This window comes from Rhinichthys klamathensis, unplaced genomic scaffold (assembly GCF_029890125.1).
Source record: "Rhinichthys klamathensis goyatoka isolate OS25496 unplaced genomic scaffold, OSU_Roscu_1.1 h1tg000247l_1, whole genome shotgun sequence".
In the NCBI taxonomy this organism is placed as follows: domain Eukaryota; kingdom Metazoa; phylum Chordata; class Actinopteri; order Cypriniformes; family Leuciscidae; genus Rhinichthys; species Rhinichthys klamathensis.
Window position 1 is genome coordinate 1,823,197 of NW_026606769.1, and position 119,032 is coordinate 1,942,228.

The 119,032-nt window shown below is 37.9% G+C and overlaps 2 protein-coding genes across 5 annotated transcripts; both read right to left on the reverse strand.

Annotated features, from left to right (window-relative positions):
* Nucleotides 1–244: 244 nt before the first annotated feature.
* On the reverse strand, nucleotides 245–24,881 carry lpin1a (lipin 1a). 4 transcript variants are annotated; one of them, XM_056266331.1, is made up of 22 exons: nucleotides 24,702–24,881; nucleotides 16,146–16,346; nucleotides 15,154–15,249; nucleotides 12,564–12,865; nucleotides 11,016–11,105; nucleotides 10,008–10,106; nucleotides 9,617–9,743; nucleotides 9,246–9,531; nucleotides 8,975–9,068; nucleotides 8,649–8,830; nucleotides 8,139–8,232; nucleotides 7,939–8,008; nucleotides 6,536–6,613; nucleotides 6,339–6,431; nucleotides 6,123–6,184; nucleotides 5,460–5,598; nucleotides 5,216–5,364; nucleotides 5,034–5,120; nucleotides 4,789–4,941; nucleotides 4,591–4,705; nucleotides 4,403–4,506; nucleotides 245–442 (listed from the first exon to the last, which is right to left on the reverse strand). In XM_056266331.1, the coding sequence occupies exons 1-22, from the start codon at nucleotides 24,768–24,770 to the stop codon at nucleotides 283–285; spliced, it is 2,850 nt and encodes a 949-aa protein (XP_056122306.1). In that variant the 5' UTR covers nucleotides 24,771–24,881; the 3' UTR covers nucleotides 245–282. The 4 variants fall into 4 exon arrangements, with proteins under 4 accessions (XP_056122306.1, XP_056122309.1, XP_056122308.1 ...); XM_056266334.1 differs by lacking the exon at nucleotides 24,702–24,881 and adding an exon at nucleotides 18,255–18,482; XM_056266333.1 differs by lacking the exon at nucleotides 24,702–24,881 and adding an exon at nucleotides 18,251–18,482.
* A 4,099-nt stretch (nucleotides 24,882–28,980) lies between these two features.
* On the reverse strand, nucleotides 28,981–64,669 carry greb1 (growth regulating estrogen receptor binding 1). Its single transcript, XM_056266347.1, has 32 exons — nucleotides 64,551–64,669; nucleotides 56,605–56,764; nucleotides 56,297–56,401; nucleotides 55,960–56,136; nucleotides 55,394–55,576; nucleotides 54,579–54,701; nucleotides 53,032–53,151; nucleotides 51,763–51,885; nucleotides 47,609–47,731; nucleotides 47,099–47,284; nucleotides 46,504–46,854; nucleotides 44,644–44,772; nucleotides 44,459–44,560; nucleotides 44,167–44,364; nucleotides 43,113–43,293; nucleotides 42,837–43,020; nucleotides 42,583–42,719; nucleotides 39,803–40,151; nucleotides 39,563–39,678; nucleotides 38,566–38,771; nucleotides 37,193–37,668; nucleotides 37,009–37,111; nucleotides 36,384–36,539; nucleotides 36,137–36,276; nucleotides 34,603–34,764; nucleotides 34,208–34,412; nucleotides 33,950–34,112; nucleotides 33,308–33,529; nucleotides 33,081–33,216; nucleotides 32,782–32,982; nucleotides 29,729–29,867; nucleotides 28,981–29,613 (listed from the first exon to the last, which is right to left on the reverse strand). The coding sequence occupies exons 2-32, from the start codon at nucleotides 56,759–56,761 to the stop codon at nucleotides 29,450–29,452; spliced, it is 5,517 nt and encodes a 1,838-aa protein (XP_056122322.1). The 5' UTR covers nucleotides 56,762–56,764; nucleotides 64,551–64,669; the 3' UTR covers nucleotides 28,981–29,449.
* Nucleotides 64,670–119,032: the final 54,363 nt, after the last annotated feature.

Consider the following 119,032-nt stretch of genomic DNA (forward strand, 5'->3'; position numbering starts at 1 on the left):
TAATGCATTTGGCACTTTAAAATATCTGTACCATCATCAATAAACAAATTCCCTAATATGAGCTGCGTGATATGCTACCAGATTTAGCCTATTGGCAGTTAAACAAAACATTAAAACACACAGAAATGTTAAATGTTTGTTAAAAGAGTAAAATAATAGTAAAGGAACAGGCAGAGCGCGGCATGCGGTCTGCAAAGTGCTAAGTTGCTTGTGCGTAGAGTAATACCTATGGCAGTGCAGCGTTAGAGCTGAGTTTGTAGGTGATGTTCGCTTTATGTCCTTTTAGCTGCTCTCAGAATGTTTATCTTGCTTTTCTACCTCTGGTAACTGCTCTCTCCAGAAGGTGAACTGGCTAAAGGTGTCTGAACAGGGAAAGTCGGTGGTGTTCCCTCTGATCAGAAGAGGGAAGACATGATCTACGACCTCACATAGGCGCCCATAACTGTAAAACATGCAAGAATATTAGGACAGTCAAACTCCCAACTATTAGACTCCACAGATTATCTACTGTTAGATTGACAAGAGAATCATCAATAACAGAAATTACAAAAACACACAAATCTAAAACATCCAGATACATTTCAATGAGAATTTGGAAAGGAATATGAGTTTAATTATCATAAAAATAATGTCACAATGATAAAACATAAACTGAAATCATCCCAAAGCAGGATTAGTTTTTAATGCAATTTTTTCTTTTAATTTTCAATGATGGAATTTACAAAAACAATCCGAAGTCAAATGACATGCATTTAAATGAGAATTTGGAAGGGAAAACAAGCTTAATTATCATACAAATAATGTCAATGCAAAAACAAAAAAAGATCAAAATCATCCCTTTCTTTTAATTTTCGATGATGGGAATTACAAAAACACTTAAGTTAGATGTCCGAATGAATTTAAATGATTTAAATTTGGAAGAGAAAATTAGCTTAAAGGGTTAGTTAGTCCATCCTAAAATGACTCACTCTCATGTCCAAACCCGTAAGACTTTCATTCATCTTCGAAACACAAATGAAGATTTTAAATTAAATCAGAGATTTTTGTCCCTCCATGCAGTCCACGCGTCTACTTTCACGCTTCAAAAAGTTCATTAAGAGATCGTAAAACTAATCCATATTAATCACGCGGTTTAGTCCAAATTTTCTGAAGGGTCACAATCTCTTTAAATGATGAACAGATTGAATTTAGGCTTTTATTCACTTATAATAGTTAATCAGCGAATATAAACAGAAGCTCAACTGTACATGCTTGACACGCGAGAACAAACCTCTTGCAGAAGCTCAAACGTGCTGCGTAACACAAGAATGAACCTTATTGGTTCCTCCGGGAGCTCAAACTTGCTGTGTAACAAGAGGGGGAAACAAGATGGCGGCGCGCACAGATGCGGTGGCTGAGGTCTCTCGGAAATGGAACTGTATTTTGGATTGTGTGTCTATACGAACAACAGCTGGTACACAAACATTGCCATTATTATTGACAGACATTGTTCACCAGACCTGGAGTTGTTGGCAGTTAAATGCAGGTCCCAGGTTGTTGTTGTTACAGCTGTGTATATTCCACCAGACGCTAACGCTAATGCAGCACTCGACTACATGTTAACAGCTATAAACAAGCAACAGAACTCTTATCCTGATGGGGTGTTTATTGTGGCTGGTGATTTTAAGACTGTTATTGAAGACTGTGTTTCCAAGGTTTGAACAACATGTTAAATGCTCCACCAGAGGGGAGAACACACTGGACTGTGTCTATTCTAACATCCCCAAAGCTTTCCGAGGTTCACCCCTTCCTAATCTTGGACAGTCTGATCAGCTGTCACTTTTCTTAACTCCAGCATACTGCCCCATCATTAAGAGACAGCAAACTGTTATCCAAACGGTTAAAACCTGGCCGGAGGAAGGACCTAGACGAATATACATCTACAGTGCTTTTTTATATCAGATGCTGCGTGGAAAGTGTAACCATCAACAAGCGCATCCGTATCTACCCAAACAGGAAGCCATGGATGACTAAGGAGGTCCAACTTCTTCTGAAAGACCGTGATGCAACTTTTAGATCTGGTAATAAAGAACTGTACAGTGCTTCCAGACACAACCTGGAGAGGGATAAAATCAGCCAAAGCTGCATACAAGGAGAAGACAGAGGAGCACTTTAATTTTAGGGACACGACACACATGTGGCAGGGTGTGCATCATATAACCAACTTCAGGGGCAGCAGAGAACCACTGACAGCATGCAGCACCATGTTGGCTGAGGAATTAACTTGCTTCTTTGCCCTATTTGAGAGAGGACCGGACAATGCAGCTTCACCACAGCTGGACTCTGCTGACAGCCCACTTACTCTCCAAACACATGAGGCCACGCGAGTTTTAAAAACTGTGAATGCCAAGAAGGCTGCTGGACCGGATGGGATCCCAGGCAGGGTCCTCGGGGATTGTGCCCATCAGCTTGCAGAGGTTTTCACAGACATTTTTAATCTCTCACTTGCACATACTATCGTACCAGACTGCCTGAAAACTGCTACCATCATCCCAGTGCCAAAGCAGTCCAACATCACTTCCCTAAATGACTATAGACCAATAGCACTTACACCTATCATATCCAAGTGCTTCGAAAGACTCATTCTGGGACACATTAAATCTGCACTGCCTCCCACTTTAGACCCCCATCAATATGCATACAGGTCAAGTAGATCTGCAGAGGATGCAATAAATACTGCTCTCTATACTGCGTTGAAACAGCAGGAGCAGAAGGATACATATGCAGATTATAGTTCTGCTTTTAATACCATCGTCCCTAGCAGACTATTCACAAAGATGCTGGATCTGGGCCTCAGCAACCAACTGTGTTTGTGGATCATGGACTTTCTCAGAGAACGCTCACAGACTGTGAGACTGGGCACACACATTTCCTCAACCCTGACCCTTAGCACTGGAGCACCCCAAGGATGTGTGCTGAGCCCCCTCCTTTACTCCCTCTACACACATGACTGTACAACAGTTCACCCCACTAACACCATAATAAAATGTGCCGATGATACAACAGTGGTGGGGCTTATTTCAAATGGCAGTGAGGCTGCCTACAGAGATGAGGTATGTAGATTGGTTGGGTGGTGCAAATAACAACTTGTCTCTCAACATCAAGAAGACAAAGGAGCTAATAATAGACTTCAGGCGACACCGGGAGGAGCTTCAGCCACTGGAAATACGGGGTGAGGAGGTAGAGAGAGTGCTGGAGCTTTAAATTCCTGGGCCTCCATGTCAGTGAGGACCTCAAGTGGACCGTTAACACTGCTGCCCTGGTTAAAAAAGCCAAACAGAGACTTTACTTCCTCAGAACTTTGAGGAAGGCCCATCTCTCTGCCAGACTTCTGAAGTCTTTCTACCATTGCACAGTAGAAAGCATATTATTAACATAATGCATTACAGTCTGGTATGGAAACTGTTCAACGGCTGAAAGAGCTGCACTGCAGAGGGTCATAAAAACCTCACAAAAGATCATCGGACTTCCACTGCCCCCGCTTGAGAACATCTACAGGCTTCGCTGTTGCAGCAGAGCTTCTACTATCATTAGGGACAGTACTCTCATGATCTGTTTGCACAACTGCCATCAGGTAGACTCTACAGAGAGCAAAAGACTTGCTCTTCCAGATTCCGAAACAGCTTTTACCCAACAGCCATTTTTTAACTGAATTCCCTCTCCCCTGCCTCTATCCTCCCACAGCTGCTTCAATCATTTTGAACGGACGTGTATGCCATATTGTTGCAATAACATGCACAAGACACTTTAAGCTATTTTTATTGTTTTAACTTATTGTTTTTATGTGTGTTGAAATATGTGCGTAGTATGGATGACATTTCGTTGTATACCATGCAATGACAAACTTGCTGTGTAACAGACGAGAATGAACCTCATTGGTTCTTGCACGTCAAGCAAGCATGCTTGAACTTCTGTTTACCACAACTGCTGATATGTGCGTTGATGAATGTTTATATATGAATAAAATCCTAAATTAAATCTGTTCATCATAGAAAGCCATCGTGTCTCTTTTGGACTAAATCACTCAATTCAGATGGATTAGTTTTATGTTCTCTTTATAAACTTTTTGAAGTGGTAGTTGCATGGACTGTCAATGGAGGGACATAAATATCTCAGATTTCATTAAAATATCTTCATTTGTGTTTCGAACATGAATAAAAGTCTTACGGGTTTGGAACGACATTATGGCGAGTAAATAATGGCATCATTTTCATTTTTAGGTGAACTAACCCTTTAATTGTATAAAAATGGCCCAATGCAAAATAAATAAATAAAAACATCCCAAAACAGGGTTAGCTTGAATGCAAAATTGGTAATTTGTCTTTAAAAATGAGAAAAGAAATGTTTTCATTAGATCACTTACGATGATATGTTGGTCTTTGCATGTTCTTGGATGAGCTCTCCCTTAGGATTCACAGTGAATATTCTGTTCAAAGGCACTCCCACCTCTTTATATGAATAAACATCCTAGAGAGAAGAACGCTCCTTAGGGATTTGCATACTGTATAGCAAATGAAGGTAATGTTAGCAAACATTGCTACTTGTACTTACTGTTGCCCTGTTTCCAAAAGCAGCATAGAAGGGTTCTGTGTTTGGATAGAACAGATTTTTTATATCGGTCAGACATTCGATTTTAAACTTTTCTGGCTTCTTCTCAATGACCTCCCTGAGATTGAAAGAAAAGACATCAGTTACTACGTGGCATTATCATTATTTTTTAAAGCCTATATGTTTTGTGTGTGTACCAACCTGTGAAATGCAGAGAACAGACTACTAGGACTAAGCAGCACAGGTCCCATGGGTAGCATAGTGCCTCTTTCATTAACCCAGTGCAGGTAACCCCGGGTCATGTCAGCCATGCCAATAGCCCGAGCTGAACAGTACATAAATTTGTAGCCGTTCCTGTTTGACAAAGAGTTTTAGATATATTAGACATTAGACAAAATCTTTTTGCTCACATTTGATAGATGCTCTGTATGTGGTGTGCGACTCACTGGCTAACTCTGTGGTAGAGTCGGGCAATACCTTGATGGGTCCAGTCTTTACCCAGAGTTGGTAATATGTGTCCCAGGGTATCAGACCTGAAAGAGACTTTGCAATTTAGACGGCATGCTTTATTTTTCGCATCCGTCGAGCCCATTATATTGCCCCAGGAAGTTCACTTGAGGTGTCTTACCTTGTGATGGTGCCATCAATATCTGAAATCACTATCTTGTCATCCCAGTTCCACAGATAAATGGTACCCTCACAGCGGCAGGTGCCCTGGTACTGGGTAGTCACGCTGAAGACCACATCATTGGGGCCATCTTTTAAGTGCAGACTGGCCTGAAAAAAGAAGAACATGCTTGTAGCATGGTTTTCATAACATACTGTAGTCTCTGATTGACTTTACTGGCTTCATTGAAAATGGAGATGCTTACGAGCTGTTCTGGGGACAAACGAAGAGTCTTCCTGTAGCAATGGCCTCCAGAGCTGTGGATAACTTCAGGCTGATTGCTCACAGTATTCTGTTTAGCACTTCCACTGTCATCTTCACTGGATGATGATTCATCCTTTAATCTAGTAAAAAATACCACCAGCCAGACCACAGTTAAAACTATATACTATAGTTATACAGTTATACTATAAAATGCATTTATGATTGAATTTTGATTGATATGATATATATTCTGAGACCTGATTTCGTAGTTTCTGTGTCTAGAAATCTTAAAGGTACTGTACCCAAAACTAATTCTCTTTCAGTCTGTTTAGTTCTAAAGGCCTGAGAGTTGGTGTAAAATTTTAAACTAATCGTAACTTTTTCGATGCCAGACATTGATTAAAGGCCTGTTCATACCAAGAATAATATTGAAGAGCAGAGAAATCCACTGCACCCCATCTGCAGTTTTTTTTTCATTGGTCTGAACCTATGGTCTGAACAGACATATCGCATTTGAAAACTAAATAGAATTTTCATGCTGAACATTTCAGTTGGTGTGAACAGGTCTTAACATTATACAACTGTACTTCAGGTGAAAGTGCATATGCAACATATGACCCTTTAATTGATTAGCGAGAACAATGTTCTGGTTTTCTAAATGTACCTGCTCACAGTTCCTGTTCTTATAGACTCCTCTCCACCTTCAATCTGGTCTGATGCTGATTCCTGTTGTAGAAAGATTCACAGATTTGTATGCTTTTATTACATACATAATATTTGCAAACCTGCGAGAAGTCAACATGTCTTTGGATAAATCTGGTAACACTTTACCTTTAATTCAATTCACAATTATTTCCCATATGCAATATTGCAAACATACCGATTTGGAGCTGTCATTTCTGCCCCGCCATGAGAACCACCAGCGTCCTCCTTTCTTGGGCATCTTCTCCTTCATGATGTTCTCTACTGTGGCCTGGAGTAAACGCACAGAGCCCCTGATACTCAAAACTCAAAAACTAAATGACAGGATGACTGTGACTGAACACATGCAGCTAATAAATAAACACAAAGACGTACAGGACTAGAGCCGAACACGCTAGGAAAACAGTATGTGAAGAAACCAAGAGCAGAGTAGACGTAACTCAGACAGGAATACTTAGTGCAATGGTGCACAATGGGATGGTATGAGGGGAGATCAATTAAAAAGAAGAAGAAAAACAAGGAGGAGGGAAGAGACAAAATTTAAATGCCCTGGAGTGCCATGAGAGCTGGGGTGCAGTATACACAAGGACTTTAAAAAGCCATGAAACACTTGCTGAGAGGAGACAAACAATACAGAAACAAAACAGTATCTTTCTACCACTGTGATGTATTTCATCATTTACTTGTTTAAGCAATCCAATAATTGGGTCAGTAATGAGTTAGTGCAAACCTTTCATTAAAAACTGTGCTAAAACTGTCCAAAAAATTATAAATATAAAAAATTTAGACATCCAGTAAGCTGCAGTAGTCTTATTATTATTTATTATAATTATTATTATTTGTATATGCAGGGCAAAGATGTTTCCAAGTGCACATTTCATTTGTTGTAATGAACCTACATGAATCCAATAAATTAAGAATTCTTTAAACTAGTAAGTACATTTTAAATCAGTGTAACAAGTTTTAAATATTTTCAATATAATTATTTTTTGTATTCAGAATTATTATAAATTATACACTATATATAAATAAATTAAATATATTATATGTGTCTTTTAATTTAAATAATTTATATTGTATATAATACAATTTATTATATTATCTTTTATTAAAACAAAATTGAGCTTTTTAAGAAATTCCTAATGGCTCCCCTATTATGGTAACTGTCTTTGTTAACAGATGCCATTTTATGTATTGGTGATGGAGTCTTTTTTGCATCGGCTGCCAGTCTGATATCGGATTGACTACAAGATTCTGTTATTTCTTAATAAAGCTCTCAACAATTTAGCTCCTAAATGTTTTTCCGATCTTCCAGATCACTCAGATCCCAAAATAGTCATCTTTTGTTGGTACCACAGCCTGCCACTACCTGTCAGAACTGCTTCTACATCAGCCGAATTTAAACCCATGTTAAAAACACATATTTTTTCTTTTGCTTTTAATTCTTTGTCATTTGTATGTGTTTCTTGCTTTTATTTTATTTTTTTCAACTTTATGTACAGCACTTTGGCCAACTAAGGTTTATTTTAAACATGCTTTATAAATAAAACTGAATTGAATAATACCAAGTATGTTATATAGAACTAAAGTTAAGTGTATACATACAGTGTATATATATCACTAATAAACAAATGTTTATGAGTTCGGTATTAACAATGAGTATATTAACGAGCTTAAATGATAAGCTTTATTTAAACTACTGTGAGGTCACATTGTCAGTGTTGGATGAATAACTAAGGCCTTTCTGTACATATTTGTGCTGTTTATGCTGTCCTTACCTTTGGCAAGGGTTTCTGAAAAACCTGCACGGCCAATACGATAGGAGCGGCTGTGGTCCAGTTATAATACCTTTGTGAGGAGAACAAAACGTGAAATAATTCAAGGATGTATTAAATTGACTTACTTTGTAATTTGACAATATTTTAGTAAATTACATCATGCTATATGCTACATGTTTTTTATGTCACAAATTACATACTTAGTTCCAATCTTTACAACCAGGTTGGGATCATCAATGATAGATGGATTATCTGCAAACTCCTGATAAGATATTGCTCGCTCCTCAAATTCCTCTGTGAATGAAAGATTGTGACTTTAATTGCTGAATTACTTCCCCAGCTAATCAAATCTAGAAGTAAACAGGATATTAAGTCTACGGAATTACAGAACAGCAACTGAAAATACATTATTTTACACTACTTTTGAAAAGTTTGGGGTCAGTAATTAATACTTTTATTCAGCAAGGAGGATGCATTAAATTGATCAAAGGTGATAGCATAGACATTTGACATCAAATTACATTTTAAAATATATTAAAATATAAAACAATTTAAATTAATGTTTTTACTGCATTTTTGATCAAATAAATGAATCTTTGGTGAGCTTAAGTGACTTCTTTCAAAAATGTAAAAAAAAAAAAAAAAAAAAACCTTACTGACCCCAACCTTTTGAATGGTACTGTACTGTTCATCACAACTCCTCCTTTTACCTCTAGTGATCTCTCTGTTTTCTGACAGTCCTCCACAAAGAGAGATGGCAATATGAGGCAAGTCTCCTAACTGGTCAGAAAAGCTGTCCACCCCACTGTCCATTCCACTGCTGCCCACTGACTGAGGGGACTGATTTGCACTTCTCAGATCTGCTCCGCCCCTCACAGAAGTTGTTCCATCACTGAACAACAACAATAAATTAGATTTAAAAAGATACTTACACTACACTTGGATCATAAATGAACAAGTGAATGGCTAAAAGGCTATATGTACACTCTTGATATTTGATAACTGTTTGTTTAAACATAATCAGTGTAAAAATGACCTCTTTGGAAAGTACAGGGCAGCCACCTCAGGCTCCAACTCTGTGATGTCATCCAGGTATATTCCATCTGATCCCAAGTGCCGGCTCCTTTTGTCTAGGAATTGTTGTATTGTGACTGACATTATATTATGTTTTAAATAGCCAAAAAGTGTTTTTCTTTGTAACATTGTGACATTTATTTTCAGAACTCATAATGTCATATGACAGATCAATTAAAATTAATAAAAGTATATATGTATATATACACACACACACATATACGCACACATACCTTTTCTCTTGGATGGAGAGTCCATCTTGCTAATGGCATGAGCCCCAGGACTGTGACACCCCTCCTCTAGGTCTGTGATAAGATGGGCGGCCGCACTGATGGCCTCCACATCTACAGCAGGGACAGATGTTGCCTCTCCAGCCCTGAGATCAGGCACATACACATCATTGCTCTGAGACTCCACCGTTCCATCCCCAGTGATGGCTCTGAAGTGCGTGCTTTCAGACGGTGGGATCGATCTTGGGTTCACCACCATGGGCTCTGACAGGGGCTGCAGGAATGAAGGCTGTGTGAAAAGAAAGATGTACAGTTAACTGATTCGGATTTGTTAATTTGTTGTGGTCATGTGACATGGCTGATTAATACTGTACCTTGGCAGCATGAGGTAGCTCTCCCCATGTCCACAGCATCTCAGGGTTGTCCAGTTTCCCTTTACCCCTCTGACTGTCCAGCAACTCTGAATCACTCTTGGGTGTAGATGGCAGGGAGCTATTTGGACTGCTGTAGGGAGAAATGAGAGATGGAGACATTTAGCAATATTTGGATTAATTGTAAGTTTGTATTAATACAGCTGTTGTGAAATAAACTAGTACGAATGCCTTTTCATTCCTCTACAAAATTGAATTTCATGCTTGACAAACAAAGCAAAAATCTTAAAATTGGGCAATACGCTACAGAAATGTTAGACATTTTCCTTATTTCCTTAAACCTTATGGCTTTGTTGCAAGTTTATTTACATTACATGGTGAATGTATTGGTTACCTGTGTGTGGACTGGAACATGGCTATTTGTTGAGGGCAAGAAATGGATAATCCTGCATTGGTGGGAATGGGTAAAGAGCATGTCTTCTCCAACCCTGTACTGTGGGTCAGAAAACAAAGCTTTAGATTAAAATGTCCATTATTTTGAATCTCATACATAGAAAAAAATTATATGTAAGCACAATACTATATAAGTCTGTTGTAGAATGAATACAGCTAAATGCATTAGCAAGTTTGTGCATTATGATATACTATCAGTTTAATCACTGTACTGCAGCTGGGGAACAGTTTGCTGATGATTATCGACGTACATATTAATAGAGCCTTCAGTTCAGTCTCAGATGCACTCAGCAATACAGCATATGCTGAGGTTTGCTTTAATGTGGTGAGAAACAATTCCATTGGACTGAATTTTCTGTGTAATAAAATATTCTGCAGACAAACACGTTTTTGGATTTCACAGGGTTTTTTTATTTTATTTGTCGGCCATCTCTTATTGTCTTTTCGCTGAAATGCTGGGACTCCAGTGTTCTTATAGATTATTTTATTAAATTGATTGCAAAAATACAAGTCTGGATTTATTTTAATGTTACAATCAGGAAGTATTCTGTTATCAGTCAGAGAGTGTGTCAAAGTAATGCCCATTTGGCAGTAATATACAGCTATAAGAGAATATATGTATTCAGTAAGCAGACACAGTGGACATGTTAGGCAATGATTACAGCTTGTGATCATAATGATTACAATATAAGGATAATATTTTGAAATGCGTGTTAATTCATTTTTCCCAAAGAGATCAAGAATGGATTACAGACTGACAGACAGGGGACTCCAGTTGAAAGGGTCTTTTGATGTTGTATACTAGTTGTGGTAATTGTTTTTCTCTTTTGCAATATATTAAATACATTTACTACAAACTTTGTAACTTTATATCGTGCAATTTTGACTTTGTCATAATTGCGATGTGACCAGAACTTGGCTCCTTTTTGAAAAACACTGGTAAGCATACCTTTGAACACCAGTCCACTTTCCTTCAGACTGTGTGTATGTGCTGCTGGTTCCTTTCACCTGCTCAGCAAACAGCTCATGTGACATGGCTCTGAAAACACATACAGTATAGGCAAACATATTCAGTAAGTATATATACCCGCAAAAGGAAAGAGTAAGACATCGTATACATTTAGATATTCCATGCACATAGACATACCAAGGGATAATCTGAAGTGATTGCCTTAAACAGGCTCATTCTTCCAGGAAGACAGAGAGCACTGTGGGGTTTCTAAAGAGCTAGTGTCTGGATTCAAACTGCTGCTTTACTGAGCAATACATTCCCAGCTGACTCTTTTGGCCTTGTGAACAGCGTTTTCCCAGTGGCCTTTACAGTCAAATTTATTTCTGGTACCTGGGAAACAGATTCTTGGTAATGCAAGGCATGTAGTGTAGTGGAACTTGCTTATTCAGATCGCAGAGATAAAATACATAATTTGTCATCCACTGGGAATGAAAGAAGGGAAAAGGATGTTTATATTGTTAAAATGATTTATATTGCAAATAATTTCTTTTCTTGGATATGTGTGGGTACATGCTAGATGGCCCAGCATTACAAAGGACTCCCCTCAAGCTGGAGCCAGAACTGGCAGGGTTTCCTGGATTTCGTGGAAAAACATTGGAGGGGCTGTTTGAGCCGCTTGTTTACTTCAGCAATAGGACTGGCGACCTATTTTTCTCCACTTTGCCTCTCTCTCTCCATTGCAGAGCCTATTCGAAGACTGAACAAACAGACACAGCCCACATCCCAAGACCACTGCAACTGGAATCATTCCAGCATACTTGCAGAAAACAGATTATGCCACTGTAATCACATGATTTGCAGTGATTTCAGATGGGTTAAGAGAAGGAGGATCTCTCATTACAGAACCATCTGTTTTGTCTTTAATGTGTGTGTCCTGTCCTCTATGCTCTATACAGGAAAATATATTAAGCTCCACAGCTCCTGCCAAGCAGAACTCCAAGAAAAGTGGGATTTAGATTCAATGTGAGATCTTGGCAAGGGCACTATCCCCATTTACCCACATATAATGAAAGTGAATGGTGACCAGAGGCTTTTAAGCTCCAAAAACACCACAATGCTATCGCAGCTATCAAAACTCATAAACATCAGTGAATGAGTTTTGAGTGAACTCGTTGAGTTTTAAGTGGACTCATTCACATACATCACTCACTTCACAAGTTCACATATATTCAAAATAGCATACTGAAAAGTGCCATAACAGTCAACAGGTGTGACATCAGTGATACCAAATGTCATTGACTTTTACATGTCTCTAAAACAATTGCAATATGGTTGCAATTTGAATATACAAGTAAGTCATATGGTCTGCTTCTTTAAAAAAAAATTGTGCTTGACAGCCTCTGGTATGGAAAAGAACGGCATGGATATTCAAAATTTCTGCTTTTGTGTTCCATGGAAGAAAGAAATTTATACAGACTTAGAACGACATGAAACATTATGTGCGTAATGATAATACGTAATAATATTCATACTGTTTGTTCTGACCTGCTGCCTGAAGCCTCTGCGTCATCATCAGAACTCATGTCGATGGTAAACATGTCCTCATCTTCTGAAAAGTCTTCGTTGTCCTCTCGCTTCTTGCTGTCTACTTTAGATTTTCTCCTCCTCTTCCTCCTCTTCTTCATTATTGAACTGTCAACAGGGGCCTGCATGGGGCCCAGGGTTTGAATGAAGGTTCCGTTTCCAGACTCAGAAAGACGGGACAAGACTTTTCCCATTTGGGCCTGCATTAGGGCAGAGCCTTCTGAAATTATGGGTGATGTAGCCAAGTGGGACGGCACCATCTCCTGTAGACAGAGTAATAAATAGTATGAAATGTAGACATGCTTTAGGGAGTTTTTTCCTTTTTTTTTTCCTTTTGGAGGACAACATCTTGACTTATTTTAGAAAATATATTAAAAAAATATATTATTGGTTTTAAATAATGCTAAATATACAGTTCCATTACCAATATTTAGACATATTTATGGCCTGAAAAATGTCTTAACTCATCCCGCCACTGGCAGGTGTTGCAAAAAGTTAATATTGGACCTTGATAGGGTGTGTTGTAGAACATATGAACACAAATGTAGACTGCAGCCTTAAGATTTGGTTTGACCGTGTCTGCTTAAATCCCAGAAGCACAACAATGTGACCTTAATGCCAAGTAACAGATCACTGCATGTTTCATTACAGATAAACTCATGCACGTGCAACAGTTCTGAACCGTCTGTAAGTCATGGCTTCACAAGACATAAGTGCAAGAGCAACAGAAGCACATAAATGTTGTTCACTCACTCAGTGACCAGAACCAGTCAGCCTACACTCCCATTCAAGCAGACAGACCATTATCCTATGACTATGACTGTAGTCAACAGCAGGACCATCACAACAATTAATACAGAAAACCACTGTCCCTTTAACATTACTTTTCATTAGATGAGGTAGAGCTATAAAGTTAGTTATTTAATTGCACCCCAAACTAATGCCAGTCGTTGGCAGAGTCAAATCCAAGTCTTCTGAATGGCTAACATGCATGGACTCTTTTTTTTTTTCTTCCCCTTAACAGAGCTTTTGGCTGACACAGAGACAGGTGTGACTTTTCGGAATACATATTTGAGTAATACAAGTCATCTGACCTTTTGTGTTTGGTATTCCAAAAAAAAAGCCCTCCAGAAGCTTTAATTTCTTGTACTGGCAACACGACCATCCCAAGTACACTGCACTTCAGTGAAAAAGCCTCTACTGTCTTAAAACTGATTCTATATGACACACATTATGTTCGTGTGGTGCCACAAATCATTACAAGGAAATCATACGTGATTAAAACACACTATTTCTCCACTTTCACTGTCGAATAAAGGCATAAATGGCCAATAAATAAATAAACAAATAAAACAGACTCTAACCTTGAGAAAGAATAAGCAATTATGTAACTGGCACATTCCGTGAATATAGGGCAATTTAGAATTTATTGCCCATTTTTAGAATCAGGGGTGAAACTATTATATATAGAATAATATATATATATATACACACATACATACATAAATAAATAAAAGTAATAAATCATGAAAAGTATCTAGTGTTAAACACATCAAATGTTTTAATTTTTAACAAAATATTTCATTTTTGAATTTGATACATTTTGATTTTATTTTGATGTTTATTTAATGTTCATTGCAAATAAATTAAATAAAGGGTATTAAACATTGTAGTAGTACATTGTGGTAGGCTATCTCTAGAACAAGTCAAGTCACCTCTATGTATATAGTGCTTTATATTGTTTCAAAGCAGCTTTACAGTGATAACACGAAAATGATTCAATGATGCTAACAGAGATCATTTCGGCTTTAAGCAGAAAATAGTGCCATTGTTTAGCTGAAGTCAGTTCACTTACTATTTTGAATATAAAACTCTTGTCAAAATTAAGTGCCATTACATTTCTAGAATATCATCTGTTAAAATACTACACTAAAGCATCCAATGTATTAAATCTCCTTCTCTACAAATGTAACACTTGTATTTAAAACAGAATATCATATTTACATGAATTACTTTAGTCAGGAGTGTAGCAATTTCATATTCCTGTGCATGCAATCCAGTTATAGCTCTCTGTTTGCTACTGGCTAGTCAAATGAAGCACAAGCATATAGAAAGAAGGTTCATGCAAATGGACAGTGATTCTAGTAATGAGGAAGCGGAAGACTAAGCCAGGAGGATAACCAACATTACGCGCGCAGAGCTTTTCTTATCTCAGCGGTCGGACAGTGTTTCAGGGCTTTTCTCCTGTGCGTTACTTTGCCCTTTAAATTGGCTGGCTTTTTCTTTTAAGCTTGGGAAGCAGAAAGATGGGTCCTGATTTAGACAGGAAAAGGTTGGCCTTGGCAGAGAGGGTCTGTTCTAGAGCAAAGTGTCCAAGCTCAGGAACAGAATGCGTGCGGCGGGATTGTTTCCAGTAAACAAGTTCAGATTTCAAGCTATGGTACTCGGGAAGAGACTTGCATACATCGTGTTACATTTCTTAGTGCACAATGACCCTTGGCCACTATAAAAACAACGCTATACAGGATTTATTGTTTGGTACAGTACTCACCTCACCACTTTCTGTTTCTGTGACAAAGAATGCCTCTCCATTTTCACCCAGTTTCATGTGTAAACTGACCGGCTCCCCATTTATCTCAATGTCAACCTGAGGAGAAAGGGAACAGGGAATGCTGTCACTATAATAAAGACAATTTACAACACTAAGCCATGTGCAACACAAAGCCAATGACAATGCTAATTTTATCTCATCTTCAAACAACTGCTGTTCCCTTAAGTCCCCTTATGTCCATGGCTTTGATATATTTCTTGATATGTGACACCAGACGTTCTGGTTCTGGACATTGGACAGGATTACCCTGTCTTAAATGGATAGTACACCCAGAAATTAAAATTCTCATGTCATTTACTCGCCCTTATGTCTTCTGAACACAAATTAAGATATTTTTTATATTCTCTCAGTACTTTTGTCCATCCATTTAATGTCCACACAACCAAATCATTTAGACATTACAAAGTGCAAAAAGACATTGTAAAAGTAATGAATTAAACAGTTTAATTCAAGTCTTCTGAAGAGACTGGGTCACTTTATATGATGAATGGATTTAATTTAGGCTTATATTCTTCACATATAAAAATGTATCACCACACATACATAAAGCCCATCAAATATGGTAAACAGAAGCTCAAACATGCTTGCTTGATGTGCAAGAACAAACCTCACTGGTTCTTGCAGAAGCTTGAATGTGCTTGAGTGAAGTGACAAATCTCACTGGGACAAACACGCGCAATAAAAACAATATTAAGACACTATTCCAAGACTTTTTAAAAGCACTTGGCGTTTGTTGGTTCTTTTTGGAGCTTTAAGACTTAAAACGTAAAAAAAACTCCATAAAGTTTTGAGGGATGAACATGAGGGTGAGTGCATAACAAAATAATATTATTTTTTTGGCTGAAATATCCCTTTAACACACACACACAAGATGAATCAGAGAATTTGTAAGCTGCAAAAATATGAATATCTCGTCCGCTGCTAGTGCTTACCACTTTCTCCCGTGAGCGTAGCACTCCCATCTTGCCGAAACGGACGTGAAAAGGCGAGCACTGCAGAGTGCCGTCAGGCTGACGCACCACAATGACATCAATACAGCCGGAGAGGGTGGCAGGGTTCAGGCCTCTGTACAGCTCCTTCACCTGCACGAAAACCTGACCGGCCAGCTGACCCACGTAGTTCATGGTCTGACTCTGAAACAGAGAGATTTCAAGCTTTTAGAGAGAAACATAAGGTGACTAAAGTGGACACAGTGCAAATGGTATAACTGAAACCACTCAAATCAGCACCATCTTAAAATCTATTTATTTAGATTTTCTATTTATTTATAATCTATTAAAATGCATTTATTTAGTTGGTTTCAGCTTGTGGTACTCCCTGAGAAAATAAGTATGTTACTCTTTTACATGTAACAAACAAGTAGCCTACTTGATCCTTTTATCATTAAGTCAAGCAATATACTGTATTTATCTGTGCACTTCAGCACTAAAATTAATGGCTTTTTGTGTGAAAGTGCACAGTCAACTCTGTAAAGGCAACTGTTATGTTGATGAGCCATCTCTGTGTTAAGAGAGTATGATAACATATTCAACATCTCTCCAATAAATAGTCTTCTACGATTGTGCAAATGTTTGCAGCTGCAGGGTTACTGGAAAATAAAAGCCTGTAGAGCAAAAACTTGCTGTCTTGCTTAACTCAAGCCAAGATCTCTTTGGAAATGTAGGTGAAAGGTAAAATATCATTGAACCCCAACTAAAGACTGCAAGTGGTAGACACATGACATTGCTCAAAAAAGGATTACAACTGGTGTTCCTTATGCATTGCCAAGGGTTTAATAATGCCTAGTTCTGACATGCTCTGCCAACCCAGAAAACTACTGCCTCTCTCTAGACCACAACACATAATGTTTAAAGTAATTAGCTAACTGCAAGTTTCTGCAATAAAAAAAAAAACCAGTGTGTGCACTATTACAATATGCAATTTAGGGCTTGTGTAGATCAGACAAGACACAACAAGTTTCCACTGCATTAATGGGAACGGGAAGATAAATCATTTTGTATGCAAGCTCTTCAGGGTTCTCACACTTATTGACCAATTATTTGTATGACTTGCTCATGACCTTTCCAGCTGTTCATTCATTACTGACAAAAGGATTTATTTAGAAATCATTTTGCACAGATTTCTGGACGAATTTTCATTTGTATAACAGGTGACAATTTTCTGAATTAACATATTTAGGACTGAACAAAATGACCTTCAAAAGACAAACCGAAGCTGCCTGTGATCAAATATTTCAAGCCAGTGAAATATTTAAATATTTGAGGGAAATGCAAATCTAGAATGTATTTTCATTACAGACTTATCAAGGCCTGGAAACCACACTTTTTAAATTCCCTAATCTTTCTAGGCTTTCCTTGACTGTAGGAACTCTGGCTCTTAGAAAAACCTGACAACCATATTAACCCAAATTATTTGCCCCCTAGATGTAACCCTGGGATTGTGCAAACCCCTTCAAGTAAGTCTTCATTGTTCATAAACAACAAACTGATCCTTTACATATACACAGACACCACAGTCACATGGGACTGACATAGCTCCGATGGTTCTGCTGTTAGATACTGATGCCAATAATAGCACAAACATCCAAATTTACAGTGCAGCATCTATGATGCTTAATTTAACACTAGAGCTATTGCATAATTGCCCATACCCACAAACACTTAAAGACTCATTTCAACTCTCTCTCTCCCCATATATATTGCAATCATTACTACATCATGAATAATAGAGAAATAACATTAGGTAAGTAGTGTACATACAAATGTTATATTTTTGTTGTTAATCGAAGTTAAATCATATAGAATGTGTATAATCGTCTAGATAACTGCATGATTGCTATGGAAAGCGAATGTCAGGGATCATTATAGTCAGATATCCAAAGAATGTAAACAATCATCCATTGTGCTATAAAAAGAGAAGCCCTTTCACTGAGTATATAAATATATTAACCCAAACGAATGGATGTATTTATGTTAGATGATGATTATAAACAGGATGGAAATGAGAAGCCAGGCAAGGATGAAATTTTCTGTAATACATACGTGGGATGCGGCAGACGCGTTAGGATGTGACAGCCATTCAAATGCACTTAGTGGATCTTCGTACGCTGCTGAATCCGGTTGATGTTCGCTGCTCGCTCATGTATTTTGTCTCTGCCGTTTGACACACTGTTCTCTGACTGTCTGTGTTGGCGTTGTATTTAAAGCAGGGTGGAAACTGCTTTCAGTGAGTAGCAGTCCCTGCCTCTGCAACTGACATCACAGTTAACCCTTTGCGCCCATCTACATTGCTAAATACACGACGCGACAAACAGCAATAAGCTCCCATCTACAGTTAATGAAGCGGTCTACCACTGTATCCAATATTATGTCTTTCACGCTTGTGGATTGAGTCATGACGTCGTCGTCACCCAGTGAAGAGTGAACCAATCAAACACTTTGTTTATGCGACGCAACGCGACTAGAACGCTTAAGCGTCAAAGGCAATATTTTGTCTACTTTCTGTCGTCCACTGTAATATTTTACATTTGTTTGCCTAGTTTATATTTAATTATAATTGTTTGCTGAATCTGCCATTACAGTGGTGAAGTAATGCTGACAATGCACTGCATTTAATGCACGCGTTTAATGGATTTAACACGCACACAATTCTGCTCACGTGGCAGCAGCAGCTGAACTGGCAATCAAAAGTTTACAGTAGCGCTGCCACTGTGTGTGTGTGTGTGTGTGTGTGTGTGTGTGTGTGTGTGTGTGTGTGTGTGTCTGTGTGTTATCACAGAAAATACATGTGGATGGGTGAGTGGTAGTTTACTGATATTATTCCACCACCTTACATGCTGTCAAAATAAAAGGTTTTTAATTACAGGCATTTATGTCTCAAAGACGCATGCTGTATACCGGATGTATAGCCTACAGTAATCGCAGAAGGATTAAGAAAACTTCACTTTTTTAGTCATTATGGTGATTTAATTTTATATTGATTTAGAAATATCAGCGTTGTCTATTTGATTTGAAAAGTACACCATGGTACAGCGAGTGTATTAGATGGTAATTATGTATTTTGACACTGAATGATGACCATAGCAGGCCATACCATTGTACTTACATTGCTTGATGGTACCCTAAGGTAGCCTACTGCAAAGAGTATAATGGCACTATCATGATAAATGTCTAAAACACCATGGTATTACCATGATACTTTATCTAAAACCATGGTAGTTTAAAATCTTAGAAGAAAAGTGGGGAACACTTTAGAATACTGTTACAAATGAATAACTAAACAGGAACAAATGAGTAATGCATTATTACTCTAAGAGTACTAGAGTAATACATTACTCTTACTACTATTAACAAGAAACTGATGAAAAAAATCATTACATTTATATAGCCTATAGCGCTTTTCTCTGCACTCAAATCACTTTACGTAAGGGGGGGAATCTCCTCAACCATCCACCTGGATGATGTGACGGCAGCCATATTGCGCCAGAACGCCCACCACACACCAGCTTACTGGTGGAGAGGAGACAGAGTTATGAAGCCAATGAGTATAGGGATGATTAGGAGACCATGATGGACAGAGGCCACCGGGCAAATTTGGCCAGGATGCCGGGGTTACACCAATTAGCAAGTAATAATGCTTAGTTAAATGTGGTAGTTCACAAGTATGTGTCATTATTAGTGGGTAACCATTATCTTCATTTTAGAATGAATTATACATTGTGCATTATTGACATTTAAATATGAACCATGGTAGTTCTTAGTAGTCCTCTGGGAGGCATGAAGACAATAGTAGTTACTGATGATTAGCTAGTGAACTACCTCATTCAACTGAGTGCTATTACTTACTAATTTGTTAATCAGAGGTCATTGTTAGTTAATACTAGAATGTTAATAGTGCTGTGCTCATTTTTTCCTTTGTTATTCATTAATGACGGAACAGTATTCACTTTAGTAACGGAAAAGTGCAACACTTGCTCTACAAACTTGACTTTATTTCTTTAAAAACAGTGATGTTTCTGCCAGCTTCAAAGCCTTCGTCAGACATCCCATGGGTAAACCATGGTAGAAACCAGACAGTGTATTATAGCTTTAGTATTGCAATGCATGCATAGACATGCATCTTTGATTATATCTACATTATGTCAAGAAATAATCTGGATGTTGCTTTAGATGCCATTTGCACATGAAAGCACTGAAAGCATACATTCTTCTTGACATAGCAGTTATTGTAGTTTAGTGTCCTGTGGTAACCCTGGTGTCCTTTAAGAGGGATTTCAGAGTGCTTGTTTGAGTGGTTCAATGGATAATGTGTGTGCGTATTTAAGTTCACAAACAGCTGCCTTTCTTTGAAAAGAGAGAGTAAAGAAGACAGGTATGTGTCTATGTGTGCACGTTTCTGTGAAGCACTGTTTAGGCGAACAACCTAAAAGAAGTTTGCCTAAGAAAGGACTGCCCACCTCTCTGATTACACAGCCTTCTCTCAGCACACTCTCTATTTCATCATGATTCGTTGATCTCTCCATTGGATAACCAGCACATTGAGTTCATTCCAGAAACACTGTTTCCAAGAATAAGAGAATGTGATTTAGAGGGTCTGGGGTCTGAGTAGTCCAAGGAGACTTCTAATGCACTGTGCGATTACTGAGTGCAGAAAAATACTAAAGGAAGTTGTTGACATGGCGGTCAAGATACTAATAAACACTGATATATTTATATGAAATATTTCATACTATATTTTGATTTGTTTTGCTGTATTTTGCCAGTTATACTGTAATAACACTTTGTTCATGAAAAGATACAATATTCATTCAATTTACTCTAAAACCTGTCCACATTGTACACTCTTTACATTTTGGTCTATAAGCTTAGCACGTGACTGATTGTAAAAAAAAAACTTTTCCTCGAAAACTCATGAATGCTTTCACGTGGAGGAAGGGGGAGTCATCTGGGATGGGCCATCTCCACCAATCGGAGAGGGGGCCTGTGACACAAGGCATGTGGGGTCATGTGTTGAGTAAACTGCTGACCTTACTATTGTAAGAGGGAAGAGTGACACTAAGACTCTTCTGTGAAGTGGGGCCTGTTTTTCTGCATTAATCCATTGTGTTTTTGGCACAGTATGTACCATACCATAGGCTGTAAAACAAGATCCTGCTTAGTTAGTATGAGGGATTGGGTTGTAAACAAGTGGAGGAAGTGTACAGATACTACATTGTGCAGCAGATAGTGTGAATGTGCAAGTTCATAGGTCAAAAACACTGTTTAATAATACGGAATTAGGACTGTCACCTGATTAAAAATGCAATCAAATTAAATACATGATATATTGATTAATTATTCAAATTAATTACATATATAAATTATTTTCTGAAAAAGGCCTCAAATTAAGTCAAGTCAAAAGACTGCTAAATCAGCGAAGACAGTTTGCTCGAAAGTGCTAAATCAAACCCGAATTGCTCAGATAATATTTTTATTAAAAAACATTTTTATTATAATTTTTTTTTTTTTGCCTATGTTTTTAATTCATCAAAAAATACCTTTTTGACTCCAAGGCCCCACAATAAAATCCAAAAGCCCCCTAGCCCTAGTTTTGTTTTCAAATCTTTTTTTAATCTATGGACACTCCAAGTTTTTGTAAAAAATTTTTTTTAAAGTAACTACAGTAAAACTAACAATTATGCTTGCAATTAAAATAATAAAATTTCATGATTCTAGACGTTTTGGAGTCTCAATGAGCTCTATGTTCTTCAGGATTTTAAAACATTTTTACTCACAATTTCTACCCGATAAAATATTTTAGAGTTTGGCATGAAAAAAATAAAAAATAAAAAAATATATATATATATATATTTTTTTTATATATATATTTATATATATATGTATTTTTTCAATTAAAAAAAAAATTATATATATATATATATATATATATATATTTATTGAAAAAATGGCCACTGTGTTTTAAGATTTTGTTAATTCCAGGTCTACAAATCACACATGTTAGGCTACCTCATAGATTTGCCTGGATATATGAGAATGAGAATGTGGGAACCCTGATTCCTCAATAGGAAACAAACAGTTGTTGGGGTTATTTGGGGGGATGGAGATGGGGGTGAACCACTGGACTTTTTGGTCTAACAGGAACAAGTTGAAGTTGAAGGGAACATGAGTGCAGATATCGTGTCTCTCCTAAAACCCTCACACCACACAGAGTGCAGAATTGGAAACCAAAGAACAGGCTTGGCTGGAAGTTCATGCTGATGTCTGTTTATAGTCAATCAAGCTAAAGAACTTGTTCTCAAAAAAAACAAAACAGCAAAACAGTTTCTCTCGCCTCAGCACAAGCAGGCTCTTGCTCTGCTGCAGTGGTATTGAGCTTTACATCAGTTATTTCAGTCTTGATGTAGCACTGGCCATATTTAACTTCAAATGCATGTCTTAAAAGGGGGTTGAATTACATGAATCATTATAAACCGGCATCTGTTGTTGCATCAACCTTGCATAATTGAGGTTACTTCTGAATTCATTTTTTTTTTTTTTTCAGAAAATGTAAAAATCTAGTTTGTATTTCACCTGACACTGACAACCTGACATTGCACTTCAGAACAAACAGTAACAATTAAAGGGCTCTTATAATACGAATCATTTATGAATCATAACCATAATGACCACAGCAATGAATATACAACAACGTATAGCTCCTGACCTTCACTTGCTCCTGCTGAAGTTGAACACTTTTGACTTATCCAGATATTGCCTGACCTTTAATTCAACATCTGGGGCTCTATCTTGCACTCGGCGCAAATGACTTTGTACACTGACGCATGTATCATTCCTATTTTGCACCAGCGCAAAGCGGACTTTTCCCTCCACAGACACACGTCGGTTAACTAAGAAATACACTTGCGCTCCCCGGGGCGGTTCAGCGCAAAGAGGAGGCGTGTTCCGGCGCAAACTTTCCCTCATGCTATTTTGCTGTTCTATAAAACAATTGCGCCACTGACCAGAAAAAAACTAGTCTAAAGTCAGTGGCGCGTTGCGCGTTGTTCATTATGCTATTTTAAGCGCGCACGCTTGGCCATAATGTAGCGGGTGCACAACGCGCATACACCTTGATTCTCTCATCAACACAGATGCAGCAGTTTTTATTTTTGCAAATCATACATTATAACAAGGAAAAATATTAACACATGAGGGAAATCATTGTGGTGTCCATGAAAATTTAGTTTTTTTCCTCCCACGCCTGTTTAACCGACGCTGATTTGTATGGGGATGGGAGAAACCCACCCACGATAGATAGATAGATAGATAGATAGATAGATAGATAGATAGAGAGATAGAGAGATAAATAGATAGATAAGTCTGATTTGAACGTTGAATTTCTTGTTATTTCTGCATGCATTCTAGCCTACTTCAGACAGTCAATAAACAGTGCCGTCTGAGGGTGTTACTGCATGAGGGTTTATGCCATAGTTTACAGGTGCACGCAAAACACGCAATACAACGTCACTTCTCTGTCTTTCACGGTCCTGACAAGAACGTCGGTCTCCTCGGCTGTGAACCGCTGCTGACGCGCGCCTGGTAAATCCGCCGTTATAATAGCAATCCGCCATGCAACATGCGCACAGGGAATGTGAGATGACGCTCTGATTGGTTTATTCCACGTTACGCCCAAACCACACCTATGAATAATGAAGCTACTTCAGGCCAACCTCTTTTAGATTTGCGCCAGGCGCAAGAGGCATTTATCCCGCCGGGAAAATAGCAACAGCGCCGGGATCCGCCCACAAAGTTACTTGCGCTTTGCGCTTTGACACTTGCGTTTCAGATCGTTAAAATAGGGCCCCTGATGTTTCTTTTTTAATTAAAGATAACATTGTACAGACATCCTATTAACACACACTTTGAAGAATGACATCCCTCAAAAGTTATGCAAACCTGGTCTGTCTCTTTGGAAATGCCAGTGTAACTTGACACTATGACGCACTCAATGCTCTTTGGTTCTAGGTCACATAACAGACTCGAAGCAGACACACACACATGGTTTCCCTGTCGATGACCGTCCCCCATTAGTGCCAAACGGACATTTGATTTGCAAACGGCAAAAACTTCTCATATTTCGTAGACTAATTAATAAACATCATAATATAATAAATATTCAAATATTTAAATGTTAAATTGTAGTCCTATGCATAAAAACATATCTCAAATACATGCATATTATATGCACTTTTGTTTTGATATGCTGATGATTCATTCTTAAAATGAGAACCTTATTTGAAAATAAGAACAATCACTGTATCAGAATAATCAAACAGGCCACAATCAACACAAAACTACTGAGAGTATAAGCAATGAAGCTACACTAAAAAAAGCTTTAAATGCAATAAAGCAATTAAAGTACATCTTAACAATATCAAATCCAGACAGACATTTTTCAGTGTTTTTTATCCATCATTCTGAATATTAAACTGACAAATCACTGTGTGTTACCCATGTCCAGCTCGTCTCATTTGGGCTGAATATCTCATCGTAGCCTTCCACTTGATCCTCTGCTATCATGATTCCATTATCCACTCGCTTATATGAAATAAGCCTTTATTACGAAGCTGAAACTAGTCCTTACGCAATGCTTGTGCTAACAACTGAGCAGTGAGCTATATACCGGGCTTAAAAGTGTTTTCGTATACTAATTTTACCAAGCGTGTTCTTGGAATGGTGTCCACAGGCGAAACTTGAGAGGTCTGGCATGAAGAGCCTCAAGCGGTCAGACCCACCCTGAGAGAGGGGACATCACTTCAGCTTTATCACAATTAGTATATAAACACCCAGAAAGATGCACACATGATCTATAGACCAACCATGTACTGTACACACAACCAACTCAACAAACTGATGCTAATGAGAAAAGTTTTTCACTCTATATATCATGTCACTTCCACAACATCTCAAATGTATTCTTTTTGGTAACAGTTTGTAGTGGACATGACATTTTAACACATTTTTCCCCAGTGTGTGCATAAACTCTTCATTCTTTTTTCCATTTTACATCAATACGCCAGTAGTGACCGGTTTTATAGTGAGTCACTGAATCACTTATTATCCCAATTCATTTGAAACACTGATTCAAGACCTGAACTCACTACTGCTTCTTGTTGCTCTGAGAAAGTTTGGAATTATTTTAATTGGTGGAGCAAACATAGACAAGACAGTGGCAATATATATATATATATATAAACTTATAGTTTATTGGAGTGTAGACAATCAATATCACACTCCTAAGCACGCTGTTGGTAATTCATAGTGTGTGTTCATGCTGGTACGATATTGTTATTGTCTTCACTGACACTGTTGCCACCTTGGTAAAGAAGTGCACTAACATTTGAAGGAATAACAATTATTTATTGAGGACAAAATTGTTGGTTGAGATGAAAATTAAACCACACCTGTGGGACAGTTGTAGTTTATGTAAAAGGTAATACAAACTATTTTCATACAAAGAAATAGTTAATTGGTTTTAGTTGATTTAGATCATCATGGTTTTGTAAAAAAAAAATTGCAATGATGTTTTAATGATGGATTTTCATTTTTTAAGATTTAAGTTTTCAGTATGGGAATGGTAATAATTAAAATAGTCTAAAAGTCTAACAAAACATTCTAAAATCTATACATAAGAAGCATTTGAAAAGACAAAGATGATAATGTATGTTTTCAAGATAGTTGTTTTCACTGTTTTTCACTTTTAATGTACTTCTAATAAAAGTGCTTGTAATTGAATAAGGTTGCAGTTTACCACAGCTGGATGAAATAATTGCTGAAGTTAAATTAAATTAACTTACAATTAGGCTGCTCCAACTGTGGGTCTGATTATAAAAACGTTATTTTTAAGTTGTACATGTTACAGTTCCAGGGACCCGCCAGATCATGTCACATGTCATTTCAGGAGGGGCCGGTTCTGCGGTTGCTGTGACTCTCTCTGTGATACTGACCCCTACCCCACCAGACACGGTCAGAATGTACACTTGCAACACGAGTCACCGTTTCCACATGCTTCAAGGAAGAAGCCATAAATTCACACCAAATGACAGCGACTGCATATGTCCTCTTAAAGTCAATTGTGTATCTAGAGATAGAGATTAAATTGTGTAACAGTGTAATGACTGGAGATAAATGTGGTCAGCACAAATCCACACACACACACAAGTTCATACAAACGTACACTGATCTGATTTAAGGTACACTATGTTCAAATGTTAATTTAGGTTCAAACATTCCTGCAGAATTTGAGAACCTTTTTTATTTTTTTAAATTCTATTTCCCAGTGAGTTCATATCCACAGAATACAATATAATTAATCTCTCTGATGACAAAGGAATATGTAAAGCCACATCCCATATACCTGAATACAAGTACAGTATGAATGGTATTTCAATTAAGCTCAGATAAAAGGTTGAGTTACTCAGCAACCAGAGTGGGTGTTTATGGGTGACACCAATGTGGATTGGAATCTAATTTAAAGTATCATGCTTGAATTTAACTGCAAGCTGCAGTCACGTTTGTAGGTGGTCGTAACCCCAGGATCCATATAAACATGACACACGCTGTGGTTGCTGTAAACATTTTGAGTGACACATTGATGTCTCTTATTAACTGAATGATGAATGGTACATGTTGTTAACTGTTACATAACATGCCGTGAGAACATGCCTAGTAAGTAATTAATTCTTCCGTCCTGCCATCAGAGTATACCACTGAGCAGATGCGTTGTCATGGAAACTGAATTTATCAGAGTATTACTAATAAACTTTTCATAGAGGTCACTACAGTGGACAGCTATTCAAAAAGCCATTTCTTGTGTATGCAAAGGTTTTGATTGCACAGTTGCACATCATCCTATACACTGCCACCAAGTGGCTGGCAAGCCATTGTATGTGGATGGCCAGCGGCCAGAAACGTCAGAAATGCCAAGTTGCTCTGGAATATCTATCCATTCATTATCCAAGGAGACTCTTGCAGGTAAAAATAATTAAATGTTGTAACATCAAGTAACATCTAAGGAGTCATATCTTGTTAAATTTTCCAAGTAGTTGGGAGGAAATTCTGAGTATTCATCTGTCCACAAAATTGGACATCATGCAGCTCTATTTCATCTACAATATTACTGTGACTGTTGTACTTGATCTGCAGTAACTTTTTTGGTTGTAATTAAATGTATTTGTGTTATTAGAATGTAATTTGCAGTTACTCGTAACATCAAACAAGTAATCTGATTACATAATGCATGATACTTGTAATGTTACTTTACTCGTAACATCAAATAAGTAATCTGATTATTACGGTACGCAATGCGTTACTTTTAATGTGTTACATTACTCGTAACATCAAAAAAGTAATGATTATGTAATGCATGTTATTTTTTTGAGACAGAGGGTTGATTGGTACCATTTTGAGGGATTAAACCGCATGGTGATTTTTGTGTAGGTATGACCCTGTATTTGAAAAATGTGTGATAGCATTAGATTCAAGGTAGTTTTTGGTTACGGAGGACGATTTTCAAACATATGTCAAGAAAAAGGATAAATGAATTTATCTTTAAATAAATTTTAAATTTTATAAAATTTTTATAATAAAAAATATATAATTTTTTTTAATACATTTTTAAAATTATAAATTTTTCTCTCTTGTAGTCACTGAACACCTTACCTTGAGGTAGGATGCTATAAGTGTTGATTTCTAATGAAAGCTACCATGGATCGGATGCTATCACACATTTTCCAACACTAGAGATGTGTACCTTCATGAAAATCAAAAAGAAATGTAATCCCTCAAAATGGTACCGGTAGCCCAAATTTGGGGTCCTGTCTCATGGCCTACTTGTAATGCATTGCTTTACTCTTAATCAAAAATTTAATCTGATTACATAATGCACATACTAGGAATGCGTCATTTTACTCGTTACATCAAAAAGTAATCTGATTACATAATACATGTTTCTTGTAATGTGTTACTTTACTCGTAACATCAACAAAGTAATCTGATTATGTAATGCATGATACTTGTAATGCATTGCTTTACTTGTTACAACAAACATGTAATCTGATTACATAATGCATGTTACTTGTAATGTTACTTTACTCGTAACATCAAAAAAGTAATCTGATTATGCAATGCATCTTACTTGTAATGTGCTACTTTACTCGTAAATATGTATCAAAAAAAGTTCAGATCTTGTTTTTCTTGCCCCAAGAGCAATAAAAACACACAGGAAAAGAAAAAAAACCTATCTGTGGTTATCTTAATTCATAGATGGAAGAATTAATCAAATCAGTTTGTGGAGGCACGGACAACTGACATTTGTGAACTGCAATGTCAATATTCCAAGCATATTTTGAAATGGCTTGGAATAACCGGTTTACTTACACAATGCAGAGACCACAAGGTTTAGTGCCCTCTGTCGGGCACATTCAATACACAAGAACCAATATACAATATAGGCAGCTCAATATACAAATTAAACATTATTACAAACATTACCAAATTGTTATTTTTATTTTTAATAAAGAACACCTTAGATTTCTGAGCCAGTTAAAAGCATAACTTTTAGCTTTATAAAACAATACATTTGCTTTTTAGCATCTCTACCACAGCACACATTTGAAACTTTTAAGATTGCTCTGCACTCTAGTGTTCATACAGCGGTATAGCGTCAAAAGAATTTGCAACAGAAAAAACATGTTGAGCGGAGACAGTAGAGATTTGAAATGTATGACACATGCAAGTACTTTAATGACATTACGCCCTCATCACAGAACTGGCCAAACACAGCTACAAAAATACTCTTTTCTACAAAATACTTCAATCTGTTATTTTAACACTTCATAACTGCATTAAGCTGACGTTAAAAGATCCTACTGATAGAAAAACAACAACAACTAAAACACCAAACAATAAAACATAGAAAGATAAAAACACAGAAAGGTCACAGTAAATAAATACAATTTAAACAATGATACAGATGTAAAAGAAGATGTAAAAAACAGCTACACTATGATACTCTTTGAAGTTCCTTCCATATGCAATGTAATAATCTTTTACTGTATGATCTTAAAAGGAGAATAAACACCAACAGCAAGCAAGCAGGAAATTTACAGCACATCCAGTGCATTATGTACAGAGCTAATATTATATACATACAGGACAGTTGATAAGACCAAAGTGATTAAGTCTTCGGGCTTTGAGAGTCATATGTGTTTTCCTGTGAGGAAAAAGAGAGGCTGGTCCTCTTTGGCATTAGCAGTCTGAAACTCATCGCTGAGACGAAACCGCCATTCGTCCTCCAGTTCCAGCCGAACTACAGTCTGACGTAGAGAGCTCCGGTTAGGACAGATCACACACAGAGTCGCCCCTGAAACAGAAAAGAGTAAATGGTTATTAAACAGAAAATCACTTGTCAGTGTTTTCTTTTGTGCTAAATAGACAGACAAATAGATACATTTATTATTTATCTCCCTGGTCTTTACCTTTCAGGAACTGGAACTTTTTGAGGAATCCAGGAGACACAAAGGAATCACAGAAGTATAAGAGGAGGCCACTGAAGAGCAGTCCAGTAGTGCTGAAGTTAATGGAGTGAGGTCTGGAGCTGACAAAGCAAACGGTCACCTGGGAACGGACACAAATAAACCACCAAAAGGTCTATTTAGAATCATGTGGAAGTGTGCAGAATAGGTCACATAGTAGCGATACAACAGCCACACCATGATACTCTTTGAAGTTCCTTTAAGTACCATGGGTGGTGTTACCATCTGTCACAACCAGTCTAGGGCTTCACGTTTTGGGAACAAAAAACAAAAAAAATAAAATTGCATTTTTTTTTCTGATATAAATTGCAATTGTAATAAAAACAAAACAAAAAAACTATCAAGTTGGCTGTGCTTATTTGTAAGGCTAATAATAATAATAATAATAATATTTATTATTATTACTAAATGAAAATATAAAAATAATAGTTAAGAAATATTACTATTTTATATATAGTACTGTAAAATAAAATTAAGAAAAAAAATTTATAACATTTAAGAAAAAAACTATATACGTTAATTTTAAAATACACAAAAAAAGTTTTAATTTCACTGGATACAGTGTTTAATAATTTTAAAATCTCAGAGAGCTCTTTTGTTGCAACAGCAGGTTTATAAGTGCTTCTCATTGCAAATTTAGGGAAGATGGTTGCCATTTCGTGAGATACTGTGAACTGAGCCGCTCCAAGACAATGAAAACACTGGATCATTAACACAGTGCCTCAATCTGAAACACGCAGTGAGTGCATATATTTATTTAAAGGGGTCATGACATGGATTTTTTTATTTTAATTTTAATATGTTCCTTGAGGTTCACTTATAATGTTAATGAAGTTTTCATTTACAGGCAAAGCATTATGAAATAATTTACTTACTCTACGGTTTGCGATGCAGCTGCAGTCAGATCCAATACAGTTGCTATGCAATACTGCTTCATCTTTCAACAAAAGTTTGTGTCTGTGGATCGTTTACAAAACAAAATGCTCCGAACAAACATATAATCCTCCGACACAATCCGGGACGCCATTAAAATAAACCATCCATTTATTTCCGACACTGGGATCCTTCTGAAGTCTGTACAGAGACACAAACGAGCTGTTTAAACTGGACGCGTCAAGCGAGCGTTCTTTAAAACCCTCTGATGGTCTTCAAAAAAAAGTCACACTCATGGTCTTCGGGGTCTATTGGACCCCAGACAACAACATTTAATTTTGTAACCGAACAATATTTTTTTTTTTTTACAAATATAATTTTACTCTGTTTATTAATGTTTTTACTCAACATTTGTGCAGTTTTTGGAGAATTTATGATTTTTTTTAAATTATTATAAATAAATAAATAAATATTTAATTAAATAGGATTTTTACAAAAAAACAGCATTTTATGTTAAATAAATTTTATAAAAGACCCAGATGTCTAACTTTCATTCCTGGGGATACCATGGATAATTTTACAAGGTTTAATGTAAGATTTTTGCCCATTTTTTGGAAAATACAGGTTAAAATTTGTAATAAATCACTTTAACCACTAGATGGCTATAGAGCTCCATTATATGCTATTTGCTATTTGAATTACTGAAAGATTTAGTTTCTAAAGTTGGATTCAGTTGGATTCATATCTAAATATTATAAAATCACAATTATAACAAAAATAAAATATTTTTTGTCAAAATTTAGCATTTTTTGTACTGAAAAAACACTATGCATGGTAAACTGCATGACTTCTGCAGACAGGGTTGGAGCAGGTTTGGCACTTCACTGTTGTTGTTGTTGTTGTGTGTGTGTGTGTACATTTTATTTTTATTTTTATGTGTACAGTGTCACCAATTTATTTTTGTGGTGGTTCTTCATTTTGTATGATTTTATTTGACAAATTATAAGACTTTTTATAGCCTTACAAATGTATTCCTGTGTGTGTGTGTTTGTGTGTCTGTGTGTGTGTGTGTTTGTGTGTGTATGTGTGTGTGTGCACATTTTCAATGCGTCTAAGTGTTACCAATTTATTTTTCTGGTGGTTCTGCATTTTAGATTATTTTATTTTACAAATGATAAGAGAACAGTTTTTATAGTCTGTATGTATTCCTGTATAAATGTATTCCTGTTTATGTGTGTGTTTGTGTGTGTGTGTGCGCCTGTGGTGAGCATGATAATTTTGGATTGTGGATGTTTTTTGCATTGTTGGAAGTGTGCCACTTTATTTCTGTCATTTCTGTCTATGTGTTCTACATTGTTTCTGATTTTGATGATGTTATTTTGTCTATTTTGATAGCGGGGTCCAATAGACCCCGAAGACCACGAGTGTGACTATTTTTGTCACGCCAACATAAAAACAGATATCATGAATTTTTTTCTTTTTTTTTTTTTTGTAGATCTAGAAAGTGTTGAGAGCCGTAGAAAGTTTCAAACCATTTGGACAAAGAGAACATTTTTTTTAATTTGAGCAAAAGTCATTTGGGGTCCAATAGACCCCGAAGACCATCAGAGGGTTAACTCTTCCATTTGTCCTGTTGTCGACAGACTCAAGTCCTTGGAGTATGTCAGAAACTGAACGCGCATCTGTATACTGTATCCAGTGTAGACAGCGTCAGTGATTATAATGGGTTCTATTTGCTTTTGACGCGATGGTCACATCCAGTGTAGGCAAATGTCAGCTGTTAAGCGACTGAATGCCAGTGGGCGAGCCTATGGTGCGATGATGTATAATTATTCGTCGATATCTTGCTCTGGAGGCAGTCATATGCAAATGTATGTAGATGCGGCAATATCAAAACGAGACGTTTTTGGAGCTTGATTAAATAAATGCTTTGTTTATATTGAGGACGCTTTAAGATATGAAACTTGCAGGATGTTTAAATGGTAAAAAGACCTCTTTATTTGTCAAAAGATCAAGGCGAATTTGATTTCTCATGTCATGACCAGTTTAAATTGTATGGTTTTAATCCAATGAATTGTGCAGCCCTACATCAGTCTACTATGGATTTTAGTATTAGTAAGTACCTCTGGGCCAAGGTTCAGGTAGCAGTCGACAGAGAGGACTGGGTGGCTGTAGTTTTGGGCACTGAGGGGGAAGAGGCGATGGCTGGTGTGCTGGAGGTATTTCTCCAGCAGTAGCTGAGCTGGTGTGGCCAGGAACAGGTGCTTGCTGTCTGGAGCACAGATGTACTGAGACGGCTGGATTGTGGTGGGGACATCTGTCATCTGTGGAGAATTCAGAAGAACATCAGAAGGAGTTGCATGAAATGTTTTGTCATATATCTATACAGTAAAATGGTTTTGGACGCTGGCTAGAAAACCACCTTAGTCTTGATGATGAAGGTACCGTATCCACCAATGGCGATCTGCTTCTTCATCACACTGAAGTTGTTGAATCTGCAGATGAGGAGTCCTGCACTGTGGACACGCAGGTTGAAGTCCACATCATCACATGTGAAACTATTGTGGAGAGAAAGAGGGGAAGATGTGAATATTTGGTAAATAATGAAGGAAAAACCAACCAAATTAGTTGGATATTCTCACAACTCACCGGTTCTGGTTGTACTGCACATTCTGTGTGAGGTCCACATTAAGTAGCAGAAAGTCGTGTAGGTGTCCACGCGAGAAGGGCTCTTTGTGTTGCCCGGCCACACCTCCACGACTGGACCACTTCCTCATCCCACATAAGCCATATTGAGTAATTTCTGGAGAAGACTCCATGTGGTGAAGAACCTGCTTCAAGGAAACATTTCTTTCTGTCCCTGTGGTACCACTGAAAAACATACAAACACACTACTTCAGACAAAATAGGGATGAATCTAATATTAAAATTCTGTTCCCATACTTTCTGACCCATTCATTTCCATCAGTCTTTTTTGATGACAGGATACATTTATTTAACTTTTTTTTTCTTTTAAATGTAGTTAATATTTATTTTTTGTTTATTATTAATAATAATAGAGATTATTATCCTAAAAAGTCATTTGGAACAACTAAAAATGACTAAATTACTAAAAACACAATTTCAAAAGGACAAAAAAAAAATATTGTTAATAATATAATAAAATAATATAATATATAGTTAATAAAAATAATATAAAATATTGAGCTGATAAAATGTAATTTCTAGCTAAAAACTACATATAAAAACAATAAATAATATATGTAATTAAATTAAATCAAAATTAAGCACCTTTTTGGATCAACATTGACACTGTTCCACATGACACAGGAATCATCCGCGAGGATGATGAAGGGCCAGACGTCTGGTGGCCGATTTCCATGCTCCACTCTCCGGCTCCGCTCTAACTCCAGGTTATGATGGGAAAGCTCTTTAATCAGAAAATGAGCTGCTCCTGAGAATGTGGGAGAGAAGGCAACTGTATTAAAAACTAACTGACATCAACATCAACAGATCAATTACACAGGATGAAAATCTACTGGTGGTTACCTATTCCAGCTCCATTAAAGACAGTGGGCAGGACAAGCATTATATGGTTGGGCCAGTATTTCTTGTAGACGGCCATCTCGTACTCTTTAATCACTAGAATGTGCAGGTGGGTGGCTCCTTCCATGGCATGATACAGATTAAACAGGCCGTGCTCATGGCGACCGGTGGTGGGTGTAAAAATTGGACTTTTGATAGCATCGGGACTCTGCAAACATCAAATCTAGCTTTAATCGTTGTTCTTGTAATTACTCAATTACATAGTCTGGAACTAGTCAAGCTTAGACCTTTTAGAAGACATTTACTAGTTTGTATAACAAAACTATGGAGTGAAAATGTCATTTTCATCATGCACTTATGGCAAAATTGGCCTCTACTAGTTGACTACTAGTCCGTACCCAATCAGAAGTAAGAGGCAGTCTCATGCTCTCCAACTGGCCTCCTGACTGGCTGAAGGCGAAGTGATGCTCTTTGGATTTGGGAATGATGAAGTAGAGCTGGATTTCATTTCCCAGTAGAAGATGAGAAAAGGTAAAGGCATGCAGGGTGGACTCGTACAGCTACAAAGAGAAAATCAACGTCCCAAAATATAGTCAGACCAAAATGCACACATTATCAGTGTTGGGGAAGCTACTTTGAAACTGTAGTTTGACAAGCTACAAGCTACTCGTTAGTTAAAGTAGTTAAACTACAGTCAAGCTACCCTTTTGGAAAAGTAGTTAGCTACACTACAAGTTACTATCAAAAAGTAGCTAGCTACATTGAAACTACTTTTGCTTTTTTTGAACAACATATATTATAAATAACTGAATAAGTGTCTGAGGAATGTTTTAAGTAAAATATTTAGTGTTTAAAACAATGCAATACAATTATGATTTTTATTGTTTTATTACACACAACACTCAAATATCTCAGACTTGTTTGTCAAAAGTGCAAAATTGCAACAAATACAACATTGCAAGAACAAAATATACATCCAACGTAAATTGCATGTATAGACTTTTCTCAAAAATACCGATTGTGAGATGGTTGCATTTTGGCAAGAAAATACATTGAACAACCGCTCACATGTGGCACTGACAATGCACGTTAAACTCGCTCACATGCAGTGATGTGATAGAGACCGCAGAATTTACTGTGAAAGAAGAACCTGAATCACAAGCTGCTTGTGAGCACAGTTCGGTTCGCTCTGGATCCAGTCACAACAAATCTATACAGCAATTTAATTAGATCAAAGCCTTTGTCGTGCGATAAACAAACTAAGATTACATTTTTTGTTCAACTGAAACACGATGGCGCAAACTTTAGTTTAGTGGACTTTTATGTTCATTACCAAACGCGGACAGATCATGGCGGTTCATTGTTATTAAATCAGAAATAGAAATTTGATGTAACATAGAGAGCAATAAAGCAGGATAATTAATACATTTTAAAATGGCCATTAATCACCTGTATGTGCGTCCTTAAATTTGTGCTTGAGATCTTCTGTACGTCAGTGAACCGTTAGCCGCAAGATGCGTGATTAAACAACAGGTGGCAGTAATGGCAAAACAAATTAGTTTGTAATCTAACAAGAAGAAGAATATCCTTGCATCGCGCTGATTCGCGCAGGCTCAACAAAACACAATGTAGCTTTTGCTCGCGCTACACCGCTACTTGCTGCAAAAAGTAGTTAGCTACTGGAAAAGCTACACTGTTTAAAAAGCAACTGAGCTACTGCTAAGCTACTGAAAAATGTAGTTAAGTTAGTAGCGTCGCTACTTGTAGTTAACTACTCCCCAACACTGCACATTATAATACAGAGTATACAGTAAGTGATAATGTAAAGTCAGCCGGTCCTTATTACCAAAATTAACCCTGACAGAATGATCACAATCTCAATGACGAATCAAATATTCAAGAGAGCTGTGCAATAAAGTGTATAAGACTCACCTGATACTGTGGATTGAAACCCATATACTGGTGACACTGCTCACAATGATGGTACGTGTTGTATGCTGCGTATTTAGAGAGTTTTATCCTTGCCGTTCGCCTGCGTAGATACACGTCTTCCTGCCTCCTGGAGTGTCCATCTAAAGCAATAAAGACAAAACAAACCATTTTAATAATACTAACCTACTTAAATGTCAGAATTACTACAGCAGGGCTCAACTAAACCAGATTGTCTTGATGGTCTCACCCTCTGAATTCAGAGTGAAGTCTGGTGAATAGACAGTGCTAATGTCCTCATATTTCGGATCATGGATGGTGTAATCAAAGGGCATCCCTCGCACAGTGTCTGTGTTGGGCCACAACGCAACGGGCTGATGATATCGCATCAAATCAGTCTCGCACTCTGGGGAAAAAAAGATGAATTATTTCACTGATACCTATAGGACACCAAGAGAGATTAAAGACTTCAGCGCTTAAGGATTTGAATAAAACCTGTGTGTCACAAATGTATAAAAAAGGTTTTACAATACCGGAACCGAATTAAGGTTCACATGTTTTTTGTACGTGTACCGAAACACAGCTGAATCTACAGTATGAAACATACACGACCAGTGTGGTCTGATTCTTGAATGAATGACTCGTATGAGTCAGTTCTTTTTAGTAATTCAAAAACATACAGCACGACCAGTGTAGTTCGATTTACGAAAATGAATGATTCTTAGGAGTCGGTTCTTCTCAGTGAATCAAGACCCAACAGCACAAACAGTAAAATCCAGCCGATTCCTGAATGAATAACTCTTACAAGCCAATTCTTTTCAGTGAATCAAACACATGATTAGAGATTCCTTTTTATTTCCATCCCTAATACGTACTGCAGTTGATGTCCTCCTCATCGTAAATGTCCACCTCCATCAGTCTGATCAGCATACGAGAGAGAATACCCAGGAACTGCAGATACGCCCCAGTCTTCCCCACCTGAACATGCACAACAATAGCCATTTTATCCCACCAGTCTTATACTGACACTGTCACCCAGTGTTCCAGACCCTCATTTACCTGTGGTGGCCCACTTAGCAGCAGCTTTCGTGGGTGGAAGTTATCAGTGCGTCCTTCAGCTCGGTTACTGCTGTCCATGTGGTAGGGTTTAGGGACCGTCCACTGGCGATAATACAGCGACTGCTCGGTGCAGGTCATCATCTTACTGAGGAGGGGTCTAAAGGAGCTGGCCCACTCTACCGAAGAGTGAGGGAGGAAGGAAGTGGACTTGGGAAGGCCACTGGAATCAACAGTGGTGATGAGGTCATAGACAGCCTTAGGGAGCAGCACTACAGGCGGGCGGCTGAGGTTGCACGCCCAGGAGCAGTTCTGCCGTAGAGGAGAGCCCCATGAGGACGAAGAGCCGGACGAGGTGGATTTGGATTGCCGCCTCTGGTTGGGCTGCTTTTCTGGATCCAAAGGAGTCCAGTCAGACTTTGGGTGTTGGGAGCCAGCTGGGGAGGCCTGGTTACCCAGTCTAGGGAGATCGTTGTTTACTATAGACCACCAGAGAGAGGTAAGGTCAGTGTGAGAGAATCCCTCAAAATACATGCTGCAAGTAAAAACCTTTGAATTCAGCAGTTTTGGGAACCATTCCGAAAGCAAAACCGCAGATCACTGTCCCAAGTCCTAAATCAGACACATTTCCCATGCTTTATTAGTATAAAAGTGACGTTAGGCATTTTTTCTCGGGATATCCGTTTATTTGATCAGTTTATCAGTTATTATCAGGAAAAAAATGTATCGTTTTTTTACAGGATGTTTTTGGAGTTAAATAAAATTGAAGGAGAGATGCAACAAGTACTTTTGTTAGATTTTAACTAAGAACCCAAAGTGTTACAATTAAAAGACAACTTTTGCCGACAAATAAACAGGGATATCTGGGTGCAGGTAACATGGAGAAAGTACACATTGTTTATTTGCATACACTACCGACATTGTAACAATAAAAATCTGGTAAAAAAGTTATCCTTTGATTTTAATTTTAAACACATTTTAGATAAATACAGATTACATGTTTTGAATGATTTGTAATGTCCCCGAAGAAAGAAACAGTTCTACCTATGTGGACATGCAGTCATTGAGGTGGTTAATCTCCATTTCCTCTTACATGATGAGACTTACAATGAAGAGATGCTGGAGTCTTGGAAGAGAATCCTCTTCTTCCTAAAAGCTGTGCTGAAGACTGTGTTAAAACACAGACGGCATGAGGCTGAGCTGTCTAACAGCTTAATATTATTTTTCTCTGACTATATGAATGTTTGTTGTGGTGTGCCTTGACCATGAAAATGTCCTTTTAATTTAGTGTATAAATGGTGCACGTACTCTCATAACGAAATGATTTATGTTCAGTTTATTAAAAACTTCATGTTTTCTGGCTTTGCAATACTGACCATCCACCACAACCTCTTCCTCCTCGTTGTCAGTGCTGCTGAGTTTTTCAGGGTCACTCTCAGAAAGATCGCTGGGTGCGTGGGGCCCATGCTGGGCATCTTGTTTTGTCTTCAGTAGGTACGCAGCCAATCCCAGCTCCTGCTCAAGAGTGGTGCGCTGCAGAGACCAGAGGCTGATAACACGCAGGTCACAGTACTTCAGAGATCTGGGGACAAAGGAACAACATGAGTGAGAGGTAAGCCTAAGTACAAACCATGAGAATAAAGCTATTGTTTTAAGATCTATTTCTTTCCTAAAACTCAAAACTTCACAAAAAAAAAAAATAAAAAAAAAACCTCAAATGAATTAAATTCTCTCAAATTTGGCACTCAAATACAATCACTAAAACTTGAAAGCATGTTTTACTCTACATTATAGCAATATTTAGCTGGGGGAAAAAACATAATATATTATATTAATTATGTCATTATAATATAACAATAATATAATAATATATTGTAATATATTATATAGAAATTTCAATTAATTTAAAATTCATAAATAAATTTGTCCAGGCTTGCATGGAGATGTGCATAGGTTAATAGTGATATTAACTCTGCTTGACATTATGAATATAATAAAACTCCCAATAGCCTGTGCTAGTAAAATAAATATATCAAATTGGGACAACACAACAATGAATTTAGCAAAACGATTTTGAAAGTGGCCTCAAATTGCCACAGGCAATTATTTTTCTGAGGTCATGCTGACCTCTGTACAAATTCACTAAACCTTTATTTGGGCAAACAAAATAGATTAGAAAGCTTTAAAAGGCCCATTTCATGATTCATTGAACAATTTGCAGAAACTACTCTTAAAGGATGGTAGTTTTTGTTATATGAAATTTGTATATATGAAATACAATAAAAAATAACATATTTAACAGCTGGATACATGCCTGTAATTTCTAGAATTTTACAAAAAACTAAAATAAGCAAGTTAATATGAGTGTTTTACCTGGGTAAAGACTCTCCAAGTGGATCCATGCCGGTTAAGATGAGGATACAGGGTAAAGCCTCTAGCTCTAGATATGTCCGAGGAGCCCAGTCTGGGTCTAAGATCTTCAGCCATACCTAGAGACAATTAAAGAGCAAAAGGATCCATGATTTAGGGATATCAGGACAAATACACCAGGAATAAATGACACAATATTTCATTTCTATTTAAAAAACAAAACAAAGATTAAAAAGTAAATACCCTCAGTTGGTCCAGGAAGTGATTTCCTACAGTGAGAGTAGAGCATGGATCCCCTAGGATGATCTCAAACTGCTTGTGGAGGCCGAGTCTGTTGCGGACATGGCACAGGCGCTGGTGAGCGAAGGCAGCGAGAGCTGGTGAAGGGATCCGCAAGAGCAGCATGTGACCGTGATGGCTGGGACACCGCTGGGGTGTGTTGAGAAGACACTGCACCATCTCCAGAGTCTCCACTGAGATGTGCTTCTGCAAAGCCTGTAAAGGCTGGCCACCCGCTGTTGCCATCAGGGCCAGAGAGTAATGCTGGATCAGCACATGGGTGCGAATCACTGCACTGTGTAGTTTTGGAAACCTGAGAAGTAAGGAGAGGAGTTCATACAAAACATCATACATGGTGAACGCGGAGGCAAAAGTTTGGGGTCGGTAAGTTTTAGAAATCTCTTATGATATATATTTTTAGTTGACCAAAAATTTTGTGAAATATTATTACAATTTTGGCAAATTTTCAGCAGCAATTACTCCAGTCTTCAGTGTCACATGATCCTTCAGAAATCATTCTAATATGCTGATTTTGGGCTTAAGAATTTTTTTTATTTTTATCAATGTTTAAAACAGTGGAACCATGATGCATTTTTCCTCAATATTTTTTGTTGAATAGCAAGTTCAAAAGTACAGAATTTTATTGAAATATAAATCTTTTGTAACATTATAAAAGTTATTTTACTGTCACTTTTGATCAATTTAATGCGTCCTTGCTGAATAAAAGTGTTAATTTAAAGGGTTAGTTCACCCAAAAATGAAAATTCTGTTAGTAATTACTCACCCTCATGTTGTTCCAACCGTTAAGAGTTTCGTTCATCTTCGGAACACAAATTAAGATATTTTTAATTTAAATCTGAGAGCTGGATCACTCCTCTAGGCTTCTTAAGGGATCGAAACTGACCGGCCCAAAAGTTATGAAAGACATCGTTAAAATAGTCCGAGTGACTACAGTGGCTCAATCTTAAGTTTATCAAGCGACGAGAATACTTTTTGTGCGCAAAAAAACAAACAAAAATAACGACTTTATTCAACTAATCATTTCCTTCTCTGTTCGGCCGTGATATTTCACGTAGTGAAACTACGCAAAGCTTCTAGGTTGTACGTCACGCATCACACACATGACCAGCGTCGGCCAATAGTGAGCCTACGTGTGACGTGCAACCTAGAAGCTTTGCGCAATATCACTACGTGAAATATCACGGCCCACAGAGAAGGAAATGATTAGTTGAATAAAGTCGTTATTTTGTTTGTTTTTTTGCGCACAAAAAGTATTCTCGTCGCTTGATAAACTTAAGATTGAGCCACTGTAGTCACTCGGACTATTTTAACGATGTCTTTCATAACTTGTAGGCTGGCCAGTTTCGATCCCTTAAGAAGCCTATGGAGGAGTGATCCAGCTCTCAGATTTAATCAAAAATATCTTAATTTGTGTTCCGAAGATGAACGAAAGTCTTACGGGGTTGTAACAACATGAGGGTGAGTAATTACTGACAGAATTGTCATTTTTGGGTGAACTAACCCTTTAAATCTTACTGACCATATACTTTTGAACCATAGCGTATATGCACCGAAGTATATAAGCTATTCATTAGGGGTGTAACGATATTTGAACCGAACCGAAAAACCGCGATACACCACCCACGATACGTATCGCGATACTCTCATGGCGAACCGAAAACGCCCCGCCCCCTGCTGCCCCGCCCAGCACCGGCTCATTGCACCTCATGTGTTATGTGTACACAACGAATACAGGGCTGTTGCCTAACCACCATTAACCACATATAATCGCAATAAGCTCAGTGTTTTGTTACTTTTGATAATAAGCAAGCTGTAATCTTTCAAATTATGTCTATTTGATCACGAAATGCAAACAATAAATGCCGTTTTGGCGCTCTTAGATGTGGCGTGACAGATATCACTGTATGCATGCGGCAGCGCGGAGCGCGATTATCTCTTCCTCAGTTACAGAATAAACATGAATGGACACCCGAAGGTATGTTGAAAGATACAGTATACTTACTGAAAGGCATCATAACTCGTGTAAACACTCAATCAGTGTTTCAACAGCGGAAATACGTCAATAAAACGCTTAGTTTTTCACATAGCTTTATATTTACCTCAGGCAAGTCATTCAGTGTCCACAGCTTGCTGGTTTGCTTACTCTTTCACTAAATAAATGCTATATATTAGCCTATATATAATATTTTACTTAACCTGTTTATGATATCTTGATTATTTAATGTATGTTTTAAATAGTTGTCATGAAAATAACAGCAACTGTGTAAATTATTATATAACAATAACAAATTAGAGTAAAAACATGTTAATGCAAAAATTGCCTTATGTGCAGTTTACATGTTTTCATACAATTTGTTATTTGAGTGTTGATTATTATCATTTAGCCTAAAAGTCTAGGCTCTGTTGTTAAGCTTTAATGTAGTAATGTGCAAGTAAGGGCTGTAGTTTACAGCTTAGCAGATAATTTTGTTATCCTTGAGAAACGTTTACTTGTAATTGAATTAATTTAAAGACAAGGACACAATTTGTTCATTAAAGCACTGTTTAATAAAAAATAAAAGCAATTTTAGCTTTCTAAACCCCCCCACCCCACCGAAATGAACCGAACCGAACCGAGACCTCAAAACCGTGGGACGAACCGAACCGTCAGGTTTGTGTATCGTTACACCCCTACTATTCATTAATTAATAGCTGTTATGTTAAAAGTAACACTGAAAACAAACCTGTCCTCCAGAGCAGCAGCCATGCTCTCAAATGAACTGTCATATCGTAGAAGAGGAAGGCCACTCCCAGAGCGGGTCGTCTCCAGCAGCTCAGATACACCAAAGTACTTTGTCTTCTCGTGATAAAGATCCACATCCTAAGTGAGAAAAACAGGAAGACAAAATCAAAAAGTTCTATAGTCGTAATCAACCTCTAAGAGCGATTCCAGGAGCTTAACTTACTGGTTTAAATAGATAGTATGTGGTGTTCTTACTTTATTGAATCCAGAGGGCCAGTGGATCTCATTGTAAGGGCTGATGCGTGTGTACTGAGTCTGCAAGGTGAAGGGGAATGAAGTCACATGGAGCGTCAGGATGTTGGGAGCATCTCGAATCTGCCTGCAGTTCAACAGACCATCCACAAGACCTAAGTTGGAGTCTCCTCCACTGCACTGCCCACTGTCATAAGAATAAAGATACAGAGACTGTTCCACCAACAGCCAAGCAAAGAGGATACTAAGGTTCAAGGAGAATCATGCGAGGTCTTATACCTGCTGATGTTCCAGTGTGCATGATCATGCACCAGTATGAAGAGCGTGTAGGGGTTCATCTTGGATTTCTGAATGAGGCTGTTGATCTTTCCTACTGCACTCTGGTTCAGCTTTACCACGTACTGCTCCGCTTCCTTCAGTGAAAAGCAGTCTTGGTTCAGCCCTAACTCCCGTAACACCCCTGGAAATACAACAGCAGGAAGTGAGATCTATCTGCAATATTAATAAAATACCTCAATGGGATTTATCCAAGTCTGTGACAAAAATTGCCTATTTAAAAAAGGAAAAGACCTTTAACATCCTGTTTTAAAAGGGAAATATGTCAAGACGAGAAATAAAATTGCTCTGTATCTGTGATACAGAAAAAAAGAACGATAAGAAAAAGAAGTTTTTTCCAAGTGTGCTATTTGTACACTTCTTTTAAACAAAAAATAATAGAGTATACTTTTAATTTACATGGTATGTACTCATCATCAGAGATATACTTAACAAAATTATACTTAAGTATACTTGGCTTATACTGGCAAGTATACAGAAAAGTCTAAGTATATTTGACCTAAATATTTTTTATGATTTTTTACTCGAGATACTTAAGAAAAGTTCAGTCAAGTATTCTAAGTATACTTGGCTTTACCTTAAAGTGCAAAAATAAACTAAAAGCTATAAGTATGATGTTAACTTTACTTAAAGAACTTGCAGTATAAAAACTATCAAACTAGTAGTTTACTGTAAAGTATACTTAAAAGTGTACTTTCGTAAATTAGAAAGTGGACTAGAAGTAAACTAAGAGTAACCGTATGTAAAACTTAGATATAAATTGTGTACTCAAAGGTTACTACTGTTACACTTAAAAGTATACTTTTATAAACTAAAAAGTGGGCCAATTTAGTCCCAAGAGGGACTGAAATAGTACACTTGTAAGTAAACTAAGTACACTGATTTAGTTTCCTTAACACAAAGTATCATTGAAAATAATACTTAAGTTTACTTGATAAAATGACATTTTTGTAAGGGTGCAGTAGAGACTCATGGATAATGAGTGGCGGTACTCTACCGGAGTTCCACAGGTGAAGGACGACTTGATGAAAGGTGACCTCAGAGGGCGGAACGCAGATTAAGAACTCAACCTTGTCGAAGGAACCGAGGTCCAGGTTCTGTGTGCTGGAATCAGCGATGGCACAAACATGCGAGAGCAGCTTCCGTGCCACAGCAAGCTGAACGGGCCGTATCTCGTGCCACTCTATGGAGAATTCTATCAAAAAATCCGACTGAAGTGTTAACACATCTTACGATGAAGGTATTTATTGCAATAAATTTATACTTGAATACTCTAAAGTCAGTCTCACCGGCACACTTGGGTTTAGGACTGTCTCCTGATGGTTCTATACCAGAATACTGGGAGGTGTTCTCAGGACTGGCTTTCTCCAGCAAAGCCTCCACATCTCCATCTGATAAGTGGTAAAGAGGTGCATTAAACACTGAATGGGGAAACTGCAGAGGTGAGAACCGTGTATCAATCCAGAGGTCTTACCTGGACCCAAAGAACTGAAATAGGACCCCAGCTCTGCTGCCATTCCAGAAGACAGTTCATGGACGATCTCTCTCACACAATCACTGGGAGAGAGAAGACTCTCAGCTAGAGCACGAGTCTGATGCTTCCCTGTGTGAAAACATAGATATTATAAAATTATAATCCACTTTCAATTCATTTTCATTTCAAATCTACATGCTCATCACTAGGGATGTAACGATTCACTCGCAACCGGTTGAAAATCGATAAAAATGTGTGACGATTCAAGTCGGTTGAAATGTTAAACGAATCGCGATACACGTTTTAAACCGCAGGGCGCGTTTACTATAGCCTACTGTGAAGTTGTGAACCTCGCTTTACAATAGCACAATAGCAGCGAGCACACACTGGCGTGAAGCTAGCGAGTGTTTTCACTTCATTCATGGAACTTGATCTTGTGTGAGCCAAGCTCAACTTCCATAGGAATGAACTGAAAACGCTCGGTTTGCTCCGCTCGCGCCGCACCAGTGTGTGCCATAGACTGGTGTGCACGTGCCGTCAAACAGTAGACATGGCTTTGGCGACGGCAAGCGTAGATGTTGACGTTGACTCATTCAAATCGGAGGTGTGGCGGCATTTTGACTTTCCGTAGACTAATAATAATCACCACCGTGAGTAACACCAGTCACCTCCGTTTTCATGTAAAAGTCATTAATACTACAATTGCGAGAGCCACGGAGATCACAAGGTGCATCAGTGTTTCCGTGGCAACCAGGTGTTGTATTTATTTTACTATCTCTTTCTCTAAATGTGTTTTTTTTTTACTCTTACTAGTGTAATGATACAAATTATAACAAAATTAGAATCTTGCCTTTATTACAATGTAAAACCCCTGTCAATCTGGTACTACTAATTTTACACAGTCTTTTACATAGTGTGCGAAGGTACCAGTGTCCAGCCTCTTGACCAAACAGACAGAAAGACTGAGTTGAAACAACCTTGAAGGGAATTTTTTTAATGTAGTTTTATTATTTGACAAATATATTCTAAATTAAAAAGAAATGTGCAGCATTTTGTCTGAGAAATAATAAAAGGGACACTTTTGTCTTAAATCTCATTTGTTAAAAAAATCGTGAGAAAATCGTATCGTGAAACCAGTATCGTGAATCGTATCGCATCGTGAGATGAGTGAATCGTTACATCCCTACTCATCACATATGGTTATTAAAATTCTGACCGACACAGCAAAAAAAAAAAAAAAAAAGGTTTTCATGTTAAGACCGCAAACCATAATTCTATACTATTTGTTAGTAGTAATATAAATAAATAAAATCAGTTGTTTTAAATGCTATAAGTGAGTTTAGGCATCAAAACATTAAAATGTACAGTGTGAAAAACTATTTTAAATTAAACACATTTTTAATTGTGCAGTTTTTTTTTGCAGTGATAAAGTTAAAGTAATACACTTTAGATATTAAATATGTTTAATGTGATAATGTTTAGTTTACTGCTTTGTTATGCTTTCTAAAATAAACATGAGATTAATCACAATTATTTTATTACGTTGATAGCTGTAGTTTTTAACTATAAGCCGTTATAATTTTAGCATTATTTATATATAGTATTTATTACAATTTGCTAAAGATTTAACGGTGTTATTAGATTATTTTTGTTTTTTTCTAAAGAGTAACTTGAAGTACGCGTTACATTATAGCAAATGTAATATAAATGTAAAAACAGAGGAAATAAACATGCGCAAATAAATATCCAATATCAATACAGATAACATTTCTATTGGTAGATATGGTACTGATATAACTTTCTAGTGATATTCTTAAAGAAAATCTAGCATTATTATTTGGATATCTGTAACCTACATACCTGTCACCACTACACATGACTCTATTTCCTGGCTCCTGTTCATGCAGATGATCACCACATAATTGGTGTGGCTCAATCTGCCATCCACCAGTCTGTGAAAGGTGTCCTCCAGCGCCTCGGCCAGAGAGTGCGCTGTGTCCAGCACCAGAACTCCTTCCCCGCATGAGCTGGTGGCCAGTTTGGCCAGCCAGGGGAGCTGAGAGGGAGTGAGGGGCTGTGCAAGGCAGGGAAGAGGAGGTGGAAACTGTGCATGGGTCTGCTGATACTGCCGGATCTCCGTCAGGTGCGACTCACGCCAGGAACGCATGAAGATCTGCTCCAAGTCTTCCATCAGAGGAGCCTGGTCAGGTGCTGTTGTAACATGATAGACAGATACACTTACAATACTGCTGAAAAGGGTTCTCTTCAGCTTGATACATTACGGTTTCCGTGCTTTTTCTTAAACAGTACAAACTGATCTTTATACACACATATATTTTAGGAAGGGACTCATATTGGGGGGGGGGGGGGGGGGGGAGGGGGGGGGGTATTGTACATAAACAGACTGTGTGGAATGTGCACGTATACATTCACACTGAAATACTGTTGTTCTCACCAAGCTGCACTAGATAGTAGACAGTCAGCAGGATCAGCATCTCAGTGGAGATGGGCTGAATGGGAGCAGTGCCGTACTGCTCGTAGACGCGTGGGAGGTTTTGGGAACTGCGATAGCATTTCTGCAGCAGGCCACTCACAAGCACGTCCCCGAGGCTCCCACACAAATGTGGCAGTGTCCCGTGCCCTACAGACAAAAGCACAAAAAAGGGTGTAACTGAACAGCTGGCCCAAGATAAAGTGGTGGGAACCGCTATCGGACACTGCTCACATCACACGGTAGACAAAACAGCCACAAACCACCGAAAACATTATTTTTGTTTCTTCTGCAAGTATATAGACATTTCCAATATTTTTAATATTGGAAATATGTCATTTTTATTTTATTTTGTAATGTAATTTATTTGATAAATATTAGTAACAGAAACTGCCGTTATTGTACATAGGGTCAGAAAAAAAATAGTTTGTCACCAGAATGCAAAAAAAAAAAAAAAACATTTAGAAATCTTACCTTTAAAAATGACAGGCCGTAGTCCACAAGTCTGGAGTAGATGATCAGGCACTGTGACAGACTCCCCTGGGCCAAGGGGCAGAGAGGACCCCATAGATAAACCCGCAGATGCCCCGCTGTCAGCTGAAGACAAACACATCCACACTTGATATAGTTGATGTAATAGTGTATCAACACTCACTTGACTTATGAGGTCTGAGTGCACACACATCACACATCCTTAATAACCACCATCCCAAAATCAAGCCCAATACTAAATCTCTTATGTCAGTGGCAGGGCCGTGCACAGACCTTTTGAGGGGCATGTGCTGAAACTGAAAAAGGGCACCCCCTCCCTTTTTTTAAATCAAGATTATTTAGTAAGCCTACATAAAAAGGAGGAAATGGTCAAATCTTCATGATTTATTCACTATTAATAACAACCATAATAATAATAATATAGATATACAAGGTTTTAGGGTTCTTTAAACCTAATTACAACAGCAACCTTCTGTGAGCCATGCTTGAAGATGTTTATGACTTCACTGTGGCCATGAAGGTCTGAGAGTCTCTCCTCTGAGCAAAGGCTTCAGAGTTGGTTCTTAACCGGCTCAGGAACAGATGTGGCGTGAACAGTCTCTTTAATTAACCTAATTTTTTTTAAAGAATCTGATTGCAAAGAAGAATTTGATGGCAAAAACTTGATACTGTGGAGGACCAATGTTGGTCTCTTGAAGGTCTCTTATTAAAATAAGCCAGCAATGAAAATATATTCAAATAGAAAACAGTTATTTTAAATTGTAAAAATATTTCACAATATTACTGTTTTTGCTTATTTTGGATCAATTAAATTAAGCCTTGGAATGAATTAAATCATGAATTACATTCTGCATGATAAAATATAAAGATTTAACAGTGATCTTATGTAATGTTTTTGGTTTTAAAGTTACTATTACAATATTACTGTAGTAAAACCATGTTTATACATGTGAGGACGACCGGAGAGTATAGAATAGCCTACTATATAGATTAAAAATTACATTGCAAATACGTGCATATTAACAGCCTTGAATTAACCTTAATTTAATATTATTATCATAACATGATTAAATGTTAATAAATTAAGTGTATCAGCAATCATAAATCAAAGAACACATTTCTTAGAAATATATGTTACCTAGGCGACGAGGATCACTTTGTAGTTCCAGTACGAACAGCGCGGGGGCGCGCCTGTGCTTAGGGGTCGGCAACCCAAAATGTTGAAAGAGCCATATTGGACCAAAAAAAAAAAAAAAAAAATCTGTCTGGAGCCGCAAAAAAATAAAAGCAACACATGCTGTAAGTGTTATATTAGCCCTCTAGTATCAAAACGATAAGTAGGCTACAAATTAGAGCTTAGATCGGGCCCAAAAAATCAAGCCCGGCCCGACACATTAAACGTAATTATGAGCCCGATTTTAACCCGACCATTTTTTAATGCGTGGGTCGTTATAACTGACGTTCTCAACTTTCTTTCTCCCGCCCGCAACATTTATGTTTTGTCCCGCACCCGCCCGCAAAAAGACTTTTTTCTGTACCTCCAAATACTTTCAAGTTAGCCTACGTGTCGCCACCATACATCCTCCTGATAAATTATTTGTTATTAAAGCATTAAAAGTTTTAAAACACAAACCACTGTTAATTTAACATAAAAAGCAAGCAGTTTACTATGCGTGCTTGGTTTGGCATGACTGAATGCGCGCTCTCTTAATAATTCCTAAAAAGCTGACAGTTCATCGCGATCTCACACATCTCTGTTGTTATCAATGAAGCTGACTGCACAATGAATCTTTCATAATATCCACACTTTGTTCGTTATAATTAGAGGATCTGCCAGCATACAGAATTCAGCACTGAACAAAAAAAGTCAGTTTTGAGCGGTGAGGGGAGTCTATCTTAAATGCTTCTGATTGGCCATTGCGTTCAAGAAATCAACACATATGTCTGTGATTGGCTATATCGCTCAACGCTGCAAACATGAATAGAAATTCTGGCCTGTAAATCGTTTAAATTTTGTTTTAGTAGAGTGAGTGCATTACCGCACGCGCCCGCACTCGGCCATCAAGTCCCGCGCCGCACTAGAGTGCGTTGGGAGTGCTCAGCTATCTTTCTCTTTTTCCCCTTGGGATCCATGGCCCATGACACACCCGCCAATTAGTTTGTTTGTTTGTCAGCCACCGGTCTGGCATCACGCCGATCTGACAGACACGTGTGTCACAGTCTATGACGTAAATTCTTCGTTGACAGAAATGTTGAAATTAAATATTTATTATACACATTTTTACAACGTTGAAAAACTTTAAGAATGTTTGTCATGTTTTTCATCGTACAGAAATTATATTAAAACAAAAAATATTTTTTCCATTTTCAAATTTTTGAAAAAGCTCCAGGGAGCCACTAGGGCGGCGCTTAAGAGCCGCACGCACAAGCTCTACTGTCTATGCTCTAGAGCCGCGGGTTGCCGAAACGGCGCCGGCGGCATCATTACATTTTCATCAACAGCTACCAACTAGATTGTTATAGCTATATATAGGTGCTCAGTTTTTCCTGTTGTAAAATACATTTGGTCAAAATCGCATTTTATAACAAATGAAATGCTATGCACAGGCTAGGCTATCGTTTTGGCCATAGACATAATAAATACGTATGCTAGCATAGCCCTCTCTCTCAGGCCCCACATATCTTAGTCAGACATCAAATAAATAAAATATGAGTGTTATAGACAACGTGTTTAGTACTTATTCAAACAACAAGATCTTTGTTTACCCTGGCAAAACTTCGTTCAGCTGCTGTCTGCTGTGCGGCCGCTGCAGAGCTTCAGTTCATTCAGTCACGATAGAGGGGGCGGAGTTATCAGCTTTACTGACAGTTTAAGATCGAACAAGATTTACACAAACGCTTTTTAAGATCTTTCATTGGCTGAATATTTTTTAAAACAGACAGATAGACTTAAAGGGTGACCAATAGCATTGATTTATGAAAAAATAAAAATAAAAACACCACCAAAAAAAGGGCACTTCGGCAAAAAGGGCATGTGCTCTGCACAGGTTGAGCCCGGTTGAGCCCTACCTGTACACGTGCCTGGTCAGTGGTTCCCGACCTGCTTCAGAGTTGACAGGGGGGCATGGGAACTTATATGTTCTGAGATCAAATAAGGATGCAAAAAAGCCTTTAGTTTCTAGGGCTGCTCCAAATGGCCTACCATTCCGGAACAAACTGATAATCACTTCCTTTTATTCGATACATGATCTGTCAACTTGCAGATCACATTTTTGTGATGTAAAAGACATGAGTGTGGTCACACCGTGAGAGGTATTGCAAATATGAAAAGCTCAGCAGTGGCAGCAGCAGTGTCTCAGTCTCCACTGGGCTAGAGTAAAATAACATGGTTACGAGGTGTGTTAAATTCAAACTAAAATAATAGTGGACTCACACATAGTTTTATTACCGGTACCTTTGTTGAGCACCCAATTTGAGCATTGTTTTTGCCAGTGATGTGCGTGCTTTGGTCCTGTTTTTTATTAAGTAACCCCTGACCAATCAGCATTAACAGTTATCAAAAATAAATATATATATTTTTTATAATACTGGTTTGAAAATAGTGCTCTCCTGGGAAAATCAGTTGAAGATTTATAAAGCATATAATAGCTATAATTATAAAGCCCTATTTGGCAGAGCCTGTGCTGCAGTCAGATCACATCATATTTTGGGCACAAAATGTTTTTTTTTCTTTCTCTAGCCTTAAAATGCCTAGCCAAAAGGCCTCCTAATGCTTTATAATATTATATATTATTTATTTTATTGCTATATCAGCATCAATGGCTAATTTCATAGCAAAAAATAGGCTTCTTACACAATTACAAGAAAAAACAACTATATTAGATCTTTCAACATGGTATTTCTTAATTTAAATTTTTTTTCCTGGTGAATAATATGTTGCAAATGTAGAAGCAGAAATATTGTATCTGAATGAAACCCAAATACTACTACCCACTGATCTTTTAATGACTCTGGGCTAAGCTGTCCCAAAATCCTATATATGCACTCTTATTCAGAAAGACAGATTTGTTCACAACACAAGAAGCAGTAAATGAGGGCAGTGAATTTGATGTCAGTAGAGATATAAGTGTGTCTACCTGATTTGGTGCCATTAGTCGTGGTGTTGGGAGCAGGTCTGGGGGTGACTTCTGTAGGAGCAGAGGATTCTGGGGACCATCCCTTGTGTCTCTTCTTGGGAGGCCCAGAATTTACCATGGAGCCTTAAAAAGCAGCACAACTGGTCAGTGGTCAATATGACTAACAAAAAAGCAGAAGATAAACTCGATATTTTCATTTCAGCATTTTGCTATTTATCTGTCTGTCTGGCATCTATCTATCTATCTATCTATCTATCTATCTATCTATCTATCTATCTATCTATCTATCTATCTATCTATCTATCTATCTATCTATCTATCTATCTATCTATCTATCTATCTATCTATCTATCTATCTAATGTTGTAATTTCAAGGCTATTAAAACCTTTTTTAAACTTTCAGACAAGTATTTGCATCTATCTATCCATCCATCCATCCATCCATCCATCCATCCATCCATCCATCCATCCATCCATCCATCTATCTATCTATCTATCTATCTATCTATCTATCTATCTATCTATCTATCTATCTATCTATCTATCTATCTATCTATCTATCTATCTATCTATCTATCTATCTATCTATCTATCTATCTATCTATCTATCTAATATAATGTTGTAATTTCAAGGCTATTAAAATCTTTTTTAAACTTTCAGACAAGTATTTGGCAAGCTTACATCTAAGTTTACCTTGACAAACTTTCCTTTTTTCTTGTTATTCTAAAAGCAATGGAATGTAAATTCGCTTTAAAAGTGGGTTTCGGTGTCATAGGAAGTGACTATTATGTTACACATTAACCAGACTGTAAACAAGAGCTGATATGCAAAGAGAAACAGAAAAAAAGGGTAGATGTGTTAAATCCTAATGAAAACCAAAGCATCAGGAAGGAAGTCTCACATTTTACAATGCAGACAGAGAGCAGGAGAGAGCAGGGAAGAGACTTTACAGCACCATTTTATGGAGGTGATAGTCAGAGAGTGCTGAAAGAAAAGAGAGGGATCTTTTACAGCCCCAAATGCTGAATAATGACAGACACCAACAACAAAAGAGGAGGGGGAAAAGGCCTAGACAATACAGCTGCCTCTTTTTAAAGCATTTAAACATTTCAAAAGGGGGGCTTTCTTTCATTAGAGGTGTGGAGTCTAAAGAGAGGATTCGTTTAGGGACCGTCCATGTAAAATTGAGATTTCCCTTTTCTCTGATCCAAGCTTGAAATATAAACACTGAGTGATTAGTGACTCCTGGATAGTGACAGCAAGATTACCTATTACTGTGGGCCTTCCAGGGCCACTGGCCACTGTTCCAGGCTGTGGCGGTCCAGGAATATGACTGCCGTTGGTTATGGGAGGGGAGCCCTCAGATATATGGAGATGAGTGTTTAGATCTGTGTGATGGGGACAGGGTAAAATATATCATTTTAAAGATAAAAGAGATTCTATTCTTGAAAAAGTTAATATATTCATTGGACATTATGAATCTAGCAATCAGACAGACAGTTCAATAATGTCTATGCCTACTCTTGCTATATTTCATACTTCTGTGCAATAAAATTGCTCAAATTTGCTATAATATTAATTTTAGAATAAATCAAAAAGCAAAACACGCGAAAATAACTATAAAAGGGAGTGGAAATGGCAAATAAGTGGTCCTCTGCAGCCATCTACTGGTTATAATGGTAATTACATGTCATTTCCATGTGTGTTTGTTTCCACCAGTTTTTCACTTAAAGGAACACTCCGACTTTTTGGGACTTTAGCCTATTCACCGTATCCCCCAGAGTTAGATAAGTCCATACATACCTTTTTCATCTCCGTGCGTGCTGTAACTCTATCTGACGCACCCACCGCTAGCCTAGCTTAGCACAAAGACTGGATGTAAATGGTTGCAGCTAGCATACTAATCCAAATAAGTGACAAAATAGCGCAAACATTTTCCTATTTACATGTTGTGATTTGTATAGTCACAGAGTGTACAAAAAACAAAGTCACATGAGACACAGACATATTTTAACCGTATAAATACTGGATTCTCTGAAGGCGAAGCACTGCTACTTGGGCAGAGTGATAACCGCAGCACCTGAGACGCGCTCTCTGCTCCTCACATACTGTCGGCTCCTCACCACGGCGCGTCTCAGGTGCTGCGGTATTTTGTCACTTATTTGGATTAGTATGCTAGCTGCAACCATTTACATCCAGTCTTTGTGCTAAGCTAGGCTAGCAGTGGGTGCGTCAAACAGACTTATAGCACGCACGGAGATGAAAAAGGTATATATGGACTTATCTAACTATGGGGGATAAGGGGGATAAGGTGAATAGGCTAAAGTCCCAAAAAGTCGGAGTGTTCCTTTAAGCATGGCACATTTTCCATGTTATCTCCATGAATGAAAATGACAAATGTAGATCTTCTTTAAAGTTAATTTTACTGCACAAATGAAGAGTTACAAAAATAATAGTGTCTAAAACATTACATGCATTGAAAAATATATTTATATTTAGAAAATATTTTACCCACATATTGCCAATCTGGACAATTACAGTAATACAAAGTTTGTCTATATTCTTAATGTATACTAGCTGGTAATTTAAAATTATTAGAAATTAATTAAATATTCAGGGATTGACTTGATAGGTAGTGTAGAACCTACTGTATTGTTCATGTCTACCCTAGTATACAAACAATATATATATATATATATATATATATTTTTTAATCATTCCCTGAGGTTGAGGCTGAACCCCCCTAATTTGAAATCCTAGAATCGCCCCTGCGTCTATGCAAACTTGTTCTATCTGAACACCCTGTGTTTCCTACCTGTGTGGTTAATTGTGTTCAAGGCTGTGTGTGCTGAATTGGGAAGCAGGTCAGAGGGTCCATGTCCTGATTGTTCCTCTGGTCCAGCAGCTACATTACCGACTGCATGTCTCATTCGGCTGTCTGCACATAACATGAGAAATTTTTTTTTATAGGAAAACCCTAGCAACCACATACGCAACTTTTGTGCCACTCACATTTTGTTTAGAAAATGTAAACAAAGTTTGCTATAACGTTCCGTTTGTTATAAGCGTGTGTTGCAGCTGCGTCATCCGCAGCTTTAAATGCTCAAGTTTTTTAAAGTCAGATGAATTCTGATTTGCTGCCATTGGCTTTTTTTGTTCATCAGCTGGAAAATTCCAACGACTTTATTCCTCTGTGTAGCTGTGGTGTGGACTTTCCTATTTTCATAGAATTAGAATATAGCTATATAGTAATCGTTATAGTTATTGTCTTGTGTGTGAACAGGCCATTACACTCATTTAGCCATTCTTTTTTAAAATAAATCTCTGAATATGCGCATACACTGCCAAAGCTCTTTGGCCCAATGTTGACGTGTCACCATGGTAGCAGTGAGCTCCATGGAAGCAGTGAGTGCTGGCCATCTGGACTGTCAGATTGAGAAGGCAACCACTGGTGAATGGGTCAGGGTGACCCAAGATGCTGAACAGGGTCAAGTTAACCCTCCTGCAAATCACTGGTTGCCAATAATCCATGCTGATGCTAAATGCTGCTAAAATAAGATGCCATTCACAAGATTACCATAAAGTGGAAAATGATACCTTCATCGTCCAATCATTTTGGTTCAATCATACCTATTTTTTTCCAGCAGATTGGTGGTCCCTTGACCAGAATTCCCTGTGCATTTCTGAGCAGGTGGTACTTTAAGTGCTTCTGCTTCTTAGGCTGCGTGGTGAGCTTCAGGTTGATGTGGTTGGCAAACTCAGTGAAGTAGCGGAAGCCCTTTTCTCCACAGCCCATGCAGTTCCCTGAGAAACCTATAACAGACGAGACATCCAGTGAATATCTGCTTTTTTGTGGATGTCTTCGAGCACACAGATGCGGTCTACATTCTTTGAGGACCAAAATCAGTTATCTAAAATAGAGACATAGTATAGACAGTACCCAGCTGAGTGCCCAGTTTCCATAGCCACAAACCATCACTGGGGGCGAGGGTGCTGAGTTGAGTGCCATGGAAACCCAAATTAAAGACCTAAAAATGTCTCTCTGTCAAATGAAAATGTGGTTCCGCCGACTCCTACGAGGTTGGGGTACCCAACAAGTCAGAGCTTTCCCATTTTCCACCTCTCCTTCAAACTCTGACAATTTTTTATAATGCAGGGTATTCAGATTCTGGTTCATCAGGTTCAGTGTGTCTTACCTAAAAGTGCATTACGTCCACATTCATCAGGGAGAAAGCGCAGGTCCACCGCACACACCAGAATGTGATCAGGCACACTGGGAGATTTCGCGCCGACGAGCAGAAATCCAGGAGGGACTTCCAAAGACTCAGTGGCCATGGATGACAGCCGAAGGTCTTTGCCCGCCTGACAGAACCCTGAAATGCAGAACTCTGGTCACCATTGTATCAGGACACAGGGACTCTATGAATGTACGGAATCACTGATCATCCATCAATAGTCTGAATGGCTATAAATGTACTGACTTAAATAGTCACTAAAGATCTGCTCTGTTACATATGGCCTATATGATCTAACCATCTGTAGTACAGGATCCCTCTGGTGGAGGCTTCATCTGAAATGGGATTGGAGGGCTGTTTGAATCTGAGCCATCCTCTTCGTCATCTTCCTCATCTATTCGACCTGTTGGTAAAAAAATTTTTTAGATACAATAAAATAACCAACTAACTAACTGATATTAAATAAACATGGTTTAAAATAAACATGGAAGAGCTTTTATTACTTGATGCTTTATCACCGCATGTCTGGTCAGGAGAAGTACTCAAAACATCAAAGAGATGCATTCTAAAGAGTGTGATACCACAGAAGACAGAGTAAATGCTCACCTTCATGAGAAGAAGGCCTTTGCTCTGCCTCCAGGTACAGCTGAGAGAACACAGGTCTGGGCACCACTGTGTTGGAGCGCAGTGACGCCTCTATGGAGTTGTGCAGCACTTCCTCAAACCGTGTGCTCTGAAGGTGTCCTGTATACGAATTCCCCATGACCTTTAATAGAATGGAGATAATTTGTTATACAAAACTTTAAATGGCTACTTCAGACAAATTACAAACAAAAAAATGTATGCCATCATTTTCTATAAAAGGGTTAATAAAGTTTATAGCCGTCATAGTGACATTATTGTTGTAAAAATGCATTCCTTGATTAAAAATAATAATAATAAAAATAAATAATAATATATTTTATTTTAATTTTTTCCAGAAAAAAAATCAGAAAATCAGAAAAAAAACATTCATTTTTAAATTTGTATATATATATATATATATATATATATATATATATATATATATATATATATATATATATATATATATATATATATATATATATATATATATATATATATATATATATATATATATATACACCTTTAAAAATGATTTTTTTTTCCAGATTTTTTTCTGGAATTTATTATAAAAAGTCATATAAAAACAAAATTAATAATTTTGTGCGGTGGGTCCAGTAAAAAAAATCCCTGTATTGTACTATACCCAGTAAAACAACATACCGGAAAATAACAAAACTACAGTTTAATTTGAGAACTCTGCAAGAAAGCAAACAACTGTAACACAGAGGTTATTTGAGGTTACATGTGATTTTAACTGCACACAAACTCATATTAGCTGATTTAATGTCAGTGACTCATCAGGCAATCAGCCTCTCTCCATGATCAGGAAATATGATTAGCACAGAACAAGACTGAGCTCAAATCATTTACAACAGGCTGTGAAGAGAGCCAGTTTCCCCATGGATAGTGGATTTTTGTAGGGTGTTCAATTTGCAACCTCATAAAGTCACCATGAGCCAATGTCAGGGTGTCCTGACCCAGACTGGCAGAGAGAGAGAGAACGAGAGAGAGGGAGATTGATCTACCTCTAACAGTAAACACAAAGTTGGAAACTGTGAAAGGCTGCGCTCACAGGATGAATAATGTACTTTATAGATTTACTCTTTTTATTAGAACATTGAGTGAGGAACAGACTGAAAGTTATGGTTTAATACTAACAAATTGTTATTTTCAGTCAGAACTTTTTGATGAATAAGTTCACAAAGCTGGTTTGAAAGACTAGTTCACAAATCAGACTGATCTTCTGGGCTGTATTTCAAAAGCCTAGTAGATCATATAGACAATTGGTGCCAATGATTTCTACAATCTACTTAAGTTTTAAGTTCACATTAGTGAAATTTTGGCCATTGTCCACTGTCAATAGTGTAGCGATGCATGAAGATTCACTCACACAGAAGTCACTTTCAAACCAAGCAGTTTTCTGTTGGTTAACTTGACAAATTTGATTAACCAACTTGAACACAAGTGAAACCTGTGTGGGGAAATTTTTAGCCCCTTACGTGAAACTCCGATTGCGTTGATTTCTTATTGAAATGACTGCATTTCATCCACTAAATTTCACAGAGCAATGGTAAATGTGACCACACTACACATTATCAGACTGACAATGATTTTGGGAAACACGGCCCTGGTTTGCACGCTCAACTCACTCACTTGAATCAGTCACAATAGTTAACAACTCACTGGAAGAGATTATCAGTCACTAATGACTTAGATTTCAGTCTGTTAAACACACAATGTTATTGTATGACTTTAAAAGACAAGACTATTAGTTGTATGGACCACTTTTTATTGTGTTTGAATTATTTGTTGAACCTTGGAAGCATCAGTCCTGATTCATTGCAATTACATGGAAAAGGACTACCAGAAATGTATTCAAAATATCAGTTTTTGTATTCTTATGGGCTTGGAAGATGAATAAACGAAGACTTTTTGGTATTTTGTAGAACTACACCTTTAACGTCAGCTTTTATTTATATGTAGGTATAGGACACCAATGAATCTATTTTGCTCAACCATGTTGAAAAAAAGCCCCTTGGACATAATCCCCTCGCCTTTAAATGCTCTCTGCCATATGTTCCTTCTCTCAGCACACATCCCACACACTGGGAATTCACAACACAGTAACACCCTAAAACAATGAAGAAGACCAGCAACGTGTCATATAAACATCAACCAGTACCACCATAAAGCTTTTATATAACCAGAAAGTGAAATTCACATGCTCCCATAATGTTGCTAGCCAGAATCTTTGGGATCTCATGGCAAAAACTTTTTGGACTTTTTCAGCTAGTCAGGAGCTGTGCTATTGCCCCTCAACAACATATTAGCATTTGTGCTGAGGGGGAGAAATGGCAGTTAAATAAACAAATGCTAACGCAGACAGGCTCTGCAGATAGTCGAGGAGATAAAAGAGCAAGACGTGATAGCAGCGAGAACGTTCAACAGCCCCATCCTCCCGGACAGAGCTTCCTTACAGGGAGGTGACGAGGTCTTTCATCTTTCCCGGACTCCCCCCCTCCCATCACCCAACTATTGTGTCTCTGTTTATGGCCTTCTCTCTCTCAGACAATCCTCTCTCTCAGCCTGTCTGTCTTACCTACGTCTTTCTGACACTCTTTACACAGCACTTCAAATGCTGAAGAATTAGCTAGAAAATATCACAGCTGAGGCACATTTGTCCCCACAATTTTATATTAAAACTTATTCACACTGGCTCAACAAACACCATCAGGTTTAACACACAGAGTCACCAACCCAAGAAAACCAACCATTGGACATCAATATATAATATATATATATATATATATATACTTCTGTGTGTATACAAGTGACGTTAAAAGTAACTGATCAAAAGTAACAGTAAAGACATTTATAATGTTACAAAACATCTATATTGCAAATAAATGCTGTTCTTTTGCACTTCCTGTTTATCAAAGAATCCTGAAAAAAACAATCACAGTTTTCACAAAAATGTTAAGCAGCACAACTGTATTTAACATTGGTAAGAAGAAATGTTTCTTGAGCAACAAATCAGCATATTAGAATGATTTGGGATTTCGATAAAAATGGGAGGAAAAAATTAAAAGAGATTACTCAAAAATGTAATTTTACACAAATTATAAAAAAAGCAACTCGGATTACTAAAACAACTCAAACGCTTATTGATCTAGTTTTTACTAACAAAGCTGACCGTATTGGTAAAGTTTATAATTTAATAACAGGTCTTTCTGATCATAATTTAACACTAGTTGCAAGGAAATTGTCAACAAAAAAAAAAAGGTTGATTTTGATTCTGTACTTTGTATCCCCAGGAAAAAATATTGAGAGGTTTGATAATGAAATCAGAAAGGTAAATTGGTTTGAAATGATAAATGATAAAGATAGTAATACAGCCTCTGGTGAGTTGATAAAGATGTTCCAACAGCTTGTTCTTAAGTATTCTAAAGAAAAAAAGGTAAAACCTAAAGGCAAAATTCCGTTACCATGGTTAAATGATAATCTATGGAAATTAATGAGAACTCGAGATTCAGCATTAAGAAAGTCATATAAAACGGGTCTTGATCGCCTGATCTATAAGGGACTTGGAAATAAAGTCACTCAACAGCTAAGACAAGCAAAAGCAATGTTTTATCTGAATATAATTAAACAAGCTAAGGGTCACCAGCTGTGTCAGCATCAGCACATTTAATGTATATATTATGGGTAGAGATTGTCTTTTGAATATGTTCTCTCATTTTGAACATCTGTTTGTTTGTTATGTGTAGCCTATTTGCCATTATTTTTACTATTGATAGTGTTTTGTAATGTAATGTTTTAAAAATTGTGTGCACCTGCCCGGGGACTGCGGATGAAAATTAGCTTCGGCTAACTCTGGCACAAAACATCTTTTCGAAAGATTAATGTACTTTGTGCATTGTCCCTGATAAATAAATAATAATAATTAAAAAAAATTCTTCTTTTTCTAAAGGTTCATGTGACACTGAAGACTGGAGTAATAGCTGCTAAAAATTCAGCTTTGCTATCACAGAGATAATTTAAATGACTAAAATGTTAATTTTATAATATATTAAAATAGTAAATGGTTAGTTTAAATTGTAATGCAGCCTTGTTGAGCATACGAGACTTCTTTCAAAAACATTTAAAACAAAAATCTTACTGACCCTAAACTTTTGAATGCTAGTGTATAGTTTTTCCATTAGGGGTTGTTTTAGAATTTCAGCCTAATATTTCCACTTCAAACAGTTACAAAGTCTAACTATTCCAAAAAACTCAAGATTGAAAATTGCAGTTCAGGTGAGGAGATACACATAGTTCTTACAAAGCCACAAACCACATTAGAGACATTTGGACAAACTATTCGTATCCCTAAAAATTGGCATCTGAAGAGCCTGAAACAGAAAGAAAGTGCTACTTTCACTACTTATTTCTTCTCTAAAGAGGATGGAAGAAGGGGTTGGATGGCTTTTAAGACTTTAGCCTTGGGAGTTGTATATGTAAGTGGGGGCAGGGGTCATTCCATGCTTCTCACATACAATAAAACCGAGCAGACGACTAGTAGAAGAGTCTGAAACAGAGAGAGGAAACTCATTGAACGTTATTATTGATCAGTGAGTGGGTGACACAGCAGGTTTCTGCTTCGACTCTGCCCACTGTCTCACTCTACCAGCACACACACACAAACTCCTGCGTAAAGCTCGCCGCATAGCAACAGGTCAAAGGTCAGGGCTGGCAAACAATGTTTGGCCAGTGCTTTGATGTGCTCAGGCATGGTCCAGCCAGAGGCTCAATGGACACAAAGAGGCTGAGAAGGGCAGTCAGATAGCACCGCTTCATTCTTCTCATCACCTTTAGCCTTTGACCCCTGGACCCCTGCGAGAGATCACATTTCAAGGATGGCCAGTTGCATTCAGACAGGTCTTTTTGTCCAGTCTGAAGGCGTTTAGGGATACTGCGGGAATAACTTGTTCATTTTCATCAGAAAGAAGCATATGTTACTGGATAAAAATGAAGATATCTTGTAAGTATCAAAGCATGATGCTTATTATCATATAGTGATGGACTGAGTGTCACATTCACAGGATCTGTACACACTACCTGTCCTAAATAATGTATCATTACACTTCCACCAATGAAATCGGTCCTACTAACTCAACACAGTCTAATGTGATGTGTGCAGAAAATACCCTTCTGGCCCTGAACGTTGTGAACATTGCTTAACACAGTCCAAACACCAGCTATTCCCACCAAAAATAAGCTGTCCTTAACTGTGTCCTATTTCCTATAACAGATATATGTCATCTTTTGACAGCTGAAGTAAGTGGTCAGTCCTGAGTTTCAAGATATCCTTTGTTCAAATCACCTGAGGCTCTTGTTACCAATCTCTATAATTACTAGGCTACTTCAGTCTGACAGAAAGTTTGCACTTTAGCAGACTGAAAAGGCTTTTGTTTTCTTGCGACAGAGCTTGTAAGGAAGAAAGGCTGTCTCCATCCAAAGGGCTGAGTTAGTTTTCCTCCCAGTGGTTGTGTGGAGTGGCTTTTGCAACACACTCTCATGGCAATTTGTAACTATTTTTACGTTTTGGCGAAATGGTGGCTAATTCGTATGAATATGTGCTATCTAATTAATCCGGTTTCGTACGATCTGCTAATGCACCACTGATGGTTAGGTTTTAGGGTGGGGTTAGAGGTGGACCTTTATGCTTACTTAAAAAAAATATATCATAAATCATTAAAATCATACGAAATCCCATTGCACAAATTTATACAGACTCACCACCTCATAAATACATTTTCTCATGAGATCAGCTGGCTTTTGTGTAAAACTAAAAATAGGATAAACATCATACTGAAACAATCTACCAATCAAGTATAAGAAAGCTTTATATATCAGAATTATCAGTGAAAATAATAATAATAAAAATGGTGTATTCAATGAAGCAAAACTCCTAAGACACAGGCTATCTAATGTAGACATGCTACATCTACTCAAATCAATCAGGGCAAATGGCCATACGACTACATTATTATTAAAAGATCAGTCAAATTCAATATGTCAGCTTGATCAGACACAAGTGAGGGAGTGACAAATGACATATTAATTCTTCCTAATGCAAGCACACTTGTTTTGCAGCCTCAGCTCTCAAACCTTACTGCAAGCGTGGATTTTCCTTCATAAATATAGTTTTTTTTTTTGCCACTCTGATATTATTTATTTGCAAATGCATTCACAAAACATAAGGGAAAATGCATTTTAGCGCTGTAAAAATTGTTCTAGTGTCTAAATGTTTTTCTTTTCTTTATTTATCTGTTGAATATTGTATTGTGAAGCAAATGGTGGTGCTTTTACAGCCATATTGTTTTTTTTAGGAGACTCCCTGGCTGCATTCGAAATAGCATACATCCCTACTTTATAGTAGGCGAAAAAACAGTTTGTAACAAGAAGTATGTTCGAATTCACAGTACTCATAAAAGAGTAGGTAAAAAGTACCCGGATGACCTCTACCGGCGAGATTCTGATTGTGCCCATACGGTCACCATGATTTTGCCAAGTAAGACATGGTCCTGGATCAACATATTTTGTTGATCCTGGATCAACATTCCTGTCCCAAAATGTAGTCCTTACCCAATCCGTACCCCTAAACCTAAACCTAACCCTACCCATAACCTTTCCCTAAAATCAGAGGATAATGATAGGTGAATAACACTGATGTTTAAGTACTTCACCCTGGTTCTAAGCCTAAACTTGACATAAACTGTAAACTTTTCCCTTAAATCTGATTGGTTGATTGGAAAGTTGATCCAGGATCAACAAAGATGTTGATCCAGGAACATGTGGTACTTGGTGAAATCACGTTCACCATGTGATACAAGGACACTTTACATTATCCCATGAGGCCACGGGAGAGGATTTATGAATGGCAGTGAAGCGGCATAACTGACGCTGGTAGGTCACATGATAATGACAACATGGCGAATGTATTACACCCAGAAACATACATTGTGTAGTTACTCATTCAAAATAAATACCTACTCATATGTGATTTCGGACGCAGCACTGTGAAAGCAAGAGGCAACATCCTTGAGTGAAAAGAAGAGATAAACTGTCTGTTTGTGTTGTCTACATGGGAAATGGAGGGAAATCCAGCAAATCAGAGAACATCTTTCATAATATGAACAGAGCATACTATTCATATAGGATAAGGATAAATCCCTGATTCTTTCAGTAGTTATTTGTAATTTTATTAGACACTGTTTGGAGTTAATTAAATAATGCAATACAAATTATTTAATGTAAAATAATGTTACAAAGTTCCACATGAGCTAGAACAAGTCCTGCAGTCAGAAATAAAATCAATCACATTATGTTCAGTGTGACACTCTACTGGGATTTAAACTTCTGTGCAACAGGTTAGTTTGCACTGTCAACATGTCCTGACATTTAATAAAATCTACTGCAAATCAATGACAATATTTTGCAATTAACTCTTCAAAACATTCATGTTGATTATTAAGCCTAATTAAATAGTCAAAAAATAGTAACAGTGTGTTTTATCTTTGCATTTCATTATTAATCAATGAGAATAATAATAATTTAATTTAAATAAATGAGATGTTGATTTTAAATTATTTCATTTATCGATCAAAAAGTTATAAGTTATACTTATAAGTAACATTAGTTAACTTGTAACTTAAAAGATTATTTAAAAAATACTTTTAGTCAAAAGTCTTTGTAGTCTTTATAAAAATATAAAGTCTGACTATGACATAGTATTTAGTGTATTAAAGTATATTTAGCGATGATTTTCATTAGAGATGTGATGGGATCAGAGTATGGATGGCAACAACAGCATTCTTTCCTATATTTCCTATATATCCGGTAATGCAATAAGCGCAGCACACTAAAAGCAAACACAAACTTACCGTAATTGACTGGGAAAGCACTCAGATATTCCAGGGGAAATTGAATGGGATCGGACTGTTCATGTACATATCTCCGAGATGCGCGATTCACCCGACTCCGCTGAACATGAGCGGTCGGGTCGGGTCAGCCCTGCTGTGAAAATGCCGCTGGCCGCATGTGATGTTTTTTTTTTTTTTTTTTTTACAGCGAACAGGGCACCCCTCCCTCCTTATGTGATGGTATTGTCTCTTCGTCCTCTCCTGAGATGATTTCGCCCCTTCATTCCCTGTAGAAATGGTATCACCCAACTTCACCGCTTGAGCGGGATTTTGGGAAAGGCTTTGATAGAGTTAATGGAAATAAACTGTCAAGTGTAATTTAAACGCCAGGTAAGTTGCTGCTTTTTATCATAAGTAAAAAAAAAAAAAAAAGTGCAGTTCACAAATACGTTGTCTCAATGTGGACTAAGTAAATGCAAATTCAATGACAATCAAACTGTTCTGCTGTGCTTTTTGGCGTTCCCCCGTTTTTTTTCCTCTCACATAATAACGTTATATAGTTAGCGGTCCCAGAGTTTTACACTAACTATAAACGGACCAAGTGCATAAATATGTAATTTATTAATTCATCAAGAAGATTGATGTGACAATGAATTTTATACAAAATGCACGTATACAAACATGAGTGTATCTATCCTTCAACTCTTTATGGCCATCTGCTGGATAAATTGAGTTACAACACCAATTGTGTTTAGGAGGAACTTTTTTGTCCTTTCCTTTCCTTGTCTAACTATCTTCCCAATTTAAACATGGGTCCAATTGTATAACCCAGACTGTAGTATTACCACTTTACTGTACATGCATAAATCATTATATTGCTGGTTTAACTTCAGTCAAATCTTCTGGAGAAGTTTTCTTGTGGCGTTATCACATCCAATCAATATGATCACATCTGAAATACACCTCAGCATGTGAAACATCAAAAACACTATAAGAAATTAACTCGCCCTTACTAAAATGTTATTTTAAATGCATTGCTGTATAGATGATTTGATTCTGACCAATTAAGCAGGAAGTTCCCATGTGACACATCACATACTTGTGGAACTACTGAGCAATGAGTTTCGTGCATCCATCCTCGTGGGCTGCATTTCTTCCGTAAACATTGACATTTGAAACATACAAACCTAGGCCTAAACAATGTGTTGTTTTTGAAATCTCTGAAGAGCTCACAGAATATGAAGTTAATGACTTCTCTCATACGTTCCCTCTTTTCCACTCGTCCGGTGACAGAATTATTAAATTGACATGAGCATATCACATAACTGTCACCCATCATGTGCCGCCTCCACCAAATGTTCATTTCTCATTTTTTTCCCCACAAGTCCCGGTCTTCGGCAATCTGTCATCCTGACGGCTTCTTATTCCCCCACTAAGTGCCCACAGGCGAATGTGACGCTCATTGGTGACAAGAGCATTTTAGGTTGTCATGCACTAATGCAGAAGTTCCCGGGGACCCAACCGGTGTATTCATCTTCATCTGCTTGACTTTGCTCTTTCCGCTGTTGTCATAGCTTTGGTAAATTAATAAAGATAGCCCCTTCCTCTCTGTGAAGAGCACTGTCAACAATTTACCCAAATGCACCTCATTAGCTGGTCACTCTGCCACTCAACTGCAGATTTAGGCTTTTAATCCGGGTGAGTTATTGTTACTTTGTCATTAACAGGCACCGGAACCTGATGAGAAAACATGAGCTGGAGCCTGGCCAAAAAAGGAAAGCTTGCTGGTGATTCATTGGACCAGACCACACCAGGTTCCCCCATTTCAATGGGAGATAATAAGGCCATTTATATGGGTGTCAGTGGACAGGAAGCACGACCATATCTGGACTCTGAAGGGCAGACAATCAAGTCTTCTGAAGGAAATGTTGGAAGGTGAAAGCTGATTTAAAAAAAAAAAAACCTTTATGTTCTGCATTTATTATGTATGTGGTTGTCTTTTAATTAACCAACCAAGAGCAACATCAATATTGTAAAGCATTTGCAGCAGGACAGACTTTTTGTGGATCTCAAACTTTAAACCTTTTTAAAAATCTGCCCCCACACACACTTCTGACTAGCAAAAAAACAACGTTCAATGAAAACCACCTGCCGTAGTTTCACTTTGTCGTTGAATCAAAAATATAATAGTAAGAGAGAATAATAGATCAGTGCATCATTTTTCAGTTAAATGAGCAAAAAATGTAAATATTTCAGTGATGCTTTGGATGAACAATATATAATCAGTAGCTGCATTGAGCTCTTTTGACAGTCTTCTCTGCGGAACACGGCAGTGGAGCGGCGCGTTCACAATAGCAGCTTGTGATGCTGTACTTTTCTATGGCGAGGAACTTCTATGTCAGGCTTGTTCAAACGATGCCGCTTTATAAAGAGCGCCAACCACTATTCACGCACTTGAATTCCGTTGCAATGGCTGTTATCTGCCTGTTAGAAAACGAACAGTATTTATATCGTTTTTACCTCTTGTAATCACAGCCACGTCCAAGTGATCTGAGGGCGCGGGCGCTTCGGTCTGTGCATTACAAGAGGTAAAAACGATATAAATACTGTTCGTTTTCTCACACAAACCGCTCGTTTCGTGTCTTAGGCCATCAATGTGTACTTACATTTATGAAAAAAAGAAGTGTGAAGTCCGCACACTGAAAAAGCTGCTCCAAAGAATTTATTAGCAAGGCAACGTTTCGACCATCAGGTCTTCATCAGGCACAATCTGGGTGTTTGGGATGTGCACACCAGTTGTGTATTTTTTTATACTTACATTTACGAGTCATTAAATCATGTTTAATTTGGACTTCTCTGTGCATGCTCTTTGAGGTGGTGACCATAGACCTGCATTATATGACTGACAGACAAGAACAGTTTGAAACTACTGCGGAAACAAAGACACCTACATCTTGGATGCCCTTGAGGTAAGCTAAAACATACCAAAAATTTATTTCAAAGTGAACTATCCCTTTAAATGGAGAAAAGTTGCTCCGGCTACTTTAATGCTTGTATGGTGTGTGGGAGTGGAATAGGCTAGTAGTTGTCACAATGCACAATCCATTTCGCAAAATGCATGGTTTTGTTTTTTTAACCACTAGAGGGCCAAAAGGTATCGTGTACCTACAGTTTACAGCATTTATTCAAATGAATAAAAAGTGAAATATATATAACTTGAAATGTTAAGAAATGTATTTATGTAAAACGAACATTAACTGAGATTAATAAAAGCTAGTTATCACAAAGTAATGCTTTAAATTAGAGAAGGATCGTCTATTCCTTATGTATAAACCATGCAGACTTTTATAGTGTAATAGTAATTATAGTTTATAATTCTGTACGGTGGGATGCTATCCCTTTAAATGTCTGCCGATGGGACAGGTATTTCTAATTTACAAACAGTGATTACCAAAGTCATTTTAATGAATATCATTGCGATTTTGCAAGCTGTAAAGCATATCATTACCATTGGGCTTTTACACACTAGCCTAACTAGGGATGCGTTCAGCAAAGCCATAACAAAGTCGTTAAATCCATTTAAAAAGAGCCTTATTTGAGAAGCAATAAAACTTTAAATTATTTTATTACCAAAAGAGTATTTAACAAGTAGCTGATTAAATGCCAAAGGCAGGTTATCTAAGTTTAACCTTCAGAAGAGAAAATGATCAGAGTCTGCCCCTGGCATTGTTGGATAGAAATATCATCCCCCATTATCCCTCCACACCTGAAGTTGCAAATGGCCTTTTGTGGGAGGCAGGGAAGAAAATTATGTGATTCAATTAATGACCGTCTTTATGTGAGAGGGGGATAGTATGGAGGGAGAGGGGCTGGAGCTGAGTGTACTGACTCCGAGTACTAGCAGTAGCATCTGTAAGATGGATTGCATTTGTATAATATAAGAATATATGATGATGACCTCATATGGCTGCACTTATGTGTCATCAAGTGGCTCACAGTACTCATTTACAAGATAAAACATTATTTATAAATAATGATGACAAATAATAATTAAACATCAGTAAAATTAGGACAATACTATAAAATATTGTATATAAATAGTTTTTTTTTTACCCACAATGCCACCTGTTTTTGAGTATATGTATGATAGATACAAAAATATTTTATAACCAAGTTACTCATAATGCCCCTCACGGTTAATTAAAAAGTGCCCTGCACTTATTTGCATACAAAATACATTTAAACCATGAAAAATGGAAAATAAATACACAATCATCTATGAAATATTGCTCATACCTTGCTGACCGTTCATAATTATTCTTTTAATTATCTGACATATAATTTGAGTGCTGTGGCTTCTCGGGGTTGCGGGTATTAGGCTGTAAATATTAACGGACGGCGGCAATTCACTCACAAGAGGGTTGCAAAAGTAATGAACAATGTGACGGCTGAGTCTTAATTAAGCGGGAAACACCTAGACCGGATCAGGTCTGGACCACCAGAGAGACAGTTCAATAACACGGTCTAATCATGAACTTACCAATTTGTTGTTCATCCATTTATTTCAAATATGGTCATTAATTTAAATCAATAACATAAAAAAAAAAAAAAAAAAAAAATCCCACAAATTAGCCAATGTATTCTACCAAACCTAGTGATTTGGTACATTATAAATGATGTATCTTCACGACTTTAAAAGCAACACAATAAATCTGTGCACATTTACAACGTTCCTGTAAAGTGTTCATTGTTGTATGGAATCTTATAGTAAACGCTACATGCTGAAGTTGCATGTCTATCCATCTATCTGTCTGTCTGTCTGTCTGTAAAGCTGTGTGTGTGTGTGTGTGTGTCAGGTGCACTCAGTGGCTTCTGTGAGGCCATGGGTGGATGATGAAGTATCAAATGTTAGCTGGCCTCTGTGATGAAAGTCTGAAGCAATAAGCTGCAGTAGCTAAAAGGATCTGGTTCAATAGCGATTTACCTCTAAACTGCTTAAGGGTATCTCACAGGTGCCAAGAAGCTTTTTGATTTGATACAGTACAGTAGTATTAATTCAGGTTTCTTGTTTTCATTTTTATCTCAATTTATGTCGTATGCCATGAGTCTCCCTGGGAAAATATTGCCTCAAAGCGCTGTCATATGAAACGAATAACAATCGGTTGTTTGACCTGGCTGTAACAAGGTTAATTATATTTTGCCATCTCTCTTTTCAATTTTTCTGCCCTATGAATGAGTGATATGTGAGCTCTTGAATATTTCAAGGTGAGCAGTAACAGAATAATAGCTAGCAGTGTTTTGAAATGCTTCATGTCACTGTGATCCGAATGTAATTAGGTCTATAGTTTTTTTTTTTCTTGAGCTTTTGGCCCGGACTGTCAGGCAAATATTTGATAACACAGTCTGCCTGTTTTAAGGTTAAACTAAGTTAACTTTTGCCTGCAGAGACACAGTTCATTGTAATAAGTGGTCATTGCCACAACAAAATAGAATAATAGAGTATGCAAAGTAATATTCTATAACAGTGGTTCTGAACCAGTGAGCCGGGACCCACTAGGGGGCCTCAGCACATTTCCAAGGAGGCCGCAGGATGACTTGAAATGATTCATATTAATGCATTATAATTTATACAAGTATTATTATTATTACATTACAAATAATCTAAAACCTACATAAAAATGAGAAATCACATTTCTTTATTTCCCCCCCTCAATAACAATTGTTTTCCAGTTTCTTATAAAGATAAAATAAATAAATAAATAAATAAATAAGCAGCTTTGTCATTATAGCAAAAATAATGTAGGAAATAAATAACCTTCAGTAAGTAATACATAATATAATAATAAATATAAAAATAACAACGATAAACAATTTAAATGTGCATTAAACACTGATTTGATTTATATATGGTCTTATAATGACTTTATTAATGACTTATGTAGCCTAAGTTACGAGTTTTTTTTTAGCTTACGTTCTAAAAAAAAAAAAGCAAGAATGAGCGTAAATTGGTCCACTGTACGAACGAGACACAAGCTATTACAAGTACACAGAAGCATTCACCCTTATTATCAATGGGTAATTAAAGTCCAACACGCCATTGGTGTGATGGCTTTAATTGCCCCTTTAAACACAATACATTGTAATTAAGCGCAGGGCGCGCGGGGTGGAGGGTGAAGGTGACAAACGGATGGCAAATGATCTGAGGATACGCGGATTTGATCCACAAGTTTAATAAGATGTCACGCTCGTGCTCCGCCTCGCGAGCGTCTGCTAATTTCGGCGCGCACGGGCATTCTCTGGGGGTGTATCAGCGCGCACGGCCCAGAGCTCCTATACACCTCTTTTCTTTTCTATTCAGAGAGCAAACAGCTTGCATTGCCCTGCAGGTATCGCAGGCATACGCTTTCACCTTCACTCTTTCTCTCCGGTCACTCCCCAGAAGAGCGCGCGGCAAAGTTTTGCTCCCCTTCTGCCCCTTTTTCCGCGCGTATGCCGCGCGCAGGCAACGGTGCGTGGCCCCGCTCAGCCTTATTAAAAGTGGAAGGCGATATTTCACCCTCAAGAAATATAACAAGATAGACAAGTGAGCAAAGCTAATCCTAGGGATGAAATTAGCAGGCAGAGTCCGGGGCCTGCTGGAGATGATGAACGAGGTTGAACTACCTTACAGAGGCGCGCGTCCGCTGGGATAATTACGCCAAGCTCCCGGGCTTGAATCTGTCGGCGGGACTTTTTGATGGCTCTATTTCAATGGGGGGCTTGCCTGTGAAATACATAGTAAAAGCTATTAAAATTGAAATTGTTCTAGGGTGGTGATGGGAGAGCAGGCTATTGACCCTATCAGGCAGTGTTTAATAAGGTGTGCCTTGCGTGGGGATTCTCAGGGCGCTCGGCGTGTCTTTGACAGTTTCGCACGCGCGCTCGCGCGTGCACCCCTGCTCTCTGTTCCTCACATTCAACTTTTAAAGTGAGACAAAATTCACGAAGATTAGTGTAACGAGTGAAAAAATCTTATCAACTAGACCAGTCAACTTTCCTTAATTTTAGTGTGAATCTTTGTGCATTTTAAGTATTACAATGTCTAATGTTGTTTCAATTACATTACAGATCTTTTTACAGTTATATACAACATTGTCTTTTAAATGGATAGAGCACTAAAATGTACATATTTAGTAAATATTGTTTTAACACGATAACATAATTTTATAAACATACAAAATAAGTCATTTTAATAAAATAAATATTGCATCCGTTATAGTGGTAGCACTTTATTTAATCCTGTTCCACATGTACATATGTACTTATTATATAGCAATTACAAAAACTGGGTTATGTACTAACCCTGAACCTAACCTTAACCGATGTAGTTACTGCATATTACCAGTACTTTCTTGGGTAAGTACACTGTAAGTACACATACTGTAAAATTAAAAAGAAATAACTGTTATAGTATATATATATATATATAATTGTGAACAATTTGAAATGATTTATACAATCACTGATAAAAGCATCAGTTTTTGACTAAGTATTTTTTATCTTAAAATATGCTTAATTTAGTAATTTCTCAGTTAACATTGTTGATTCATTACAATCACCATGCAATTCAACCTGACTACAAAAGGTTACATGATCAATAGAAAGTAAATTTTAAGGATCATATAGCTCTTTAAGATAAATCAATATTGTCAGCGTCAGGCTGTTTGCATTATTTTACACACTTTTACCCAGTCAAGTGTCTGTAAAGTAAATGTACATGGTGCTTGGGGCCTGTCCTGATTCGTGATCACTCTAATGATATATCAGATTCAGAATAACATTACACACATGATCTCTTCTACAAAGGCACACCAAAGACATTATTAATGCAGGTAAATATCAGAGGACGCATTGCAAACATCAAGGAGATGTTCGTGCATACGAGGCAGTTGGGAGGGAGATTTTACTCAAAATAAATGTGATAATCCTCAGTGCTTGGCTCTGGGTGGAGGTGGTCGGGTGCACATGAGGATAAAGCACAGTAGAGTCGCATCAGGCTTTGACCAATATGCTGACCCGTCTCCAGGGGAACAATGACTTTGAACATTTCTGCACCCGCTCTGGCACCTTCATTGTACGAGTGATGGTGCCAGCAAACCTATTCATCACTTTCCACTAAGTTACCTCCTCTTTGTTTTAGTTCACAAATAGGTGGAGAGAAACGAAAGCTGAGAAACACATTTACTGCACAAATATAAACACTCTCTCGCTCCGATGCATCAATACAGGGAGTTTAAATCTTTAGAGGCAGACTATCCAATATACAGTTACAAAGTTGCTTTTGAACCATTGAATGACAAATCACGTGATTATTTTTACATGCTTATGCATTTAATATGCATGGCACATAATTAACCTACAATTAAAATACAATAGAAGTAAACATAAATACTTGGATCAAGATGAAAAACTCTTTGGAAAATCTGTTGTTTAATATGACCAGCAGATGGCCCCCCCTACCATGAAATGGTAAAAATTTTCCCAAGCACCTCTGCAAAAGAACTCCACACAATTTAGACAAAGCAAAAACTGTTCTTTAAGAGGATAGTCCCACTCTCTTGTCTTTTGTAATAATTTATGGAGTCTAGCAAAACTCCTGTCTTTTGTCCTTGGAAAATTAATTGGAGTGAAAATATGCAAGCTTTCACAATGATACCCTGCATCATGTGCCTTAGTTTTGTCCTTCTACTCTTCAAAACATTTTAAAAACCTGTTTTGTTTTTTTACAATATAAGACTACAGCAGCCTCCATAATTGTGAGTGTGAAAACTGTTATAAGTTTGGTTGCTAAAGTTGCATAAACGATGACACAAAGGCATTTTCGTGACTTTTTTTTTTGTCTGCAGAATTTGTATGCATTTCAATTTCCCTGTTCAGCATGTCTGTTTATTCAAGTTATGACAGGAGAGTTTTTCTGAATTTTTCTATAATGTTGAAAAATGTCTTCCCATCAGAAATGTAGCATTGTTTTCTGGCTTTTTGTGGTTAAAGTCAAGCATGTTTGTTTGACAAGGCTGCATGTTTATGCAAATGAAAAGCTTGTAAATTGTTTCCATTGTAGTTTCATGGATTTCCAAAGTTCAGCTGCCTGGTATACCGGTTTATCTTCTGAAGAAAGTGGAAAATATATTGTCAGAGCACTTTTTGCTCATTCAGTGTGGCCATAATTTGACTGAAGATTAGAATTGTTGTTGGTATTTATTCGAGTTACTTGAACGCTTAAAAACACTCAGAGGAGGATGAAGCTGAAAGTTAGTCTGCACTTTAGTTGTGTAAAAGTGTGGTTCTGTTAGGATGTTAAAAAAAAAAAATTAATGTCAAATGAACACAATGATATGTACAATATCGGAAAAGTTGTAAAGAGATTTTAAACAATTAAAACAAAGTAATGTTAATGAAGAACAGCTTAAAAACTGTCCCATGGACGTGAAATGTTGCTACATCCAGCAGTGCTGAGCGCAGCTGCCAGTGAGGGTAAATGAGAAAGTGGGTTTGCGGCTCCTGCCACACTTAGCAGTTACGCAAATCCAATTTAATTCCCTCTCATATGCTCTCACAGGTATCTTTTGTCCTTTAATCAAATTCTGTTTACGGTTGAGGCAATTATTTCCAATTTACCCACTTAAAGGAGAATGAAAGTGGTCCACCAGGAGACTCGTGGTGGGGAGGGGTGCGGTGCGTGAAAGTACACCGCTTGCAAACAGGTAACCTCTAAAAGAGCATTTTTGCTTTATCTATGCTCATTTCCCTCTGCTATGATTTAATTTCCTTGCCTTTAAACATGACGAATTACTGCTCTTGTCTTCACTTAATGCTTTTAACAGATCCCAATAAACTGCATTAATCGGCTGTGCGGCTGGCCCGAACCTGCAAGCTGGAGCTGCTCATTTGCCCTATTAGTGAAGAGACTTGAGCCCATAACCAGGTGGATAATCTCTTGGCTTTGCTGCTTTAATTATGCCATAATCAGTGCAGCGGTCGGCCCTGTTTAAAAGCAGCTAGGAGCGATACCTCACTGAATCCTCCTTTCTCGCCGGTAGCCCACGTTCTTTGTCACAGCCAAGCTCCTCTTTGACGAAGCATGATGAAGGGCGCACTAACTTTGTAGGACAAGACAAAGCTTAAACATATGGCAAGAATCCCTCAGGTGCCATCTTCAAGAGGGCCGGTCTGTGATCCTTCCACAGCTCAGTGCTGTTCCCTGACTCGAGCTCCTTCCTCTTGAACATCTATTGCTGGATCTCCGAATCATAACCACTTTTTTTTTTTTTTTCGGGTGCATATAATTGCATTTTTTGGGGTCTTGCATCAAGTTCCAGAGCCGTCATATGGTAACAGACATATGACGGGCTAAAAAAACGGCACATTCTGTAAGGGTTTTAATGCCTTAATGAGAATGTAGAGTCTCATCAATGAGCCGTGTGCTCAACATGGCTACATTTTATTTCAATATTTACATGTTTGTTTCCTCAGTTTACCTCGTTAAATGCTTCAGTAAAATATTTTAGGCCAAGAAATAAATATCTGCCATTTAACTTCATTATTATAAATCAAATGAGCACTTTCCAGTGCGTTAATGAAGACAAAGTGAAATATGGATGTTTTTCTCATTGCATTCGAGACCAATTAAGTGGCCCATTTCAAGCTAATTAGCCACTAAACTTCAATTTGTGTCATGTTATTCACTCTTTTGTGAATCATTTGAATTTCTCTGCAGTCATACGTCAAAATCCAATCAACAGACATCTGTTTAAAAAATATTCACAAATGTTTTATTTCTCATGAACAGACAGTACTCAAAATTACAGAGGAGCTGATAGTTTTACAACAACACTGTGCAAAAGTAGATGTAAAACAAAAATGAAAAGCATGTTTAGTGGAAGCTGACAGTCTTCACATCAAAGTGCATTTCTAGTCTGAGAATTGCATTTACAGGTACCCTGACAATTGTCACTTCCTTTTAGCACTGTGCTCTGTTATGAAAGCTGAAATGGACATTATTTTGATATTAAGAGCAACGTCAACCCTGACATGCACTTTCAAAGTCGTCAAAATAAGTCAAATAATATTTTACTTAAACTGACAGTTGTAATTTGAGCAGTCAATAGGCAATATGGTAAACGGTTCTCACTGAAATCTCTTTAAACAGTCAGAACCTGTTTAGACAGATTTGTGACAGCCACAGAAATCTGCAACCCGGTTCAATTTCACTACTTGACATTTTCACAATAGGTGCTGGAAATAGCACAGAGGCTTCCAAGATTAAAACAAGCATAGTAATGCATGCTTATTCAAGTGTTCGATGTAGCCACGCAGTTGTAGCGTGTGCCTTTAGAAGCACAAAACACTCATACGGTTTTCAAGTCAAGCCTTTTTTTCCTCTCTTGGCAGCCAGTGGTAAAGAGTCATATGGTAATTCTTCTGGATGAGTTTTTGATGGCATGCCAACGGTTTTCTTTTCCGCTGAGTAATTTTCTCAGCTTTCCCCCAATAAAGCGTTATCCTCCTTTCGTCTGGCTTGCTGCGAGCGAAACACTGCCAGAGAGAAACAATATTTTGACATTTATAAATGCCATGAATCTGAGAAAATATGTTTAGTTAAGAGATGATCTTGTGGTAGAGAATGCAGAACTGGTAAGGCGAGAGTTTTTTTAATTGAAATATACATCATTAATTAGTCAAAATCAAGTTACTCCATAATGCATCACTGTAAAAAAAATTCGAACCTCCCCAACTCAAAATTTTCTAGCGACTGGTCACATCTAAATTCTTCAATCGGCCCAAGTGAAATTCTGCAAATTGAATTTTATCAATTTGCAGAATTTCACTTTGGCCAATTGAAAAATTTAGATGTGACCAGTCACTAGAAAATTTTGAGTTGGGAGGTTAGATTTTTTTTTTTTACAGTGATCTTATTTATGTGCAGTTAATAAGGTTTGTGCTAACCTTAACCATGCTTTCCTATTTTCTTAAAAGGTGTGTTGGAAAACCAAAGAGAAATAGCTAAATGTGTGAATACAGTAATTGCTAGTTAGGGTGCAATGACACAAAATGTTGATTTTTATTAATGTTGATTAAAAAATGAGTGCATATAAATACACTGGTAAAAGATAATAAAATGATCATTTAGATATGTGTAGATATATTTGTCACAAATAGATATATTTGTGTAGATATATATCTAAAGTTAATGTACAAAATGGCAAATGTTATGTGTATATAATATATTTTATAGTGGTATCTATCACTTTTTTTGTATTGTTTTGAAAGGAAGTAAAATCAAAAGGGCTACCCTGGGTTTGTTTTAGCCCTGTTTTACCCCCTACTTTAGCCATGAAATATCTCAAAATTAATTTGAATAAAATAATTCTGTAAACCTGCCATTTTCCTCCTAAGAAAGACAATATTTTCAAGTGATGTGATCTCTTACATGAACAGACAGGCAAAACGATTAGGGAAACATCTGCATGAAAGGATGGAGCAGTGGCAAGTGTTTTATGACTCCCATGCGCACCCTCACTCTTTCTCTCAGCCCTTCACCTGCTCTTCTCCTGGAGGGCTACAAATGCAGCGGCTGATATGCATGGAGCTCCAGTTTTCCCCTCCTCCATCATCCAGTGGCAGGGGAGGCAGGCTCTCTGTGCTGGCCTGTTGTGATTGATAGGCTAGGGGCTGCTGCAGTTTGGGTGGCTAGTAGGGTGCAGTTATCATGAGGGTTGACACGTTTGCTAGCCCGATATTGGTGCTCTGCTGGGGTGCACATTGTGAGAGTAAAAGGCTGTGATTCTGTCATGAGGGTCCTCTGAACTACGAGCCACAGAGAGACCTGGCCGTCATACTTTTCTCATTTAGCTGTGAGATCATTTTTAAATGATTTAAATATTGTTTATAAATTAACAGAAATTTAACAAAATTCTAGCCTCCATAAGCCAATAATTATGTGATGGCTGATAACTGATAAATAGTAAAGTTTATCTGTCTAAAACAGTTGAATTTAGGCATCACATCAATATAATGTGCTGTATTTACTAAAGCTTACATTTATCAGTGTTATTAATTTAAACTGTGATTTTAAAGATGAACTTGAGCGATAGATGACGGCAAAGGTAAAGTGAACATATATATTTATATACATTTAATTTGAGCTAGTAACTGATTCACATTAACAAAAAGAGTCAACAGAACGAGATTATAGCCATTTTTTTAACAACTATTCAATCAATTTAAGCGCTAGCGTGGATTATGGCCCAGTTTTAAGAAGCACATGGTTTGGTATGTCTGCCGGAGGGCTTGTTTTCCATGGTAGCAAGTGATGACTTTCTTTTGCAGTTTTCTAGATGCACGTCTTTAAGATAAGGGTGAAATTCAATCAGGAAGATATACTGTAGTGACGGTCTCTGGAGACACCAGGGTCAAGCTACTCATGTTACTGTACTGTAATTCAGAACAACAAACGCCTGTTCATCAGAATGTTAAATAATGAAATAGGATTGCTTTTGTTTAGAATCAGATTTTTTTTGTAATACTTGCAGGCTGTAAGAGAAACACTTTGAAGTTTACTTTAGGTCAAATACTCAAACTCACTAGAGAGAGACAAAGAGTACAGGTAACTCGAGGAAACATTAGGTAAAGAGAGAGAAAAAGGGAAACGTCCTACAAAAGAGGCACGGGGAGGTAGTCGGGGAACTTTGCGGGATTTGCTGGACTGCAGAATTTCCAGTGGAGTGTCTCAGTGGACTGGGTTCTGGGGGTCTGCTGTGTCCAGAGGGGATGGGTGTCAGGCAGGTGTGCGTGTCAGTGAGTAATGGCACTATCAGCTCGCCGTTGTGATCCATCATGCACGGCGACCACGGCTAGCACAGGAATCACAAGCACAGCAACATATCATTACACAAGGTTATCACTGCCCCATTACAAGCCCTGATCAATCTACTCTTCCACTGGGCCCTCTGCTCTCTTGTTTTCTTCCCTTCTCTCGTTTTATAAAGTGATGTAAGGAGTTTAATACTTGCCTAGCCTTTGCCACTACCCTTACTACATAAAAAAAAAAAAAATTGCAAGCTGTTGTCTGGCTTTTACAGGCTTAAGTTTTAGTTCTCTTACTTCTTCTGGCAATGGGTCTCATTCCCGCCTTCGAGCTCGCACATGCACAAATTTGCGTGAAATATGAGTATGAATCTTTTCACAAAGAAACGTTCATACTAGATTTAATTTCATTACTAAATTTACAACAACAACAAAAAAAGCTGGGAAAAATGAAACCACACAAGTGAAAATCAAATGGTCTCAAGGGTTTTTATACAGAGATTTTTAACATTGAAAGAGACAAGACAATCTGCATTATAGCTCGAGCTGCAATATTTCTCTGTATAACAATGCAGATACGTGTATGTACAGCTGGCTAATGAGAAGTCTGTAATCTGGGTCTGTTAGAGAGTGTCATGTTTACAGAGAGTGACGAATGGTTGTGGGAAAGGGTGTGTGAAAAGCCCTTATATGGAGATGGGTTGGGTGTGTTTTATGCAAATGACCAACCTCAGGCACGCGGTCACTCATTTAGAATACTCCAAATTCATTAGCATTAGAACGAGGTTAAGAACAAATTCATGTACGCACATTTGAATTAGAGTGGACATTTTTCGTGAGAAGTTCTCCTGTGTGTGCAGATATGAAATAGCATCCATGCAATCATTAGTGAATGAGTTTATCTTATTTGTTACTTGTGAAAATGTCTGCATAATTTACTCGAATTATGCATAGCGTGCTCCGAGTGAATTTAATGACTGCTTATAGTTGATGACTAATACTGGCTTTGAAAAGCTCTCTTTGTCCTTTAGACTGAATGAAGCTTCAGAAAAAGTGAATGCAGTGAAAAAAGCTAAATGAAAAATGAAATTTGATTTAGATCAGTTTCAAAGGAAATCTCTGACTTCTCATGCAAATGAATCATTAAAAATAAACATTTGTTTACGGGTTTATCATTTTAAATAAGAAGTAAAGCATGGCTTCATCAGCTTCAGCCTCTCCATATGTAGCTGAGTGCACTTTACAACAAAAGGCAAAAAGTCATTATCTAAAGGGGGTATTATAATTAACCAAACAATAAAAGTTTATTAATGAACATTAAAATGCAAAATAGTGAAAAGAGATCCTATCAATCAAAGATGACTCCCTTTTTAGTTTTAATTAGATATTGCAGTTAATGGCATGAGGGGGGAGTTTTGAGCAACTTAATTGCAGTGGTTTAATGGACCAACATCTTTTTAAAGTTGAGGATTCAAAAAAGGTCTTTTTTTTATTTCTGCTGCTACTAATAAAATGTCAAAGGACAGATCTCCCAGGCTTTGAAACCAGCGAGGCTTGAGGTTCATTTTCTTGTTGCTTTATTTATTGTAAACAGATGAATGATATTGTTTAAGATGCAAAGTTGTTATTCCATTGTGGACGTCTTCCCATTGCACTCTTCAAACGGCAGATAAGTCATAAGGCAAATGCAAGCACAAATAAATTGCACCTTCAAATTAAATGAACCTAGCCAAAATATTATAATATTAATAATAATTATAATAATAGTGTGTATACATAGTTTCTAATGTTCCACTTTCATCCAATTTTTTTTTTCTCCTACTTTTCATTCCACTCTGAAACTCCGCCTTACATGATTTAGGCTTTACATATTGCAAACAGTACATCAGCTCTGGTGAAATGTTGAATTTCAGAAGCAGGGCAAATTCAAATCAGAGCGCTCTACTTTCCATAGCTGGGCGGTAATTAGGACATGATTTAAACTCTCTTTAGCTCTTACTTGAGCAGTCAAAAGGTGCCCTGGCTAATATCCATTTGAGAGAATGTGAAATAACTTGGTACATGATTTCTTATCAATCATTCATACTCCTGTATTTTTTATTTTATTGTAACACTTTTTTTGTAATTATAATAAACCACAACATTTGATATTGCGGTTATACAGCCATGGTCTTGAGTCATGACATTTTATCGTATATAATGAGTTCACATGATAATATATTCCTTGAAAGTGATAATGTAAACAGTTTTGGCTTACAGTCCATGATGAGGGAGATAAGGATGAGACTAGACTGGGTTTCCCCCTAATGAATTCATTAATGAAGGAGAATTAATAGGCTATATGACAAAAATATTTAAAATAAGGGTGGAGTCATAGCGGTGGCACACTGTAAGAACTGGTATTTTCTTGTGTTGTGCATGTCTCCTTTCAAACATTTATTTAAAAATCTCTAATTTATTTTAGCTGAAAAAATAAATAAAAAAGTTTCACAAAAAGTGAAAAATGCAGTTGTTAGGTTTTTCTACCTGAACTTAGCCTTCATGACTTTTGTTATGTATTCAGGGTGATAATATAACATTTATTAACTTAAAAAAACAGTTTATTTAGATGTTACCGCATGTGTTACAGTGTGTGCAGGCAGACGAAGACACAGAAGAGTAAGGTTCCAACACAAAGTAGCGATCCAAACCGGTAGCAATGAGTGCAGGAGAAGTTACCATATAAATAACAAACTCAAACAAGATAATTAATCAAACACAGCTGAAACAAACAAACTATTAATGACAGTAACCAAGGAGACAAATGAGTGGCGGTAATCTGAGAAAAGAAGACACATGACAAATGAAAACAAACTGAAAGTCCATGAAGACACATGACAAATGAAAACAAACTGAAAGTCCATGAAGACAGAAACTAACTGAACATAACGGTGACAACATGAAGCACAATTTAGTGTTGCTTGACCATTTTTTTGTAAAATACTAATCTAGAAGAATGCTGAGACGTATGTACTTGAAAGCACTAGATATTATTTTATTAAACAAACGTATTATTCCATAGAGATGTAACATTAGAACAGTTATGCTGTGGTATGATTTGTTTATTGCCGATGAAGTGCATAGTCTTGAAGGGCACAAGTTTATTTCAAAAGGTGCCCCTGACCACAACTATAAAAAAGATCCTCCTATAATCGCGCTCACACTGAGTTCAGGTATGAAAAGAGTCTAAAACACACTCTTCTGCATTTCCCTCTGTCCTCATTTAGTCTCTCGTTTGGGCTCCCCTTCGGCCAGCCCGATTCATCTGTCAAATTCGCACCTTTTTGCAGTCTGCGTCTCCTTTTGTCCGAGCTCAGTCTAACTCTGCGGGAAAAAAGTACCAAACACAGCAATGGAACAAGCGGAGCACCGGCATGTTCAATCTATTTTTGCCTGTTCTTCCAGCCAGAGCCACAGGCCGCTGCACGTAGCTGCCACAATGTAGACTTCATGTGACATCGGACTCCAGCACACACTCGCTGACTTTCAGCCGCCCTTGTGTCGAGTATAGAGCCTGTTTCAGTTTGGGCTGTTGTTTAAGAGAGAGAAAATAAGGGTTGAAAGAAATACACACTTCAATCTAATGAGAGTAGATCATTTTATCCAAAAATGAAATGGATAAGGAAATCATTTGTAATGTAATGGAGTGAACTGATCAAATATTCAGGAAGTCTGAATTTTTGTGTTGTCAACAGTTAGTTGACAGGCTGCGAGACGCATTGCTGAAAACCTTATGGCCATTCTGATTAGAAGACTGGAACTGTTGCTAAAATATGATATGTAATGATAAAGAAAGCTAAAGGAGAAAAAGAAGAAAATTCACACACATAAACCATGTGAATAAAAGTTTCTCCATTAAAAGCCATCAAGGGAAAAATACTCTTTTCTGTGGCTACTTTTTGACTAGTGGAAACTTTACAGTATAGCAGAGTGCAAAGAGCAGAGAGAGAGAAAACGAGAGAAAAATGGAGTGAGACGTCAAATTGAATCTACGCAAACAGAAACAGAACACAGCAGATATCTGGCCTAAAGCCATGTAACTTGTAGCAGGAGCGTCTGTGTCACTGCTGTGTCCTTGAAGGCTTCAGGTAAAGATGAAGCGCTGGGAGTTGTAGCAACCAGAACGATCACAATGTTTTAATGAACAGTCCTTTACACTGTCACTCAAACTGCAGTCTCAAAAGAACACGCGCCACTAACTCTGTCAAATGCCCGCAAATACCGTAATCTCATATCACACGCTATCAGACTCAAAGACAGATTTGCAAGGTGTGTTTTGTGTTTTAGAGTAAATTGATCAGCTTGTTGCTTCACTTGACTGCAGAACGGGGCCAATAATTCAATGGGCAACATAATTAATAATATGTTATACGTTGGTGCTGTCCTCTGACCGTGACAAAAACTCAATGCTATATTTTAGCATGTCCTACAAATTCTTTTGTTAAACCTCCAATCACCTTTTCTGTGATAAATAACAAAGACGTGAAAGTTGAGACTGTCAATATCTAAGTTCTCTGCAACCAGTATATATAAATATATTCTTTTCTGGGGGTGTGGATCTTATATGTTGTTGTTTTGACACTTAATACTAACATTTGTAACCATGTTTATTTGTCCATGATACATTTATTGTAAGCTTTTAAATATAGTTCAGCTTATTCATTTGGGGGGGAAATCAACATACAAAAATAATAATAACCTTAATAATAAATGACTATTATTATTATTTAGTTATTATTGAATTTTTATTTACAGTATATATCAATAATTCCTTAGACCTGTTGAGCACTTTTAGCGGGTAACAGATCCAGGTCAGTGGTACGTCCTGCCAGAAAGTCTCATATAGCTCCCCTGGAAGCTATATAAGGAAGGCAGGAAGGAGTCATAAATTAATCATTCCTTACCTCAGTGATTGACTACTTTATACGCGCTGGGATGCAAAGACAAATTTCTTTGCAATAGAAATGAGGATAGAGTGGTACCCAAGGAAAACATTTCCATTAAAATGTGAAACCTCATGCCACTGGCAGGGAAAGCCTTAGGGATCCTGAGAAAATTTCACATGCTTTATGAGAGCGTATAAACCTGCAGACATTGTCATGTTAGTGGTGTGGCGGTGTGAGTGCAGCTTTAGTTTCTAGTGTAATGCGTATTCCCAATGAACATGAGGCTAAATTTTTTCCCCTCTAGTTTTTCAGTTCTTTTTGTATGAGAATAAAGTTGTGTTTTGGATTCTACAATGGTGCACGAGACCTACCTGTCCACTTTGCTCAGTTCAGCCTTGCCTTTATCTTATTTGAACACTCAGTTTTACAAACAGTTTAAGCTATCATCTACACCCACCGTGGAGGAACCCATGAAAAGCGCTTACGGGCAAGATTCTACCTGTAGAGACTTTCGCATAGATGTGAAAAAGGAGACAACAGGCCCCAAAACACTGAAAACGGAGGCATTTGTGAATGCATGAACTCATAAAATGTGACATAGGGACTCTGCGGCCATGATTTTTCTCCATCCGATTTGTGTTGCGCAAGTTCATGTGACATTTAGAAAAAGAGAACATCTCTGGCTTGTCTCTTCACATTGTGTCTGAGCGGGGCCAGCTGCCAGACTGAGGGGGAGCGCAGGGATGAAGGCATGTGCTCTGCCGGTGACATCCTGTCCACTCCTGTCATCTCCCACCGGACAGCACCTCGGCCGTGCCACCCTGTTTCCCCAGGCTAGTGCCATCCACCAAGCTGCTGGCCTGCTTTAGCCCTTAAGCTCTTCGCCCTGCTCACCCTGCCCAACACCCCAATGTTATCAGGCTGGCAGGAGCCGTCCCTCCCTTTCCGACTTCATTCAGCATCGCGTAGACACCATATGAGTGGACTCTGGGGTCAAGCCTACTTACACCCTTATTAATACTCTTTCAGAGGGAATATGCATCATCCTGACTTCTTGTGTGGTGTGGCAGTAGGCATTTCTGCATCATCTTAACACTAACAAAAATGCCTCTTTGTAATCCTCCCTCTTGGTTTATCACAAGTCTTAAATGCTAAAACCAGTCTTGGGCAACATGTTGTTGTTAACATGAGCACACCCTAATTAAATGTTCAACAAGTGAATTCTGCAGTTTTTGATATTTAAAAAGTTTGCAAACATGTCCCACAAATTGACTTTTTTTTTTTTTTACTTTCATATTATTTTACAACAGCCAGTGTCCCTACTTATTTCTCAACAATCAGGCACTATCAAAGTTGCCTTTCACCCCGAAGGTCCTTTTTCCTAGAATCAATCAAGTGAATTCAATTATTATTATTATTTAAAAAAAAAGAAAGGTTTTCAAGCCTCATTCAAATAGTAAAGAAATTGTCTGACTATGGGGACAATTTGACGCATGGAGCTGAAAATCAGTAGTTTAAAATATTTCTTTATTGGTATTGAATGCTAGATTATTTCAGATATATATTTATCATAAATATTTGTCATCATGACAGTACACTTCTTTTGAATCTGAGTTACAGCAAAGAAAAACACACATTTTGTGAGAAAATGCAAGCCAAAGGTTGCACCTCAGAAAATGCATTTTTATTTTTTCCCGTAATGTAGGCAAGGCACTTTTATTTCTAGAGTACATTTAAAACAACCACTGGTGACCAAAGTGCTGTACAACAACTTTAGACAATAAAATACATAAACTGACAGAAACACACACAAATTCATAAGATTACATTAAACCAAATGCCAGAGAGAAAAAAATATGTCTTCAGTGAGGATTTAAAACTAACAACATTGGAAGCCAGTTGTTTTACAGTACTCAAAAATCAGTGAAACTGGTTTTACTCTATTGACATTTTAATTGATGATGTTCTTCGACTGATCATCAGGCTCCACGTTGTCGTTTCTGTTGACTCTATTAAGACATGTTGTACCTACTCTGCTGGCATGGGCTGTCGGAACACAGAGTGCTTACTCAAACACACTGAGGAGCCTGGGGAGACGGAGAGAGACAGGAGCCGCCGAACCACAGACATGCCAAAGCACTCGGTGCGTGCCAAATCAGTTACATGTCTCCTACTTATCTCTCTCCTCAAATCTGTCTCTCCATCTCTCCTCCGAGATGCTCAATGCCAACCATGCTGCCAGTGCCAGAGTGCTGATGCCAAGTAGAAATGACACCAGCTCTCCCCACGGATTGACTTAATTAGACCGGCCTCGTCCCCCACGGTCCTCGTGGCAGCAGGGACAAAGGAAGTTTCTGTCATTTGGATGTGTGTGTGTTTGACTACCTCCAGCAGATGCTCCAAAGCATCCCAACTCTTTCATTGAGCTCCAGTATCATTAAAGTGTCATTGAGAAGTGACATCGCTTAATTTTAGAAGCTCCCAAAGTGCTTTTGCATCAGGAACAGCCTTGTACGCCAGGACTTGAGGGACATTTTTACATCCTTTCATCAAACAAAGCAGTCGCTTGGGGAAACTGGGGAAAACATTAAGATCAAACCTTTATCCATTTTGATGCCAGTCAATAGGTATTTAATCTTCTCCAGAACATGTAATGAAAAGTTGAGTGTCATGTGACCATTCTCTCTGTTCTGGGCACGGACTCTGCTGTTTGCATGGTCCTTGACCTTCATCTACTGGAACACCGCGGATCTTGTCTGACAGTCCTTGGGATATGTGATCTCACCAGACATGTTGGGAACAGCTAAAGTTCTCCCAAAAATTCCTGTGTGTGTCAGATTCATTTTGTGCAGCGCTTCTATAGGGCTCTGCATACGCCTGTATATAACACAACGGGATTAATAGGGATTACAGCCCAAATTATAGGCTTCTGTACTGGAACAACACCATCCATTTTAGCTTGCAATAAAATTTCACTTGACACAGTTTATTTATGAGAAGGATGCAGATTAGACTTCCAGCGGATGACTTGGCATGTGCTACAATTGCGAAATGATGTCATAGAAACGACAAAATATGATTGGCACACAGTCGCTATGAGACTGTCACCCTTCAGGAGTGTGAGAGCACTCTAATTGGGGTGTGACATAGACATCTGCATTATCCAACTGTGCGATGACTTCCCCCAGAGCGGCGTTGTGTTTGGTGAGAGTTTGGAGATTGACCGGTGGGACAGCTTCCTCATTTTTAATTGCTCTCAACAAGTGAAGCAAAAGGACTAATTAAAAGATCGTTTGACACACTGGAATTGGCAGCTATTGCACACAATATATACTTGTGTTTCACAAGTAGTGTGATTTTAATAACAAGCACAGCGGGCTGTCGTGACTGACTGATATCTGGTTGGAGCAGGGATATTTAGCCTTTTGCTTTTACTAAAATGCTGTATATTTACAATATACTCTACCTTTCAAAAGTTTGGGGTCAGTAAGATGATTTTTTTTTTTTTTTTTTTGAAGAGATGAGTACTTCTATTCAGCAAGTATTTAATAAATTGAGCAAAAGTGATAGTAAATATTTTTATAATGTTACAAAATATTTCTATTTCAAATAAATGTTCATCAAATTCTATTCATCAAACAATAATATTAAGCAGCACAAATGTTTTTAATTTTGATAATGAACAGCAAATTAGCATATTAGAATTATTTCTCAAGGATTGTGGCACTAAAGATACATAAACACACATATGTATTCTTAAATACGTATGTCAGACGTAAATATTTTGGTCATATAATTTAACACATACATTTTCTATATTTCACGTGAGATGTCTTGCAATCCCAAACATGATATTTGTTATCACATAAAGATTTTATAATTCTGCAACATATGTTTTTATTATTTGTATAGAGTTTTATTTTGTGTATGGAGAATTTGTTGCAGAGTTTTAATGTCATCATGTGATGTATGAAATGCAATACTTCATATTTATTTAGTTATTTTATTTATATATAAATGTGTGTGTTTCTCAAAAATTTCAAATGAAAAATTTCTCTCAGTTGTGATGTCAAAGTCATTTTGCTGGTAATAAGTTTGTGAGGGTCAGTTTTTTTTTTTTGTTTTTTTTTTTTTGCGTGGGATTTAATTAATGAGCCAAAGACTTCTCCATTGTGATCTGAGCAAATGAATAATAAATCAAAAGGGGAGATTTGTCAGGGAAGGAACATCTGTTTCTTACAAGCGTTACAACATGACTGGCGCTGGCCTGCGCCGTGGCCGCGTGGAGACGGTAGGAGTCCTGTGCTCTGGAGCCTCTTCATTTGCTGCTCCACTGAAGGTGAACAAGGAGCTTTCTAATGGGCCTGTGATGTTAATAAAAAAAGAAGAAAGGAAAAAAAAGAATGACTGCCGCTCTCCTCCAATTTCACCAGAACCCCTTTTTCGCTTTTGGGTGTCACTGTCCTTAGTCTATGGTTTGTTAGGCAGGGCGCCCATACTGCTGTGTCAGTGCTTTACTGGATGATTAATGCAAGCGAAAGCAATCATAAGGCACGGACAATATGATCTCCTTTTCAGCAGAGTTGAACGGCGTACCCACTGTGTACATAAAGCCAAGCATTCAGGCATACAAGACTGGAGAGGAGGGGTCTCGTGCAGTAAGTCATCACGTCATTAACCGACGCAATTTCTCGTCTGGCGTCGTCTCTGAGGTGTTGTGTTTGAATCATTAGAGAGTGTCTGAATCTTATCGTTAGAGGTTATTCTCAATTTCTCTCAAACCTGCACTTTACTTTCATGTCCTGCTGAGGGGGTATAAAATGGGTCACTAAAATGAAACATTAGAAATGTGCTTTCATATTACACAAGGCTAAACAGACCCATATGCCACCCGCAGATAATGCTCTGCATGAGGTGTCGCGCTCCGGTTATTACAGAGAAAGTACAGCCATGACAGTTATAGTCTGGATTCGTAGGAAACTTATGCTTGCGATGTGCAAGGGCAAAACTCCGTCTCACCTAGACGTGAGGATAAAAAGCGATTTCTCTACGACTAAATGCGCCACATAACACTTATGTACTTTAGCGGGAAGTCACGGCGGCAGATTGGATGGAAATTCCTCGTAATCTTTCCTTCACACAAATATGCCACCCACAGAGGTGCACAGCGTCCTCTCGGCCCCCATGAGAGATGTGTCTAGAGCCAAATAAATCAGCATTTAGCCTAGGATGTACTCCTTTCCTGGAGCGCACGGTTTTACGGCAAGGCCACGGAAGCTAATGTCCCCCAGCTCCCTTTGAAAAAAGCCTCCCCGTAGCCATTCATCAGCTTTCCAAGGGAGCGGGCATTGGTTCCACTCTCTGGTTTAATTGTTAATGCTAATTGCTATTTATTGGCTCAGATGCAAATGATAGGCCAGCCAAAGTGAAATTTTATGATGAGTGAACTCCCCCTTTCGCACAAATTGAAAAAGTGAAACAAGAAGAAGATGAAATGAGGCGAGGAGGGTCTTAATGGCGGCTTTTTAATGGGGAAGGCAAAATTAAGACTGATTTACGTGGCCGGATCCCCTGTTTTCCCTCATCAGCCCATTTGGCAAGAAAAATGGAAAAGTAATTGTTCGGCTTTTTTGACGCAAGACCTCAAAGCGTTATTTATTGACTGAAATTAATTGATGTTTATCCTATATTCGCACGGAACATGCTCCATCAGCGTTATGAAGTTCAGCACCTCATTTCGTCACCTGTAATTTGCTCTGGAGGAGTGTGGAGGCACTTTGAGTTCTCCTGAAGCATGCCCTAATTTCCTAGCTGAAGTGGCTTGATACTGACCGTAAAGACGTACAGAGTGTATTATGCATTTCCAGAGCCTTGCCTCAGCTTAATACTTTATTTTTGGATTTGGTTCTTCGACTATGCATGGGCACTTTTGGCCATCTCATGTGATAAAACCCACTTTCCACACTCAAAAGTTGAATTTTTCTTAGTGAAGTGAATATATCACAGAAGAACTCCAAACTATATTTCCACCACAAAAATTATGTTTGTGGTTAATTCCGTTCTATGATAAATTATGGTGTGGAAATGACATTTTTGGAATAAAATAATTTCATTGATAGCATATGTATGCTAAATTCCTGAAGTATTATTTATTTAAATAATGTGACCAAATTTAAGCTTGACTGGAAATTATACTGTATATAATATTTGTCATTTTTCCTATAACCAGCCCAACCCTTGCTAATCACACGAAATGATTTAAACGTTCATTTCCCGTTGCCAAACGTGAGGACGTGACGCCCCTCTTGGCTCTCGTCTCCAGGGAAGCCCACTCTTGGATGTGAGCACAGATGCCCAATGGTTCAAGCATGCAAACACACTGAAGCAATGAAAATGCAAACACGCACAAGTGAAAAGCCATTTTTGTTAAAGGCAAGCCACAGTGACCTTCCATATTCTAGCTCTAACCCTCATAACCCCATGAGCCGTTACCTCTGTCTGTTTACCATATCTTTCCCTATCTCACCTCTCTGAAAGATTAAAATCTCTGCACTGCTGCCAGGTGTACGCCTTGCCAATTAAAATTCAATCCAATCGCGTGGCGCCTATAAAGGCCTCTGATTTGAGAAGAGAGAGTGTTTTCCCCACCATGTGATCTGGGGAGGTTAATGCAGTTAGAGTTATTTCACAGTCCATTAAGGAGCTTATGTTGACCTTGTGACCTCTGAGCCAACAACACCGAATCCATTATCATCACAATGGAATAGCTGCCGGTCCAGTTGACATGACAATGGGCTCAGGAAATCCCACGTTAGCACTTAGCAACGGTGAAAAGGCAGACACCTTTTTTCCCCCTTCCTCCCTTCTCTCTTTCTCTGCTTTCTGGTTTAGCTATTAATATAGCCAAACTGTAATTTGTATCATTATCATTCAAAAAGGCACAGGGAAGGACACTAAAGTGGCCATGCAAAGTGATGAAAAACGCTGACATTTGTTTTTTTTGCTGCATTTGATTCCATTAGATGGAAAGCAAACGCTGGTAACGGTTGTACGTGACTGAGTGTGTGAATGTGACAGGATGGGAGCTTTGGCGGAGAAATCTAGCGGCAGATGAAGTTATCATGTTCAGGGGGGAAGTTGGTGACATGAACTTCCTGCTGTGATCTTGTTATGTTTGACGACAGCTCGAGGAGATGAAAAAGAATTGATTGAGGTCCACGCAGAGTCGAGTGCACTTTTAGCAAAGTCTAATTGAGATATAAAAAGATTATCAAAGAAAAAAGACATGTTGTCACTTCAGAGAAGATGTCAGTTCCAGCTTATGCAGGATAAAAACTACAAAAAAGAAACAAACAAATACAGTCTAAATTTGTAGATCTACTAATGGTAAAAACCACTAATAATATTTCACAGGTAATTACACTGTTTAAAATAAGTTGCTGCCTTAAACATCCAAATTGATTGTACTTAAAAATCTAAGTCATTTCAACTTAAATTTCATTAAACTGATTTGTATAACTTATTTAAAAAGTTGAAAATTGCTTCACTTATTTTGATGAGTTTAAGCAATTTAAAAACATATGTTGTCATAACTTATTTTTTTATTTTTTTACAGTATTAATTGTATTATTTTTTTAGAGTATTCATTTTTTTATTTATATTATTATTATTATTTTTTATATAAATGACATTTAGGATGATGATGATTTAATATTGAAATTTGATAAATTTAGTATTATGATGATGATTATAATTATTTGATTTCTATTTGATATTGTTTTGCATAATATATCATATTAATTTACCAAATAATAAAAAACATATATTGCATCAAGTTCTGCTTTTAATATTTTCTTGTACGTAGCAAATGTGTATAATGTCTTAAAGCTTTTCAGTCAATCGCTAATCTAAATCTTGTCTCTATGTGACGGTATTGCATAAGAGGCCGTGTCGGTAAAGGAGGGTGAGTATGACCAAGTAATTTAAGTTCATTAGAATAACAGCTATTATGACATCGTGGTCATGCATTTATTTATTTCCTTAGCGCTAAGCCAGTCACCATGACCTTCACCTTCGTCTGCCATCCACACCTTTGTACACCTATTGATTGGCAGCTGGTTTAATGTCATAGATGTTGCTAACAAGACAGGGGGGAAGCAGTTCATATGTATCACAGCACAACGGGGGGAAGCTAGCCTCATGCGGCGTACGGCCCGGTGCGAACAGCATCAGCACAAATGAGTCCAGTATTAGAACCTACCATATTTAACCTGAAAAAAAAAAGACATTAACAAACTTCGACTGACCCTGACCAGCCTTTCTAACTGCAAACCTGCCCCCTTCTCAATCCCCAGAGCCCTGGCTGCCCCCTCAAACCCCAGCAGAACTGCTACATCCTCTCTCCCCTTCACCTCCTCCTTGGCAGTCTGCACTTCCACCAAAACGGCGCGAGATGTTTGGGGTGGGAGTGAGAACGGCACGACAGTGAAATTGATATCCCTCCCCGTCCTCTTCCCAGGCAATATGTTGCCTTTCTGGGACTTATCATTGTGATTGATGGGAGGGGCGAGCAGCAGGAGGGACCCCTGCTTTAATCAAATGCACCACCCTCAACAAATTGGACAGTGGTGGACTAACAAGTCAGATACTAAGACCGGTACCCCTCTCCCTCAACTCTGGCTCCGATAAACCCCCTTCTCCTCTTCCCCTCCCTAAAAGTTCTCCTTGGAAACACTCCTTTGGCAGACAGGATGGTGGGGAGGAAAGGGAGGAAGCATGAGTAAGCTATAGAACAAGACAAAAGATGGCAGCAAGAGAACAGAGTATTGCCGTAAGACTCGACTATACAGGAGACATTTGTCCTGAAAACTCAATACCTTAAAAGGGTAAAGTAACAGCCTGGTTTAATTTACTCTTGCCCATATTGTTCCAAACCTGTGAGACTTTCGTGCCTCTGTGAAACACAAATGGAGAAGTTTACAAGAGTTTCTTGCTATCTGTTTTTTTATACAATGAAAATGAATGAAAACTAATAGTTTGTTATGAAGACAGCAGAAAAGATGCATTACTTTCTACAATAAATAAGTTAATTCAAATGTGAACTTGAAAATATTAAGCATTTGTACTCAATTCAAAAAGTAAATATATGGTACTTTTGTATAGACAGATTTAAATGTATACAATGAATTTAAATACACTTGATGTTGGTATTCCGATTCCCAGCATGCACTGTGGCATGCCATGAATAATAAGTTGGGTTTTATTTGCATTGTAGTTATTGTTGATGTTGTTATAAATTTTAGCAATCTGATAGGTTTTAGATTTTCTCACTATATTCAATTTTATAAAAAAAATATTTTCAAAAAGATGAAAAGGAAATTTTAATCAAAACTCGAATGGACTACTTTTATGGAGCTTGACTAGTAACTATTCCACTATTAATTTGTTCAATTATATACTGGTTGAACAAAGACTGTTACATACATTTTCATCATGATTAACCTTCCCTCCCCAAAGTTTGGCAGTAAACAAATTTGATCAGCATTGTTCAAGAACAAATTCGACTCAGGATTTATTAATACTGTCCACTTTTGATACTTTCCTCTAAGAAAGTTGCCCATCCATTTACCCTAAATAATGTAAAACATGGCAGTATCAGTGACACCGTATCGGTTTGATGAATTTGCAAAATTTACAAAATGTGATAAATCATTTGTCATTTTTCGGTTTGCTACAGTAATACCGTTCGGGGAGAAATGCAGAGCTTCAGTTCTTTGGTGGAATGATTACAGAAACATCCATAATATTAATGATGTTACTACAGCTGACACAGGGCTCCGCTTTGAAATTTGATTGTAAAGCAGGTCCAGGGAGGGATTTTCTTATTTAAGTCCTCTCATTAATATTTCAGTAATATTGAAAATGCGTGAGAAATATTCACTTAGCTCATGCCCTCGGGCAGTTGATTTACTGCTGTACAACACAGTGGTTGCATTACAATATTCATGTGTCTCTGTTCAGCTGTTGCGTTATTGGCTTTTGATTGTGTTGCTCTTTGAAAGCTCCATTCAGCTCTTCTCAATGCCGCTGCCACATACATCCAGCCAGACAAGGTAACAAAGACCCGGGTACTTTGCAATTCTCTCATTTGTCCTTCAAATGGCTCTCCATATTGACTTTGTCACAATCCCTTTTTTCTCACTGTTATTTTCAAATTGTTGCTCAAACGGAGCACAATTGAAAAAGCAGACAGTTTTTCAATGCCAGCTCCATCCCGATTGATTACCAATAGCCTGACGCAGAATTCAGTATCATTGTGTTCTCCTCTTTGGACCTGAACTGACAGCTCTCCCTTTTGATTTAAATATCCCACTGTTTTCTCTATTAGATTAACATAACAAATAGTGAAATCAATTAGATACAATACCCAGCAGGCTTTGTTCTTGGGTTTGATATCATCTTTTGGATGTGAAAATGCTTTTCCCCCTCATCTGTCTGCTAGGAAACATTCAAAGATGTTTTGGAAGGATCTTAGATTGGTGGCAGTCTTGTTTTTCACAGTGTCAATGTCTTCTTCTTTTTTTAATGTTAATAGCACATGTACCCGTGTTTGAATATTTAATTCAGTTTTGCAATTTTAAATTTGGTTAATCTACTAAAGCATTCTATTCTATTCTATTATTAGTAAAATTATTGAATATGATATGATGAAATATTTTAAAGGATATTTTCATCAATAGACAAGAATTATGACAAATATTTGTTGAAATTAACATTGCATGGTCGTCGTTGCACATTTGGGACTTTTGAATGTTCCCAGCATGCATCTGTGGTGGGAGTCTGACGCAAAAATGTGATGTGGATTTATACGCCCATAAGAATTTGGTTTAAGTAACAACTATTCTGCTGGCTTAGCAAAGGTTACTTTACACGCTCAGGGATTCAGCGATCCCCTGTAGCGAAACCCAAGCCGTAGGCCACTTCGCTGGTGGGTAGATGGCAACATTTTTGTTTTCTCCTTCCCTGTCCGTTTTCTCCTTGGTGGCCATTTCCTGCAGTAAATAAATTAGAAGGGGGAGTGAGCGTCGTAGGAGAGCCACCCCAGATGCCTGCAGATGAGACGAGCTGCAGGTGACACAGAGGGTCTTCAAACACCAACACGGGCCCCTCCGAACCTAACGCTCTGACAGTATCTGAGGGAGCACGGGCACCACTAGATTGATGGGTACCTCCGACTTGGCCGTTTCTGTGGAGAATGGCCGAGCTCCTTTGCCTAATGATGCCCCATCCATCCTGGGGGTGAGAGCTGCAGAGGACCAGGGAGGATGGGTAACCTGCCTCTGATCACTCTTTATTTGGCAGTCAGCTCTCTGTTCACAGGGAACCCTCCACAGTGCACATTAATATTATATATAGATACCCTTGTCAAGGATTTACATTCAGTGATCCGAAATCCAGCAGACAGGGAAATAAAGGGGGGGGGGGGGGGGGGCATGGGGGCGCTGATTGATTGTGTAGGACGTTGGAGACCAGAGGAAAGAAAAAAAGAGGGAAAACACAGACTTAAATTTATCATAATGTAAGCATGTTCTCTTTGTTACTGTACAATACAGTTGGTCCATCTTTTTTTGCGGACAAACTGGACTAATAAAGGCTAATTCCAGCATGACAATAGGCAAAACAATAGTTATTTGTCAAAGCACTGTATGTAGTGCTTTTAATGTCATAGTGACAGAATTTGTTTTTTAAGTTTGATCTTTGAATTTAAATTCTGGTGGATTTTATTTACATTTTAACAATATAATTGAAATAAACTTTATTTTTTTATTTTATCTCTATATATATTGGAATCTAGACTAGACTATAAAAATAATTTGCAATGAAAGTTATTCACATGTCTACCAGCTGAGTGTTAAAAAGCCACTTAATGCTGTGCATTACTGTCTTAGCTTTAGGGATATTATTAGAAGAGTGCCAAAACAATCACCGTTACATACGGCCCTCAAGTGGCCCAGTGCTTTTATGAAACTGCAGAAAAGCATGAGACATCTATGGTCAAAAAATAATTACATTTATTACCATTAATAATAACAATCACAATAATAAAAAAAAATCTGATTAAAGGTAGGGTAGGCATTTTTTTTATAAACACTTTTTGTTATACTGGTTGAAACTCTTCACATCCTGATTGCAATCAATAAAATGGTCTATAAAAAAATAAAACGTGTATATATATATCTTCTGTGGAAATCTCAAGTCTCCGAATACAGTGATACAATGTTCTACTTGCCTGTGTATTTCCATACCTCCGCACACCCTGCTCGTGCAGACATCACGTCATCAGCGCCTTCCGTAAGGATATGCAGTTGTAGACAGACATACTGAGTGTCCCAAACAAACAGCAGTCACAGTTCCTCCTGAACCAAAAAAATGAGCTTATGCTTCATTCACACCATAACTACTGTAATTAAGAGATGGCAACACGTGACGTTCTGCCTGGAGCTGTTCACATCCTCAGACTTGAATTTATGCATTTCTATGTTCACTATCAACGCCGAAATGAATCTGCAGTAGTCAGGTAAGAGCTCTGTAAGTTGTTTACATTTATTATTATTGTAATGTTGTGTGCCATGAGACATGAGGAAATATAACGGTGTCTCTTGTGATGCTTTGCATGTCTTTTAGAGGAGGCGTGGCTTTGGAGACGCTCTGAAGGGAGGATGGTATCTCATGTTTTCAAAGCTAACTTGCTATTGCTAGCCTCTCCGAAATTGCCTACCCTACCTTTAATAATATAGTCCATTAGCCTAGTGGTAGGCTGTTTATGGTTGCCAAGCAATGTGGCGCACTAATATAGTTTTCATTTTTAAGTGTGGTCGTTGGTGCTTGGCTATTTTACAACATTTTCATAACGCTTTTTAAAAGCAGATTTTTTGACAGTAAATAAAAATAAATAACATAGACATCATTATAAGCATGAGACTTATACAGTGCCAGACAATCATTACTGAGGACTGGGATATGAATCTGACTATTTCCCACTGTTGTGTTATCTTGAAGAAACAATGTCATGCAATCAATAAGCAAGTGACGTAATGAAGAAATAAGTCTTTGGATTTCCTGAATTAATCACACATATCTATTTACTTTTTTTTTACTGCATTTCTGACCGGTTGGCGTACATTTGGAATGGTAGTCTGTGAAGAAAGCCAGTCACACATCAGAGATCATTCTCTCTGTATTCTAGAGCTAAACCTCAGCTAATTGCACTGCCATGCTGCATTAAAAATGTTTCCTACTCAACTATATGATTAAGGCAATAATTAGGTGTGCTAAAGCAATATATAGATCATTTTGGTGACTTTATGTTAGTTTCCAGGACTTAATTGGCCAGGCTGGGCAAAGAGTTCTTCAATTAAAGTGACAAATCATTGAGGAATTTACAGATACTGTAACTCATCAATACTGGGGCTGTATATTTTCAATTAGAATTTGTGCGATACATTATATTCAATTAAATGTTTAGGATATTAGGTTTCTTTAATGCGGACAATTTTATGACAAATGGTTTTAAATCTTAGATTGTAAAGTAAAAATTAAACTATTGTAAAAATTCATCTAAATAGCAATTAGTAGGGATAGGTGGACCAATATGTCCACATAAGTCATACGTGACTGTTATTATATTTGTATAGCTTATTTTAAACAAAAGTTGTTAAAAGATTGATCAAGTTTCGTAATTGTTCTTTAAACAAATAAGAATGCTAATTTGCAGTTTTGGCCTATATAATGTTGACAATGACAGTTTTAAAATATACATTTAAATGCCTATGATTATCCATTTTATCCTCAGATTATCCTTACATAATGTCTGATTGCCATTGTGTGTATTAGCCTCGGTATCTAATTATTCTTGGTATCTGATTGAAAATAAAATAAAATAAGCATTTTAACCCATCCCTAGTTTTTAGGCTGTAAATTCTCTTGTTTTGACGTCCATTCATACCATTCAGACGTCTGTCATATGAATTGACTGGTTTTCTTAACCCGACTGTGCTTCGTATTGAAATGCATAATTCACCTTGAGGGGGTGCCTCTTTAAGTAATCTAATATTAAACTGAAGGTGTGAACAAGGAGGTGGAAAATCAATATTATTTGATGTTGAGAGACTTCTAACTACCTCTTGCAATTTTCTGCCTTGTTTGTGAGGACAATGTCATTCCTTATTTATGAATTGATTTTCGTTTTACCTTCTTGAGATACAGCATGCCTGGTTAATGCATGTCTCCATCTTTCAATTAAGTCGGAACTTTTAGCATCGCACCAACCAATATAATGACATAAAGAAATGCGCCAAATGAATATAGCACTTAATTGTCCTCACTTCTAAGTGGTGCTTTATTCAGGTTGCTAAGCTATTTGCGCAGCTTCCCTTCCTGTTATCCAGTACTTTGGGCCCAGAGATGCGCTCGTCTTTCTGCACTGGCAGCCGAAAGCTCACCAGTGTGTGTTCTCCTCCTGCCAAGTTGTTTCTTCTCAGCAAAAACATTCCCGACATTCCAGCCGGTGGGAAAAAAAAAGTAGGTGAAGTGGCCTGGCAGGCGCGCTGCGCTTCAATCAACCAATTAGATAATCAAGGGCTTTCACATTGTGCAGGCTGACAATCAACTCTGCCAATTAAAGACCCGTCTGTGCCTCGTGCAGCCCTTCAGCGCAACCCATTACTGAGCTCTTGCACTGGAGTGGGCCTGGCTGATCAAGAAAAATTATGCCCCTAATAACAGCGAAACGAAAGAAATTTGGACAAAACGACTCTCTGCATCACAGATTTTGTTTACTAGTGGGTAATTAATTCTCCACATATGTTGGGAACATCTGTCGCGATGACCTGCCATCGAATCAGCGAAACAACTGCTGTGCTGCTCCTCCTCAGGTCATTAGCACAACCATTCAAATTACTCTTCCTCCCTCTGCCTTGTCCAAAACTGCTTCCAACTTTATTTTTAAAGAGCCACCATCCTTCTTCCTTCACGCTCTCGGTCTTGTCTCGTGTTCGCTGAGTGTTGTTTTCAGATGGAGACGCAGGGGTAGCTGTGTATTCTGAGAGAGTGCAGTGTTCAGGAGAAGACTGTGAGACTCAATAACTATGTCCTGTATAATAGGGATATCATTTCAGCTGTTTAAGGAGGCATGTTCAGCATAGACTTGGCCCTTTGACACTTTCTTACAAATCAGCAAATTCACTCGTTAAATATATTTAAAGTTAATAAATATATATATAAACTAACTTTGCAGCTTTCACTTGCACTGATAGCAAGATATTTTCTTCTTGTTGTGTAAATGCATTTATGTACATCATATTGATGATTCTCTCGCGAGAATTGAATCACAGTTTATCTGTTTCAAGGCATGTGATTGGCTGTTCGCTACTGATCACACTTTCATGTGCCTGAGTTTTCAAAGCCTGAGTTGACAGAGAAAGTTGATGATCATGGTACAAAGCCTGATTGGATTGGTTTGGTTTTGTCAACTTGAAACTAATCTTGTAACCCTGAGTTTGTTCAACTACCATCATGGTATAGGCCCCAGATCAATATTTTATTTTATTTTATTACTTTTATTTTTTAATTTGCCAAATGATTCATTATTTGGTCCAAAATATTATTGGTGATTTATTTTATTTTATTATTATTATGCCTGCAGGCCACTTTTTTATTATTATTTTTCATTTTCATTTTATTTTCAATTTCATTAATTAGCCAAATTATTTGTTATTTGCTGCAAAATATAATTAGCGATTTGTTATTATTATTATTTTCATTTTATTATTATTTACAATGCATTTTGTGGACATGTGTGGTGGACATGAAACCATTTGCATGTAATGTGATTTTTTTTTTTTTTTTGGTATCTGCAATATCTAGCAATTTCGGTATTATTTTCCTTTGCAGGTGGCTTAAAATGGGGACATTTTTAAGGTCAGCTCTTTCAAACGGGTACTGCCCCCTCAAAATAGAGTCTGTTTACCCTAGTAATTCTGAGCTTGTTTACTCATTCAATGAGATGGAAAACAAATGCAGTTTTTAGCCCCAAGAAAAAAACAAACTTTGAATATAAGGCCTTTCTTGACATCTTGACTTATGTTCAGGTCAATAAATCTATATATCAGAAAAATGGAAAGTCAGCATAATCATGATCAAATAAGTGGCTGTGGATGAACAGGGGTCTTTCAGCAAGAAGATGCAGAGATGGAGTTTGTGTACAGAATGTACTGACAAGTGCTCAATTAAAGAAAATGGCTTTGAGTGGCGGAGTGAAAAGTGACAGGTCTTGGGCTGAGAGGAGCCTTTGAGGGACTAACAGCATTACATCGCTGACCTTTCCCATGATGGACCACCCTCACATGGGAATAAGGAGTGTTCTGCTCATAAAGTCTCATGAATTTCAGTAGCTTACAGGGTAAGATTTTCAAATACTGTCAAGAAGGGATAGCAATTCAGAGCCTTTGATATATGACTTGTTTCTAAGCGAGAATTAGTTTAAATCTAAAACTTACATTCAAATCTAAAATCCCAATCAGTATAAAGTGAGGTTTAGTGAGGAGTAAGAACGTCTTTGCTGCTTTTCTGTAATCTTGCTAGAATGTTCTTCGCAGCCATGAGAAGTCAGCGTGACAGACAGCATCCTGAATCCGCCAGCGACTGTACATGGCCACTGGGCCGACACATATGGCCATCCCTGCACCTCGGGCCGGCCTCCCCGAAGAACACTTTGGGAGAGGGTGAGATTGTGGAGGAAGGTCACGATAAGTTGGGATGCTGTTCTGCCGGGAGGGAGGAGGGTTGAGTCTGGGCTGGAAAAGAACACTGAGGTAGCAGCGTCAAGGTGAGATGTCACACATGATATCATCACCAGGTCTTGACAGCTGATGAACCGCTAACAGATAAATGAGCCGTGAAAGAAACCTCAGTTCTTCCCTTATTTCTGTGTGTGTGTGTGTGTGTGTGTGTGTGTGTGTTTGGGCATGTGTTCTGTTTCCCTCAGTTGAAATTGCTGAGGCCTGCATAGATTAGAAACTGCTGGGATGAAATCCTGTCTCACAGTTAGTCACATGACAGTTAGTCACAGTTTTGCAGACAAAATTTTAAATTGAGCAACATTCAGAATTGAAGAATTTGTTCACTTTTAATTTAGAATTGTGAATTTGAATGGAATTAACCACAGCCTAACAGAAGTTGAATCTACTGTTGTTTTGTTTTCTGTCTGTAAGGCCTATATAAACTTCCACCTTCAACTTTTTTCTAAACTTTCAAGCAAGGCTTTGTTCAGACAACATTTTTCTTTAATTCTACTTTTTACATTCCGTTTTTAGTTGCGGTTCAGTATGCCAACTCAATTCAAATTCAGGAACTAAATTGGTATTTAAAAGGAATTCCCAATTAAACAACCCTGACTTAGACCTTAACATTTCTTTTTTTAAAGGTGAGATTAGTCATTTCTTCCAAAATGGTTCTGCACCAATTTTTTTTTTCTACGTAACTGGACACGATGCATTTGTTTCATGTTGTATACTGTTAAATGGTTTAGCGTCAGTAAGATTTTTGAATGTTTTTTTGAAATAAGTCTTTTATGCTCATCAAGGCTGGAATTATTTGATCAAAATGACAATAATCAGTAATATTGTGAAATATTTATAAAAAGAAGGAAATATCCATTTTCTATTTGAATAGGCCTACTTTAAAGCAACACCAAGTGGCTTTTCCTCAGCGGTCGCCCTACAGGTTGGAAGCAGAATTGTCCATTACTGCTGTCGTAAATAATTTAGCCTACCGCAGCCTAATGTCGCACGCGCACGCTCGCTGTTTATCCAGCACCGGCTTTGGAATCAACAATGGCAGACATCCCAACCTGCAAGAAGTCATTTCAGGGAGGTATATCTTGGTGACTGGATTGTTGACGGGGGTGGCGTGGCGGGTTGATTAGCTTTCGTGAGGCACACTCGCAAGGTCTCTCGCTCTCTCCCTCTCTGCCGTGCTCGCGCTCTAGATGCCGGGAGAGTTGAACAAATTTGTGGGCATCAGGGAGATGCTATCAATATGCGGGAGACTCCCAGGCCACAGACAATTTGAGGAAGTGGTGGGGGAAGTGACGTATGGCGTAAAGCAGTCGAATTTTGTAGTTCTTTTTGTGCTCGGGTTACTGCCCGAAACCCGAAGTTACATAGTGCAAGTAAAAGCGATACAGACCACGTCAGGCTATGGCAGACGTGTCATTTAACCTATTGTAAGTCGATGTACCATCACAAGGGTCTTGGAAATATATTATGAAGGTTGAAAAACTACATAGTGTTACTTTAAAATGTAACTTATAACTGTGATTGCAAAGCTGTATTTTCAGCTATGCTTTTTATTATTTTTGTGTAAACTGTAATACTTTTAAAAAAAAGATTCTTTGATGTATAGAAAATTAATTTATTTTAAATAGAAATCTTTTGTAACTTTATAAATATCTTTACTGTCATTTTTGAACATTTTTGCAACCTTGCTGGCTTACCTGCCCCAAACTTTTGACAATAGGCTACATAAAAATCTTATAGTGTGAAATACTAGTTTGCCATATCAATCAGCATAACAAGCTGTTTTGTACAGCTACAATAACTGGTAACGGATGACACTGGAAGCCAGACACATTCCATTTACCAATGGCCACACCTGCTCTTACGTTAAAAATAGCCAAACTTTTAAACTTACTGTGTGCATCTTTTGTGCAAGTTGTGAAGAAACAGAAGACACATCTTTTCTCCCATGTGTATCGGTAACGGATTATTGAAAAAGAAAAAATGTAGGTTGAAGAACTTGGTTCTATGCATCAGTTTTTGGTTGGATTTTGAGATATGGCAGACGTACATGAGTTTGCCACATCAACAGAAAGTTTGTCGAAACTTATGAAACATGCACGAACGAATCTAAAATCTCGATCTAAAATATGCAGTTAGAAAATAGATGGGGTGAATTTTCATTTCATGCCAACTTTAGTAATTAGATACACCGTAATGAGTATCAGAGTAGATAGCCAAGTAGCGTGACAGAAAACAAACTGCACAACAGGGGTTACAGTCATTAACCCTTCCACCCTGAGCCCTCTCAGACAGTGACAAACGCCCTCCCCTTTGTCCTCACCGCTGCCCATAACAGCAAAACAACACTCCACCAGAGATGGCCAAAGAAGTCAGGAGTTTACTAAGTGGCAACAGCAGGAATTCCAAATCTGTCCCCGCTAATTTTATGTGGAATCAATTAAATCGTTTCGGGGGGTGGAGCAGAGGGGGAGCAATTCCCTCTACGTGATCTCATCTGTGCTTTAATGCAATTGTCCACTCTGAGCCATGCCGCACAGCACATAATAAAGTAATAAGGCTAATCTTGTTTCTCTGTCGCCTCTCCGGATCGACACGGCAGTTATTGTATTAGATCCGTAATGAGATTCTGCACTCCATCAACACGATGGTGCGCCAAGGGGGTGGATGCCTCTTTCCTCAGATAGAAATTTTGTCCATTTACATGCTATCATTAGTTTTATACAAATGTGCCCTTGAGCGCACCGCACCTCTGCACCGCGCTCGTTTGCAAACACTTTACTTTGGCAGCAAATGATCATCACTGCCTCTTTTCCTTACACACACACAGAGACCTCTTTCTTTTGGGAGGGATAGGTAAGCAGGACGAAAAAGACAAGGGCAAACACGCTGTAGTGTGCTGTTCTACAGAGACAGCGGAATGTAATGTAAGCCCGCACACAGGCACAGAGACAGAGATATGCACTCCAGTGGGACACACTCATCGGACAGGATATGAAAAGCACAACTTCAGGACAGAGCACATCTCAATCTTCTGACGCTTACATAACCAGACTATATGTAGTTGGTTGTCCTAGATAGTGGAAGACTGTGGATGTGAGGAGGACCTTACTGAGTTATTCAGGGCTCAACAATAAGGATTTTTTTTTTTTTAAATGCTGGCATGGCTGATTTGTACCTGTCCTGCTACTGGTCCTAATTTTTTTTGCCACTTTGCCACTATTTTTGTGTGTATGGTCACTGGGCCCTGCAGAGGATAAGGAGTTAAGAGAACGGATGTAATTGCATTACATTATTATATTATATTATTCAGTGACTGTTTAGGCAGTTTGCATCATTTTGCCAGTAGGTGGGGACCATTCAGGAACCAAATAATCTGTGTGCCGTGGCACAACAAGCCGACGTCAAAGAACTAGCGGCGACAAAAGCTTCGTCATTCATAAAGAGAAACTGAACTGCAAACAAAGCAGCTCTTGCTAAGCATTTTGAATATCCATCATGTTGATCACTTTCTGTATTCCACTTTCTGTGTTATGATGATATTCTTGTATTGGAATGCTCAGATGACACAAAATTATAACAGCCTTCAGTCTGTGCTGTCTTCTTTACTTGCACACTTTCACTTTTACTCGTTCGCAAAACTTATCAGCCAATCAGAACGATCTCTCTCACCCAGTACCCAGACACCGATTTAACATGCTGAATCGGGCGAACTGCTCCGACATGAGCCCAACGTGTGGAACGCACCACAAAGACTAGCCCGATAGACTCTCACCAATGGCCTTACGTTGGCCGATAGCCAACTGTCACCTTGGTGTTTCACGTCCCTATGAGTGAGTCTTTGAATCATACCTTCAACTGATTCTTTAAAAAAGAAAGAAAAAAAACCCCTTATATTTGATTACAGCTGGAAATTATATAGTTCCATACAGCTATACATTTTATACACATTTTCAACCCATTAATGAATTGTTGCTCCTAATCACCAATCATTCTTACAATTTTGGCAAAACTTCTGTGTTAAGCCGGGTTCATACTACCGGTATATGATTTTGGCCACAATTTGGCTGTCTGAGACAAATTTTGTGCATACTAAAAGATTCCTCTGATCCTAGGCCAAAATCTTAAGTCTTTGATCACTAGCTTGACATGTTCGCCGACAGCTGATTAATGACCATTACGATCAAATGTTACCTCCCACGAAATTCTGGCAGTGTCAGACGTTTGGAGGCACAGGGCTGTAGTATGGCTTCTCCTACGACAACTGTCAAATCAAAAACCAAAAGGATTGCAGAACATGCTGACACAATTAGTGAGACAACAACAAATCACCACTTGATCCACACACACACACATCTTCGTTTTTTCCCAGTTTTCTTTTTTAAGAAAAACCATGATCAAAATTAACACTGAGATTGTTTTTGTTTGCTAGCCACCATTTCAATCATGCATGTAATGTAATGCAGTCACAGATTGATGTAAAACTCTGGACGAGTCTTCTTGTGTGCGTCATGTCTTGCCTGCCGTACAGTCTGACATTGACAACTGAGATCCTACAGTGTGACATGGCTTACAGTGGGCATCTTGTTTGTACAGCCTGACAATACTTAATATAGTAAAGGACTATATTAATCCTACAGTGTGCACTCAGCTTTAGCCGTGTCTATGATCAATGAATGCAAGACGTAGTGACAATTACTCCGCTATCCATATCAAAATATAATTATGGTTATATAATTATAATACTTGCTATAGATTACAGTTTTTTCTACATAAATGATGAGAAGCTTTTTTAACATCTCCCATAAGCCTCAACCAATCTCAGCCTAAAGTGGAGAGTTTACTGATAAATTTATCTAAGTCTACTCAGTGAAGAAGAGATTAAACAAATTCCTCCAACATCATATACGAGATATTATTTCAAGGTATTAATGTTGAATATCTAATTATCACTTTATTTGAACAAAACAAGATTACACTTAATAAGCAAATTACCATGATAATAAACTGTCTGGATGGGAGCCAATCTGAATATATTAGGGGGAAACATCTTTAGCCCCTGGAATAGGAAACTAAAGTAGGAAATTTTCAAAGATACAATTATTGCACTCTTTGAGCCACTGGCAGATACGAATCAATAAAAGCAAATGAGCGTGATCATATGACAAATGTTAAATGCATCATGCTCTGCTCATTGTGGGATGAAGGCACACTCATGTGGTGGCGCTGATAACTTTGAAGGCATTTATAAAGGAGAGCGAAGCTTTTGACTCGTGACTTGACTCGCGCTGTGGCGTGAAAATGAAGTCGTGCAAATGAGATGCTGTCTCTTTAAGGCAAGGCTTCTAGTTCGGAGAGGCGATAGATCATATCTAAAATAGAGTGTTTGCTCTTGGTGCAGATGCCATCATTACTAACTACTTGCCGGGGATCCTTGAAAGCTAAATCGTTTCGCGATGCATCATTGAGCGTTTACTTGCCTCACCAGCAGATGGGTCCTTGTGGTCCATCTGTTGGAAGAGATGTCTTCAACAAGCCCCCTTCACCTTCAACCAAAGAGATGAGAAGACATTTGAATATTCATCCCATCAGAAGAGCCGCCTGGTGGGACTGGGGTCAGCGGTGTGCTTCTTTTTCTGGTCACCTGCAGGTCACTAAACTTTGGGCGCTGAGTGAGGGGTCTCGCACCTGGTCCGCTGGCCCACACATACACTGTACGCAGTTTGTGTTTATGGAGGAACAGATGAACATGTGGACGTGGGTGTATTAGAAAGAGAAAGGAGCAGGAACCATCATGTCCCCTGGTGATTAAGGAGGCTGCATCTGTTAAAACATCACAGCTTAATGTGCTCATTAATTGTGTGCTATTTTGAATAGTTCATTATAAGTATCTGGTCCAGGTGGGGCATATTTCATACACAAAGACTTTGCTTAACTTGTGGCCTCAGCTAAACGTATTTTCTCTTCATTTGTTTGGGTATTAGCCATGATTATGGAAGTTATTTAAAAACAGATTTAATTACAATAGCATTAGGTCCGTATTAATTCTAACTTGATGTGCTTCATGACAAAAGCCAAAGTTCAAAAGGTTTGTGGCATTATGTCTTTAAAAGATATTGAGAGAGGTTTTTTTTTAGTTTTAGCAAACTATATTCATGAGCAGCTATGTATATTGGTGTATTTATGAGTTGAATACATATGAATGTAAATACATATGGGAAACTTGGGATTGTTGGTGTGTTTGTAGTTGTACTGACAATAAATTTGTTGAAATGTATGAATATCTTTTTCATTAATAATAAAACTAGCATGTACAAAATACAATAGTATATTGTACAATTTCCAAGCTGTGGCTCAACATAACAGACCCATTGGTGCAATATTTTGAAAAATATATTATTTAATTTTGTACTGTTATGTAAGATTCTTCCCAGTATGGTTTATGTCCACTGTAAAACAATATTTTAGATACTATTAGTAAAAAAATGTTTGTAGCTCTTTTATGTTTTACTTCTTATTTACAACAGTTGCTTCTATCAACAATACATTATCTCCCCTTATATATATTTCTATTCAAAAGTTTGGGGACAGCAAATGAATACTTTTATTCAGCAATGATGCTTTAAATATATTTTTACATTGTTACAAAAGATTTACATTTAAAATAAATGCTGTTCTTTTGAACTTTCCATTCATCAAAGTTTATCGTAAGAAAATGGTATCACAGTTTTCACACAAAATATTTGAGCAGCACAACTGTTTTAATTATTGATAAATGTTTCTTTAGCAATAAATCAGTATATTTGAATGATTTCTGAAGGATCGTGTGATGCTGAAAATTCAGCTTTGCCATCACCGGGATAAATTACATGTTAAAATATATGAACATAAAAACCTGTTATTTTAAATTGTAATAATATTTCACAACATTACTGTATTTTTGATCAAATAAATGCAGCCTTGGAAGTGATTTCTTTCAAAAACACTAAAATTCATACCAACCTCAAACTTTTGAATGGTAGTGTAGTCTTTATATTATATAAGCCATGTAATGTCAGAAAGTGCTAATCCAAGTTCCTTTTAAAAGGGATATTTATCTGGGCAATGAATACTGATGCTTGGATTGATAGCTCATAGCCCAGTGTGGTCAGGAATATGAGTGAGTCAGTAGGCACAATGCCACGGTCCTTTGAGGATTTCTGGAAGGATGACTGACTCTTTATGATCAGCCCTTCCAGAACATCACTATTTGAAGTCTCATCATTTATATGATTATGGAGCAGCGACAATAGACTGAACCCTTGACCCTCATTTTAGACAGCGTTGCATTATTCGCACCATAAGGCCTTTCAAAACTACTTCACTCTTCAGCGGTACAAAATTGATTTCCCCTCATACTATTCATGCATTTCCATGTTGCATTACCCTACGTCAAGCTCTCGCTTCCATACACACGCTCTGTTTTACATAAGCCATTACTGTACGGTGTCACTTGTGTTTATTTCCAACACATGTCTGTGTTACATTGATATTTTGACACATACTTAGCGAGGGGAGAGGGGGCTCAGATTGGGACACATCCTTTTCAGCTCCACCTGAACTGCTCTGTGCCCCACTGCCAATCTAATGAAGTTGTTATGGTGTGGAGACTGACAGGTTAATTATCTTTTATGAAAGTGGGACAAATTGAACTGTGTCTTTCCATCAGTTTTTGATAGATCAGAAGGCTGCTGGAGGTCCTGAGGCAGTACTCGAGTGAATCTCAAAGCTAATCCACTCGATTCTTCCTCCCCTGCTCCAAAAGACAGGCGAGAAATTCATACACACGTGCTCTGTTCCTGGACGGCAAGAATTAGCTCAGTGATTTACTCACCCTCGTGTTGTTAAAAACCTTTATGACAAAGCGAAATACATTTTAAATGATGCTTTTGAGCTTCAAAGTGATGCAAAAGCACCTTAAAAGTATCATAAAAATAGATTGTGAATGAATTAATTGTAAACTATAAAGTTTTCTGAAGCCATATAATATCTTAGTGTGAAGAACAAACTGAAATAAAATTTAAATTCACTTATAATCTTCGGCTGTTAATAAGTCAATAATGACTCTCGGTGAGTTGAACTTCTGAACCAAATCATTCTGATTCATAAATGTATTATTCAGACCAGTTTAGTGAACTGAATAAAACGACTGAAGTGACTGAATAAAATCATTGACAAGATCTGATTCATTAATTCATTAATGAGTCGGACACTTGGACTTTTCATATGAACTCCCAGAGAACTAAAGGGCAGATGTCAAGATATTTTGTCTTAAATATTAATTTTTTTCTCAGGCAATTCTTTAGAAGATTTGGAATATAAGACTTTTATTAGGTTTTTTTTTTTTGTCATTTTGAAGCTCGAAAGCATTATATTGATAAAAGCAGAAATGTCTTTATATTGAAAGAATAAGACATTTCTTTCAAAAGCTGGCATTCAACTGAAGAGAAGATTTGATTTACAAAATAATTGATTTAGAGAAATGTTGATTATAATGTTGATACTATAAGTATTGATGAGTATAAATTACAATATCAAATGAATATTTGAATATTCATTTAGAATATTTATTTAGTAATGAACAATTTTCCTTATCAAATCTGTCAACTCTATTCAAATCAGCTACAGTGAGGCAGCGTATACTTGGTCTTGGAACAGAACCACTTCTTTTTAACATTGTCAATTCCTGATTTCTTTTGCCCCCTCTCCTCTTTGCCATCTCATCCAACAGATCTGACCCCTACATCTCACTTGGATACCCCCTCCTTTCCTCATTTCTCTCTCCCAGCTCCCTCTCTTACACAGGCTGTGCCTTGACACCCATATGTTACCTGACAGGCCTGGCCCAGTAAATGATGGCTATATCGAAATGTTGATGAGAAGGAGATGCAGACAGTGGCTGTGTTTGTAAATGGAGTGTTGTTTAGACGGGGAGGCTGGGGAGTTTGGAGCTATAGCTGGCAGATGTCAAACAGTGGAGGGAAAGAGAGACGCGCTCACAAGACAACTTGACAACTCTCTCAGTGGCAGGCCAGTAGATGGGCACTGTGGAAGTGGCCTTTTACCCCTTCGCTGTGTGACACCTGACAGTGGAGTCCTATCTCATCTCTCTGCACGAACAGCCCGGAGACATCACTTACGTTCATGTCCAAAATAAGGTGGGAAATAGGAATATGTTAATTAATCAGCGGTCAAGGGTCAAATAGATGAAGACACAGCCCATGCCTCAGGGCTCGCAGTATGAATTTATAGAGTGCTGGTCAAACCTTTTCAAGACAAGGTCATCACGTGGGAATCTGAGCGGTACAATTATACAACAAAGACAGCAATTTGTGACGGAATAAGACAACGCTATCTCACAAACAAATTCGTACAAGTGAGTTAATTCGTATGACCTCACTCGTACGAATTCGTACCATTTGTCTAAACCCCAGTGATGGGTAGGTTTAGGGGCGGGGTCAGGGGTAGGTCATTCGTACGAATTCATACGAATTGGGCAACTCGCAAAATATGTACAATTTAGCAAAAATCGTACGAGTGAGGTCGTATGAATTCGTACGAATTAGCCACCTCATAAAATTCGTATGAATGGCCTCGTATGAAAAAGTTCTTTGTGAGTACCAATGGATGATCAGATAATATATATTCTGTAATATTCTGGTTTTCTGATATTTAACATTGATTTTATATACATACAATATGTGTGTGTGTGTGTGTGTGTATTAAACTTTGAATTGTATGAACTTTGAAAATTCTTACATTTTCTAATTGTCTAAATTAATTACATTTAATCAAATCGATTTATTTCATTATTTAACATAAATGAAGACATTTAGTAAAGTTGTAATATTGCCAGAATCATTCTTGCAGTTTCCAATGCTGAGTTAAGTAGTTTGTAATTACTGGACATTTATTCATAGATATGCATACATAAAGAAATTTATCTTAATACACAGTAACATTGCACAGTTGCTTGAGCTTTTTAAACAAATTGAGCCAGGTCACAGTCCAGAAGGCAGCAGCCATACGCTTGTGCGTTCTGTACATGTGTGTGAGAAAGTGTGATTGACTGGAAGGCCTATCTCTCCTCACAAGGGGGCCGGCAAAGAAGCACCGCACCTCAAGCTCATCGGACGCCTGTAGGCAGTGCAGGCATTAGCACCGTCGCCCAGGTGACCGATAGCGTCGCGCTAACTGAATGAGCCGCGCTTTTTACCTCTCGGACCATCTGGTCCCGCTGTCGGAGCGGCCTCCCCGCCTTCTCCCCGGTGGGCTTCTGTCTGAAAAGAGGAAGCAGGACGAGGGTCTGATGAGCGAGGCCTTGGGGCCCTCCATCACTCCTCGCCACCAGGAAGGCACCAGCTGTCTGCACTCATTTGCATTCTCTCTTTGCTTCCCGCCCCCAAAAAATAATGAAATTAGCCACAAGTTTCCTGAGGTGATGCAAGACACGGACTTAGGCAGGACGTGTCTGTGTTTGTGTAGATGCGGGTGTGTGCTTCAGGAACCAGAGAAGAGAAGGTCATACAGCCTCTGATGCTAAAGACAGAGAGAGAGGGAGAGAATACATGCCAGTGTGTTCTAATTTAAGAGCTTATTAAGCTGTCTTTTGACTGGAACTTCTAGACTAACACTAAAAATTCACTGTAAAAAGAAATCTAGATACAGTTTACACTTTGTACTTTATCTTAAGAAATGTTTGCATTTGTAAACAGACTTCTATAACAGCTGGTCTAACCATCTAAGATAACTTTGTACAAATTGTAACCATGCAACAACTTTTGGTAACGCAGTGTTTTAAGGTGACAGTTACACATTATGTGTATTTATAGTAATAGTAAATTATACACAAGTAACAAAGTAAGGTTACACTTTATTTTAATGTGTCTTTGTTACACTGTAATTATACATTTAAGTACTGAGTAATATTAAGTAATAGTATATGGTTAGGATTAGGGTTTGGTTTGATTTAGGGTTAGTTGCATGTACAGTAATTATGCATCATTTATATTTATTATAGTAACTGCATGTAACATGCAACAATGGCACTGTAAAATAAAATGTTACCCAAAGTAACACTGTGTTTAACCCAAAGTACCCAAATGTTACCCAAAGTAACCCTAAACCTAAATAAAATATATGTAGTTAATATTACCAGTACTTCTTTGTGTAATTACACTCTAACAATGTCACCTTAAAATAAATTTAACCAACCTATTTTTAGGGGGCACCAATGGCAGTCCTGGGTGAAATAAACACGACCAAAGGAAAAACAGCAGCAACAACAACAACAACATTTGGGTAAAAACACATAGGATGAAATCAGGATTTCTGCCATAAAATGAATTAGTCTAGTGGTAGTTTTTGTTTAGCATGTAAATACTTCAAGGTTTATTTCATTTTTTTTTTATTTTAATATATCAATATTAATGACTAACAAAAAAATATAAAAACGTTATTACAACAGTTAGTTGCTGTTCCAAGACTGCTTATATAGTTTTGCCCATTTTTTAGTAGGACTCTTTCTGAAGGTTACATCGTTACACCAGCAGGTGATGATAATGTACAGTATTTCAGTACTTTCTTTCGTTGAGTTACACTGATTCAAGTGACTGTCTTTATGAGTGAGTCATTGAATTATTTATTTAACCAGTTTGTTCAACAACGCAGATTCACAAAAAAAAAAAGGAATATGCCTTTAAGAGCAAGTCATTGAATCATTCACTCGACAATTAGTTCACCAACACTGATTCATTCAGGAACGAAACACCATAGCTGTCTGTTGCTAAAAACTTGAGGTCACGTACATTATGCCTCAGGTCTTCTTGCTGGTTTTACATGAGCAAAGCTTGTTTGTTATCGCTCAAGATGATGTTTAATTTTTGCAGGCAGACTAACTTGACCAGTGTAACAATGCAGAGAATCAGCTTGATAGCACTCAAGACATACCTGCAATAATAAGAAAAACAATGGTTTTAACTGCCCATGTGAAGTGGTCATTGGCTGTTTTTCTCAGCAGAGAAAAGCTAATATAAATAAATGAAGTACATTTCCACTACCATGACATCCAAATGATATTTTCACCCATAGAATTGCAGATTCGTACAGTAGGAGAAAAGGCTGAGTCGTTTTCTGTTAGGGTGGTTCTCAGTATTGGTCATAGAAGCGTGTGGAGTCCCTGCGGGAGCGTCTCTCTCTACCTCTCCATAGTCCTGCTGTCTGCTCAGGTTAGTCTCTGACAGCTGGGCTGATTGATTCTCTGAGCGGAGCCAGGCAGGAGCACAGCCCTCACGGTGAGCTGTACCTGTCCACCCTGCCAGAGCCCGGGGTCACCGTCAGGGCCTGGGGTCAGTCGGTGTGGGCCACAGCTGACACGTCCCTCCATTGCCCATTAGCATCATCTTTATTTCTTGTTATGTCAGGGCAACCACCTCAGCCGACTCATGCATCCTGACCATTAGTAATCCGCCGCTGTCATGCCTGGATAACAGTGGCAGGCAGACAGTTCCTCAAATAGATGCAATAGATGGTCAGTTTCTCAAGTCTGGTGCTTTGTGTGTGATCAAAAGTCTTTCTTTCTTTGTTTTTCTCTCCCTATCTCTTCTTAAAGGCATGTCAGCACATCCTATCTATCAATAATGCCTTGTCACTCAGATGGCTGACAATTGCCAGAGGTACAAACCTGTCAATACGTCTGTTTAAGACAGACACCTGTCTCTTTGTGATGCAGTGGGCAGAACAAATGCTTGTCAATACCTCTTCTGATCGGTATTCATCATCGCCTTGGCTGTTGGATTCCATTTGTATCCCGATTTGGTGTGTGGAGATTCCTATGTGTTTGGACTTCAAAGTGCAAACAAAATGGCGTTTTGTGTGTCCTAAAGAGACAGAAATGTACCAGCTAATCCATGCCTGATAACATCACTGATGACAACATTATGTAGTTAATCTTAGTCATTGTATTTTGGAGAACCATCATATTCAGCTCAAAGCTATGGTGCGCAAGCACATGGCATCTGTGAAACCAGCATTTTCACGCCACTTGGCCAAAGGGGTGTCATGGATCTCTTTTATTTGAAAGGGTATCAGTGGCAGTCCTGATTAACTTGGTACCGATTGAAAAATAAGAACAAAACAAAAAACTAGTTCACACGGCTGCTACAACCCCCCCCCCCCCCCCCCCCCCCCCCCCCCCAGCCCCCCCCCCCCCCCAAATCATCAATCAGCAAGTCGTTATTTTAAGGAGGCATTTTTCTCTCTTTTCTTTCAAGAGACGCTATTTTTCTTTCCGGTTTATTTAGTTGTTTATATGTATATGCATATATTACTGTGATTATACGTTCATTTGTATGTGAGCATTTATTACTTTTTTTCCCTCCATTTAATTCTGTAACAATCTGATGCGTGTACTGTGCTTGAGATGCTTTTCTCAATTAAAAAAAAGAAAGAAAGAAAATAATGCAAGTCTGATTCAAACTCTTATCACACACACTCTAAAGTGTCTCTAACTGCTAGGCCACAGCTCCAACTACAAATCATCATTAACCCAAAGATTCAACATTTCCATAACACAAATCAAGCTTAACCACACTCTCGAGCTCCAATTGACCCAGCCAAACATCTGATCTAAGTTAAAACAGCACACAATCAAAACATGGATTGACAGCAGACCACAAACATCTGTTGCTGCTTGCAGCTGATGTTTTGAAACATATAAATCAATAGGATGATCAGTAAATCACACTCGGAACTGTCACAATATTATGCATGAGTCTGAGGGAAGTCAGAGGGGCCGAGGCTTTCGTTGAAGCAGCATGAAATGCCTGCTCGTATCTGCATGCGAAATGTAATTATGGAATCACCCAAGTGAGCTGGGCCACACATCTGCCACAGCATCTGGCGGGGCTCTCATCTCGAGTCGCCCGCTCCGTTCTGTACAATTCAAATTCCATGCCTACAAGCACATTAACGCAGATTACAAAGCGCTCAATCTCTACTTAAGGTTCATTCTCCGCTCAGGGGACAATAGAGGAGATTTGTGTCTTTTAATTTTGCAGATTGCTGTGCGTTACTCTCAAATGAGATGCATTTGCATGAAAGGCTGCGAACAGTTTGCCAGGTTTCGGAAAGATGGATGGAAGCCGATGTGTTACCGTAGGCGGCAACGCAGATTTTGGCATTTAACCGTGAATTGAAGCAGACAAGATTTCTTCTGAATCCCAAATGCATGAAAGCTTGGTTAATTGCTGATCATTAGTTTAAACATCAGGTTAATAAGATCACCGGTTTTGTAGGAGAGAACAACATTAGACATCTTCCTCTCTCCATCTGCTAATCAGAACTTTTTATCCCTAAAAATCGAATGCGAAAATTGTATGCAAAAAAAAAAAATGGAAAAAAAAAATGTTCAGGTCACATTTCACCCCCAAATCAAAATAAATAGTTATATTTTTTATACTAAAAAGTGTATTTAAATCAGCATAAATTAAATTCAGTACAACAAATACTACCATGATGTATAAATACTTTTAAACTTTTCAAATTAGGCAATATTTATTAATAATAATAAATTGTCAATTTTTTAGTGTTAATAAAAATAATAAAAATAACAATACATTTCTTTTAATGATTATTATAATAATATTTCTTTTTATATTGGTTTTATTTTAATTATTTCACAAGGTAATACAAAATGTGGCTTTTTTTGCGTTAATGATAACTGATAGGAAAATGTGCTTAATGTTATAAAAAAACAATGTCATAAGGCAAAAACAAAATCTTAACCATCTTAAAATAGTCTTAATTAAAGTATAATATCTTGCTTTCTTTTGATTTTGGGGCAAACATGTTACAGACAGAGATTCACCCTTAATGCATCTCATGGACTCAACTTTACACTTGAGTTTCATGCTTGACTTTATCTTAAAATTGTATCCCATTTGCATGCTGTGTAATCTCAGGCTAATTACAAAGAAAAAGTAGGAGAGGGGCAGAGAGAGAGAGAGAGAGAGAGAGAGAGAGAGAGAGAGAGAGAGAGAGAGAGAGAGAGAGGTACTTTAAGTGAGTTTGTCGGGGTGGGAAGACAGGTAGGAGGCAAGCCAGCGTGGGCAGTGAGCCTGCAACTCTGACACGTCCTGCTGTGGCTCAGCAGTGAACTAAGACAGCCCATCACTTCACTGTCAGCACTCTGACCCCCCCCCCCCCCCCCCCCCTCTCTCTCTCTCTCTCTCTCTCGCCCGCTCCCCCGCACACACAAGCCATTGGCTTTGAGTCGGAGTAGAAGGACCCCCCACCCTCCATGCCTGGACCCCCTCTCTACTCTGTGAGTGATGGCCTGAATGATGACTCTGACCCTAAACCCTGGACCGACCCAGAGCCTCAACAGCCTCACACAGTCATTCTCTCAAAGCCAGAAAGAATGAATGATAGCTCATGTTCTTTAGAAAGAACTGCAGACAGTTTTACAGCATACGGTCGTGATGAATATCACAAGTAATATATAAACAAGACATTTTTTGGTTAAAGGATTTGTTCACTTTAAAAGTTTGTTTATTTGTTTTTCCAACTCTTCTGAATCCCTCAAATCACACATGGCACTTATGGTGCAGGTTTGACATTTGAAAAGTTTTTATATATATTTTTCAATATAAAAAGTAAAAAAAAAAAATCAGAAATAGTCAGTGGCGTAACTTTGCTTTAAAAAGTGGGTGGGACGGGGGTGGAGGCTAATACAATGCTAAATCATAAATCAGATGTACCTATGTAACATTTATTTACAATAACATTTATTTATTTTTCTCATTAAAACCGATTATGTTTACCAGTGGTTGTATATCAAGCAGACACACGTTTGTGTGCATTTTACTTTGTGATTTCACCAGAACGAATAGAGAGTCTCCACAACGGATTAAAGCGCGCGTCCGAGTGAAGACTGTGTGCGAGCCACAAGAGAACACTGTATCTTTGAGAACACTTTGATCACTTGATTTCAAAAACAACACATTTCAGCGAGCTAGATCGTCTCTTTTATTTAACAAACGAACGAAATGAATGCTCTGCTAGTTAACTAGAGATGTTTTATTTATTTGTATTAGTTACATCTGTGCCGCGAGATGTTTCAAAAGTGGTGGGGACAATATCGACCCTGGCAAAAAGTGGTGGGGACATGTCCCACCCGCAAATTACGCCTATGGAAATAGTAATCTGACAAAACATATTTTCTGCAACCAAAACTAACCTTGCCTTGTCATAAAAAGGTCAAATTATCTGATAGTTTAAAGTCGGAATGTAATTAAAAGTAGAAACACATCTTTTCTTCCATTTTGTGGCGTACATCTGAGTGAAGCGGATTATCAAAAAAGAAAAAAATTAGGGCGGGGATTTGGTTTTATCCATCGGTTTTGATTGGACAAATTATTGTCATACGTCACCAGAGAGAAGTCTGTCATTACACTGGAGGATCCACATTCTGATTAAAAATGATGGCAAAATTTTTTTAAATGAAACATGAATGGATGAACGAATGGACGAAACTTTATATTTTGTATTTTGTTGTATGAATATCTGAACATGCAATCGAAAGAAAGAACAGAGCCTCTGCTTGAGTATAGGCCAAATGCACTTTTTGACTTTTCTGTCAGTTTAGTTTAGTTTGTCAGCAAGTATACTTTTATTTATTTATTTTAAAGCTGCAGTCCGGCATTTTTCCTCTTTGTCGCCATCTCTGTTTGAAATCTGTAATTGCAGTTATTCGCGGAATTATTAACTTTGCGTGAGTTGCACATCGGCATGAAACAGCGCGGATGAACACAATGTTTTGAGACTGCGAGTCTGTCAGTCACCGCGCCGATGTGGAAACTGGCATTCAGAATCACACATTCTACTTTTGGAAGTAGGCCTACAGTATGACCATGACAACATACGAATTTTCATCGGAAAATGTCATCTGAACAAGTAAGTAACATCCACATCAACTAAGGGGGGAAAGCCTTGCAGTAAATCGTGCTGATTAAATATAACGATCGCGTCAAACCTTTCAAATTATACTTTGTTCTCAAATTATCAACATCAGCATTGTGACTACATTTAATGTGTATTATGATTACCCTGTAGTTCAGTTTCTATTTCTGTGCAGTCTAATTTCTAATTGTCATACCAATAAATTAATGTTTCTTTACTGGTTTTCTTTGAGAAAAAAAAACAAGAAAAAAAAAAACACGTATCTGTAATCCGATGCATATTTAAAACTATATATAATTTCGGAGGAGGCCGGTTTGGTTTGCTTGGAGTAGAGGTGAATTGCTCCCTCTCATAGCTAGCACAAAATATTTACCATAATAGCTAAACGAATAAAGACAGGAAACTCCGTAACTGTGTGAATTAAGCGAACAAGTGTGCTACTGTTACACGATTGAACTATTGAAATGTCTTACCTGTCCTAAAAGAAAAAAAGCCGTCTCTGCGTCCGTTTTGAACCAATGTTTATCCTTGTTTTCGCGTGGGCCAGTTGCAGTCTCTTTTTTCTCTACCCACTCCGAAGTCCGAATTATTTGGGGTTTTACAAGTGGTGAATGTCCAGTTGTCACTGGTGATTGTCGTTTGAACCTTTCTGGATCCGCCATAAGTTTAATTATTTAATGCTGTGAGAAAAGGCTAAAAATGTCCACCTCCAACATCCTCACGCAATATAGCCGACTAGCCGGGACGCCTTCTTTATGTGTACAGATGTGACGTAATGACGCAAAGACATGCTTGAATTTCCCGCGGAAATCCACCAGTACCACTGGAATTAAAATCATTATTACAAGCTAACCGTTTTGAATCGGGCAAAAGCAAGCAGATATTTTTGAACACTGGCTGGTTATGTTTTTTTTAATTATTATTATTTTGGATAATTTTTAACCCAAAAAAGTTACGGACAGCAGCTTTAAGTATATTTCTACATTAAAAAAAAAGAGACAAAAAAAAAACTCCAAACAAGTTGTTTACTGAAAAATCACATTTCATATTTATTACACCCTTCTGGCCAGGGAAAAAGTTTTCCCAGAGACAGGGTTATGAAGAAAAGGCTTTTTCATATTTTCCCTGTCTCTACTCATTAGCAAGCTTTACCGCTCTTCTTCATTCTTTCCCTCCTCAGTGGCATATACTCTCTCTTGCATATGGCTTCACTCTGTGAAAAGGACGTCCCGCCGTCAGCGTGCCTCATTCTCTTTGGCGCATGTTGGCTGGGCTCCACGGTGGAGTTGATGCCAAGACATGTCTAGATAGCCCATCAAAAAACACTCTATGTGAGCCCACGCTCAGAGATCTGGTGCTTCTGTGAACTTCATTACTGAAAGTCTCATTATCTAATAAAAGAATGCCAAATTAGATGTATTTGCAGGTCAAGAAAATAAAGAAGAATGCCTTTTTTAGCCAGGTGCTACATCATAATCTGAGTGAAAGCTTTTCCAAAAGCCGTTACCAAGGCCAACGTTTGAGTCCTTCTACGAGCGTGATAACTCTGGGATGTTTTTTCATGCCCACATGTCCGGTAGCTATAAGCAGGGTGTTGCTTTTCCACCGAGGGGTCAAACTTAGTGTTAAAACAGGGAGTGATCAGATCAGCCAACTAGGGCTTTTTCTAATCGCCCTGATGGAAAAGCGTCGTTTTTTCGGAAGCAGGAGTCAGCAGCAGGGTGAGTTATTGTGAAGTGATGGACTACCTCGGACCAGGAGCAATCAAAGAGATAGCCCTTGCATCTCCAAATTACTGCTGCCCATGTCTCAGATTCATCAACAGCGTGCTGGTGGCGATGCCGGCCAGGAGGCTTTGTACAGTTGTAGCCCCCACACC

Excerpts from the sequence above, each read along its gene's own strand:
- lpin1a (XM_056266331.1), bottom strand. The coding sequence starts at position 24,770 with ATGATAGCAGAGGATCAAGTGGAAGGCTACGATGAGATATTCAGCCCA. Across the intron at positions 10,107-11,015 it reads AAGTGGACTGGTGTTCAAAG|TACAGGGTTGGAGAAGACAT; the intron begins GTATGCTTACCA and ends TCTGACCCACAG. Across the intron at positions 9,069-9,245 it reads CTCTCCATCCAAGAGAAAAG|ACAAAAGGAGCCGGCACTTG; the intron begins GTATGTGTGCGT and ends AACAATTCCTAG.
- greb1 (XM_056266347.1), bottom strand. The coding sequence starts at position 56,761 with ATGGGGAATTCGTATACAGGACACCTTCAGAGCACACGGTTTGAGGAA. Across the intron at positions 53,152-54,578 it reads GAACACAATTAACCACACAG|ATCTAAACACTCATCTCCAT; the intron begins GTAGGAAACACA and ends CCCATCACACAG. Across the intron at positions 42,720-42,836 it reads GGCCCTCTGGATTCAATAAA|GATGTGGATCTTTATCACGA; the intron begins GTAAGAACACCA and ends TTTCTCACTTAG.